This window comes from Myxine glutinosa, chromosome 2 (assembly GCF_964187855.1).
Source record: "Myxine glutinosa chromosome 2, kmMyxGlut1.1, whole genome shotgun sequence".
NCBI lineage: Eukaryota > Metazoa > Chordata > Myxini > Myxiniformes > Myxinidae > Myxine > Myxine glutinosa.
Genome location: NC_136262.1, coordinates 187,986,699 through 188,116,698, shown reverse-complemented (window position 1 = coordinate 188,116,698; position 130,000 = coordinate 187,986,699). Strand labels below are relative to the sequence as shown.

Genomic DNA, 130,000 nt, shown 5'->3' with positions numbered 1-130,000 from the left:
AGACAGACAGACATCTCTCTTATATAGTAGATGTTAGCCTAAGCAGCTCAAGCCTCTGTGACAACTGACTCAAAGCCATGATTTTCTTTTGTATACATGGTCGAGGCTCATGTAAGTGCTACGGCAGGATGGAAAGGGGTAAAACACAACAGCGGAGTCGAAGTGAGAGTGGGATCAAGGGAAATGGGAAAAGACACATGGGGGTGAACAAGCTGAATGAAACACAGCAAGAAGAGGAAGGGAAAAGTTGGGATGAAACAGGAAAGGAACAAACGAACCGACAACTAGGAGGGGGGAAAAGTCACAATGACCTGAAAAAGGGAGGGCTTGGGAATGGGGTCATTTGGGGTAAAATAGATCATAAGTAGAGGTGGGGAATGACCTGAGTTAGTGGTGAACGGCTGTTTTGAATCCATGGAGGGAATACGGGACTGAACAGACATGTGGAATGGCGGACTCCAAACCACTACATTAAACATGTAAATCATATGATGTCATGGCAATGAAATATTTTCCTAATCCATTTAAGAGTGTGAAATTAAATGTCCTGAGAAGATTGAGTGTGCGGCCTTTTGCGTAATTTTTTCTTTTCTTTTCAAAATCAATGTCCATACTTCCTGGTTGCAAATCGCTCGTTGGATTTGCCTATTAATTGCTTTGACTAATGTACAGGATTCTTATCTGCAGGGACGAACTGGTGTCTGCCAGTGTGAGGAGGTGATCATGCCCTCTCTTCCTGATATCTGCCTACAAAGCGCAGGGTTCGTTCAGCTCATGACGTGGAGGAGTCGCTTGACCACCTGACACTTTTGTTTTGATTGATATCTGTTCTGCCAGCTCTTCATACCTCACTCATTGGATCCTTTTTGGCAGAGGCGAGCTTTTGTTTGCTCCCGTTTGGCAGACATGAGTTTGTTCTCATGAAATGTTCTCAATGTCATGATCGATGCAAGGCCGAAAAACTTAGTTATGAGTGAACATCTTCATCTTGACTATGCCTGGAAGGGCATCATGAAACATGTCAAGAATGGTGGATCTTAAGGCTATAAGGTCTGTAGGCTTATACAGTATCAGTCCTTCATTTGAAGAACTAGTACACCCGCTAACTATGGGAGGGGAAGAAAGGGTCATTCCTCTTTGGGGTATGTAGATTACAGTCGATCTATGGTGTGGTCTCAAGAACATTGGGTGTGTGTTCATTTACCAAGTTTCTTGTGGAGAGATCGCCAAGTGGTTTAAGCCTTTGAGCAAGCACTCCATTCAAAACCGTTAAGGAACGGCTGGCTTGGCAAGCGCTAGCTAGCTGCTTGGTAAAGGAGCACACCTCCAACGCTTGTGGCGTATACAGATTACAGTCGATCTATGGCCGGATCTCAAGAACATTGTGTGTGTGTTCATTTACCAAGTTTATTGTGGAGAGTTCGCTGTTTTTTTGTTTTTTTTTGTTTTTTCTAAACTGAATCGAGGCTCGTGAAAGAGCTAACATTTACTTCACAAACAAATCAACCAGACAAACAAAATATATAAAAAGAGGGAGCAGAAGACAAGATGGGGAGAGAAGGGGAAGCACACAAACACAACATTTGAGAGCAGGGAGATGTGTGGAAGGGAGAAGGCTTGGGGGGAGGAGGCGTGGGAAGGGGGGGGGGGGGGGAGAAGTATAAAACACAAGGACACCAAGGACTTCCAGGACAGAAGTTGGTATTTCAAAAAAGTGGAATTGGGGTGAAACTAGCGGGGGTAGAAAAGATCAAGGTTTTTGATGGGGGAAGATAAGAGATGGTGGTGAACAGCTGTTTTAAAGACCTGGAGGGTGGAGTGGGATTGAAGAGAGTGAGGGAGTTTGTTCCAGAGGCGGGAGAAAAGAGGTATGAAGGAGTGAAGGTGAGCAGAGAGTCTTGATTTTGGCAGTTTAACCATAAGAGGGTTGCAGGCAGATCTTGTGCGACCTGCAGGAATATTTGGGGGACAGAGCCCAGAGAGAGCTGGGGGGGGGGGGGCAAGGCCAGAGAGGAGTCGGTAGAAGACGGAAAGACCACCAACCTGCCTGCGGTGAGTGAGTGAGAGGCCCTTGGAGTTAGCTTCATCGCGGGAGATTCCAATGATTCTGAATGCTTTGGTTTCAACAGCGTGAAGACGAGCTAGGTGTGAGGCAGGAGCACCAGCCCAGAGGGGAGAGCAGTATACCATTGAGCTGCGGATGAAAGCCTTGTATGTGGTGAGGAGCTCAAGTTGTTTAAGCATTTGAGCAAGCACTCAATTCAAAACCGTTAAGGAACAGCCGGCTTGGCAAGCGCTAGCTAGCTGCTTGGTAAAGGAGCACAACCCGAGCTTCTCCCTTTCAGTTTCGTATCAAACAGCAGGAGTGAGTTTCAAAAGTTCGCTACGAAAAATGCCACGGTAGCGGCAGAAACGGCCATGTTATTAACCCAACATTTGTGGGTTATATAGAGTACAGTAGATCTTCGCTCAGTTCTGCAAGTAAACCTTACTTCATGGATGTCGGGATTCCTCCAATTTTCTTCATTTAGTGTTATATAAAGAGAATTAGCGACTGTTTAAAAAGCTAGCCATACATGTTTGTGGTTTATAATATTTTTGCTTCCTATAGAAGCCGTTGCTCCCACGGAAACGCCATTATAACTATAAGCTATTTATACACATTATCAGTATTTTTAACTTTAACGTATTTAACGTATTTTTAACTCGAAGGTCACCAGAAACTCATTTTGCAATAAATGTTCGTTTCCCATTAATCGTACACTTTCTAAAATCCAATCTCACCCCTCCCCTCCAAATCTTCCCCATCACCCATCCCCTCCAAATCTTCCCCATCACCCATCCCTTTCAAATCTTCCCCCTTTCCCCTCCCCTCCAAATCTTCCCCATCACCCCTCCCCTCCAAATCTTCCCCATCACCCCTCCCCTCCAAATCTTCCCCATCACCCATCCCTTTCAAATCTTCCCCCCTTTCCCCTCCCCTCCTAATCCTCCCCATCACCCATCCCTTTCAAATCTCCCCCCTTGCCCCTCCCTCCTAAACTACGCCCTCACCCCTCCCCTCCAAGACTCCCCCTCGCCCCTCCCCTCCTAGACTCCTCCCTCACCCCTCCCCTCCAAATCTCCCCCATATCCCATCCCTTTCAAATCCCTCCCCTTGTCCCTTCCCTCCCAAACTCCCCCCTCGCCCCTCCCCTTCAAATCTCCCCACCCTCATTTCTTCTCAATTTCCCCCCTCTCACTCCCCCTCCTCAAAGCGTCCTCCCCGCTTCTTCCCCCTTTCAACTCTCACCTCCATCTCCCCCAACCTTCTGCCTCGCTCTTCCCCCTCCTCAAATAACACCTCATTGTGCCTCACCCAATCACCATCAAACCTTTTGTCCGCCCCATCCTTCCCTTTCTCCGAGCTATTCTGAAATCTCTGACACACCTTCAACAGCTCTCCCTACCTCTTCCACCTCTTCCACATCTTACCCTATCCCTCCTCCCCCCTGTTCTGTATCCGATGCTCCCCCTTCCTCTTCATTAACGGTATGGACCTCAAACATCCGGGGCCTTCGTTCAAACGTAACTGATCTCTCCATACAGGTTGCTTCCGTCAAACCAGACGTGATCTGCTTAACAGAAACTTTCCTCCTTCATGATGTCTCTGATTCCTTAGTATCTCTCCCGGGTTACTCCCTCCTCCGGTATGATAGACCTGAGCCTCGTCCTGGAGGTGGGGTTGCTATCTTTATCAAAAACTCTCTCTCACTCGCCCTGCACTGCCCTCTCTCCACCTCACCCCCAGGAATACCTCTGGCTATGGCTTCCCCTTCGCTCCCACCTCTTGTTAATATGTGTGTTGTACCGTCCACCAAACAGTGATGACTCCATCTACATCTCGCTGTCTGATAATATGGACCAACTTCTAACAACTCATCCCAACTCTCTCTTCCTCATATGTGGTGGTTTCAATTGTCACCATGCCAGTTGTCACCACCTCTCTCACTAGCCATGGCTCCTCAGCAAAGGACTTCTGCGACTCACTGGGACTGACACAATCTGTCAATTTCCGACCCGGATCTCAGTCAACGGAGCATCTTCTCTTCTGGACTTGGTTATGACTCACTTCCCTGAAAATGTCTGCTGCTCTTCTTCTGCTCCAATCGGATCATCTGATCATGTCCTTGTTAAAAGTGGACATCTCTCTGACCATTCTCAGGGAGCCTGCTCAGCGTCGACGAGTCTGGCATTTCACTCAGGCCAACTGGCACGGTCTTCAAGCAGCCATCAATCATCTGGACTGGTCTCCCATCTCTACCACCTCTGACATCAACTCATCCTGGGAATTCTTCCAAAGTAAATTGCTCTCTCTCACGCACAGATTTATCCCATCTTGTCTTCAGTTGTCATACCCTTCCTCCCGTCCATGGTACACGGAATCTTGTGGTGAGGCTGTTGCCCAGAAACAACTTGCCTTCCTGGAAAGCAAATCCAACGGAAGGAAATCTCATTTCCTTTCACAAAGCCCGAAACAAGTGTGTGTCCACCCTCACGAGAGCCAGGAAACAATATCTCTCCGTTCTCAAGACCGAACTCTCTTATCTGTCTCCCTCTTCCAAATTCTGGTGGCGTCTGGTCAAATCTGTTTCTGGTGTTTGTTCCCCCCTCCATCCCCTCCCTTAACTCAAACGGCTACACAGCTGACTCCGCATGTGAAAAAGCTGAATGCCTCAACTCTGTGTTTGCCTCTAAATCTTATGTCCCAAACCCATCCCTCTCTGTACCCACCATACCCAGTCGTACCCAGCTGCTCCTGGACTCCGTGTCCTTTCCTCCTGACAAGGTGGAAAAGTTTCTGTCAACCCTCGACTCTGATTCTGCAACTGGACCTGACGGCAACAGCCCACGGGTCCTAAAATCCTGTTCTTCCGCTCTTACACTCCCTCTCTCTGTTCTCTCCCTCCAAAAACATCTCCCGATGTCCCAGCTCTCAAATGTTGTGTTTGTGTGCTTCCTCCCCTTCTCTCCCCATCTTGTCGACCGCTCCCCTTTTTATATACTTTGTTTGCTTGTTTGTTTGATTTGTTTGTTTGATAAATGTTAGCTCTTTCACGAGCTTCGACTCTGTACACAAAAAAAAAAAAAAAAAAAAAAACTGCAGGAAAAACGCCTTGGGGAAGTGGGACATTATTCGTATTAATATTGTTTTGTAACAACATTAATAATATGCGATGACTAGTACCCGACTGCAAAGCCGCAATGAGCCGGCGAAGCCAAAGCCTCTTGCCACTATTTTACCCATCACTATGGCATCAGTAGGTTCGGTAGTTGGTAGTAGGTAGGTGTAGTAGGTACCGTACCTAGTTCAAAATGACACCATTTGCATTCTGGATGAGATTAAAATTTATTAAATATCCTTGATTAATTCGGTGAATTCCTTCTCAACTTCGGATATTTCTGGCCGTGAAAAACTATCCCCTACGGCCGCGAGATTTCTAAAAAATAATTCTTCGTCAATTTTAGAATATTTGACGCCACTTTCAGCGTCCGAAATGTGGTAAAAAGCTTTTTTGAAATATTTTTTCAAATGCTCGAATCTCATTGGTTCCGGTAATTGGTGACGATTTTCGTTGAAGATAACCAGGGCCCGTGCGGGCCCGGGGAACAAGGTTGGTCTCAAAGTATTTTAATTACAAATTAGAGGTGCATAAGATTGTGAATCAAACAAAGACGGGTGAAACAAACTCCAATTGAACTTTTTCGCAATTTTTTATGCATACTTCCGCATCCGGAAGATGGCGGCCTCCATTGAGTGATTTGGTTTTTGAAATATTTTTTCAAATGCTCGAATCTCATTGGTTCCGGTGTTTGGTGACGATTTTCGTTGAAGATAACCAGGCCTGTGCGGGCCGAGGTTGGTCTTAAAGTATTTTAATTACAAATTAGAGGTGCATAAGATTGTGAATCAAAAAAAGACGGGTGAAACAAACACCGATTGAACTTTTTTCAATTTGTTATGCATACTTCCGCATCCGCAAGATGGCGGCCTCCATTAAGCGATTTGGTGCGTCAAAGCTTCGAAATTCTCAAGGGATCCAGCAAAATCTGGCTTTTCAACATAATACGTACACGTTCATTCACAACACCGGCTTTGCCGGCTATCATTAATTTTGTTATTAAAAGCGTCTTTGGAAAAACGCCACGATAAATCTTATTTTTGGGCAAACGCCACGATAAAGCTAACTTAATATGGCGAAACACCTCAACACGCAACCCATTTTTTTTTTTTTTTTTTTTTTTTTTTTTGTATACAAGATCGAGGCTCGTGAAAGAGCGAACATTAATCACACAGAAAGACAAACCGACACATAAAACATATAACATAGGGAGTGGTAGACAAGATGGGGAGAGAGGGGGAAGGACACAAACACAACATTTGAGAGCAGGGACCGAGAGACATGGAGACATCGAGATATCTGAGAGAGGGCGAGGGCTTTGGGGGGGGGGGGGGGGCGTGGGAAGGGGGCGGTGGGAGAGGTATAAAACATATGGACACTGCCAGGACTTCCAGGAAAGAAGTTGGAATTTCAAACAAGGTGGATCTGGGGTGAATTAGCGGGGGTAGAAAAGATCAAGGTTTTGGATGGGGGAAGATAAGAGATGGTGGTGAACAGCTGTTTTAAAGACCTGGAGGGAGGAGTGGGATTGAAGGGAGTGAGGGAGTTTGTTCCAGAGGCGGGAGAAAAGAGGAATGAAAGAGTGAAGGTGAGCAGAGAGCCGAGATTTCGGCAGTTTAACCATCAGAGGGTTGCTGGCAGATCTTGTGCGACCTGGAGGAATATTTGGGGGACAGAGCACAGAGAGAGCTGGGGGTGCAAGGCCGGAGAGGAGTCGGTAGAAGACAGAAAGACCACCTACCTGCCTGCGGTGAGTGAGTGAAAGGCCCTCAGAGATAGCTTCATCGCGGGAGATTCCAATAATTCTGAAAGCTTTGGTTTCAACAGCGTGAAGCCGAGCTAGGTGTGAGGCAGGAGCACCGGCCCATAGGGGAGAACAGTATTCCATTGAGCTGCGGATGAAAGCCTTGTATGTGGTGAGGAGCTCAGGTGTGCCGAGGAAGGACTTCGCACGACGGAGGATGCCCAGTCGGCGACTGGCTTTGGAGGCCAGCTTGGAAATGTGGTTTTCCCAAGAAAGATCATGGCAGATAGTGAGACCCAAAATCTTGAGCGACAGAACTTCTTGGAGAGGATTGTTGAGAAAGTAGATGGGAGGGTTGTCCAGTCGATCTTTTCGGAGAGACATAGTAAGAGTGTGAGATTTGTCAGGATTGAAAGACATGTTCCACTTGTTTGACCAGTCTGTGATTTTGTCCAGGTCTTCAGAGAGTGAGGAGGCAGCAGACTGCCGATCTGAGGGAAGAGGAATGGAGCGGCAGAGAGTGGAGTCATCAGCAAAGAGATAGAGAGGATTTTCGAGAGAGTCAGAGAGATCATTGATGAAGACCAGAAAAAGCACGGGGCCCAGAACACTGCCTTGGGGAACTCCAGCCTGAACAGGAAGAGGTGATGAGAGAAACCCATTCAGACACGTTGACGACGACTAGAGAGGAAGTCCGCCAGCCATGCGTGGAGATTTCCATGGATACCAAAGGAGGAGAGTTTGGTGAGCAGAGCGGGGTGCCAGACCGTGTCGAAGGCACGTGATATGTCGAGGGAGACAGCTCTAATTTCCTGTTTGGCATTGAGGACCTCCATCCATTGTTGAGACAGCAGAAGCAGCATGTCCAGAGTAGAGTGACCTGGTCTGAAACCAAATTGATGATCAGAGATCAAGCCATTGGAGAAGAGGAAAGATTTCATATCCGAAGCAATGATGGATTCCATGACTTTGCTGATAATTGGGAGAAGGCTGATTGGTCTGTAGTTGCTAGGATCTGTTTTTGCACCTTTTTTGTGCAAAGCGGTGATGTTGGCTGATTTCCAAGCAGATGGCAGTTGACCTTGAGCAAAAGAGAGGGTGAAGAGAACAGAGAGAGGGTGAGATAGAGCAGCAGAGCAGGATTTTAGGACCCGTGGGCTGATGCCGTCGGGTCCAGTTGCAGAATCAGAGTCGAGGGTTGACAGGAACTTTTCCACCTTGTCAGGAGGAAAGGACACGGAGTCCAGGAGCAGCAGGGTACGACTGGGTATGGTGGGTACAGAGAGGGATGGGTTTGGGACACAAGATTTAGAGGCAAACACAGAGTTGAGGCATTCAGCTTTTTCACGTGCGGAGTCAGCTGTGTAGCCGTTTGAGGTAAGGGAGGGGATGGAGGGGGAACAAACACCAGAAACGGATTTGACCAGACGCCACCAGGATTTGGAAGAGGGAGACAGATAAGAGAGTTCGGTCTTGAGAACGGAGAGATATTGTTTCCTGGCTCTCCTGAGGGTGGACACACACTTGTTTCGGGCTTTGTGAAAGGAAATGAGATTTCCTTCCGTTGGATTTGCTTTCCAGGAGACGAAGGCAAGTTGTTTCTGGGCAACAGCCTCACCACAAGATTCCGTGTACCATGGACGGGAGGAAGGGTATGACAACTGAAGACGAGATGGGATAAATCTGTGCATGAGAGAGAGCAATTTACTTTGGAAGAATTCCCAGGATGAGTTGACGTCAGAGGTGGTAGAGATGGGAGACCAGTCCAGATGATTGATGGCTGCTTGAAGACCGTGCCAGTTGGCCTGAGTGAAATGCCAGACTCGTCGACGCTGAGCAGGCTCCCAGAGGATGGTCAGAGAGATGTCCACTTTAACAAGGACATGATCAGATGATCCGATCGGAGCAGAAGAAGAGCAGCAGACATTTTCAGGAAAGTTAGTCATAACCAAGTCCAGAAGAGAAGATGTTCCGTTGACTGAGATCCGGGTCGGGAAATTGACAGATTGTGTCAGTCCCAGTGAGTCGCAGAAGTCCTTTGCTGAGGAGCCATGGCTGGTGAGCGAGGTACCCACACCCAGCCAACTGGCATGATGACAGTTGAAATCACCACATATGAGGAAGAGAGAGTTGGGATGAGTAGATAGAAGTTGGTCCATATCATCAGACAGCGAGATGTAGATGGAGTCATCACTGTTTGGTGGACGGTACAACACACATATGAACAAGAGGTGGGAGCGAAGGGGAAGCCGTAGCCAGAGGTATTCCTGGGGGTGAGGTGGAGAGAGTGCAGTGCAGGGCGAGTGAGGAAGAGAGTTTTTGATAAAGATAGCAACCCCGCCTCCAGGACGAGGCTCAGGTCTATCATACCGGAGGAGGGAGTAGCCCGGGAGATATACTATGGAATCAGAGACATCATAAAGGAGGAAAGTTTCTGTTAGGCAGATCACGTCTGGTTTGACAGAAGCAACCTGTATGGAGAGATCAGTTAAGTTTGAACGAAGGCCCCGGATGTTTGAGGTCCATACCGTTAATGAAGAGGAAGGGGGAGCATCAGATACAGAACAGGGGGGAGGAGGGGTAGGGTAAGATGTGGAAGAGGTGGAAGAGGTAGGGAGAGCTGTTGAAGGTGTGTTAGAGATTTCAGAATAGCTCGGAGAAAGGGAAGGATGGGGCGGACAGAAGGTTTGATGGTGATTGGGTGAGCCACAATGAGGTGTTATTTGAGGAGGGGGAAGAGCGAGGCAGAAGGTTGGGGGAGATGGAGGTGAGAGTTTGAAGGGGGAAGAAGCGGGGAGGACGCTTTGAGGAGGGGGAGTGAGAGGGGGGAAATTGAGAAGCAATGAGGGTGGGGAGATTTGAAGGGGAGGGGTGAGGGGGGAGTTTGGGAGGGAAGGGACAAGGGGAGGGATTTGAAAGGGATGGGATATGGGGGAGATTTGGAGGGGAGGGGTGAGGCAGGAGTCTAGGAGGGGAGGGGCGAGGGGGCGTCTTGGCGGGGAGGGGTGAGGGGGTAGTTTAGGAGGGAGGGGGCAAGGGGGGAGATTTGAAAGGGATGGGTGATGGGGAAGATTTGGAGGGGAGGGGTGATGGGGAAGATTTGGAGGGGAGGGGTTATGGGGAAGATTTGGAGGGGAGGGGTGAGATTGGATTTTTGAAAGTGTACGATTTATGGGAAACGAACATTTATTGCAAAATGAGTTTCTTGTGACCTTCGAGTTAAAAATACGTTTAAGGACGCTGGATGGAGGATGGAGTGCAGGAGAGTTTAGGGAATGTAGAAAAAAGGCACTATAGGAGATGGATATTTTTTTTGGGATGAATTGATTTGGTGAGCAAGTCAAAAGCAGCCTTTTAAAGAAGAAGAAGAAAAAGGTGTTATAAAATATGACGGAATACATAACTTGAGGGGAAAGTGTAAACATTGAAGGTTAATGAGTGAAAACTATCTGGGGAAATGGGGGAGAAACACGTGGTCGAAGAACGAACGACCGAATAAGAATGAATAAACGAATGAGAACAGAGAAGGAAATGTATATATTTTTTTTTTATATATATATTTTTTGAGTTGAGATTTACACAAGGAAGTAGGCTATGGGTGAAAAGACTGGGAATACAGAGAACGAAAGTTATTGGATCACAAAAGACGGACCGCTGAGAAAAACAAAGCCTCAAGGTTGTACAGTGCACACTGTACAAGGCCTCAAAGGCCTTGCTCGCGACACGGCAAACAGACGATCAATTTATGAAAGATAAACACCGAGAAACAACCAAAGTTGCACACAATAACTTCACACACCGAAAGATAAATACAGTTTCGACAAAATACAATTGTGAACAGACTTAACTTCGAAAAACGTGGAGACCGTGTGGAGCTTCGAAAATCCCTGCCGCCGTCTCCAAGATCTCGCGAGATCTCCAACCATTGACGGCAATAGGCGGGAAAACCCGCTCAGGGGAGAAAACCACCTTGGGGAGGGGGGGTCAAATGAATGTGCTACAACCTTCATTATGTAACCCTTGGTCATCCTATCAAGTTTGGTTGAGATTGGATAAGTACGGCCGGAATGTATTGGCGTCAAAAATTCATCAGACAGACGGACAGACACAAATGGCGTTTTTTTTTTTGTTTTTTTTTTGTATACTGAATCGAGGCTCGTGAAAGAGCTAACATTTATTTCACAAACAAATCAACCAGACAAACAAAATATATAAAAAGAGGGAGCGGAAGACAAGATGGGGAGAGAAGGGGAAGCACACAAACACAACATTTGAGAGCAGGGAGATGTGTGGAAGGGAGAAGGCTTGGGGGGAGGAGGCGTGGGAAGGGGGGGGGGGGAGAAGTATAAAACACAAGGACACCAAGGACTTCCAGGACAGAAGTTGGTATTTCAAAAAAGTGGAATTGGGGTGAAACTAGCGGGGGTAGAAAAGATCAAGGTTTTTGATGGGGGAAGATAAGAGATGGTGGTGAACAGCTGTTTTAAAGACCTGGAGGGTGGAGTGGGATTGAAGAGAGTGAGGGAGTTTGTTCCAGAGGTGGGAGAAAACAGGAATGAAGGAGTGAAGGTGAGCAGAGAGTCTTGATTTTGGCAGTTTAACCATAAGAGGGTTGCAGGCAGATCTTGTGCGACCTATAGGAATATTTGGGGGACAGAGCCCAGAGAGAGCTGGGGAGGGCAAGGCCAGAGAGGAGTCGGTAGAAGACGGAAAGACCACCCACCTGCCTGCGGTGAGTGAGTGAAAGGCCCTTGGAGTTAGCTTCCTCGCGGGAGATTCGAATGATTCTGAACGCTTTGGTTTCAACAGCGTGAAGACGAGCTAGGTGTGAGGCAGGAGCACCAGCCCAGAGGGGAGAGCAGTATTCCATTGAGCTGCGGATGAAAGCCTTGTATGTGGTGAGGAGCTCAGGTGTGCCAAGGAAGGACTTCGCACGGCGGAGGATGCCCAGTCGGCGACTGGCTTTGGAGGCCAGATTTGAAATGTGGTTTTCCCAGGAAAGATCATGGCAGATAGTGAGACCCAAAAGCTTGAGTGACAGAACTTCTTGGAGAGGATTATTCAGAAAGTGGATGGGAGGGTTGTCCAGTCGTCTTTTTGGAGAGACATCGTAAGAATGTGAGATTTGTCAGGATTGAAAGACATGTTCCACTTGTTTGCCCAGTCTGTGATTTTGTCCAGGTCTGCAGAGAGTGAGGAGGCTGCAGACTGCCGATCTGAGGGATGAGGAATGGAGCGGCAGAGAGTAGAGTCATCAGCAAAGAGATAAAGAGGATTTTCCAGAGAGTCGGAGAGATCATTGATGAAAACCAGAAATAGCACAGGGCCCAGAACACTGCCTTGGGGAACTCCAGCCAGAACAGGAAGAGGAGATGAGAGAAACCCATTCAGGGCCACACGTTGACTACGACTAGAGAGGAAATCCGCCAGCCATGCGTGGAGATTTCCATGGATACCAAAGGAGGAGAGTTTGGTGAGCAGAGCGGGGTGCCAGACCGTATCGAAGGCACGTGATATGTCAAGGGAGACAGCTCTAATTTCCTGTTTGGCATTGAGGACCTCCATCCATTTTTGAGAAAGCAGAAGCAGCATGTCCAGAGTAGAGTGACCAGGCTGGGGCCTAGTAATGTAGACTGCAGCTCAGCGAATCAGCATGACCCAATTGCATGCAGCCCTGGCTTGTACTTGAAATGGTATGATGATGAACGTAATTTTTCCTCGACAATATTAGGCTACCATCTGCAACAGAACCTAACTCAGCACTGTGTCTGTTTGGTAAAGGATGCAACACTTCTTGAATTCACACATGCATTGGACAGGAATTCTATAAGATGCAGTCGCTGCTGGAATGGAAACACAGGCTGGGGCCTAGTAATGTGGACTGCAGCTCAGCGAATCAGCATGACCCAACTGCATGCAGCCCTGGCTTGTACTTAAAATGGTAATTATGTGCCGACAATGACAAGGCCAAATTCTGTATCTTTCCAGATGCCATAGTAGGGGAGGTGGTGGCCTTTGGTTTGCTACACAAAGTGTGAAGAGGCTTGTGGTTATTGTTACGTCCACCACCGAAGGAATACCTCAGAGTAAGGTATCCATTGCTCTATGCAAGATGGGCAGTGCCGAAGATATCCCGAATCGTAGATGGGTGTATCTAAAGAGTCCCCTTAGGGTATTTACCATAGTGTACTTACAGCTTTCCTCATGCAACACCACGTGCAAGAACCCATTGGACAGGTCCATAATGGATACTGGTCAGGCAGTAAGCAATGGTTGATGGGGTAACCTTGTAGTCGGTGCAAATTAGTACATTCCCACGTTATTCAACTACAACAAATTTGGTGAAAATCTCATACATTTTGACTAACTTAGGCATTTAAGTACTTAACATGGGGAAGGAGAATGGGTTCTTCGTCAATATTCCTTTTATGCTTCGAGCGGCTTCACTGGTTTATTCTAACTCTGATTCAATTTCTGTTTTCGGTTTTCGAAGCAAGTTAAGGTCGATAAAGGCCCTGGTGAAACAATTTCGGTAAAAATCCGATGAATTTTGAACAACTTACGGCTTTTAAGGTCAACATGGAGATGGATCATGATGGGTCAGATGATCTTCTCAAATGTTCTTCAGGAACTCGCATGTTTATTCTGACTCCGATTCGATTTCTGTTTTCGGTTTTGGTGGTCGCTGGAGTGGGTGAACACTCGACTACAATAAATTTGGTGAAATCCAATAAATTTCAACTCACTTACAAACTTTACAAAGAAGGTTTAACGAGGTTACAAAGAATTTAACGTGGGAAATGATGACCATTACAACGTTATGTATAACCCTCTCCCCTCTCTCCCTCTTCCTTTCCCTCCCCCACCACTCATCTCACCCTCCCCTCCTCCCTGCCCCCTCTCCTTCCCCTCCCCCATCCCTTCCCCTCCCCCTTCCCTTCCCCTCCCCCACCACTCATCTCCCTCTCCTCTCCTCCCTGCCTCCGCTCCTTCCCCTCCCACATCGCCTCCCCCTTCCCTTTCCCTACCCCACCACTCATCTCCCTCTCTCCTCCTCCCTGCCCCCTCTACTTCCCCACCCACATCACCTCCCCCTTCCCTTTCCCTACCCCCACCACGTCTTTCCTTCCCCCTCCCCTCTCCCCCCTCACCTTCCTTCCCCATTCCCTCCTCCACTTCTCCCCCTCCCCATCTCTCCCCTAGTAGCCTGGTGGACGTATTCTCTCTACCAAGTGCCATTCTAGTTACCCTCGCCTGAGGAGAGGGTAATGCATTTGAGTCCGTTTGTTTGTCTGTCTGTTTGTCCGCATAGAATAAATATGATTTTCTCTGCAACCGTTGATCCGATTGACAGGAAATTTTCACCATTGGTGCAACTCCACCTGTAGAATTTTTAATGATAATTATGACGTCATAGCTCACGTGGTTCGGCCGCCATATTGGAAAAACCGAAAAACTTTGCACCTCTATAGCTCCGAAAGCGCTGAATATAAAAAATTGAGACATGGCTCATTGTAAAGAACTCTCCATGGGGAATAAAATATGTTAATGATGATGTCATAGGTGCCTTCCATTATGACGTCATAATTTGACAAGTACAAAACCTCATTGCATCATATCAAGATGAAATTTCTTTAGCATAATCTAGGAATAAATTAGTGGAGAAAAAAAACAATGATGACGTCATCGGTCACGTGGTTCGGCCGCCATATTTGTTTTAACACAAAAGCCGTAAAAACCACTGAAAATATATCCTGGCGAGGGTTTGCAATCTCTGATTGCTCTTTTTCTTGTTTTTAAATGTCTTTAGCTGTGTTCTCGAGATTTCTGCTGCCCGCGAGGTGCTAGGGATTTCTGCTTCTGGCCCACGATCAAAAAATATTTGGAGACCCCTGCACTAGGCCATCCTGCCAGCCTGCCTACTATCATTGTGTGCTATATCAATTTGCTTTTGCCTTTGCATTCTTTGCGTAAGCTCCTCCATGAGCATGTCGTTTTTCTGAAAATAGAGTGAGTTTGTCCTTGGCGAAATTCACAATGATGTGATGTCACCAACTGTCTCATCCAACATTTGTTTCAATAAACAAGAGCAGATAGATTACCCTCCAACTTGCGGCAGGCATGCAACAGCCAGAGATTGTCTTTCTCCGCTCACCCCAGAAAAAGATCTCCATTCTCCCGAGAAATCAAATGCTTTAATTCAAGTCGTGAGAATAGATCCAGCAACACACATGGCTTTTTGTGAACGATTTACAATCAGGCTTCCCCAAACTATGTATGCCAGATGGAATCAAATGGTTTTGTGTTTAGCTGCACATCTTGTCAGTGTTTAGCACTTCCATTTGGTTCCTGCCTACTTTGTTGCTTATCTCATGTAAACATTACAACATGTATCCTTCATGCTAAATGTAATTTAAGAAGCATTAGGCCAAATCAGAGTGGTAATTCCATATGAATGGCTTTAAAAGAAGGCTATGGTGCAATGTTGATGGAGCCTTTTCATTGAACGGTCTTTCTGGAAAGGTAGTATCAGTGGATGGGTGGATAGGTATAAATGGGATTTAGATAGATACCTGGATGCATTGGATATATAGGGGTATGGAGATGATGGTTTGTGTGAAAGGTAGGCTCGGTGTGAAAGGGTGGGTTCCTTGTGTACTATGTTTCACTTTTCTTTTTTTTTCTTTTTTTTTTTGTATACTGAATCGAGGCTCGTGAAAGAGCTAACATTTATTTCACAAACAAATCAACCAGACAAACAAAATATACAAAAATAGGGAGCGGAATACATCATCCACTCCAGGATCCATCCACTCCAGGACTCCATCACTGCCAGCATACATCATCCTCACCCTCCAGGCTGTATAGTCTTCTACATTACACTTCCATTTTGCCTTTCAGTGCACACTGTCATATCAGCTGCTCAAAAGTTTTGGCAAAATAATCGTACACTCTAATGTTGATCCTTACTATCAACTCTTTTACTTTTTACTCTGTTTTCTTTTAAACTTTTTTTTTCCTTTTTACTCCACCATAGAGTTACTTGAGATATCGGAACTCTTAAGGGGCCAAATATGCATTAGTAAATGAATGGTGAGATGGGTGGGAATGTTTCAATGCAGAATATAAAAACTGAGATAAGGAAGATAAGGAGAGGATGAAAGAAAGGATGGGAGGGGAATGGAGAGAGAGAGAGAGAGAGAGGGATGAAAGAGAGTGTGAGGAGATAGGAAATAAGGAGGTGGGAAGGGACATGAATGAAGTATCCAATGGAGATGTAATGTGATTGAAGCATTGCATCATATTTGTACATGTAGTAAATGTACATTATAGAGATGAACTACAAATTAACAAAAAAAAACCGCTTGTGGTTGAGGAGAGAGCCCGAAGCAGGTGGCGATACTGACATTGTTTTTATCATTGCCTAGATTTGTTTGTTTCATGACATGAAGTCCGATAGATTGGCTCAGATCCTTACCATCCATTTTCTCCCTCCCCTCGACCTATTTCCTTCACATTCCACCTTGGCCTTAACTATGCATCTTATTCTCAATCTATAGTATTAGAGAGATGTTTGCCTGTCTCTCTGTGTCACCATTTATGTAGAGATGGCCATCGTCAAACTTTCAGAGGTTCATCCGTGAGTGCCGGGGAGTGTTTTAGACATAAAGAAATAAAAACATTGAAAATTTTGAGAAAAAAACAGTCTGTAGTGCCTAAGCCTTTGTAGGTATGTGAAAGGTAACATTAAATGATCCCCGACCCCATTCCTTACTTATTAGTAGGTCTAGGGAAGTGTTTTAGGCCCCCACAAAAAAAGAAAGAAACAAAATCAAACTTTGATTTCTTCAAAATGCCAACAGGATTAGAGCAACACCAGGTACTCCTGCTGGTATTTAATAAGTCGGAGTTGCTCATATACTTAATTATCACCATTTACCGTGGACAAGAATATAGGAAAATAAAACTGCAGTTATTTTTGTTTTCTTTAATCAACAAAGCACCAAAAAGAAGGTGGCGTTTATTTTGTATTTATATCTTTTGTGGCTGAAAAGGTTAACTTGCAACGTTTTCAAAAAAGAGAATTGGGAATGGGGAAAGAAAGACCAAAGACCTGGGTGATTAAGTATAAGTTGAGGAATTTTCAAAAAAGAGAATTGGGAATGGGGAAAGAAAGACCAAAGACCTGGGTGATTAAGTATAAGTTGAGGAATTTTCAAAAAAGAGAATTGGGAATGGGGAAAGAAAGACCAAAGACCTGGGTGATTAAGTATAAGTTGAGGAATTTTCAAAAAAGAGAATTGGGAATGGGGAAAGAAAGACCAAAGACCTGGGTGATTAAGCATAAGTTGAGGAATTTTCAAAAAAGATAATTGGGAATGGGGAAAGAAAGACCAAAGACCTGGGTGATTAAGTATAAGTTGAGGAATTTTCAAAAAAGAGAATTGGGAATGGGGAAAGAAAGACCAAAGACCTGGGTGATTAAGTATAAGTTGAGGAATTTTCAAAAAAGAGAATTGGGAATGGGGAAAGAAAGACCAAAGACCTGGGTGATTAAGTATAAGTTGAGGAATTTTCAAAAAAGAGAATTGGGAATGGGGAAAGAAAGACCAAAGACCTGGGTGATTAAGCATAAGTTGAGGAATTTTCAAAAAAGATAATTGGGAATGGGGAAAGAAAGACCAAAGACCTGGGTGATTAAGTATAAGTTGAGGAATTTTCAAAAAAGAGAATTGGGAATGGGGAAAGAAAGACCAAAGACCTGGGTGATTAAGTATAAGTTGAGGAATTTTCAAAAAAGATAATTGGGAATGGGGAAAGAAAGACCAAAGACCTGGGTGATTAAGTATAAGTTGAGGAATTTTCAAAAAAGATAATTGGGAATGGGGAAAGAAAGACCAAAAACCAGGGTGATTAAGTATAAGTTGAGGAATTTTCAAAAAAGATAATTGGGAATGGGGAAAGAAAGACCAAAGACCTGGGTGATTAAGTATAAGTTGAGGAATTTTCAAAAAAGATAATTGGGAATGGGGAAAGAAAGACCAAAGACCAGGGTGATTAAGTATAAGTTGAGGAATTTTCAAAAAAGATAATTGGGAATGGGGAAAGAAAGACCAAAGACCAGGGTGATTAAGTATAAGTTGAGGAATTTTCAAAAAAGATAATTGGGAATGGGGAAAGAAAGACCAAAGACCTGGGTGATTAAGTATAAGTTGAAGAATTTTCAAAAAAGAGAATTGGGAATGGGGAAAGAAAGACCAAAGACCAGGGTGATTAAGTATAAGTTGAGGAATTTGAGGAGGAAGGAGAAAATGCTGTTTTGATGACAGCTGTTTCAATGGCTGTTCTCCGGTTTCTGCATTGCCTCCTGGCTTTTTTCCTCCAGCATTAACCATCAGCATATGTGCCTGGTGGGGGTTCTGTTGATTGACATAATTTCCTTTCGTCCTGCATTGGCTCCATTGCCTTATTCTTGGATAGCTCAAATTATGGGTGTACACTCGCCTCCGAGCTGTTTAGCGTGGGTTCGAATCTCGACCAAGCTATAAATGCTCACCGTGGTGTTTCACATGCAGGGTGGTGGACCAACGTATGCGCTGTCCATTGGTCGGACGTTAACTTGGAGAACCTGTCTAGCAGTACTGGTCATTGGTTGATGTTAAAGATCCCATAGCATCTTTCATGAAGAGTAGGCGATGGGATATCACCAGAAAGCTGACAAAATTATAAATTCCTGCCAATTTAGTCGATTCTCAGACCTGGCCAGCTAGTTCAAGGAAGACTTGGGCCAAAAACATTTCCAGGGTGACAGGGCGGGGGGAAGGAGGGAGGTCTAAGGCAGTTACTCATCAATATTGCCAGTTGGCCATTATTTTCATAATGCCGATGAATATTAATCATTGGGTTGAAAGTCGTTGAAAAATATTGTTACAGTCGTGCGGTCTTCAACGACCGTCACGCCGCCCATCAGGTATGGGACAAAAAAGGTATCCACGTCCGCCGGGATAATTTGACGCGAATTGGCATCTTCAATAGCAATGACCTGGGCAGAAAGCTGGTAAGATGGCCGAGCGAAGCATGTCAGCGATCCGCAATGAGGCGCTCCAATGTGCCCATCTAACGTGATAATAATCCAATTCTCGAAGCACTATGGTTCGCGCTCATGATCACCACACATGTTCTCATAAAAATGGGGATTTATTATGGGGGCTGGGGTGGGGGGGGGGGGGAAGAAGAAGAACATGGTCACGCAGAGTGAATACATCAAACAGCACATCACGGAACTACAACGGCTTAACAAATACACCTTAACCATTCAATGAGGAAACACGGGATTGAGAAGGGAGATGCCGAGACGAAAGAAAAACCCGTGCTGTGCGAGTCCTAGTTGTGCACGTGCTCCAGCTCCCCCACAATTGGTGTCGGCTTGTCCCTCCCATTCCAATCAGCCATTGTATTGGGGCAGTGCGGGCCTACTGCACTACTGACTACTGTCACGGAACGTCAAAACAAACGGCCTGCCGGGGCCGCCCAAAAGTCGGGCGTGAGGGGCGTGTCCACTAATGGAACGCCTCTCGCTTCCCAGATCGAGGGCCACGTGGTCAGGAGAACCTCGTCCCTTCTGGTTGCCCTGCCGTCCCACCGGGAGCGCTGGCAGGGTGTACTTCAAACTAAGCTTAAGTGTCAAGTGTTAAGTTCCTCCTTGCCCTCGCAAGGGAAAGGCTAGGGTCAAGCTCTTCCAAATTTCCAAACACTAGGAATCGGACATCTCAAATTAATTAATTAATTTGTTAACACATCTCAGTCGCCCGCGACCTCTCTAGCGCGGGCGTCGAACCAGTTCATTCCCGGTGCGGCCGGGCCGAATATCGGCCCGGACGTGGCTGAAGCCATTGATTCCGCCGTAGCCCGCTAACGCGTAGGCTCGCGCGTCCCCGGTCCGCCTGGGCTCCGCGGGTGCCCTACCGTGCCCGGCACTGCTGATCTCTCTTGCTTCCGGGAGTAGGTGCCGGTGCCCGGGGACGGAGTTCGCTGTCTAAACATGGTAGCGCTAGGCCAATGGGACCGCCGGGACCCACGTGCACTCACAAGTTGTTCTGCGCGTGGGCGGCAGTATCAGACTGGGGCGCCCAAACGCTCCCCGGCTAAAGTTCATCCTGAAAGCGCCCACATTGTGCGGACAAACCAAGTCAAGGGCCACGTGGTCAGGAGAACCTCGTCCCTTCCGGTCACACTGTGCCTATCGGCCGGCCTCGAAGACCGAAATTGTGACGGTGTCACCCGAAAAAGAACATGGTCACGCAGAGTGAATACATCAAACAGCACATCACGGAACTACAACGGCTTAACAAATACACCTTAACCATTCAATGAGGAAACACGGGATTGAGAAGGGAGATGACGAGACGAAAGAAAAACCCGTGCTGTGCGAGTCCTAGTTGTGCACGTGCTCCAGCTCCCCCACAATTGGTGTCGGCTTGTCCCTCCCATTCCAATCAGCCATTGTATTGGGGCAGTGCGGGCCTACTGCACTTTTGTGCAGGCTTGCCCTCGCATCTTGCATGCTTCAAACAATCACGGGGAATTCAACCATGAACCACAAATAGCGTCATGTATGCTGCCTTGTGCCACTTATGCCATGTCAGGCACCTTGTGCCACTTATGCCATTTCAAACGCCTTGTGCCACACACCAACTGTGAACGTCTTTTCACTCGCATCATAAACTTATGCCACTCTCCTTGAACGTGGTGCTTTGAAGACTCACCAGGAGCCCATTTAATTGTCGGCGACGCATGCCCATTGGCTGACACAGCTAGACCGATTACGGTTTATACGCTTATTTTGACAGCCCAGGGTAAGCAGAGGTACACACGCTCGCCTCTAAGCGGTGTAGCCTGCGTTTTAATCTCGGCACAGGTATAAACTGTTATGCCGGATGTAATCGTGTTCTAATATACCTTGTAATACAATATATCACATATAGATATGATATAACATATCATATTTATATGTAACTAGGGCATGCCCGTACTATATATATATCTAAAATTATATCCCCCCCCTCTATTTACATGAAATGGTTTGGTCCAAAGCGAACGGCTTGCGAGTACGGTGACAATCCCCCCCTCTATTTACATGAAATGGTTTGGTCCAAAGCGAACGGCTTGCGAGTACGGTGTTTTTTATCGGACCCGTGGAATTATAGATAGTAGTTTTAATTAATTTTAAAACATAGTTTAACGCCAACATAGTTTGCCAACGTGAAATAAATGAATACGCTCTCAAATGTGCCGTCCGAGGCAGAGTCTGTTCGCCACGTTCGGCACACGTGATAACTCGCTGCTCTCTGATTGGTTGAATCGTTTTTTGGACATAGCTCGGTAACTACTTGTCCGATTAATATGAAACCTTGAAAAGGCACATCCTTGGGTCCCCAGCAATATACCTGGCAAGTTTAAAGTATATCGGACCCGTGGTTGTCGAGAAACAGCGGTCACAGACATACAAACATACAAACATACAAACATACACACAGAGATTACTGGAATTATAGATAGATGAATAATAAATTACAATACCTTGCAATACGTAATAGTCTTTCAGCGCAGACGAGTCTGGCATTTCACTCAGGCTGACTGGCACGGTCTTCAAGCAGCCATCAATCATCTGGACTGGTTTCCCATCTCTATCGTCTCTGACATCAACCAATCCTGGGAATTCTTCCAAAGTAAATTGCTCTCTCTCTCTCATGCACAGATTCATCCCATCTCGTCTTCAGTTGTCTTACCCTTCCTCCCGTCCATGGTACACGGAATCTTGTGGTGAGGCAGTTGCCCTGAAACAACTTGACTTCGCCTCATGAAAGGCAAACCCAACTGAAGGCAATCTCAGTTCCTTTCACAAAGCCCGTAACAAGTGTGTGTCTACTCTCAGGAGAGCCTGGAAACAATATCTCTACTCTCAAGACTGAACTTTCAAACCTGTCTCCCTCTTCCAAATCCTGGTGGCATCTGGTCAAATCTGTTTCTGGTGTTTGTCCCCCCTCCATCCCCTCCCTTACCTCAAATAGATCCACAGCTGACACCACACGTGACAAAGCTGAATGCCCCACCTCTGTGTTTGCCTCAAAATCATGTGGCCCAAACCCATCTCTCTCTGTACCCACCTTACCCAGTCGAACCCAACTGCTCCTGGACTCTGTGTCCTTCTCTCCTGACAAGGAGGAGAGGTTTCTGTCAAACCTCGACTCCGATTCTGCAACCGGACCAGAAGGCATCAGCCCAAGGGTCCTAAAATCCTGCTCTGCCACTCTTTCACACACTCTCTCTGTTCTCTTCTCCCTCTCCTTTGCTCAAGGTCATCTGCCATCTGCTTGGCAATCAGCAAACATTACCGCTTTACACAAAACAGGTGCAAAAACAGATCCTTGCAACTACAGACCAATCAGCCTGCTCCCAATTATCAGCAAAGTCATAGAATCCATCATCGCTTCTGATATTAAATCCTTCCTCTTCTCCAATGGCTTGATCTCGGATCATCAATTTGGATTCAGACCAGGTCATTCTACTCTGGACATGCTGCTTTTGTTGTCTCAACAATGGATGGAGGTCCTCAATGCCAAACAGGAAATCCGAGCCGTCTCCTTTGACATATCTCGTGCCTTCGATACCTTCTGGCACCCCGCTCTGCTCACCAAACTCTCCTCTTTGGTATCCATGGAAACCTCCACGCATGGCTTGCGGACTTCCTCTCCTGTCATAGTCAATGTGTGGCTCTAAATTGAATTCTCTCATCTCCCCTTCCTGTCCAGGCTGGAGTTCCTCGATGCAATGTTCTGGCCCTGTGCTTTTTCTGGTCTTCATTAATGATCTCTCCGATTCTCTGGAAAATCCTCTCTGTCTCTTTGCTGATGACTCCACTCTCTGCCACTCCATATCTCAACCCTCAGATTGGCAGTCTGCAGCCTCTTCACTCTCTGCAGACCTGGACAAAATCACAGTCTGGTCAAACAAGTGGAACATGTCTTTCAATCCTGACAAATCTCACACTCTCACTACGTCTCTCCAAAAATGTTCTCACTATGTCTATGTTTATCGTCTGTAAAACCCTCCCATCTACTTCCTCAACAATCCTCTCCAAGAAGTTCTGTCACTCAAGCTTTTGGGTCTCACTATCTGCCGTGATCTTTCCTGGGAAAACCACATTTCCAAGCTGGCCTCCAAAGCCAGTTGACTGGGCATCCTCCGTCGTGCGAAGTCCTTCCTTAGCACTACTGAGCTCCTCACCACTTACAAGGCTTTCATCCGAAGCTCAATGGAATACTGCTCTCCTCTCTGGGCTGTTGCTCCTGCCTCACGTCTAGCTCGGCTTCACGCTGTTGAAACCAAAGCTTTCAGAATCATTGGAATCTCCTGCGATGAAGCTAACTCCGAGGGCCTTTCACTCACTCACCGCAGGCAGGTTGATGGTTTTTCTGTCTTCTACCGACTCCTCTCCGGCCTTGCTCCCCCTGCTCTGTCTGTGCTCTGTCTCCCATATATTCCTGCAGGACACACAAGATCTGCCTGCAACCCTCTTCTGGGGAAACTGCCAAAATCAAGACTCTCTGCTCACCTTCACTCTTTCATCCCTCCATTCTTCTGCCTCTGGAACAAACTCCCACACTCTCTTCAATCACACTCCTTCCTCTAGGTCTTCAAAACAGCTATTCACCACCATCTCTTATCTTCCCCCATCCAAAACCTTCATTTTTATACCCCATTAATACACCCAAATCCACCTTTTTCAAATTCCGTTTTCTTTCCTGAAACTCCTTGTACTGTCCATTTGTTTATCCCATGTTCCCCGCCCCAGCCCTCTCCCTTCCACAGATCTCCCAACGTCCCTGTTCTCTACTGTTGTTGTGCTTCCCTCTCCCTCCCCCTCTTGTCTCCCGCTACCTTTATTATATGTTCTATGTGTTCGCTCTTATACGAGCCTTGACTTAGTATGCAAAAAACAAACAAACTCTTCTTCCAGTCTATGCTGTTCTTCATCTTCATCATCCTCCTCTCCCTCATTCTTCTGCTCTTCCTTGTCTTTCTGTCCATCAATATCCGCATTTTCAACTCTTTTCTCTGTGCCTGAGTCACCGTCTCTGAACCGGTCTTGCCCCTCTTTCAGGGGAAGACCGTCAATCTTTCCTTTTGCCACACTCTTTCTTCGTCACCTTGGACCCAGCTCTTTGTCACGGTTTGGTCCCCCGTCTCGTTGCACTAGACGTGTGTGTGCGTGCGTGTGGGCGTGTGTGTGTGTGTGTGTGTGTATGTGTGTGTCGTTGGTTATTATCTCCAAATGCATGTTTCAGAAGGTGGAATGGAGCCCTCCCAAGTCTCAATGTATCCACCGTGTGTGTGTGTGTGTGTGTGTGTGTGTGTGTGTGTGTGCTTGTATGAGTGTGTGTGTGTGTGTGTGTGTGTGTGTGTGTGTGTGTGTGTGTCGTTGGTTATTATCTCCAAATGCATGTTTCAGAAGGTGGAATGGAGCCCTCCCAAGTCTCAATGTATCCACTGTGTGTGTGTGTGTGTGTGTGTGTGTGTGTGTGTGTGTGTGTGTGTGTGTGTGTGTGTGTGTATGAGTGTGTGTGTGTGTGTGTGTGTCATTGGTTATTATCTCCAAATGCATGTTTCAGAAGGTGGAATGGAGCCCTCCCAAGTCTCAATGTAGCCACCGTGTGTGTGTGTGTGTGTGTGTGTATGTGTGTATGTGTATGAGTGCGTGCATGTATATGCGTGTGTGTGTGTGTGTGTGTGTGTGTGTGTGTGTGTGTGTGTGTGTGTGTGTGTGTGATGTGTGATGTGTATGCATGCGAGTTGTTTTTGCCTGCTATCCCCATTCCACTCGGGTCCGCCAAATGTCAGGCCCCCTTTCACTTGGGTCACCCAAATGTCATGCCCCCCTTCCACTCGGGTCTGTCACATATCAGGCCCCCTTCCGCTCGGGTCTGTCACATATCAGGCCCCCTTCCGCTCGGGTCTGTCACATATCAGGCCCCCTTCCGCTCGGGTCCGCCAAATCTCAGGCCCCCTTCCACTCGGGTCCAACAAATCTCAGACCCCCTTTCCACTCGGGTCACCCAAATCTCAGGTCCCCCTTCTATTCGGGTCCGCCAAATCTGAGGCCCTCTCTTCCACTCGGGTCACCCAAATCTCAGAGCCCCCTTCTATTCGGGTCCGCCAAATCTCAAGCCCCCTTCTATTCGGGTCCGCCAAATCTCAAGCCCCCTGAGATTTGGGTTTAAAATTTTCAAATTTGGGTTCAAACCCGTTCACTCCGGTCACCAAATCTCAGGCCCCCTCCCTGTGCGAAAGGTAATGTTAAATGATCCCGACCCTATTCCTTAGTGGGTGTAGGGAAGTGTTTTCGGCCCAAAGAAAAAAAAAACAGACGGAGCAACGCCGGGTCTACCTCTGTTCACGCCATAAAAGCAACCTCCATGAACCAATTCAAGTCAGCACTGGAGCAGCGCTCGACCAACCATCCATTGAAATACAATCCTCATCATCAAGAGTCCAGTGGAGAACCAGGGTTAAATATGCATCGCTTCACGTCTCGTCATCCAGTAAGATCCAGTAAGGAAGAGAAAGATCCGTCCAGCCGTGAGACCCATGAATGTATCATACCGTATTCTGTATCCTGCATGACGATGTAGGATGTATGTGAGGCCAGTTTCCAAGGATGGTCAATACCTCGATTGCTCAGCAGGGGTGCGTTTTGTTAGCAAGCAGCTTGTTATCGCTTTCCAATCCAGCCGTTCCGTATCGACCACTTGCAAGCCGCTCGGCAAGAGTCCCAAATGTGCTTGTTCACAGAACACACCTCAGGTATTTTTGTTTTTTTTTGTTTAAAAAAAAAATCTATTTCTTTTTTATGTTATCTTTAACTAATATGGTATGTATTTTTCCTTAATATGTTTCATTATAATTAAATAAGATGTTATATGTTAAGTTGGCGATAAAGCGCTGTATAAACGCTGGTTCGCTGTTTGGATGTACCCAACGGAATTTTCGGCCAAGCGGCATCACTTTGATTAAATACAAAGAGATAACCTTGAAAGGACCAAGGGAAGGTAAAGGAGTTACTGTATTGGTGTTATGACCACGCGTTGGCTTTGTTTCAGAATTCAGACCCAACCCAACCCAAGGGTGCAGGGCGGGGATCACGTGATTGGCAAAATGGCGGCGACCTTTGTATTGAGTGTCGCTCTTCGCCGGCCATGCCGCGCGGCTACCTGGCTCAAGCAGCTAAGTAAGATGGCTGGTTTACGTTGATTGATTAGCTCTATAATCTATAGGAGCATCATAGCGTTGACAGTCAATCTTTTTGTTGATTTGCACGCTATGTACACAAACCCATTGCATTAAGCAGCGTCACTTGTGTACCGAACCTGGTCGTAATGGGACAATATTTAGACGGACTCGGTGATGATATGGATGTCTTGGCTTGGTTGGAGGACGTGCATGTAAACGTGCTCCGACTTGTGTGCAGACCGGACTCTCCTCTCGGACAGTTATGCAGACACCTCGTGGGAGTCGCGCAGGACTGAAGCCTTCAGCCTTGGTAAGTGTCCAGATGGTCATTGGTGGACCGGTTTTGGTACTTGTGCTCGTGTAGTAATCTCGAAACACCGCACTCTGCTTGTGGTATCAACCTGATGAACATTACCTGTACCAATAAGATCATTACGTATGTAAAACCTTCACCTGGCGTTGGCTTGAGATCTTAGGGTATTGAGTTCGAGCCCCTGTCATGTCGTTGCATTAACACCAGGTGGGTTGTCTCGGTCTGTCATCCTTCCGAGGTTGGCAGAATGAGTGCCAGGTTACGCGAAACTGCTGTGCTCCCAGCAATGATGCAACCAGCAGCTACACTACGCACACGAAACACCAACAAGTCATTAAAACGATGACGAGCGTTCACATGACATGTAAGGCTTTGTTTAATTGGATGTAACTTCTTCTTCTTCTTCACTGTGAGCCTGGGATGTGATCACACCAAGGTTGTGCGTTGGGACGTGTGCACACCATGATCCCATGTTCAGGCCTTTGTTACGGATACCATCCTTTTTTTTCTTTTCTTGTTTTCCAAAGAACGCTGTCCAGAGGAAGTCTCGGAGGTAGACAAAATTTTTTGTCAGAGACATCATGCACCCTTGTTCCATCCATGGATCCTTGTTCCATGTCAGAGACATCATGGACACCCAAGGGTACCCATCATGGGTACCCTTGTTCCAAAACATTAGTTCATATCAAAAGTTTTATTCATGAGCCTTTGACTCAAAAAATGGTCATTTTTGTGTGTATCGTGGAAAGATGGATGCATTGAAGCTAATAAAAGAGACCATGCCAGTCAAGAGGCCTTCGGTCAGCTTGGGCAATCATGGGAAGTATCAACAGAACTGTTTGAGGAGATGCAGTGGTTTACCTGCTAGATGTATGTACCTTGCAGTCGTACTTTTCAGGTCAATCAACTGCGAGAGCAACTCTTCTGTACTAAACGAGGAGAGGTGGAATTGAGTCAACTGTTGACACGTGAAGACTGTCTCTCCATGCATGTCGTCAGAGTCAATCACCAAGCGGAAATTTGGAAGCGCTGCCTTCGGTGTCGGCCTTCTGTACCCAGAGGGCTGTGGATGGACAACAGAAGACGGCAATCTGACCATTGAGTGGATGTGTGTGCCTCCGTCACCAAATGCTGGGTTGGAGCTGATGTAGAGCAAGTGTACACGTTCTTCCAAACTGCACATGTCTTGCCAATGGACTGGATCGCATGGACATGTGTAAACTCCAGACGTGTTCAAACCAGGATATAGTAGAGGAGGAATCAGCCGTTCAAGCTGAACTAGAAGAATCCGATGACGATGAATGGAACGACGAGTAAGGTCAATGGACGGACATCCAATGTACATGGCTGTTGCCAATAACAACTCGACTGTGAACTCTGCGAACACCTGTAATTATTTATTTCCTCAGTGCTCAAAATTGTGGTTGGTTCATTGATTTGTCAAATGTTATTTTTGTCAGTGAAAACGTCTTCGAGATGTAATCCTTACGGAATTAGAAATCATACATACGGAGCAACTGGGTCATTCAAGCAGTAGTTATACACGATTATTTCAATCATTTACCCTTCAAATACCTGTACTGCGTAGACAAACGCTTTTCAGCATCACATTTATAGATTTTTATAAATAATTGGTGACACAAAAAAACACAGAAAATTTTAAAAAAACATGATGAGAATTTGCCACCTCGGGTGGTACCAAAATGTGAGATTTGGGGTCCTGGCCCACAGACTAGCCATAACTCTGCAGCTGTACCTTCATGTTGTTATCCCGTCCTTCCCCCATCCTTCATTCTCAAGATGAGCTCGCACAATCAATGGACACGGCCTATGAAAAGAAATACCCAGTGAGCTCCTTGACAATCGATCGGGTAGGAGATTCCAACAATTACCCTTTCATTCTTTAAAAGTACACTTCCGGCTATGACAGTAAATGGGATGCTTCCCAACTTCATATGACCACAAGTGTTGTGTATATTGAAGTTTTGTTAAATTTTGATGCAAGTTTTAGAAAAAGAGGTTTAAAATTCTTTTTTGCATTTTTCTGGCAGTTCATTAACAACATATCTTCCCGTGCTGATATAGAACCCGCAGAATATTATCTTTACAAGTAAGTGGATGTTTTTTTTTTGTTTTTTTTCCTTTCTTTCTTTCTTGAATACAACTTAATTGCTAAGTGTCCATCTAATTTTTGCTTTGTTTGTTCCTATAATATGATGCTGGGGTCAGGGGCTCATGGCGTGCTTTTGAAGGAGTCGAGGATTTGCTGCTTTTTGATGGTCAACAAATGTTTTTCTACAGATTTCGGCACAGCCCTAACTCTTGCTTCCTCCGAGAATGGACCATTCACAACTGGGTGCGAAAATGCATGAAATATGACTCTGTGGACAAGACATTGTATACACTGCGCAACAAGGTAAGAGGTTAACAAACGGTTCCTGCAAAACGAGTCGGTTTTCTCACAGATTACATCTTTTTCCCAAAGGCAATGAATAACACTGATTGGGCTTTTTAATCCCTTCCCAAAGGTACAATATGGGATATTTCCTGATCCATTTGCCTTCAACTTGCTTCTTGATCACTTTTTACGACAAAAGGATTACCGAGGTGTGACTTTGGCACATTGTATATCAAAGGGGCAGTTGCAAAGAGCCTGTGTTGCTGTGGCGTGTGGGGCCCGGCTGTGTTGCTGTTGCGTGTGGGGTTTGGCTGTGTTGCTGCGGCGTGTGGGACCTGATTGTGTTGCGGTGGCGTGTGGGGCCCGGCTGTGTTGCTGTTGCGTGTGGGGTTTGGCTGGGTTGCTGCGGCGTGTGGGACCTGATTGTGTTGCGGTGGCGTGTGGGGCCCGGCTGTGTTGCTGTTGCGTGTGGGGTTTGGCTGGGTTGCTGCGGCGTGTGGGACTTGATTGTGTTGCGGTGGCGTGTGGGGCCCGGCTGTGTTGCTGTTGCGTGTGGGACCTGATTGTGTTGCGGTGGCGTGTGGGGCCCGGCTGTGTTGCTGTGGCGTGTGGGGCCCGGCTGTGTTGCTGTGGCGTATGGGGCCCGGCTGTGTTGCTGTTGCGTGTGGGGTTTGGCTGTGTTGCTGCGGCGTGTGGGGCCCGGCTGTGTTGCTGTTGCGTGTGTGGCCCGGCTGTGTTGCGGTGGCGTGTGGGGCCCGGCTGTGTTGCGGTGGCGTGTGGGGCCCGGCTGTGTTGCTGTGGCGTGTGGAGCCCGGCTGTGTTGCTGTGGCGTGTGGGGCCCGGCTGTGTTGCAGTGGCGTGTGGGGCCCGGCTGTATTGCTGTTGTGTGTGGGGCCCGGCTGTGTTGCTGTTGCGTGTGGGGCCCGGCTGTGTTGCTGTGGCGTGTGGGACCTGATTGTGTTGCGGTGGCATGCTGAATGCTAATAAAAGGATATCTTTGTTGATGATCAGCAGCTACAGCGGTGGCAGTGGAAGCTGCCTTACAGGAATCCTTGGATGAGCCTTTGACTCAGCTGCTGGCTCTAGACGCCCTGCATAACTTCCTACATACCAACCCCATCCTGCAGGTAAGGCAACTTACTTTTGAAATAAGAGAATAACCTTGCAGAAACACGAGACAAATTGAAGACTGACATCACATTGGACATCATGCTCATTATTGGGCTTTCATTTCTCATCCTTTTGGTGCATGAAGAGTCAGTCTGACCTCACCGCTGTGTATGTGAAAGTTAAAGGACATATTGATGTCAAAGTAATGATCAACTTGGAGCAAAAATGTGTACTCTAAAATATTGTTGACTCCATGGCGCTATGCTCACTAATCATCCAAGAAATTTCATTGTAAACTTCCTGCTGTGTTTCCATGTTGATCCCTCTTCCGCTTGATTTAAACAATTCATGCTCGTTCAAATCTACCTTTGTTGGGAAGACAGTAACAGTTATAAATACATTGTTTTTATTATGGGAACACATTGGCATTTTATTTTGCTAATGGGCAAGCATATTATTTTCCATGAAGGTGTTTCCCATTTCCCATACAACAGTTTTAATGATTCTGCACCTTGCTCTCTTACCTACTGTCACTCCCCATGGGATTGTTCTTCTGTTTTAGCATCACATGCCGACGTTTGTTTTGCCAGTGGGAGGAAGAGAAGAATGTGGCCGTTGGTCTTCTCTTGGCTGGTCGGACTCTGCACAATACTGTTGGCCGCAGTTCGATGCTCATGTCTTATGCTTTATTTGGTACGTAGACGATCTTGTCTTTTTTCTAATTGTTGTTGTGCTTTGGTCGATTCCTTTTGTGAATTGGAAACGAGATACAGGAGCCCAAGCTCCTAATAGAGTGAGGTGCACTCTGTCACTGTTTAAAAATCCGTTTTATTTGGATAAAGACCCTGACAAGTATCTGGCATCGGGGACACCTGGAATAACTCAGGTCTTCCATGGCAGAATATTTTATTCATATTGGAATACATTACAGTATAATCTCATAACAAACAAACTTTCCATGTATTGGTCATTATATGAAAAAAATCATTAAACTGGACACCACCCACACCCATCCCCAAATCTCCCCCACTCAACCTGAATCTTCCCACCCATCCCCCAAATCTCTCCCACTCACCCTGAATCTCCCCACCCATCCCCCAAATCTCTCCCACTCACCCTGAATCTCCCCACTCATCCCCCAAATCTCTCCCACTCACCCTGAATCTCCCCACCCATCCCACAAATCTCCCCACTCACCCTGAATCTCCCCACCTATCCCCTAAATCTCTCCCACTCACCCTCAATCTCCCCACCCATCCCCAAATCTCCCCCACTCACCCTGAATCTCCCCACCCATCCCACAAATCTCCCCCACTCACCCTGAATCTCCCCACCCATCCCCAAATCTCCCCCCCCCCCCATCCCCAAATCTCCCCCCCCCCCATCCCCAAATCTCCCCCCCCCATCCCCAAATCTCCCCCACTCACCCTGAATCTCCCCACCCATCCCACAAATCTCCCCCACTCACCCTGAATCTCCCCACCCATCCCCAAATCTCCCCCCCCCCATCCCCAAATCTCCCCCCCCCCATCCCCAAATCTCCCCCCCCATCCCCAAATCTCCCCCCCCCCCATCACCAAATCTCCCCCACTCACCCTAAATCTCCCCACCCATCCCCAAATCTCCCCCACTCACCCTGAATCTCCCCACCCATCCCCAAATCTCCCCCACTCACCGTGAATCTCCCCACCCATCCCCCAAATCTCCTCCACCCATCCCCCAAATCTCCTCCACCCATCCCCAAATCTCCTCCACCCATCCCCAAAATCTCCCCCACCCATTCCCGAACCTCCCCCGCCCTTTCCCAAATCTCCCACACCCATCCCCAAAATCTCCCCCACCCATCCCGCAAATCTCCTCCACCCATCCACCAAATCTCCTCCACCCATCCCCAAATCTCCTCCACCCATCCCCAAATCTCCTTCACCCATCCCCAAATCTCCTTCACCCATCCACCAAATCTCCTCCACTCATCCCCAAATTTCCACTACCCCATACACTAACCTCCTCCATCCATCCCTGAATCTCTTCCACTCATTCACGAATCTCTCCAACCAATCCCCAACCCATCCCCAAAACTTACATATCTCCGAATCTCATCTTCCTCCAGATTTTTTTTTTTAAAGAGTGCCAACTAGCGTTTAGGAGCATGAGTGCGATGTACCACCATATGATTTCCTCTGATACAAAAAAAAACAAAAAACATTCTGCCAGTGCTTCCTGTTTGACTGTAACTGCACTTAACAACCTGGCCATAATAGAGGGTTTTTACTTCATTTCTTCCCATTGCATTGACTCAATGGATTTTGAGTTTCAAAAAATCTCCATTGTAAATGTGTTTCTCAAAATATCCACCGAAAGTGCTCTTTGCTATACAACGGAAATCCATCCCTTATAATGGGGTATGAGCTATTACGCAAGATAACCAATCATGTGCAAGAAATTTTGAAGAATATGTCGTGGCATGTTAGACACCCTTACATTTTCAAATTAAAGTACTGAGCTCCATTTCTCTAATTGATATGCCTGCAGCTCATTGTTTATCTGTTGATCACGTTTAAAGTTTATTATCTTCATGTAGCATGAACTTGAGTTTTGGTAAAATGCTCTATTTTCTGGCACCATTGCTGGTCTTTAAAGATTTTGTCTTGGGAACAACAACACTCAAAATTGAGACACAAAAAAAAACATGTTTCGCATTTATATAGCATCACGTTCTTGCAAATACCTTTGCAGATTGTGTTACGGATTCGTCACTTCCGTTGTTGTGGTTTTCATCCACTGTAAACATTTTTGATTCCATGTATTATTATTGTTGTTTGAGGGAAATTGAAATTATTATTTTCAAAAGGTAAAAAGTTAATGTTTTAAATGAAACCGGAACCGGACGAAGAAGAAAAGGAAGAGGAAAAAAGAAGGCGGAGCGAGTGGAGTCGGACAAGAAGCATAGTTGTTTTGCGGTCTGGAGCGAACATTGGCGAGCAAGAGTCATGAGTGAACTTTGGGCTTCCCGGGGAAGGGATTCCTGCGACAGAGTTGTTATCGCTGTGACAGATTCACCTGCGTGTCAGGTTTTTGCGGTGGATTCCGAAGAGAATCATCGTTGCGCCGTCACGCCTCGAGAACGGGCCGTCGGCCATTTTGACTCTTGCGCATCGCACAAGGTTTTTCTTTGCTTTGCTTCAGCCGTTTCTCTGGTGTGTGTGTGTGCAATGCGGATTTTGAAGGTAAATCTGAGGTTCGCCGACTGAGCCGTGAAACGTCCATACCCGAGGGTGTGATTTCCCAGTCGACTGGAGGGCGCCTTTGGATTTCCCAGTCGCCTTGAGGGCGCCATTGTGCAGCTTTGGCCGCGTGACTGTGACTGTCATCCGAACGGGATTCTGATCTAGATTGGACATCGTTCTGACGATCGCTGGAGCGGATCGACTTTGGCTTGACACCGGGATCGACTTTGGCTTGAAACCGGAATCAACTTGGGTTTGAAGCCGGGAAAGAGACATTGGGAATGTTCTTCTTTCACTCGCTTGGAGCACAGTGAGTTATATATTATGAAACTGATGGTACCATCATAGGATATATATATATATATATAGATTGTACTTTTGATTACTATTATTGTTGTACTGTTGTTCTTGTGTGATCTTAATACAATATTTGTTTGTTGGTAACAATTGGTGTGGCTTCACCATTGATCTTTGACATACAGAATAACACATTTTTCTGCCGTGACTCCTCTCGGGGCTCGGAGGTACACCGTGACCAGGGGGTTGGGGAGGAGGAGCAACAATTGTGTCTACTTTCACAAAAACCGTGCTGAAATTACGGAGGTGCAGACAAGTCTAAAATGTTGTGGAATTCTTGATTAACAAAATTCCTAAGAAGTTGGCCTGAGTGTTACTTCTGGTAACTGGTGTTCAAATTCGGATTTAAAACTCTTTGAATCATCAATAAGAACCTCAATATAGTTGAAAAATCATATCGTCATACTTATGGTGAGTGAGTGAAACTGGGCTTGTGTAGAATTCAACTCCGGCAGTTGGTGAATTTAAGCCACACAGGCGATTAAACGTTCACACAAAGATGATGATCCTTGCACCTGTGAAATCTACAATAATGGCTGATTTTTGCCTTTTCCATTCTTTTCGACTTGGGTGCATTGCAGGCAAGGTAGAGCGTGTGCACGGCCTCCGTGCAGTTTATACAAGAGCACCTCTTCTTTGGACTCAAGGTTATTTGGAACGGGGGCTGGCAGTCATGGAAGAAGTCGCTGCTTCTCTTGGAATGGCTCATCTTACCAAAGATTCGGTAAAGTCTACTTTTATGAGAGTTGCTTCCTTTTAGAGGTGGAGTAATGTCATGGTAGTTACTAAGTCAATGCTTACTATTGATTTCTATTACAAATACAGGGATCAAAATTCCTAATATTGATTGCTGTTGGTGTCTTGCCCCCCTGTTCATTGTTGCCTTTGACACATTGATAAGATCCACGTCAGCAATTGCTGTGTCTTTAAATTCATTTGCTTTCTTGTGTTATTTCTCGTTACCACTGTCCCTGTTTCTGCTGTTATGACTTTTCCAGGGAGATCATTCCATGCATTAACTACTCTCTGAGTGAAAGACCCCTGCCTTACTACCGTCTCAACTCTCCTCTTCTTTACTCTCAGGCTATGATCCCGGTCCGACCATGTCTATTTTAAAACCCTTCTGCACATATTTTGTCCATATACCCTTCATTATCTCAAACACCTCTATTATATACCCTCATAACCATCTCCTTTCTAATGTATAAAGCCTTGTGCATCAGTCGATCCTCATAGCTGAGTCTAGCTCGGCCCAGAATAAATCGCGTATAGCCCTGTGCTGAACCATCTCTGGCCTGGATCTTCTAGGTCCTTCCTCAGATGTGAACAAAACTGTATACAGTTCTATCGTGCCTTCAGAAAGTATTCACAACCATCGACTTTTTCTCATATTTTGTTGTGTTAGTCTGAATTTAAAATGGATTAAAATGAGATTTTTTGGCACTGATCTACACATAGTACCCAAAATGTCAGTGGATTTTTATTTATTTTTTTTGGAATTTTTACAAATTTATTGAAAATGAAAGATAGAAATATCTAATTTATGAAAGTATTCAACCCCCTGAGTCAATACTTTTTGTAGAAGTGCCTTTGGCAGAGATTACATCTTTGTTCTTGGGTATATCTGTATCAGCTTTGCACATCTGGATTTGGGGACTTTCTCCCATTCTTTCTTGCAGATTTGATTAAGCTCTGTCAAGTTGGATGGGGAGTGTTGGTGAACAGCAATCTTCAAGTCTTTCCAAAGATCCTCAATGGGATTTGGGTCTGGGCTTTGGCTGGGCCATTCAAGGATTTCATGTTCTTGTTTTGACGTCAATCTCGTGTTGCTTGGGCTGTATACCTTGGATCATTGTCCTGTTCAAGTGTAAATATTCACCACATTCTAAGGACGTTTGCACTCTGAAGCAGGTTCCCCTCAAGGATTTACCTGTATTTGGCTCCATTCATTGTTCCCTCTATCCTTACAAGACTTCCAGTCCCTGCTGCTGAAAAGCATCCCCATAGTATGATGCTGCCACCACCATGCTTCATGCTAGGGATGGTGTTAGATGGGTGATGAGCTGTGCTTGTTTTCTGCCAGACAGTGCTTTGCATTCAGGCCAAAGAGTTTAGTTTTTGTCTCATCAGACCACCGAATAATTTGCGTCATGCTCTGAGTCTTTCACTTGCCTTTTTGTAATCTCCAAGCATGCTGCCATTTGCCTTTTTCTCGGGAGTAGCTTCTGTCTGTCCACTCTCCCAAAAAGCCTAGATTTTTGAAGTGCTGCAGAGACTGTTGTCCTTCTGGCAGGTTCTCCCATTTCAGCCAAGGAATTCGGTAGTTTTGTCAGAGTGGTCATTGGGTTCTTGGCCACCTCCCTGACCAAGGACCTTCTTGCCCGGTTGCTCCGTTTGATTGGATGGCCAGCTCTAGGAAGAGTCCAGGCAGTTCCATATTCTTTCCCTTTCCCAATGATGGCATTCACTGTATTCTTGGGGACTTTCAACACATTAGAAATTGTTTTATATCCTTCCCCAGATCAATGCCTTCTCACAATTCTATCTTTGAGTTCTTCGGATTGTTCCTTGGACTTCATGGTGGAGTTTCTGCTGTGACATGCACTGTCAACTGAGGGACCTTGTATAGAAAGGTGTGTCTTTCTAAATCATATCCAGTCGATTTAATTGGCCGGAGGTGGACTCCAATCAAGTTGTAGAGACATCGCAAGGACGACCGATGCCGACGCGGGATGACCAATCGCGACTCAACAGGACAGTAAAGAATACTCGTAAAATTCTTGGGTGCGATCTGCCTTCCATCGAGAACCGAGTACCTAGTCGATTACCGAAAAGAGCGAAAGCTCTCGTCCGAGACGAGTTCCACCCAGCATACGGCATTTTTGAACTTCTCCGCTCAGGTAAACGTTATTCCATCAAGTCCAACTGTAATTTCTTGTACAACAGATATTACCCAATGACAATCAGCACCCTAAATGAATCTGTCTTTCTGTACGAGTATCGAAAGAGTGGTTATGGATATTTTAAACCTCGGCACTTGTTTTATCACAAAATGTTGTTCTCAGGCTCTCTGCACTCAAGATAAATCTATTTCTCATTGTCATTTTGAAGCATGCACTGTTGTGTACTTCTCATTGTATGCGCATCGTGTAAATATGATATACTAGATGACCCATGACCCGTTGGGTCAATATCAGTTTGAATAGATATGAGAATAGAACTAAAGCGAACGCTGGACATCATCAGGGAGATTATTTGGGCCAGCAAGCCATAAGGCTCACCTCTCCAGCGTTCTAAATCACTTACCTGTGACACGTGATTTCGGCCCTTATCTCCGATGACGTTTTTTTTTTTTTTTTTAAGAAAAAACACGCGACCCCGTGGACTACCACGAGTTTGTTGTCAGAGGACACTTCTGATGATGATGTTCTTTGTCGACGATCCTCCATTTACATAAACTCGCACGTTCTCTTTCCTCTTCCCTCGACTGAGCGCCACATACAGCTGACCATGCTGGAAGACCGGTTTCTCCAGGTAGACCAGCACATTCTCCATAGTTTGCCCTTGCGCCTTATGGATCGTCATTGCGAAGCAGGATTGTATGGGGAACTGGCAGCGCTGCAAAGGGATATCCTCAGCTTCCGACAGATTTAGTCGGATCCGAGGGAGCATTACAGTTTCGCCTTCAAACGTTGAACTTATGATCCTCGCAACTATAATATTTCGAAGCATGTCCTCAACAATCATGCGCGTCCTATTGCAAAGTTTCGGAGGGTCCAAGTTCCGCATCAAAATGATAGGGGATCCTTTTTTGAGCTCGAGGTTGTGCGGCGGCAATCCCGAGACTTCAACGGAATCTAGGAATTCCATTGGGGAGTGCGTCGCATCAGTACCCTCAGTCACACTGTTGAACACAGCATACTCCTTGCTAGCACCAGGGAACCTTGTGATGCATCTTGAATTGATGTTTCGCATCATATCGTTGAGGGGCACTAATATAGACCTTGCTGAAAAAACCTCCATCGGATTGGCGAATGATGGATATATGGTATCGATGCACTCATCGAGCCCACTCGCTGTCAGCAGTATATCCTCTGGCAAATCTATCTCATCATCCGCATTTTTCTCGATTCTATCCTCGCCGATGTCGAGCAAAAATCTTGAAAACTGCCCACTTCCGTCGGTCAGTCGCATATTAGTTCTCAAGTGAAACATTCCAAAGCTCTGCCATAAGTAGGACTTCTTTATGCACGCATTCTCAACGTCAGCATCACACCCTCTTTTCACCACGGGCAGAAGTTGACGGAAATCACCACAGCATATCGTCAAGATCCCTCCAAAAGGCTCGTCTTTGTCACATACATCACGCAACGTGCGATCCACAGCCTCGAAACTCTCTCTCCTGATCATAGGACACTCATCCCACACGATGAGTTTTGTACTTCGAAAGAGGTCTGCGATAGTGGAATTTTTATCGATGTTGCATACGCCATCTTCCCTCGGTGTCAGAGGGATTTGGAACCTTGAGTGCGCTGTTCTTCCACCAGGCATGAGGGTAGCAACTATGCCAGATGAGGCCACCGCAAGGGCAACTTCTCCACTCGCTCTCACTTTAGAGAGAATCAGGTTAATAAGAAACGTCTTCCCTGTGCCTCCAGGCGCGTCAATGAAAATCATTGATGACTGATTCATGCCGGATGTTGCTATTCGCGTCCATAGACGTGAGGTGTGATTCGTTGTCCGTGTCCGTAGCGCCGTCGGAGGGTTGATACGACATTCTTCCTGCAAATAGTATTGTGTTTGTGCTATCGTTTTGCCGATCATCAAATGACAAATAAATTACATTGTGAAAATGAAAGATTTCAAATAAACCTATTTAAAGTGTATGCGCATATAAATAATAATAAAAATCGAAGAAATATCTCTCGGTAATTTCCTGAAACATATTTTACTTCCGGGTAATAATGTGGGATGAAATAACGAAGATATATACTGTATGCCTGTTATTTTAGGTAGTGTATTTTCGTATATCAACGTGGCGCGATTTTTAAAATATATCTCTGCAATTTCCCGTGTGTGCGTGAATGTTCTCAATTATTTCTTTTACCGAGTCTAAAACCATCGATAAAAATGAAATCATATGGCGAGTTAGATTGAACATAAAGGCGTGAGAGAGACTCAATGGCCTTGAAGATACAAGCCTTTCAGAATTCATTTCGTTCTATAAACGGAAACTTTCATCGGATTTTCTTCCCGTTTTTTTTCAACCGAGTCTAAAACTATGTTAGCGACTGTGAAAAATGAAATGATATATCGAATTTGATTTGAAATAAAACAGAGAGAGAGCAAGACACCACGGGCCTACAAAACAGGGCTCAAAGCTATGCGAGTTAATAAAATGGTGGATATTACTACTCTCTCAAAGGGGTTAGCCACGCCCCCGGACCGATCGAATGTTACACACAAACATGCAAGATTTCAATTTTATAATTATATATAGATATATATATATATATATGTGTGTGTGTGTGTGTGTACATAATAAATTCATTATTATCCACTGCCATTGCCTCATCAACCCAATCAGAAACTGCTCCATGGAACTGAACGATTTGTTAGACAAGACCTCCCTTTGATAAACCCATGCTGACTGCCTTTCATTTATATTTATTTTGAATGGTTCCTCATCTAGTCCCTAATTAATGTCTCCAACACCTTCCCCACAACTGAAGTCAAAGTGCATTGCGCCCCAATTCTTCTCTGGATCCTTTATTAAATAACGGTTACATTTGCGACTCTCCAATTCTGTTGTTTTATGCCTAATAGATGCCTTCTGCTTTTCCTAATATTCCTTATCCATGACAACCACCCCGGCCTCTTTCTGCCTCTGGTTTTACACCTCATTGGAATGTACATAATCTTCCGTCTACACATTTGCCACTTGAAGGTTTCCCATTTCTCTGATGCTCATTGTCCTCTTGTTAGCCTCTCCCAATCTACATCATTCAGCTGTCCCCTCATACCCTCAAAGTTTGCCTTCCTGCAATCTAGTAGTATTGCTCTTCTATCCTGAACTCCAACTCTTAACAGAATCCTTACACACACTGTTTTGGTCACTTGATCCTAAATGCTCCCCTCCCTCCACCATATTGGGAGGGTTACTTAAAAACAGGTCAAACACTGCACTGCCCCTCATGGGCCCATCTACAAACTGGGTTAAAAAGCAATCCTGGACTAGATCTAGGAAATCCTCATCTGCTTTGCCTTTGCTTTGTTTCTGGACCCAATCTATCCCTGGCAAGTTAAAACCCCCCATAATCAATATTCTACCGTCACACATGCCCTTCTGAAATCTTCATGTACTCCTCTTTCCTCATTCATGCTAGGAGCCCCATAAAAGCATCTTACCAGTACAGTATCTTACTGTTTTTACAATTTTTAATCTCTATCCATACAGAATCCTCCACATTAATTCCCTCCTTAATGTCACATGTCACCCCTTTCTCGACTCAATACTGTCTTTTACCCAGATTGTTCTCCGTGGGGATGATCATTGTCATCCTAGGTGGCATTCATGGAGCAGGTATTGTGTGACTTGCGCCAAGCTGAGGTTCGTGCGGCTGACAAGGACGACTGCAAAGCGGAAGATGCTGGTGATGGGGAGAAGGATCCAATGGCTGTGAGCAGGTCTTTTCAACTTGAGCTGGATGAGCCACAAACTACAATTGCGAACCTACAGGAAAAGTTTGAGGTGGGTTTTCAATTACATCAATTTTTTCCTCCTTTCATGCAGTTGAGGTCTTTGATTGAAGTTATTTTTTGGTGATGGTGGTGCAGATGGTTCAACTCACTTGTCTAATTGCCTATCCCATCTGTTATTAATTGGTTCCATATGTGGGATATTGAGGTTTAAGACCATGTGCTTGGTTGAAGCTAAGCCTTCCAACTTACTATGAAATTGGCAATCTAATAGCAGATTACATACCAGATGGCCCGTCCCAGATGACTGTGCTTTGATACCCCTCTGCCCCCAGAAATTCCAGATGGTCATGGCTGCCCTGTAACGGAGCACATCACACGTCACACTTTATATTGGGTATCATCCAGTCATCCACCCACTATCTGTGCTTCCAAATGCTAATACATGTTCTTTATGACAGACCGTTTGAAATTCTTGCAACCGAAAAAGTCACATTTCTGAAGCTGATATAAAACTAGAACATCTTAGTTCGATAAGTGTCAAACCCCCTGAGTTAATACTTGGTGTAAGCACATTGACAGCAATTACAGCTGTGAGGCTGGTGGGTTAGGTCTCTACCAACTTTGCACACCTTGTTTGGGCAATATTTGCCCATTCTTCTGTGCAAAACTGTTCAAGATCAGGCAAGTTGCACGCAGAGCATTGATGGACAGCAATCTTCGGCATGCCACAGATTATTGATTGGATTTAGGTCGAGGCTCTGACTAGGCCACTCAAGGACATTTATCTTTTTGTTCCCGAGCCACTCCGATGTAGTTTTGGCTGTGTGCTCTGGGTCGGTGTCATGCTGAAAGGTGAACTTTCATTCCAATTTCAGCTTTCCTGTATCCATCTTCCCTTCTATCCTGACAAGTTCCCCAGTCCCTGCTGATGAGAAACATCCCCAGAACATGATGACGCCCCCACCATGCTTCACTTTAGGGATGGTGTTCTTTGGGTGATGTGCTGTGTTGGGTTTGTGCCAAACGTAACGTTTTGCGTTTCGGCCAAAAAAGATCCATTTTGGTTTCACAGACCACAAAACATTTTGCCACAAGGCTTCAGAATCTCCAAAGCCAATGCCTTTTCTTACCAGGATCCAGATAGACAAGATGGGATCAACGTGGATGACGGTGGTTTTGGTTTTTCCCCACGGATAGTCAACACTGGATGTGTTGATGGAAGACGAGACCTTTTGTGGAGGCTAATTGCAGTCCTTGTCAGTGAACCTGGCAAATTAACTTGTCATGATCAAATCAGTTCAACAAAAAAATTGAAATGACATACTAAAATACCCCCCCCCCCGGGGGGGGGGGGATTTTCCCACCAATGGGGTTGCGTGATGAAGTATTACAATATTAATACGAATAATATCCAGTTTTCCCAAGGGGGTTTTCCTCCTTGAACAAATGGCGTGTTAACATGTACAAACAATTTATCATGCCGTTTTAATGGGAGCACCAGCAGTAAACATAGGGGCAATACCCTTGGTAGAATAAACAGTATACTGCACTGACTAAAGGTATTTTAAACGAATTTCAATGCTTGCCAGAAGACAGGACAGCATGTATAATCATAAGACTTTAAACAAACAAAATACCTATTTTGGGGGGCAACCCCCCCTCCACCCCATGTACCTCCTCCGACACCAATTTTTCCAATGCCTTGAACAAACATTGGTACATCACGGATGATGGTTGTGGTGAAGCTTCATCAAAAGTGTGTAGGTTCTGAGAAAAAAAGCAAATACCTATTTTGGGGGGCAAGCCCCCCCCCCCCAAAAACCACCATCGCTCCCGCTTTTTTTTTTTTTTAATGCCAGGAACAAACTTTGGTACAACATGGGTGATTAAGGTTGTGGTCAAGTTTCATCAGAAATGCTTGTGTAGTTTGAGAAGAAAGCAAATACCTATTTTGGGGGGCGACTCCTCCCCCCCCAGACCCACAAAGGGGCAGATTTTTTTAATGCCGTGAAAACATTTGTACATCACGGGTCGTGAAGGTTGTGAAGTTTCATCGAAATAGTGTGTAGTTTCAGAGGAAAAAGCAAATTCCTAATTTGGGAGGGGGGTGAGGGTCAAACCTAGATCCATTTTGACCCCTGGTAGATCCTGCTTTTTTTTTTTCTTCTTTTTTCTTTTTCATGCCGTGAACCAACTTTAGTCACAACACAACAAATATAATTTGTGCCCAATTTGGTCGCAATGCCATCAGCGGTTTCGGACAAGAAGTTTCAAGTGTTTAGGACGATGCGCATCACACAAGCTCCCCTGAATTTCGTTCCAAGTGAGCTAAAAACGTGATTATCTTTTGAAACAGTCGCTCCTGCTGTTTAACACTAAACTGAAAGGGAGGAAATCCAGGGTGTGTTTAGTTGTTAAGCAGCAAGCTCATGCTCGCAAAGCCAGCCGTTCCTTATCAACGGTTTTGAATGGAGTGCTTGCTCGAATGCATAAGCAGCTTGGTGAGTGCTCCACCAGAAACTTGGTAAGGCTAGCATCACACCAAAGTAGTTCTATCCCGTTCTAAAAAAAATACTAGAACGGGCTGTGATCACGGTAGAATGCGTAGTTTGGCGTAAAATACGATGCTAGTTCGTTCATAAGCAGTCCTCAATACGTCTATCTCGTTCTTAGCCAGTCTGCAGTCCGTTTGTATCCAGTTCAGATCGAGTAAAAGTGCGTCCGTAGCCGTTCTCAACCCGTTCTTAACCAGTTCAACCTCGTTCTACCTCGTTCACAATACGTCCAAGCCAGTTCTAACTAATTCTTAACCCGACCAACTCGTTCGCACTACGTCCTCATCTCGTCCCTAGTGCGTGTGTACTCGCATCCTGGCCCGACTGCTATGAATACCGAGCGCGTTGTAGCCAGTCCTCATTCAAATTCAGGGCTCCGAGCTGTACACATCTACAATACCATCTCCGATCATCATGCCTCCAAAGAGAAGTCGATTCAGAAAGACAGGGTGAGCGAAATCAAGCACAAATAGCCCTGCTGAAGGCCATGCAGATCCCCCTGAGACTATTGAGGCAGTTTGAGGTTATAGGTGTGTGTGTGTGTGTGTGTGTGTCTAATTGGAGAACGGGATGGACGGGATAAAATTTTGAGCAGGCTCAAAGTTCTAGAGCACCCTCCCCGTCCGAGCCCATCCAAGAAGTTCGTAAAAAGACTGTAAATAGTTGCTACTACGTCCACTACGTTCATACACAGTTGGAGCCCGTTCGACAACATTTTCACGAACGTATTGAGAACTAGTTTGGTGTGATGGGGGTATAAATAAACACCACCCCCGATGTTATTGAGGCCCAACTGTAGATCGACTGTAATCTATATATCGCAGAAGAATAACCCTTCCTGCTGCCCTCATAAGGGTGTATGAGTAATTAATAGACTGTTGGGAGAGCGTTGAGGGAGTGGGGGGCAGCAGTTGAGGGAAGTCAGTACATTTGATCTTAAACTCAAGTATTACTGACCTTTGTAAACAGTTGGACCCATGAGAATGTACAGTACAAATGTTGGATTATGATTTGTAACATTGAATGTCTCATCTAATTTGTCTTTCAGTCATTGAAATCTGCGCTGGATAAAGCAAGCCACATCTCAGATGAATCGATGATAACAGCAGTGACTGCTTTGGTACAAGAAAAGCTGCCAGAATTGGAGGGTGAGGATTTGAAGGCCTTTGAAGAGCGTGTCCATAAATGGGAAGTACAGCGTGAAGAGCTTCTGCATGCTGAAGATGAAACCAAAGAGCAGGCGAAGAAAGAATTGCAGTCGAGCGAACGATGAGCACATTCAACAGGACAGATTGCCTCTAGCTCTACGAATGGCAAGTTTCGGACCCATTGTGCATCGTCCACACATTCCTCTGGCCGCGAACACAGCAAAAACTGCACGCTTTTGCCAAAAGGGCTTCTCTGCCGAAAGGTTCGGCCTTGTGAACCCACAAGATCAGAGGAAGCAGCCAGAGGGAAGAGTATTACCCTCTATGTAACGCATTAACTGTCTAACTGTGGTTCTTTGTACACGGCTTACATTTTGTTTCCTCTGCAGTCTTGTGCACATTTAAAATGTTGTGAAGGTTCTTCTTTTGGTTTCAATATGAAAATAAACAATTGGCAAATAAAAATAAATTGCTTACTATCTAACGGTGCTGGGTACATCTGTGCTTGGATAAATCTGTAACACCTTGCACAGCAACAATGAAAAACAAATTGTTACAAGGTTTGCACTTCAATAATTTATTGGAATCGTACATAGGTTGCTTGAGCAATGGAGTATGTTATTGCACATGCTACACAATTACAGCACTGGGAACATATGGATTTGGCTCTTTTCCATCCAAAACCATCCCTCAATTTTCAAACATGTTCCAGGGCACAAGATCTGTGATCCCAAACTGTTTCGTCTCCATTTTATCATCAGTAACGGTAGAAGACCGCTGGGTGGGCAGCCGACCATCCAACACCAGGCCTGACTCTGCAGAAAACATAGGTGCCAGATAGAAATATAGGTGTATAATATATTTGGTCCACCTCATATTGTGCATCCTGTCCACCCATCATTCCAAGATTATTTGCCTTTGCACCCAGGCTGACCCAGGCTTTAACCCGGTGTGTACCCCGGTTTAGAATAGGTACACCGTATCCCTGCGTGTCGTAAGAGGCGACCAAGGGAGTTGGCGTCAGGAAGGGCATCCGGCCATAAAAACATTGCCTCAAAAAGGGAACCATGACAATTACAACTACGTATGGGCAGGGTACAGCCCGAAGTACCCTGTGGGGGACCTCACTCCCTCATCAAAACTTAAGGTGGGGAACCCGATCGAAGCAAGAGTGGAAATCACTCCATTTATGACGACGAAACGTCTGATGCCCCACGTGGAGATAGGTTTCTCAGGTTTGGGACATGGAATGATAGGGAGATCAGGAGAAGTGGTGGAAGTATTGGTCAGAAGAAGAGTGGACATATGTGTGCAGGAGACGAGATGGAAGGGAAGTGGTGTGAGAATGGTGAAGGGTAGGCAGGGACAGAAAAGCAAGTTTGTGTGGCAAGCGTGCCCAGAAGGCGTGCATGGTGTTGGTGTTCTGTTTTCTGGGGAGTTTGTAGACAGTGTGGTGAGTGTGACTAGAGTGAGTGAAAGGTTGATGGTGAAAATGATGATTGGAAAGCTCTTGGTGAACGTCATCTCGGGATATGCTCCGCAGGTCGGTCGGAGCGATGAAAAGATGGACACGTTCTGGTGTGCAATAGAGAAGCTGATGGAAAACGTGAAAGATGAGGAAGTTGTTGTGGTAGGAGGAGACCTAAATGGACACGTGGGAAGGAGTAGACGGTTTTGAGGGAGTTCATGGGGGTTACGGATATGGTGTGAGGAATGAAGGTGAAAGGATTTTGGAGTTTGCTGATTGAGCTGGTTTGTTGATTTGTAATACTCATTACTCAGTTCCAGAAAGAGGATAATAAGCTTGTTACATACACGTCAGGTGGGTCGACAACAACCGTTGACTACCTGATGCTGCGTAGGGGAGATAGGGGGCACCTCTGGGACACAAAGGTGATACCGGGGGAGGAGGCTGTTTAACAGCACCACTTGGTTGTCTGCGACTTAAGGGTGAAAGGTGCGAGGAGAGCTCGGCGGGTGAAGTACCAACCGAGAATGAAGGTGTGGAGGTTGAAAGAGGTGACATTGAGGGAGGCATTAAAAGAGAGGCTGAGTAGGGTAGAGGATGATGTGGTTGAGCTTGAAAGTGGTTTGAAGTCAATGAAAGATAGTCTGTTGGGAGCCATTGGTGCGGCATGTGGATGGACAAAAGGACCACCGAGGAACTCGGAAACATGGTGGTGGAATGATGAAGTTGGAAAGAGGATTGACGAGAAGAGGAAGTAGTTTTTTTTGTTTTTTTTTGTATGCTGAATCGAGGCTCGTGAAAGAGCTGACATTTACTTCACAAACAAATCAACCAGACAAACAAAATATATAAAAAGAGGGAGCGGAAGACAAGAGAAGGGGAAGCACACAAACACTTGAGAGCACACAACATTTAAGAGGAGGTAGATGTGTGGGAGGGAGAGGGCTTGGGGGTAGGGGGTGGCAGAAGTATCAAACACAAGGACACCAAGGACTTCCAGGACAGAAGTTGGTATTTCAAAAAAGTGGAATTGGGGTGAAATTAGCGGGGATAGAAAAGATCAATATTTTGGATGGGGGAAGATAAGAGATGGTGGTGAACAGCTGTTTTAAAGACCTGGAGGGTGGAGTGGGATTGAAGAGAGTGAGGGAGTTTGCTCCAGAGGCGGGAGAAAAGAGGAATGAAGGAGTGAAGGTGAGCAGAGAGTCTTGATTTTGGCAGTTTAACCAAAAGAGGGTTGCAGGCAGATCTTGTGCGACCTGTAGGAATATTTGCTGGACAGAACCCAGAGAGAGCTGGCGGGGCAAGGCCAGAGAGGAGTCGGTAGAAGACGGATAGACCACCAACCTGCCTGCGGTGAGTGAGTGAGAGGCCCTTGGAGTTAGCTTCATCACGGGAGATTCCAATGATTCTGAACGCTTTGGTTTCAACAGCGTGAAGACGAGCTAGGTGTGAGGCAGGAGCACCAGCCCAGAGGGGAGAGCAGTATTCCATTGAGCTGCGGATGAAAGCCTTGTATGTGGTGAGGAGCTCAGGTGTGCCAAGGAAGGACTTCGCATGACGGAGGATGCCCAGTCGGCGACTGGCTTTGGAGGCCAGATTTGAAATGTGGTTTTCCCAGGAAAGATCATGGCAGATAGTGAGACCCAAAAGCTTGAGTGACAGAACTTCTTGGAGAGGATTATTCAGAAAGTGGATGGGAGGGTTGTCCAGTCGGTCTTTTCGGAGAGACATCGTAAGAGTGTGAGATTTGTCAGGATGTCAGGACATGTTCCACTTGTATGCCCAGTCTGTGATTTTGTCCAGGTCTGCAGAGAGTGAGGAGGCTGCAGACTGCCGATCTGAGGGATGAAGAATGGAGCGACAGAGAGTAGAGTCATCAGCAAAGAGATAGAGGATTTTCAAGAGAGTCAGAGAGATCATTGATGAAGACCAGAAAAAGCACAGGGCCCAGAACACTGCCTTGGGGAACTCCAGCCTGAACAGGAAGAGGAGATGAGAGAAACCCATTCAGGGCCACACGTTGACTACGACTAGAGAGGAAGTCCGCCAGCCATGCGTGGAGATTTCCATGGATACCAAAAGAGGAGAGTTTGGTGAGCAGAGCGGGGTGCCAGACCGTATCGAAGGCACGTGATATGTCAAGGGAGACAGCTCTAATTTCCTGTTTGGCATTGAGGACCTCCATCCATTGTTGAGAAAGCAGAAGCAGCATGTCCAGAGTAGAGTGACCAGGTATGAAACCAAATTGATGATCAGAGATCAAACCATTGGAGAAGAGGAAAGATTTCATATCTGAAGCAATGATGGATTCCATGACTTTGCTGATAATTGGGAGAAGGCTGATTGGTCTGTAGTTGCTGGGATCTGTTTTTGCACCTTTTTTGTGCAAAGCGGTGATGTTGGCAGATTTCCAAGCAGATGGCAGATGACATTGAGCAAAAGAGAGGGTGAAGAGAACAGAGAGAGGGAGTGAAAGAGCGGAAGAACAGGATTTTAGGACCCGTGGGCTGATGCCATCAGGTCCAGTTGCAGAATCAGAGTCGAGGGTTGACAGAAACTTTTCCAGCTTGTCAGGAGGAAAGGACACAGTCCAGGAGCAGCTGGGTACGGTGGGTACAGAGAGGGATGTGTTTGGGACACAAGATTTAGAGGCAAACACAGAGTTGAGGCATTTAGCTTTTTCACGTGCGGAATCAGCCGTGTGGCCGTTTGAGGTGAGGGAGGGGATGGAGGGGGAACAGACACCAGAAACAGATTTGACCAGACGCCAGCAGGATTTGGAAGAGGGAGACGGATAAGAGAGTTCTGTCCTGAGAACGGAGAGATATTGTTTCCTGGCTCTCCTGAGGGTGGACACACAGTTGTTTCGGGCTTTGTGAAAGGAAATGAGATTTCCTTCCGTTGGATTTGCTTTCCAGGAGTCGAAAGCAAGTCGTTTCTGGGCAATAGCCTCACCACAAGATTCCGTGTACCATGGGCGGGAGGAAGGGTATGACAACTGACGTTGCAAAGAAAGAGGTAGCTGCAAAGAAAGAGGTAGCAAAGGCGCAGGAGGCATGCAGGAAAATGTTCGGAGAACGCTAAGACTCGGAAGAGGGTCAGAGAGTGGTATTCAGGATTGCAAAGCAGATAGCAAAAGAGAGGTGTGATGTGATGGGGGTTAGTTGCTGGAGGGATGAAGTGGGGCAAATCGTTGTGGACCCAGATGGAATTAAAAGAAGATGGAAGAGATGTATGGAAATGCTGTTGAATGCAGCGAATGAATGGGACGGCAACATTGAGAGTAACCCAGTTTTCGGACCGGCAGAGAAGATAACTGAGAAGGAAGTTGAGGAAGTGATAAAAGCAATGAAAAGTCGAAAAGTGGGAGGGCCGACGGGAGTTGTGGGAGATATGTTGAAGGCAGCGGGAAGTTGGGGTGTGGAGAGAATGACAGATCTGTAATCTGGTAGTGAAAAGGCCACATTCCAGTGGATTGGGAACTGAGTACCTTTGTCCCTCTGTACAAGGGGAAAGGTGACCCTCTGGACTGTGGCTCGTATCGAGTGATAAAGTTATTGGAGCATGGAATGAAGGTATTGGAAAGGGTGTTGGAGAGAAGGATAAGGAAGAAAGTGAAGATCGACAAAATGCAGTTTGGATTTATGCCAGGAAGAGGAACGACAGACGCGCTTTTTATTGTAAGGCAGTTGAAGGGAGAAGTACTTGGAGAAGAGGAAGAAGTTGTTTCTTAGGTTTGTGGATCTGGAGAAAGCATTCAATTGGGTTCCACGCGAAGTAGTGACATGGGCATTGAGGAAGTTAGGAGTGGAGGAATGGTTGATCATAGTGATGGCAATGTACGAAAAAGCGCGCACAGCTGTAAGGATGAAGGACGGGAACAGTGGTGAGTTTGAGGTGAAGGTGGGAGTGCATCAGGGGTCGGTACTAAGTCCACTACTATTTGTAGTTGTGATGGAGGTGCTGGCTCGGAATGTAAAGGAGGGTTTACCGTGGGACTTGTTGTATGCAGATTATCTGGTGTTGATTGCGGAAAGTATGGATGGACTGAAGGAGAAGATGAACAAGTGGAAGGAATGTATGGAGACAAAAGGTCTGAAGGTGAATATCGGAAAAACGAAGGTGATGGAAAGTGGTAAAGCATGTGGTGAGGTGGAAAGAACTGGGAAGTGGCCATGTGCTGTGTGCAGGAAGGGTGTCGGACTGAACTCCATTCAATGTACAATGTGCGCTGAGTGGGTTCATCAAAAATGTAGTGGTTTGAGAGGGTCATTAACCAGTGTGGCAGCTACATTCAAGTGTAAGGTGTGCACAGAGGGAGCTGCAGATGGAGGAAATGTTGAGTTGGATCTTGGAGACGGCATGAAGCTGGAAGGTGTGAAAAGATTTTGTTACCGAGGAGACGTGCTGAATGGAGAAGGTGGATCAGACTCGGCAACGGTCGCTGGAGTGATGTGTATGGAAGAAGTTTCGGGAACAGTGGCGTGCTGACGAGGAGGGGTGTGTCGTTGAAGCTGAAGGGAAAGTTGTATGCTGCATGTGTGAGAAGTGTTATGATTTATGGGAGCGAGACATGGGTAATGAACGTAGAGCAGCAACGAAGGGTGGAAAGGGTGGAAATGCGAATGGTTCGGTGGATGTGCGGTGTATCGTCGAGAGAGAGAGAGGAAGACAAATGATGAATTGCGAAAGATGATGGGAATAGAGCCTGTGATGGATGCTGTGAAGAGAAACAGGTTGAGATGGTTTGGTCATGTGTTGAAGGATGAAAATGACTGGTTAAGAAGAGTGATGGAAATGAATGTAGAAGGACGTAGAGGACGGGGAAGACCGAGAAAGACTTGGCTAAAGGTGGTGGAAGAAGAAATGCGGGCAAGGGGGTTAACAAGGGGAGATGCAGAAAATAGGGCAAAATGGAGAAGATTGTCATGGGGACCGCAAGGCTAACCCCCGCTCTAGCAGGGAAAATGGCCTTAAAATGCCTGTTGTTGTTGTTGCACCCAGGCTGATTTCTGAAGACTAATGCTACCACACCCGGCGGGGGCTGCAGACGATGGGCCTAAATATTTGCCCTGCTATTCTTCCTGGCATTAATCGACAGCAGGAATGATATCCAGAAAGATCCACGCTTTCCAAACAATTCCACATTGTTACATCGCTCGCAAGGCATGAAGAATGGAAATGAAGTCTACTTGAGCATATTTTAATGGGTATTCAGTTCCCCTTCAATTTGCAGAGCAAAGCCCAAAGGTACAACATCCTCTTCACACTGCAACTCACACACATCTCATTGGGCTTGTAGTTCCTCCATCTTACCCTGTTAAGCTCAAATGCACATGCGGTGCATTTGCTCAAACCTCGAAGGCCTGGTGGACCTGCACGCACTCTGCCACTGTGCTCATTTACAACCTTTGGCATCCTTTTACAGCAATTTAATGTAAATGCTCTCTGTACAATTCCTAACAATAAAGTGTAGGCCTCAACCCAAGCGGTCAATCAGTTTAGACAGAAACTCAAAAATCCAACAGGCCTTTGCCATAATCACATCAAACACTCGATGGTGATTTCATCACAACATCAGACTAACAAATGCACATTTTATCTTTCATCAGATTACCATAAACTTCCGTTACAAGTTCATTGCTCAGTTATACTTCCTGCCGGCCACAATGCGCTCGATCACATTTCCACAAACAACAACACGACAACACGACAAACAAGTTGATCATTCGGCACAGACGCCGAAGGACGATGAGCAATTTGATCTTCAAACCAAGCTCATTGACAGCCAGCTTGCAAAATGTTGTACATTAATTTTTTTGATACCAATGCATACATCTCAACTGATTTTGAAAAGCTTTTACAAATACACCACTGCAATCATATAAATTCTCCCTAATCGAGTTATATTTGGCAGCAAAACTTGCGAAATGCACCGCAACTTAGTTACGCCGAACACGCTTCCTTATTTGCACGATGCAAACACGCAGAACAAGGCGACGCCAACATCAACTGTGCTTCACGCCGCATTTAACTCGACGACCTCCGGTCATCAGTCAGAGGAAGGGAACATCCCGCTTACCTACCGTGCAAACGAGGAAGCAGCGGCAAGTCGACCTGCTTTTGTTGCGTCGCTTTCACTTCGGAAATAAATTGTTGGTTTTGGTCACAGACTTCCCACATTTCATCCCAAAGGTCAAACTGTAATGATAACCTTCCAAATCATTTACAGAGCCATTGCCATGTCCGCTGCATTCATATACCATCATCGTCAAATCAAATTGCAAGCTTTTGTCCACATGATCCAAAACAAAGGAAACGTTCCCACCAATCAGTCCATTCTCTTCAGAGCTGCTCCACCATTACGTAGAGGTTCAGAATTCAATCTTGCACGCTGGGAATGCCTCTTCTTGCATGACCACGGTGCTGCTGCTCGCCAACACCATCACACTTTGGTCCTGCAGGCGTCCATGACGTTCCTGGTACCACTCGCGCATCACCTCAGTGTCGTGGGTAGGGATGAGCGTCACCTGAACGGGACAAAGTACAGCAAGGTGGATCAGGAATGAGGGAATTGTTCTTGCAAATGACATTTACTTGATATATCAAATATGTACTTGTGGCTACAATTTTCAAAGCACGGTTGAATGTTAAGCAGCTGAAGATTATTTAAATGTGGGTTATAGTTGCCCCAAAGGTGACGACATTCTAATCGTTTGACCCTTATGCCTCCTGTCAAGGTAGTCACAACGATGGAGGTTGAAGCGACTTAATTTGCTCCACTCCAAGTGTTTTTTTTCCTCCTTGGACAAGCACTGTGTTAATGTGTATACATAGCTTATCATGAGTTTCGATCCTAGATCTACTCTAATCTATATACCCCAGAGAGGATACCAACATGACCCTTCCTGCCGCTCCCATAGGGAACGGGTGTACTCGTGGATGCAAAGCAGGTGAAGTTATAGCACGACCGGTAACTTTGAAGGATATAACAGGATGTATGTCGGTGGCTGAACTTCTGTTCCAGTTCTGCTTTAATTTATGAAAAATGTTTCAGGCCAAAAAAAAAACGTGAAAAAGTCAACAGTTGCATTAGATAGAGAGAGAAACTCCACAAATGGCAAAAATATATCGGATCAAAACACCTGGCCAACCTCAAGGCTGCACTCTTGAACCCGCCTCCTTACTCAAAGTAAAGGCAGCACCTCGTCAAGACCATCGCTGATAAGATATCCTTCCATCGTTTCAAATGGAAGCACAGCAGACTCATCAGGCCAAATGTCTCAACATTACTTCCAAATTCCATGTACCGAGTTCCCCACTCCCAACCATTCCTGGACATCATGTCTTAAGGTGGAGCCGTTTTTGGCAACAACTCGGATTATGCTATGTGTCCCAGATGGCATCGGCACCCACATCCTGAAAACAAACTCTGCATTGCACCACCTCCTGCTGTGTTCAAACTATCATTTTCCCTGAGGTCAACTTCACGATACTTGATAAGCAAACATCGCTGCAATACACAAACATGCAGAAAAGGATCCTCTCAAGTACAGGTAAATTTGCTCCCAATTTTAAGCAGCCGTAGAATCCATCATTGCGGTCACCATCTTTTCTCAAAAGACTCGATTTTAAATACATTTGGTTTTGGCCCAGTCACTCCACCCTGGATATGCAACTGCTGCTCCCAATATTTGGAAGCCCTGTAGCTCAGACAAAAGAAAAAAAGATAACATCTCTCTGGTTATCTCTTGAGCATTTGACAGTCTGGCACACCACCTTGCTCTCAAAATTCAACTTACGTTATCAAAGGGCATTTCCTCTCATGGCTTGCTGAGTTCCTGCATTCTCATCAACACATACACTACATGATCAAAAGTATGCGCACACCCCTTCTAATTAGTGGATTCGGCTGTTTCAGCCACATCCATTGCTGACAGGTATACATAATCAAGCACACATCCATGAAATCTCCATAGACAAACATTGGCAGTAGAATGGGCCGAACTGAAGAGCTCAGCGACTTTCAACGTAGCACCGTCATCGGATGCCACCTTTCCAACAAGTCAGTTCGTCAAATTTCTGCTCTGCTGGAGCTGCCCTGGTCAACTGTAAGTGCTGTTATTGTGAAGTGGAAACGTCTGAGCAATAACAGCTGAACTGCGAAGTGGTAGGCCACAAAAGCTCACAGAACGGGACCCCCTGAATGCTGAAGCGCGTAAAAATTGTCTGTCCTCAGTTTCAACACTCACTTCCAAACTGCCTCTGGAAGCAACGTCAGCACAACAACTGTTCGTCGGGAGCTTCATGAAATGGGTTTCCATGGCTGAGCAGCCGCACACAAGCCTAAGATCACCATGTGCAATGCCAAGCGTCGGCTGGAGTGGTGTAAAGCTCGCCGCAATTGGACTCTGGAGCAGTGGAAACGCGTTCTCTGGAGTGATTAATCACGCTTCATCATATGGCAGTCCGATGGACGAATCTGGGTTTGGCGGATGCCAGGAGAACGTTACCTTCCCGAATTCATAGTGTTAACTGTAAAGTTTGGTGGAGGAGGAATAATGGTCTGGGGCTGTTTTTCATGGTTCGTCTAAGCCCCTTAGTTCCAGTGAAGGGAAATCAACGCTACAGCATACAATGACATTCTAGACGATTGTGTGTTTCCAACTTTGTGGCAACAGTTTGGGGAAGGCCCTTTCCTGTTTCAGCATGACACTGGTGCCGTGCACAAAGCGAGGTCCATACAAAAATGGTTTGCCAAGTTTGGTGTGGAAGAACCTGACTGGCCTGCACAGAGCTCTGACCTCAACCCCATAGAACACTTTTGGGATTAATTGGAACGCCGACTGCGAGCCAGGCCCAATCGCCCAACATCAGTGCCCGACCTCACTAATGCTCTTGTGGCTGAATGGAAGCAAATCCCCACAGCAGTGTTCCAACATCTAATGGAAAGCCTTCCCAGAAGAGTGGAGGCTGTTATAGCAGCAAGGGGGGGGGGGGGGGGGGGGACCAACTCCATATTAATGCCCATTATTTTGGAATAAGATGTTCGGGTGTTCACATACTTTTGGTCATGTAGTACAGCTCTTAATGGGATCCCCTCTACCTGTAGAGGCTAGCGTGCCCCAAGGCAATGGCTTGGAGCCACTCGTGTTTCTCATCTTCAATGGTTGTGCTGGTTCTCGAGAGCTCATCTTTTAACAAACTCCACCCTCCAACATATCCCTCACTTGAAAGGCAGGCAGCTGCCTCTTCCCTATCTGCAGGCCTTGATAGAATCATCCTGACAAATCTCACACCGGCTAGCGAGCCATTCCATCTACTTCCATGACAAAGCACTTCTAGTGCAGTGCCTCAAACTTTTGGGCCTCACCATCTCTCAAATAAACCACATATCCAAGTTGGCCTCCAAAGCAGATGGGGACATCTTTTGTCATGCTTGGTCTGTCCTCAGCAAATCTGAACTTCCAAAACTACAAGGCATCAACCGCAGCTTGATGGAATAGTGCTCTCCAGTTTAGGATGGCACCCCTGCCTCACATCTTGATGCCATGGATACAAACAATTCCAAAATCATTGGAATCTCCCATGAAGCCGAAACTCTTGGCCTGTTCCTCGCACATCACCGACAGGTGTGTTGTATGCATCTTAGACCACCTTCTTTCTGGCTTGCATCTTCGGCCGTTTCCATGCTCTGTCCTCCCCCAGGTTTCTCTCGGACCTGTGATATGCCATTAACATTTATGGTGAAGCTCAAAATAATATTGGCTAACCCCCGCTGTAGCGTGGAAAAATGGCCTGAAAACGATCATTCATTCATTCATTCACTCCCAAGTTTCCTCTTTCTCACCTGAAACCAACTTCCCCCACACTCTTTGCTACCCCCTACTCTGTTCCAGGTTGTGTTTTGTCCCCTTCTCCGCCTCCCTCCCTTCTTGCTGTGTTCGAGGTTATTTGCACCTGCAACTTATTCTCCCAAACCTCTCTCATTCTTCCCTTCCTCCAAGTGCCCCACGACCCTGATGTTGGTGTGTTTCTCTCTTTTCCATAGTCTTCTTCCTGTTTTGTGTTCTAGCTCTTTCCAGACTTGATACAAGTGGAGGCTTAATGCTTTTGCTCTGATGAAGGGCTGAGGCTTAAACTGTCAGCTGTATCTCATTTCCCATGGCAGTTAGCACACAAGATCCCTTGTTTATCTTGCATGCTGAAGCACACAAGCATGAGCAATCCATCGTACATATCCCTACAAATGTATTTAAAACTTTATTTTTGACAGTAAGGAAAACTGGCAAAATGTAAAGCTGTGCACAAAATGGCAAGATAATCAATCATATCGTTTTGCTGTCCAACTAGGGCTGGCGAGATGGCATAGAAGTACACACACTCACCTCTAACAAGATTTGAATCTTGACCGAGCTATAAACCGCCATCCTAGTGTTTCACCAGCAGGGTGATTCAATGTGTGTGCCGTCCCTCAGATGGACGTTAAATGGGTGTCCGTCTGCCAGCATTAGTTGGACGTTAAAAATCCCAGTGTCCTTCACGGATTGTAGGCGAGCCATCGCCGGCACCCTGAACAGATTACAAGTTACTGCCCTAACCAGCAGGAAGCGATGCCATCATGTTCTGCCACACCTCCATCCAATGATGCAAGCCAGCAGCCTGTACTGCACACAAAAGAGCCGCACACCTTGGAACCAAAGCTATTCCGACATGATGGAATGATTTGCCATGATGTGGTTTGTGTGACAAAATAAGAGTGGGTGACCAGGAAATTATTTGGATTCATGTAAAAACGTATACACTTTGTTTTGGCATGCAATTTTCACTGATTGGTCTCTGATAGTCCATGAGCAAGTTATTCCGTATAAAATAGGCAGCTTGCCTAGACATGGACAGTGAGCAGTTCTGGGAATCTTATGGGCCCAACTTGTGCATGTGGGATAGCCAGCTTAAAATCAGAGAGAAACGATGCTCTCTACAATGCAGATCCTCCATGTCTAACCTAACGCCAATTACGGCATTTTGCAGCCAGTCGTATGACTCATCTCAGACCAAACAACTCGGACGGCACTCAGTGGTGCACATACCGCCAGGCTGTACAATTTTGTATCCCACGAATAGGCCGGATCTACATGCGGACCTTAACCAAAATCTAATCGGCTTGTTCATGTCACCAACCTATCTCATCCACCAAGTTTCGTCACAAACCATCCAAAACATTTTGATACATCATGCTATACATCGTTTTGGTTCCATTTCTCAATGGTGAAGAATCACTATAAATAGAGTTTCACTCGCCCTTTCACCATACCTGCATTTCATTATCCCACTGAGCCTTTGCATCAAGAAGGGCGTCCAGGACCGCACGGCTTGGTTCGTCATTTTCTGCGTCATCCCCACTGACTACATAGTATGCAGCACGCACGTAATGAAAGAAATCGCCATTCACAGCATGAGCGCTGCAGTGGCTCGGGATGTACGCCAGGTCTACGTAGACCGGGGCAGGCAAGGGGCTTGCAGGTCGCTTGCCTGTGGAGATGAGGAAACGAAAGTCAACCTGACCGAATGGTAAGATGCACATGGAAAGGTTAAAACATTTAAACTGGAACAGCACTCTTCGACGCTGTGACGTCACCCGATACGCTTGTGCCCACATTATTACATCATTGTATATACTTGTACCAAGTTTGATTGCTAACCCCTGTGATATTGGAGGGTTTACTGTATATATTCACAATACAGAGAAATACTCCAGATACAAAATCAACATACCTTTGGCCCCGCTCCCCACTCCAACCTTTTCATCCATTTTGCTCAATTTCCCATCACGGAAACCCCTCGGCTTGGGCAGAGGTTTTCCTGCATTAGTGGCACCTGAAGACTTCCCAGGAACAGCCGAGACTCCTCGTACCTTATCTGGCATTTGTACGTTAGCAGATCCTGTTTTGCCAAGGGTCCTGGAAGCTTTCCCTTTTGCTTCCTTCCTCGCATCTGGATTCGTCATGCACACGTCAGCATCGGGAGGCAGAGGCGATGGGTCCAGTGGTGGAGAACAAAAGTTGGCTTGCACAGAAATGCCACACTCTTCGCCATCGCCTGGGAAATCGTGCACATTGCGTCGTTCCTTTTCTTCAACAGTTTTATCCTCTGCCTTCACCTCCTCATCAGAATCCAGCATAGCATCAGCAGTGACTGAGGAGCAGTCATCTGTGCAAGGGGGAATATCTGAATCACTCTGGGATGGCACAGACTCACTGAGTGTGTCATCACTCACCTTCACAGGCGCTGGCCCTAATCTTTCTTGAGAGCGCAAACTATCATCCGATAAGTCTTCAGGACCAGGAGGCCCATCAGTATTTTCATGCTGAAATGGGCATGCAGCTACAAGACAGAGGTCTGCATCATGGCTAGAATCTTCATCTTCATTGAGAATTGCTTCATGACACTCAACATCCCATCCTTCATTTGGAGAAGCCCGCACAACTAAACTTTCTTGGGTCATGAAGAAACCACTTGCCACTGCTGATGGTATTCGATAAGAAGAATCTCCATCCGCAGGACTGAAATCCACTTCTGTGGGGCCATTTGAAGTGAACAGTGGTGTGGCAGATTGAGCAGAAGCATCCATAATAGCCGATGGCCGTGGGGAGACTTCAGGTGGAGATATGGACATGGGTCGAGGCTCACCAGCATCTCGAGCCAACCCTTCTGCCTCAGTCATCTGCCCTGGACCTTGTTCTATAGACACAGAAAGCGAGTCTACCTCCGTGGAGTGAGGGGAACCAACTTCGGCATGCAACGAAGGCGATGCTTCGTCTCCAGTTGTAGTAGTTGCAGTCAGATGTTCCAAATAAGAACTTGTGCCCAGAGATGTTGTCGATGTCGATGCTGGGGCGAGAAGCCCAACCTCATCCGTCGATGTGGCGGAATGGTCCGACAGCGATGCTGCAGACACAGACATTTTGCTTTCCTCACATGCTGAAGTGTGTTGACCTGTGCCATCAGGTTGCTTCAGTGATGCCTCAAGAGGACCCAGCAGGCATTGGTGCTCTTCATTCTCTGTCGACAGGAACACACCAGAAGCAATGTCACCGCCACCTTCCTGTTTGCCTTTGTGCCTCAAAACATCGCATTTGTAAATTGCCTCATTGCTGTGATTGGGTGACATGCCAGAGCTGTCGCTTGGAGATGCTTCACTATTCAACTTCACAAGTTCAGCTGCCATTGCCTGAGGAAACAACATCTTCACCGAAGGTACCATGCAACCGACATCCGTCGCTGTGCTAATGACAGCAGAGGGCACATTGCCGAGAGCATAACCGGCTACCTCCAGCATCGGAGACTGAACGAAGGGAGTGTTGCCAGCACTTGATGGTGTGCTCGTTGGTGAGTCCCTTTCCTCAGCCTCACCAATTGAGCGCAAGCCCACATTTCCAAAAACAAAGCTACCAGGTGATCCCAAATCAGCACTGCTTAAATATTCTGTTGGAATTGTATCAAGAGCAATACCAAAGGTGCTAGGTAGAGGCTTCTCAATCAAAGGCATAAAACGAGCACCAGTCGGAGATGCACCAAAATCCGACTCGGCACAACACTCGATTTGTTCTTTTGGAGCGAGTGATCCCTCACCTGTGCCACAACGTCCTGCCGTTCCTCGAACATGATCATCTGTTGTTTCATCCTCGGAGAATGTTGTCTCTGTTTCTGAGCAAACTGGCATCATTTCATCATCAATGGAGGCCGGAGTGGCAGGTTCACCGTGAACACCGACAGGAAAGGCCTTCGCCGCATCAGGGCCTCCACAACTTGCCGCACCAACAGAGCAATTATCCGATGTGCATGTACCAGCTACAGTGTTCAAATGTACACTCGTAACAACATGGCTGCTGTACACATACTCGGTCTCATCAGTCATATATTTTACACCTTTTGTGTGCTGTTTGCAATCCTTTCCTTTCTCAAGTTCATCTTTGTCATCCTTCAATTGGAGTAATTTGTTCGGGCTTTGACTCTCATCCTCAAACGGTGATGGCTCAAGGTTGTTTTCCACATCTGTGGTGGTGATTCCTTCATCTGGAGAAACAAGAGCCATTCCAAGATCAGTTGACTTTGAGATAACCACCATCTCCTCATCGGCCTGTGGACTTGGGATTAGGACTCCAAATTTATCCTTGCAAGAAAAACTTCCAGTGACTTCTTTGTCATCAACCAACTCGTGGAAATCTTTGGTGAGGTCTTCTGGAGATGTTAATGCAGATCCATCCTTTGATGGTGGAGGGAGTTCTTTTTCTTGCCCCCCTCTGGATGCAACATCTTTTGTGATGTTGGACTTTTTATCCACCTTACCCTTTACCATTTCCTTTCCTTTCAAGGGTTGTTTCTTTCCTTCCGAGGCCTGCTTTTTCACAATGCCCAACTTTCTGCCCACAACCTTTGTATCACCGCCTGTTGGAGTCAACTTGGAATCGGCCATTTTTCTTGACCTCAAGTCTTTCTGTACTTCCCTTTGAGGTTTGACATCTTTAGCCAATTCCCGCTTGTTTAATATTGGCACTTCCAACCTCCTGGTCCTGGTCTCCTTATTACTAACACCTAAATCTTTCACCATCCTTGTCACCTTTGTTCTGACAACAGTAGTCCCATCGACTTTTTTCTCCATCCGTGATGCCTTTGCCAACTCGGTTCTAGAGTCACTTTTCACAAGGCCTGTTGCTACCTCCCTTCTGTTTCCTACAGGCATTTCTTGCACCTTCGTAATGTGTTGCCTATCCTTGGGAAGAGGTGTGTGCGCATTGCCTTCAGGGCTTTGTAAAAACTCCAAGTGTTGAAGTCGCTCCAGGCTTTCTAGTAGTTTGTCTTGTTCCACATTGCCTGGGAAAAGGACACGGACCACTTTCTCACGTGGACAGCACGGATGCCAAACCAATAGCACAGCGACGGAGTTCGATCTCGCATTACCCTCGTGTCCCGTGGTCAAACCGATCTTCACCTTGCTACCCACACTCGTCCCTTTCACAGGAGCACGTGAGGGGCACAGCACGTAAAGCTCAAGGCGTCCAACACCTAGCTTTTCAAAGAGCACCAGAGGTTCTGCAGGTGAGCTTGGTGTGCGGAAAAGCGGCCATGGAGTTATACCAAGGCGGTTCAGCAAATCCAGGACAAGAGACGTTTGATTTTCCTGTGGGGAAATTACAGAATCGAGGTTAGAAATCAAAGCTATTTCAATACTCAGACAGGTTCATATGGATAGTACAGTATATTTCCACGTTTTTGCTTGCAAATTTGATGATGCCAGTGCTCCTGACTAAACCAAAACCTACGAAACATTGGATTTCACCGAAATTTCCTGACAGTAAACATTAGATTTCATATTTCGTCACATTTTTGCCTCACAATATGGGATATATTATACTAAAATATGCAATTTAGCATCTGTCTGTCTGATGATTTTTTGACCACAATACATCCCGTCGTTACTTATACTATCTCAACCAAACTTGACAGGATGACTAAGGGTTACATAATGAAGGTTGCAGCACATTCATTTGCCCCCCTCCCCAAGGGGTTTTTCTCCCCCCCATCCCCGAGCGGGTTTTCCCCGCCATTGCCGGCAATGGAGTTGCGTGTTCAGGTGTATATCCATTTTAAGTTAACTTTATCGTGGCGTTTTTGTAAGGCTGCTTCTAATAACAAAACGAATGATAATAGCATAATATTAATGTTATTACCATTACAAAACAATATGAATACTAATAATGTCCCGCATTCAAAGGGGTTTTCCTCCTTGAACAAACGTCGAGTCAACTTTTATAAATAGCTTATCATGGCGTTTTCGTGGGAGCAACGGCCCAACAGCCTCCACCAGAGGTAAAAATATTATAAACCACAAACACGTATGATTAGCTTTTTAAACAGTCGCTAATTCTCTTTATATAACACTAAATGAAGAAATTTGGAGGAATCCTGACATCCGTGAGGTAAGTTTTACTTACAGAACTGAGCGAAGATCTACTGTGCTCTATATACCCCACAAGAGTTGGGTTAATAACATGACCCTTCCTGCTAACGTGGCGTTTTTCGTAGCGAACTTTTGAAACTCGCTCTTGCTGTTTAATACCAAACTGAAAGGGAGGAAGCCCGGGTTGTGCTCATTTACCAAGCTGCTAGCTAGCGCTTGCCAAGCCAGCTGTTCCTTAACGGTTTTGAATGGAGTGCTTGCTCGAATGCTTAAACCACTTGGCGATCTCTCCACAAGAAACTTGGTAAATGAACACACACCCAATGTTCTTGAGACCCGACCAGAGATCGACTGTAAAGTATACAATTCAGGAGACGATGATGGTTCACGAGCGAGTGGTATTATCTGTTATGAGGTTAGTTAGCTACACAATACCGAAAATTCGGTTCGATTCCGACAACTTTGAAAATTTGACCTTTGTGACCTTCAAAGGTCAAAGATGCTGAAATTTGTTGGAAAATTTGTATTTCATAATGTATGTGATAATATAAGATCATGTACGACATTTCACCCTATCAGGAAGCGAACAATGTAATAACACTTTCCTACCCATAACCGTGGGCACATTCTGGACCTTGTCTGCTCTACTGGATTAATTTTGCACCATCTCTCTGGCTCCGACCTCACCCTCTCTGACCACATAGCCATCACTATGACCATCAACATCCCCACCCCAGCACCAAGGCATTATCACACGATCAACTTCCGTAAGCTAAACGCTTTCACCTACCTCATTCTCATCCACCCTCTGAAAAAATGTCCACTTCTCCCTTCGTTGACCTCCACACCCCTTCTGACCTCACTGACTACTACAACCACACTCTCTCCTCCTGCCTTGACCAGCTTGCACCTATAAAAACCAAAACAGTTTCTTTCACCCATTCTGCTCCCTGGTTTACCCCTAAACTCCGCCTGATGAAAACTCGTGCTCGCCAACTTGAAAGACTCCGCAATAAAACAGGTCTCACAATTCACTCCCAAGCCTACAAGGACCACCTACAGCACTACAAAGATGCCCTCTCCCGTGCCCGCTCCGCCTACTACTCTCAAATTATCCACTCTGGCTCTGGAAACCCAAAAGCACTCTTCTCTACAATAAACAAACTCCTCAGCCCCCTGAACACCACCACCCAGTCATTCACAGTAGAAAACTGCATCTCCTTCCTTTCATTCTTCCAAAGCAAAATTGACAACATCCACAACAGCTTAACCACCACCGCACCCGCTCCCCCTCAAACCACCTGCCCCCCCTTATCCTGCCAACCCGTCTCAGTTCTCCCCAACTGACCTCTCTGAACTCCTCATAGGAATGAAAACTGCCACCTGCACTATTGACCCCATCCCCTCCAGCTTTGTCAAGGCCTCCCTTCCTGCTCTCTCTCCACTTATCACTGCAACAATAAACTCCTCCCTGTCTACAGGCATCGTCCCACTACCCCTCAAAATTGCTGCTGTTACCCCCATTCTGAAAAAACCTTGACTAAACCCTGACACCCTAAACAACTTCAGACCCATCTCCAACCTACCCTTTCTGTCAAAAGTTTTGGAATGCGCTGTAGCCACTCAACTCAAACATCACCTCTCTGCCAATAACCTGTATGAAACATTCCAATCCGGATTCCGCTCCAACCACAGTACTAAAACTGCTCTCCTCAAAATCACCAACGACCTTCTCCTCTCCTCTCCTCTGATGCCAGCAACCTCAGCATTCTCATCCTCCTCGACCTTAGCGTCGCCTTTGACACCATCAATCACACCATCCTCCTCACCCAACTTGAAACCACCTTTAACATTACCGGCACTGCCCTCTCTTGGATCAAATCATACCTCTCTGACAGATGCCAGTTCATCTCCATCAATAACTGCAAATCCCCCACTGCTCCCCTCCCCCAAGGTTCAGTTCTTTGCCCCCTCCTCTTCATCCTGTACCTGTCCCCCCTTGGTCACTTAATCCGCCGTCATTGTCTCCAATTCCACTGCTTCGCCGATGACATCCAGCTTTTCATCTCCACCAAGTCCATCTCCACCGTCACCCACTCTATCCTGACAAACTGCATCACTGAAATAAAATCCTGGCTTCAAATCAACTTCCTCAAACTTAACTATGATAAATCTGAAATAATCATCATTGGCCCAAAAACGCTCACCAAATCCACCCATAACTTTGCCCTCAACATCGACGGTTTCCCAGTATCCACCTCCCCTCACATCCGGAATCTTGGCATCATCTTTGACCAAACCCCCTCCTTCGACAAATATACTAAACAGATCACAAAGACAGCCTTCTTTCACCTGAAAAACATCGCCCGTCTCCGTCCATCCCTCTCCTCCACGGCTACAGAAACCCTCATCCACGCCTTCATCACCTCCCGTCTGGACTACTGCAACAGCCTCCTCTATGGTTTACCCTCAATAATCACCAATAAACTCCAATACATTCAAAATTCCGCTGCCCGTCTACTCACCCATTCCCGGACCCGTGACCACATCACCCCCGTCCTTTATAAGCTTCACTGGCTCCCCATCCCCCAGAGAATCCAGTACAAAATCCTCCTCTTGACCTACAAAACCCTCCATAACTTGGCTCCATCCTACCTGACTGACCTCTCCAGACACACTCCCACCCGCAACCTCCGCTCTGCTGGTACCAACCTCCTGACCCCCCCCCCCCCCCCCCCCCCATCCGGACCAAATTCAGATCCTGGAGGGACAGGGCCTCCTCCATCGCTGCTCCCACCCTCTAGAACTCACTACCTCACACCATCAGAGACTCCTCCTCACTCACCACATTCAAAACATCACTCAAGACCCACCTGTTCAACACTGCATTCAACATTTAACCCACAGCATAGCCTGGTGTTGGGCTAGCGGCTCGGGTGCCAGCTTAGGATCCAAGGATCCTGGGTTCGAATCCCGGTCGATCACTGAATTAACGCCAGGGGGGTTGACTCAGCCTGTCATCCTTCCGAGGTCGGCTAATCGAGTACCAGTTCACTGGTAATTCCCTGTTTGTCGTAAAAGGCGACAAAAAGGGTTGGCGGCAGGAAAGGCATCCGGCCGTAAAACATTGCTTCAAAAAGGGGACCAAGGAAAAACAACAACAACCACGGTGCCCGAAAAAGGCCAATCCCCGCTTTGCGGGGAAAAATGGCCGCTAGAGGTGGTTTTTTATTTTATTTTTTATTTAACCCCTGACTATCTCTTCTCCTTCACCTTCCTTTTGCTTTGATTATTTACCTATTGATTTTTGTCTTTTTGCACTTGTTTTTTGTACTCTGTCAAAGCGCCTTTGGGCTTCTTGAAAAGCGCTATATAAAATAAATGTATTATTAATATTATCATTATTAATAAAACCATCAAAAATCTACTTTTCTAAATTTCGTGACCTTGAGGCGGAAAAAAAAATAAAAATCGAGGTCCATGGCGCTAGACACATGACATTGGCCTAACCAAATACCGAAACCCCTGTCAGATTCCACCAACTCCCTCGGAGAATATGTAGCTTGAACTTGATTACCCCTTAAAAAGACATCTTTTTCGGGCGTCGCTCTGCCCACAATGGGTGCAATACGCCCACTCTAGACAGGACACAACGAGATCATGATATCAACCTCCCACCCAAGTTTCATCAAGAACAGATGATATTATCGGGTAGTTATGCTGCGGACAGACAGACAGACAGACACACACCCATGATGAATATAGTGGTCACTCTGTTTGATAACTCGTGAACCAATACCCCAAGAGGAATGACCCTCCTGCCACTCCCATAGTGAGCAGGTGTACTAGTATTTTAAAAATCAATTCTAAAAAAAGCAAAGTATACATTTAACTTGTTGCAACCAAAACTAGAACGGCACTCAATAGAGAGCATACCTCCGCCAGGCTGAACAGTTTGCGTTGAGTATCCCTACCGATAGGCCGGATCTGGATCCGGACTTGAACCAAAATCAAATCGACTTCCTCGTCACACACCCAACCTGTCCACCAAGCTTGCTCCAAATCAGTCCATAACTTTTTTAGGTATCATGTTGTATAAAGGTTTCACAGAATGGTGAAGAATCACTTTTAAAATTCTCGTATCCAGATCTTCACCAAAAAAAATCTAATAATTTCGTCCATGTGACACCCAAACTCTCCACAAAATTTCGCCTGAATCGATCAACTTTGAGATATCTAGTTCACAGACGGACAGAAAAAAAAACAAACAGATGCGGGTGAAAACACAACCTCAATCTACCTTCAGAGGCAGAGCTAAATATGCAGCGTCACGAACAGGGAGTGCTTTGTGTTATTTCAGTCAATGTGGCTGCATACACATATCGACAGTGAGGTAAACCTCAATTAACATTGCACACCTTGAAGTTGGCTTCGTGCTCTAGTGGTTCCTTCGGGGCATTAAAGAATACAACACCCAGTTCCGGAGAGACACTATTCCGGAGCCAGTCGCCAGATCCGTTGACTTTCACTGCAGTTTCTCCGTCAACCTCAGGCCGCTCCTGTGCCTCAGCCTCAGCTAGCTTACGGCGCAACAAGGCCACAATACCAGGCAGTGTATCACAACCTGCATGCGGTATTAAAACAGCATCAAGCCGATCCAGGTAGCGAGCCAACTTCCAGAAAGCTGCACGCCGCTCTGCTCCACCGCCTGCAAGCAGGGTGAAGCCGCTAATCGCAAAGAGAGCAGAGTCCCCACATCCACCAGGAAATACGTAGCAACAAGGCCGAGACAGCTTCAGGAACCCGCCACTTGCAGGGGGTTCTAGGATATCAAATGGAGAAGGTACAAAGGCAGACTCGGCAAGGTATTCAGCCATCTCACTTGCACCCTCCATCTCGTCGTGTTGTGTGGCTGGGTTGACCCGCACCTCAAGCAAGTTGGAGCCCAGTTTTATGGCAAACTGGGAGACCCAGGGTTGTCCAGCAGAGCAGCACAACGTAAGGACAGCACGCTCCTTAGGATCAAAACCACCTAATACTGATATCACCTGTAATAAGCAGCACACAAAATGACAATTACATTTCTTATTATATAATATATATATATACACATATATACATTTATATATCTATATAAAACACAGTGTGTGTGTGTGTGTGTGTGTGTGCGTGTGTGTGTAATGTTACCGATAGACTCCGAAACGGAGAGGCTCACGTGCTTGATATTTGGCATAGACATGGCCATTAAGCCTGGGACGAACATGGCCGAGACCATATTTGACGAGATCCATATTTTTTATTCATATTTACCTCAGCGCATTTCAGCGAAGTACCCGCTAATCTCAGCCAGTGCGAGCAGCTCGCTGATTCGCTCAGAGCGATCACGTGATGTTCCATCCCATCACACGTCACACGTTTGCACGTAATTCAGGGCGAAAAGCCATTGCGTTTTTTCACCTTTATGCGACCGTGTTTTGTGTCGATTTTGTGCGATATGAATTAAATTTTAATTCATATTTTGTGTTTACGAATTCGAATACGAAGGATTTCCCCTTTCCCCTTTCGATTTCGAATACGAGCTTGAGTCGAGAGGGCGAATGTACGGGTTGGGAAAGTACGGGTCTCCCTTCCCCCGCCCGGCAACGCCGGTACTGGAGGGCGTGGGTCACAGGATCGGTGAGTCTCCAAAATCCGCTTCGTGCTCTTGCGAAGATGCAGGACGATGTCGCGATTGTTGTGCTGCTCTCCGACCATGAGAACTGCAACGTCATTGTTGACTGGCCCTCCCCTTCCCTCTCCCCCCTCCCCCTCCCTACCGCTTCTCCCCTCCCCCTCCCTTTTCCCCCTCCCCCCTCTTTCCCCCTCCCCCTCCCCTTTCCCCAAGTTCTCGGTTCAATTAAATAATTTAATTGTTTCTCCACCTCAGTGGTGTTTATAATAGAGGACATGGATTTGTCCCCTCCCCCGTTGGAGGAAGACCCTCATGAGCAGGGTGTTGGTGCTCCTATGGTTGGCAGCGAGTGTCCTGGAAGTAGTGACGGAAAGAGAGTTGCAAGAGATGTGTGGGAAATTGCATGCTTGGTCAGGGTCGCCCAGATAGCTCAGATGGCCGAGCACTGGTACAGTTCACCAGAGGACATGGGTTCGATTCCTGGTCTGGGCGTGTAATTTTCCCACACGTCAATGAATTAGTTATAATCCTGTTTATTTATTAAATATTCATAACGTTTGGATGCAATACCGTATTACATATACGATACTTGCATTAATTTGAGGAGCTATCTGGCTTTACACATTCACCCTGAATGGACAAGCGCACGTTTTCATCGTCTTCAGTGTGAAATTCTTTAGGATGTGCATGCAAAGAATGCAGGACCGATTTGAATGGCCATGTTCAACAAAAAAGGTGTCTGGCTGCTCGTTCAAAATATGGGGTGTCATTTCACAGTCAATCACCACCATGCTATACAGCCAGCAGCAAATTTCAATTGGTTTATCGTTTTCGTTGGTCAGAAATGATAATCGCCATCCCCTTTTGTTCTCGCTTTCCACAATCTTGATTTTTAGCAAACATCAACTTGCAGCACAACAACTTCCATTTTCCCAGCACCAACGCAGACATTTGTTATGAGCACCTAACTGCCCTCTCAATGGAAAAACCTCAGGCTCTTATTTGGTGAAAATAAATCAGAAAAGTTTGTGTGCCGTCAAAGGAAGAATGGTAACTGAAGACCACCTTAAAAACTGGAAAGTATCAATTACACTGGGATGGAGGATTTTACATGAAAAACAAAAGCAGTAGAAACCATATGGTATTCATATAATACTTACCCTGCGCAGTCAACTAGATGCAAGCCAACTGTTCTGTTTTTGAACATTTTTTTTCTTTGATCCAATATGGCTGCCAGACCACGTGAGCGATGACATCACAAATTGATATTCTCCAATATAATTGTTGCAGAGATCACGCTCAATACATTTCAAACTGATCAGACCAAGCGTTGTCCCTGTCGAACTATGATGGCATAATTATGGCACCAATGAAGTCATCGTTAACAACACCTATTCCCCATATGGAGTTCTTCACAATGAGCCATGTTTCAATTTTTTCCCATGCAGCGGTTTTGGAGATATAGAGGTGCAACATTTTTCGGTTTTTCCAAGATGGTGCCTGTACCACATGACCTACAACTTCATGATCATCATTGAAATATTCTAAAGGAGGAGGCATTCCTATGGTGAAAAGTGTCCATCAGACCAACAGTTGCTGGAAAAAAAATTATGAATGATCGGATGGATAAGTGTTGTATTTGTCGAATTATGACGTCATAACGAAGGCACCAATGATATCATTAACATATCTTATTCCCCATGGGGAGTAGTTGACAATGAGCCAGGTCTCCATTTTTTCCATGGAGTGGTTTCAGAGATAGAGGCGCAAAGTTTTTCAAAGATGGCACCTGTACCACATGACCTATGACGACATAAGAATCATCAAAATATTCCACAGGAGGAGGCCCTCCTATGGTGAAAATTTCATGTCATTCGGCCAACAGTTGCCGAGAAAATGGATTTTAAAAATGCAGACAGCACACGGCACACATCACGTACGCACAAGAATGCTTAACCTCGCTTTTTGGTTAGCGAGCGCAGGGTAATAAACTGGGGATGAAAAGTATGTCGATATACACCGATTATAGATGTCGGGATAAAAACGGTGTACCTGTGGTTGTGAGCAGGCAGTGAGCAGGCAATAAGGACCGAGCTTTCCTTGTTGCAGCAGCAAGGCACCACTATCCTCGTCACTTTGGCCGAGCAACAACAGCAGCTTGTGTCGGGCTGTGCTGCTCAACAGCCGACCCACCTGCTCAACGACAAAGTAGCGAGGTTGGTTTTGAATGCAGCTGCCCAAATATGTCTGCACCCTCAACAATCCAAAACAATATAAACCAGCAAACAAAACCCTGTTGCGATGCACAAACTTTCACAATTTAGCCTCAAGCAATAGCACCATCACCATCAAAGTTGCAAAAGTAGCAATCCATGGCCTGAAAGTGATGGCACATCAATGGGTACAATATGTTCCCATTAGCAAGCCCTGGAGACTCAAATGCTATGAACAGTCACGTACAACAGAAAAAGAAAGGCGTTTTTCCTCAGAACATTAAATAATTATGACCGCCTTCGTAGAATGCAGGATTCCTCTTCAGAAAACTGTAATCAACACCTGTAGCCAGTTGTGAGATTTCGCATCAAATGTGACAAACGAAAAGGTTTAAAAGCCCAAGGCAGCCTTTTTTTTTTTTCACACAATTTTTAAAATCTGGCTTGGCCAATAATAACCGCTACTTGGCTGCTCAACAGTTAACGTTGACCCCAATTCGTCTCAAACGATAAGCAAATGCAACTCTAGAGTAGAGGAAACCTGCATAATATGACCGTCCATTTCATCAACCTGGTGTTGGGCTAGCGGCTAGGGTGCCAGCCTAGGATCCTAGGATCCTGGGTTCGAATCCCGGTCGATCGCTGAATTAACGCCAGGGGGGTTGACTCAGCCTGTCATCCTTCCGAGGTCGGCAAATTGAGTACCAGTTCACTGGTAATTCCCTGCTTGTCGTTAAAGGCGGCAAAAAGGGTTGGCGTCAAGAAGGGCATCCGGCCGTAAAACATTGCTTCAAAAAGGGGACCAAAAAAACAACAACAACCACGGTTCCCGAAAAAGGCCAACCCCCGCTTTGAGGGGAAAAATGGTTTAAAAAAAAAAAATTTCATCAAGCAACAGCCACATGACAAATGACAATCCAACAGCTACTTTGTTGTCTGGGTAAACCCGAGTGCAAGATATGTCTTTATCCAATCACAATGAAATTTGTTTCGAGCTCAAAACTATTTAAAAACAAGAAAGAGCAATCAGAGATTGCAGTCCCTCGCCAGGATGTGTTTTTAGTGGTTTTTGAGGCTTTTGTGTTAAAACAAATATGGCGGCTGAACCATAATGTCCTCCACCAATTAGCAATTTATCCCTAGATGATGCTCAAGAAATTTCATCTTGATCGATTGTTTTGTACTTGGCGAATTACGTCATAATGGAGGCACCGATGACAATCATTAACATGTTGTTCCCCATGGCGAACGCTTTACAATGAGCCATGTCTCGATTTTTTTTTTTTTTTTTTTTTTTTTTTAACACAGCACTTTTGGAGATAGAGGTGCAAAGTTTTTCCAAGATTGCGCCCGTACCACGTGACGTATGATGTCATAATTATCATTAAAAAATTATACAGGTGGAGGTGCACCTATGGTGAAAATTTTCCTGTCAATCAGACCAACTGTTGGAGAAAATAATATTTATTCTGTGCGGACAAACACAGACAAACAGACTTGGTTCCCATTCTCCAAACTGCCTCTCTCCTATTCTGTCTTTTCTTTTTCTTCTTCGCAGATTGAGTGATGCTCCCATGCCCTGCATGGCAGCAAGATTGAGCAACATAAGCTTCTCGGATAAGTCTGCTCTTTTGTACCTTTTACTTTGCTTGTTTTTCATTTTTGCTGCAAATACACACCCTTTTGATTTGGTGAATTAAGACCTGTAAAGAATGTGCTTTTCACCAGCGCTGTCAATAAATAATTCTGAATAAATAATTTCCACCTGCTTCGCTCTCCTCCTTTCATTGATCCGACAGTGTGTACGTAGTGGACAGCTGGGAGTTCTTCCCCACTGTTTCGCTTCAGTAGTGGTTAGCTAGCGTTCACCTACGGTTCGCTTGAAGCGAAGCGAAGGTCCCTTGGCGTCAGGAAGGGCATCCGGCCATAAAAACATTGCCTCAAATAGGGAACCATGATCGTCATGGGGCCCGCAAGGCTAACCCCTGCTCTAGCGGGGGAAAATGGCCTTAAAACGATCATTCATTCACCTACGGTTCGCTTGACCAACAGGCATTTAAAGGCAATTTTCCCTGCAAGAGCGGGGGTTAGCCTTGCGGTCCCCAAGACAATGTTCTCCATTTTGCCCTATTTTCTGCATCTCTCCTTGTTAACCCCCTTGCCCGCATTTCTTCTTCCACCATCTTAAGCCAAGTCTTTCTCGGTCTTCCCCACCCTCTACTTCCTTCTACATTCATTTCCATCACTCTTTTCAACCAGTCACTTTCATCCTTCCTCAACACATGACCAAACCATCTCAACCTGTTTCTCTTCACAGCATCCATCACAGGCTCTATTCCCATCATCTTTCGCAATTCATCATTGGTCTTCCTCTCTCTCAACGATACTCCACACATCCACCGAACTATTCGCATTTCCACCCTTTCCAGCCTTCGTTGCTGTTCGACGTTCATTACCCATGTCTCACTCCCATAAATCATAACACTTCTCACACATGCAGCATACACCTTTCCCTTCAGCTTAAATGACACTCCCCTCCTCGTCAGCACGCCACTCAGTTCCCGAAACTTCTTCCATGCACATCTCACTCGAGCAACCGTTGCCGAGTATGATCCACCTTCTCCATTCAACATGTCTCCAAGGTAACAAAATGTTTTCACACCTTCCAGCTTCACGCCATCTCCAAGATCCAACTCAACATTTCCTCCATCTGCAGCTCCCTCTGTGCACACCTTACACTTGAATGTAGCTGCCACACTGGTTAATGACCCTCTCAAACCACTACATTTTTGATGAACCCACTCAGCGCACATTGTACATTGAATGGAATTCACTCCGACACCCTTCCTGCACACAGCACACGGCCACTTCCCAGTTCTTTCCACCTCGCCACATGCTTTACCACTTGCCATCACCTTCGTTTTTCCGATATTCACTTTCAGACCTTTTGTCTCCAGACATTCCTTCCACTTGTTCATCTTCTCCTTCAGTCCATCCATACTTTCTGCAATCAACACCAGATCATCTGCATACAACAACTCCCACGGTAAACCCTCCTTTACGTTCTGAGCCAGCACCTCCATCACAACTACAAATAGTAGTAGACTTAGTACCGACCCCTGATGCACTCCCACCTTCACCTCAAACTCACCACTGTTCCCGTCCTTCGTCCTTACAGCTATGCACGCTCTTTTGTACATTGCCATCACTAATCTGATCAACCATTCCTCCACTCCTAACTTCCTCAATACCCATGTCACTACTTTACGTGAAACCCTATCGAATGCTTTCTCCAGATCAACAAACCCAAGAAACAACTTCTTCCTCTTCTCCATATACTTCTCCTGCAACTGCCTCACAATAAAAAGCGCGTCTGTCGTTCCTCTTCCTGGCATAAATCCAAACTGTATTTCGTCAATCTTCACTTTCTTCCTTATCCTCCTCTCCAACACCCTTTCCAATACCTTCATTCCATGCTCCAATAACTTTATCGCTCGATACGAGCCACAGTCCAGAGGGTCACCTTTCCCCTTGTATCGAGGGACGAGGGACGAGGGTACTCAGTTCCCCAATCCACTGGAATGCGGCCTTCTTTCACCACCAGATTGCAGATCTCTGTCATTCTCTTCACGCCCCAATTTCCCGCTGCCATCACCATATCTCCCACAACTCCCGTCGGCCCTCCCGCTTTTCTACTCTTCATTGCTTTTATCGCTTCTTCAACTTCCTTCTCGGTTATCTTCTCTGCCGGTCCTAAAACTGGGTTACTCTCTATGTTGCCATCCCATTCATTCTCTGCATTCAACAGTATTTCCATATATCTCTTCCATCTTCCTTTAATTCCATCTGGGTCCACAACGATTTGTCCCACTTCATCCTTCAAGCAACTCACCCCCATCACATCACACCTCTCTTTCGCTATCTGCTTTGCAATCCTGAATACCGCTCTCTGACCCTCTTCCGAATCCAAGCGTTCTCCAAACATTTTCCTACATGCCTCCTGTGCCTTTGCTACCTCTTTCTTTGCAGCCTTCTTGGCTGCCTTATAACTTTCATGCTCTGCCTTTTCTGCCCCCATACCCTTCGCCTTCTGCCACTCCTTGAACTTCTTCCTCTTCTCGTCAATCTTCTTTCCAACTTCATCATCCCACCACCATGTTTCCGAGTGCCTCGGTGGTCCTTTTGTCCATCCACATACCTCACCAACGGCTCCCAACAGACTATCTTTCATTGACATCCAACCACTTTCAAGCTCAACCACATCATCCTCCACCATACTCAGCCTGTTTTAATGCCTCCCTCACTGTCACCTCTTTCAACCTCCACACTTTCGTTCTCGGTTGGTACTTCACCCGCCGAGCTCTCCTCGCACCTTTCACCCTTATGTCGCAGACAACCAAGTGGTGCTGTGAAACAGCCTCCTCTCCCGGGATCACCTTTGTGTCCCGGAGGTGCCCCCTATCTTGCCTACGCACCAGCAGGTAGTCAACGGTCGTCGTCGACCCACCTGACGTGTATGTAACAAGCTTATTATCCTCTTTCTGGAACTGAGTATTACAAATCAACAAATCAGCTCCATCAGCAAACTCCAAAATCCTTTCACCTTCTCCATTTCTCACACCATATCCGTAACCCCCATGAACTCCCTCAAAACCGTCCATACTCCTTCCCACATGTCCAATTAGGTCTCCTCCTACCACAACAACTTCCTCATCTTTCACGCTTTCCATCAGCTTCTCTATAGCACACCAGAACTTGTCCTTCTCTTCATCGCTCCGACCAACCTGCGGAGCATATCCCGAGATGATGTTCACCAAGAGCTTTCCAATCATCATTTTCACCATCATCAACCTTTCACTCACTCTAGTCACACTTACCACACTGTCTACAAACTCCTCAGAAAACAGGACACCAACACCATTCACACCCTCCGGGCACCCTTGTCACACAAACTTGTATTTCTGTTCCTTCCTACCCTTCACCATTCTCACACCACTTCCCTTCCATCTTGTCTCCTGCACACAACATATGTCCACTCTTCTTCTGACCAATACTTCCACCACTTCTCCTGATCTCCCTGTCATTGTCCCTACATTCCATGTCCCAAATCGCAGAAACCGATCTCCACGTCGGGCATCAGACGTTTCGTCGTCATAAATGGAATGATTTCCACCCTTGCTTCGATCGGGTTCCCCACCTTGAGTTTTGACGAGAGGGATTGGGGTCCCCTACGGGGTACTTCGGGCTGTACCCTGCCCATATGTAGTCGTAATTGTCATGGTTCTCTTTTTGAGGCAATGTTTTTATGGCCGGATGCCCTTCCTGACGCCAACCCTTTTAGTCACCTCTTACGACACGCAGGGATACGGTGTACCTATTCTAAACCGGGGTACACACCGGGTCGCTTGACCGAAGTGGTAATATTAGTTGTGGAAGATTGGTGAAGGCTGAGGTCATTAGGTAACCAAAGGGTAACAGGACAAGGCGAGAGGACCCTGTTGGACCTGATTATCCCAACTGATGTCCGTGGTTGCTTAGTCTGTCAGGCCGCGGATTACTCCGCGGCCTGGTGGCCCCAGGTCCAAGTAACCACCTCATGCCGTAAAAATATAACATGACATACAAGCACGCAGACGCACGTGCGCACACACGTTGTGGTTTTGGAAAATGTACCCGGGGGGGAACGCATTCATGTACACTTAGGAATCTCCAGACAGTTGTTTCTCTAGTTTGTGTGAAGGTAGACCTTTGCCCCTTGTCTAGGGGTTCAGGTATGGGAAAATGCGTTGTTAGAATAGCCTATGTAATATGTATTCTCAGTGTGATGCTTCCCCATTTGTCGCTATATCTCTTTCTTTCAATCCACCATCGGTCCGTTCCAACAATATCTCTTTCAATCCACCATTGGTTCGTTCCAACAATATCTCTCAATCCACCATCGGTCCGTTGCAACAATATATCTTTCAATCCACCATCGGTCATTCCAACAATATCTCTCTTAACATCGGTCCATTCCAACAATATCTTTCTCTCAATCCACCATCAGTCCGCTTCACCAAATCTCATTCACCAGACCTCAATTCATCAACCCCTCCTTCAACCCATCGGTCTTTATTTATAATCCCGTGATTGGTTTATTCTCATCCTTTGGTCTGTCTGTTCATTCAATCCACTCATTCATTTATTCCCTCACATTCAATGCATCTGTTCATCCATCACTCACAATTATCTGTTCATCTATCATTCATTCTTTTATCATTCCCAATTATCGATCTGTTCATCTGTCCGTCCATCCCGTACTCACTCGGACCACAAATGACCTCCAACTTCCATCAAAGCCCGTACAGGTGAATAAGTCCCATATTATAAACTAGGAAGAGTACCAATTGGGAAAAGCAAGCAAATATATCCGTTCCCAGTGAGGGGAAAAGTTTAACTTAATCTATCAATTTAAATAACTAGTCGGCCCGTTGTACCAAACTTACATTGGTCTTCCCTGCCTTGTAGCATACCTGCCTGCCGGACTTGGTGGTCTTTTGGTTCCTCAGGGACTTTTGAGTCACCTGGGTCTTTTGGGTCTCTTGTGGTTAGAATTTCAATAAATTAACCCCAGATGCTCTTCCAGCCAAAAAGCTGCATAAAGCAACCAAGAAAAGCTATGCAAGGTGAGCCCTTTGCTGTTTCAAAGCCTACCCAGGTTTCTCTACATGTCTGTAGCCACCTGCCCTTTCCATGCCCAGTCTCCACTAGGTTTCCACAGGATGCATGCATCTGCTAGACATCCCAAAATCCATGCTCACTGCTCACCTCTCATTTGTTCCTTCCACCCCTCAACCCCAACCTGTGGAACCAACATCCTCGATCTCTTCACACTCATTCTTCTTTCCAGGCCTTTAAGACAGCTGTTCACCACCATCCACAACCATGATTTTTTAAACCCCATTAATCTGCGAAAAGGCCACCTCTTTCCAATTTTTCCTTCAACTTCTATGATGAGTCTCTACTGCTGCATCAAAAAAAATTATTACCCAAATCTTGCCCTTTCTTCCCCAAGCCCCTATCCCTCCAAGTCTTCGTCAATGCCGTTGTTAGAGTATTCCCCTCTCATTCCCAACCCTCTCTTTCCACTGTTATTTTCACTTCACATCCATTCTAAGTTCTACTTCCTCCACGAGCCTTGACCGTGCATCCAAAAAAAGACCCTTATGCCTGCAATGCAAATCACGTGGTCGCCGGTGGGCATAATCACTCCAGAAACGAGACTTTTCATCTCCTATTTACCTGTGATGTAAATTTATTTTGCTTTCATCCCGTCCTCACCAGACCTCGTGTTATCGTATGTGGATCTGTGGATCTGTCGATCTAACAAAGGACATTTGCTTTCTTTTAAACCATAATTTAAATGCACATTTTATGTTCTTTCTCTGTTGAGTCTTCAGATTTGTGTTACATGTCCTTAATCATTAGAGTTTTACATTTATGTCACCTTTTTGTAATGTTGTGTCACCCCCTTCTCCCCCCACCTCAACACAAGACAGGCAAAATCTTCCCCACTCCTCCCTGCTGCCGGAATTTGGCAGGACAGAGTGGTCATGTCCCCATGGACCAGTTACAGTCCAATCCATGCATCTAATCGTCCACACGATTCCCCTCACACACAAGCAATCAAATCACCACACATCAAAAACTGTTTTTTTTTTTCCTCTTTGGGGAGTGGCTTCCTTCGGAAGTCTTCCCCTTCCTCTTCCTTCTGGTCGGAGACAAAGACCAAACTGGGGCCCGCCACAATATACATTTGCCTAACACGTAAACCTTTTATCACTATCTCCAGGGCCAGAGGGGTTTCCACCAGCTGCACACGATGCGACAAATGGTTCCATCTGGCCTGCACTGCTCTCGGTACACTCAGATTACACCCATGGACCCAGGGCAGCAGCTTTTAGCTAAATCCAAGCTCAGACCCAAATAATGCCACACAAGTCTCAAACACATTACCACCACCCTCATCACCTCCACAGATATCATTCAAGACAAAAGGACTTGGACACCAGAGAACACTCAAACTTCAAGCTTTCAATATTAAAACAGCAACAAAAAACGAACAAACATTTATATCTCCCACTGTACCCACCACGACCAAATACATTCAATGGGTATCATAAATTAAAACCCCAACTATATGCCATAAATCACAAACATCAAACAATGAGACAACCAATCACAACACACCAACACCCAAAGCACACGACATAGGAGAGAGGATTGAAACACGAAACGGATAAATCAACTAGAACGACACTCAGTAGAGTCGAGAGCGCATACCTCTGCCAGGCTGAACAGTTTACGTTAAACTGCCAGGACAGGTTTACGTTAAAGTCTGCCCGGTTTACGTTAAAGTCAAGCGACAGAGCGCATACCTCTGCCAGGCTGAACAGTTTACGTTAAATTGCATCCCACTGATAGGCCAGATTTGTATCTAGACCTCAACCAAAATCTAATCGGCTCGTTATTGTCCCCCAACCAACTCATTCACCTATTTGTCATATCCCATCCATAACTATTTGAGATATCATGCCATGTATCATTTTTGGCCCCATCTCACAATGGTGAATAATCATTTACCAATCATTTACCATCACTGGTTCACAAGTTAGCGCAATAAGAGAATTTTTACCGAGCGGGGCCTCTGACCTCTTAATCCTATAATCAAATCTGTTTATCTTTACATCATTATATGTACTTTTACCAAGTTTGACTTGGTTCCTTTCAGCCATTCCAGCAGGACGGACAACCCTATCATGGACGAGCAGCCGGACAGACAACCCGAAAACATGCTTCCTCCCCCCCAAAAAAAATAAATAAAAAAAATACCCATTCACTCCCACACAAACTAAAACAAATGAAAATGACCGCACTGTGGTCAACATGCAACAAAATGTTTATTTTCGCCTCTGTCCACTCCCTCATCTCCCTCATCTTTGCTGTTGAGGGTATTATACAATTCATCTCCGAGGATCTTCACGGTTTGGTTAAATATCAATTACGAGTCTGACGGACAGCTGGGTCTGGTTTCAGAAACTGTTGCACCCACTCTCTACAGGAGTAGCAGGAAGGGTTATGTTATGATTATGATCCTCTCTGGGGGGTATAGAGATTACAGTAGATCTAGGCTAGGGTCTCAAGAACATCTGAGGTGTATTCAGTTGCAAAGTTTCTGCCCTCCCGCTCTTTATGGTAATAAACCTTTTGTTCATAAAAGCTGTACGTAGTCAGTCAAGGTACGAGACTTTGCCCATAAGTGCGACTGAATTGGCTTTAAAAAAAATCAAATAACGGGCCGATTGGGACACCGCATTTAACGCCATTCCAAAAAATTACGTAACGCTATTGTTTTAGGGTGGTGCGGACGGGCTTGATTAAAACTTAATAATTTTATCACTCGAATTAAACAAAGCCAATGGAAATCTGGCACAACAAAGCCGTACAGTGTATAATCAGAGGCCTACACATGTATAATGTCACCAGAAAACAAGATGGCGGCCATACAATTTAGTCTCAGCACTATGGTGGGTGGAGTCAAGCGGCAGACGTGGGTGTGGTTCTTGCAACTGTCTGACAAATGGGTGCAAATTTCAAAAATCGACCCAAAATAACCCCAACAACAGCACCGCAAAACTCTTGTAAACCTAAATTTGCAGTCTACCGCCTTGACAACACCTCCAATTTACATTAAATTTACACTTGAGTGTCAAATCCTGCACTCACCGACAAAAGTTAAAATTGTTCGAGAGGATGCTTCCTTTTCCTTCTCTTGCACCATTCAAATTACGAAAGCTCGAATATTCAATAAACACCCCGCTAATCAGATCATTACCTCCTCTCAACCCAAAGTATCGATTTCTACGCAACCGCAGTTATCCGACATCCAGCCCAATGCGAGCAGAGCAGTAGCTCACAAACACCAAGCAGTTAAAGGAAATCAATCAGTAATCTGCTGACAATACAAATCGAGCTCGTAGGCAGCCCCGTGCAGGTGGATAATGCGAGTTACGTGGTGCAACGAGCCACAAATGGTTGATCAATCAAAACGATTGCCAGAGTGAGCAACTTCAAAAGGGAAAGCCTAATTGCAGCACTCATCACACAAAGACAAAACAAATAGTGGCACTCACTATATTCTGCACATCCTCCAATATATGCGAGCACTTGTGGGCACTTATACTTGATAGCTCGCTTGAAACACGAACCAAACCATTTCAGCTCGACTCAGTACAGGCCTTGTACAATGTCGAGCTGACCAATCTTGACGGCAAGGTCTTCAAAGAGTTTTGACATCCTCTCGCTCATCCTCTATAGTCGGGTGGGCTGCCAAAAAGATTCTGAAAATGAGAACAGTTCTTTCCACATCGGTACTGTCTTTGATACAACTTTTTTGGGAAGTCTTTCTTCTGCTCAGGTCAACTCCTTCCATGCGTGGTTAATGTATACTTCATTTTTCTTGCCAAGGTCCTTCTCCCAGGCATCACTGCACTCTTTTATTGAGGATATCACTCGTTCCTATTCGAGGCGGTTGCTTTCCTTTGTATCGTGTTAAGTTTCACAATGCCCTCTGGTATTTTCTCTTGCCTTTGGCTCCTGTAGGATTTTTAGAAAGATAACTCTTCTTAGCCCTTTCTTCTTCGTACAAGTTTCATTGCTGCTTGCTGGTCAACCCAGATAAAATAGTCATATCATACCATTACTTCTGTACATATTCGAGAAACACACAAACTAGTTCAGGATTTTGAGAGCACATTCCTTCTGCCATGCAGTTACCTCCGGCCCTCCCCTCCTCCTCCCCGCCCCCCCCCCCCCCCAAAAGAGATCATTCCACTACGGCTCAGTTTGAGTTTTCTATTTATTATTTCCTGTGCCGCATTCTCTTTCCCTCTCCCACTTCTAAAGTGCTTTGTGACATCTTATGAAAGAACACAACTTAATTAAAACAAAGGAGTGGAGGGAGTAAGCCCAGGCCTGGGAGACTAGCATCATAGGTTATTAGTGTGACCTTGTGGGGCTGAAGAGGGGCAGATGGCAGAAGGCAGGAGGTGCAAAGGTGGCATAAAGGTGATCAATACAACAGCTGTTTGCATTTGCACAAGCCAAAATATTCACATCTATACAGGGGGTAGGAGAGGGGGCGGGGGGATTAGGCTGACCTCAGTGGAAGCGCTATGCTGTGAAGGGTTTAACAGGACCACAGTCTCCAAAATGTCACTGCGATGCTGTAGGATCGTTTGACCTGAAAAGAAAACACAGCAGGCTTTATTTTAGAACAACCATAAGAACGCTGAAAATTTACAAGACATGTCCAAAAAAAAGTACGTGAAAAAGCAAGTACACCCCATGTAAAGTTTTGACTTTTTCAACATATTTCAACATACAGCTATTTGATCTTCATTTCAACAATATTGATAGATAAAGGTGATATAATATAACAAATATCGTGAAACATTTACATTTTGTAGTCCATTGTATAAATTAAATAAACAAATGCAAATTTTGCATGTGGAAAAAGTAAGTTTCGGGAAATGAGTGGCGTGCTGACGAGGAGGGGAGTGTCGTTGAAGCTGAAGGGAAAGGTGTATGCTGTATGTGTGAGAAGTGTTATGATTTATGGGAGCGAGACATGGGTAATGAACGTAGAGCAGCAACGAAGGCTGGAAAGGGTGGAAATGCGAATGGTTCGATGGATGTGCGAAGTATCGTTGAGAGAGAGGAAGACAAATGATGAATTGCGAAAGATGATGGGAATAGAACCTGTGATGGATGCTGTGAAGAGAAACAGGTTGAGATGGTTTGGTCATGTGTTGAGGAAGGATGAAAGTGACTGGTTGAGAAGAATGATGGAAATGAATGGAGAAGGAAGTAGAGGACGGGGAAGACCGAGAAAGACTTGGCTAAAGATGGTGGAAGAAGAAATGCGGGCAAGGGGGTTAACAAGGGGAGATGCAGAAAATAGGGCAAAATGGAGAAGATTGTCATGGGGACCGCAAGGCTAACCCCCGCTCTTGCAGGGAAAATGGCCTAAAAATGCCTGTTGTGTTGTTGTATTCAATACAGTACAATGCATGAAAACAAGTAAGAGAAGGTTGTGTGAGTCCCAGGAAGCAGAATGCTTGTGTTGGGCACGCCATATCAGGAAGAAGGAATGCGGGCAAGGGGGTTAACAAGGAGAGATATATATATATATATAACCACCTTTAGAGGCCATTTTTTCCCCGCAAAGCGGGGGTTGGCCTTTTTCGGGAACCGTGGTTGTTGTTGTTTTTTGGTCCCCTTTTTGAAGCAATGTTTTACGGCCGGATGCCCTTCCTGACGCCAACCCTTTTTGCCGCCTTTAACGACAAACAGGGAATTACCAGTGAACTGGTACTCAATTATCCGACCTCGGAAGGATGACAGGCTGAGTCAACCCCCCCCTGGCGTTAATTCAGCGATCGACCGGGATTCGAACCCAGGATCCTAGGATCCTAAGCCGGCACCCTAGCCGCTAGCCGAACACCAGGCAAGGAGAGATGCAGAAAATAGGGCAAAATGGAGAAGATTGTCATAGGGACCGCAAGGCTAACCCCCGCTCTTGTAGGGAAAATGGCCTTAAAATGCCTGTTGTTGTTGTATACATAGTGTATAGTATAGTATATATATGTATAGTATAGTATATATATGTATGTATATAAACTGGTTTCCCCCATTTGGGGGTCAGGTGAGCATTTACCTCTTGATAAATGACTTCCAAATCAAACCTTGTAATATGAGGAAATTTTTGTAATTTGTCTATCAATGCAATGTATGTACAAGCTCCTCCATGGGCCCAAAAAACACAAGGTTAAACGAGAGCACCACCGCAAAGTAAAGAGTAATGGAAGCAAGAACAGATCCTCAAAGATTAGAATCAATGAAGATCAAGGAGCTATTCCAAAAATACTCCAAACTGGATGCTGCACAGAAATCTTGGGAAATAATCTCCCCTCCCACCTCCATAAATAAAAGGAAAAGGGTATTCAGAATTAACCAAAGGAAAAAGAACGCAACGCCACCATCACCCTCCCTCTCAAAAAAGTCAACCAAAGCAGTTTTTCTAAATCAAAATGAGGACGGAGGAGTCTCGAGGGTTCTTTGTTCTCTCCCAAATTCCCAACGAAGACAAAGGAAACACCATGGGCAACCGACGAGTCAAAAAACAGCCGTCTCGGAAAGAGAGCAACATATCGTACAGCTACATACATCGTCAGCATTGTTTGTGCTCATCACAAAACAAAACAACATAACAAAGAAAAACAAATCAAAGGGGAAAATAAACAAGTTGACATAAATAGCAGCATCAAAAACTGTCGGGCATCGCCTTGGCAGAAAATACTCAGGATGCAGCCGTGGGAGCCAGCCTGCCATTCCCAAATGATCCAGCAGGTCATGTCTCTCACATGGGACAGGTCATGTCTCTTTAGATCAAAGTCTTAAATCGATAGAACCAGAAAAAAAAGACAACTCCTCCCAGGAAAGGGCAAAAGCACAGATATCAGAAAAATTAAAACCCTCAGCTGGATCAGAAAGCCAAAGCAGAGCAGCCATACTCACTGAGTGTACACAGGCCACAGGTACGCTCTTCCTCTTCCTCTTCCTGTTATGCGTCCAGCCTGTTACAAGCAGCTGGTGAAGGTTAGGTTAGTTTGAAAGCAATATATATATATATATATATTTTTACAACTTATTTTTATACAAGGTTATTTTATTTAAAGGCCCATGTGGACCGTGTAAATTTATCACATGCAGGACAAGAACATTAGTCGACTGCATATTGCACTAATCACAAGAACATGAGCCAAATCAATACATTGCACGAGATTAAAACCTGAGATATAAATATCATGAACTGTGTGTTCAGATATGCTAAACAGGCCTACCTACCAAGTTCAGGAGAAAATGACACGTTAAAGATCACGAGTTACGGAAAGGCCAATCATTGGGATCCAAGTGTCACAAGCATAGGTTTGTGCTCCCTGCACAAGACAGGCTTCCACTTTACTACCGCACGCCGTCATGGACAGAGACCACAGACACGCACACAAACCAAAAATAAATAAATAAATAAAAACTGAGGTTACAAGTTCCCTACCAGAACAAAATTGACACCCCTGACTAAACCATTTCAACAATCTGAGAAAAACAATAAAAGAGACTGCAGCATCTATGACAGATCAGTTTGTTTGTGGCACAACAAGGAAAACTATACAATCACTTTTATTGATCAACATAATCTCCCTTCCTCTGCCCATTCTGTAGAACTCCTCGTCACACCCTTCCAGGAAGTCCTCCACAGCTGCAATCACAGCATTGTCGTTCTCAAATTGGTTCTCCCGCAGAGCTTCTTTCAGGCGAGGGAACAAATAAATGTCGGATGGGGCAGGATAATAATCCTTGTTAACAGCATTTCCCTTTCCAAGAACCTAACCCTAACCTGGAATCTCTCGCGATGACGCTATCTCTGAGGGCCTTTCACTCACTCACCGCAGGCAGGTTGGTGGTCTTTCCGTCTTCTACCGACTCCTCTCCGGCCTTGCTCCCCCAGCTCTCTCTGGGCTCTGTCCCCCAAATATTCCTGCAGGTCGCACAAGATCTGCCTGCAACCCTCTTATGGTTAAACTGCCAAAGTCTAGGCTCTCTGCTCACCTTCACTCCTTCATTCCTCTTTTCTCCCGCCTCTGGAACAAACTCCCTCACTCTCTTCAATCCCACTCCACCCTCCAGGTCTTTAAAACAGCTGTTCACCACCATCTCTTATCTCCCCCAATCCAAAACCTTGATCTTTTCTACCCCTGCTAATTTCACCCCTAATCCACTTTTTTGAGGTGACTTTTGTCTTCTTTCCTGGAAGTCCTTGGTGTCCTTGCGTTTTATACCTATCCTGCCTCCCCCCAGGCCCTCTGCCTCCCACACATCTCCCGATGTCCCTGCCCTCAAATGTTGTGTTTGTGTGCTTCCTCCCCTTCTCTCCCCATCTTGTCGACTGCTCCCATTTTTATATACTTTGTTTACTTGTTTGTTTGATTTGTTTGTTTGATAAATGTTAGCTCTTTCACGAGCCTCGACTCTGTATACAAAAAGAAAAAGAAAAAAAGAAAAGAAGTCTTCCATTATCACCATGACAATCCCAAAACAGTGATGAGGACCTCTCCAACTGATGACGTCTTCTCAAACTTGGGGGGGTATAGGGACTGTGTTACCACTGCATGCTTTTTTGCTTGGTCCGAGGATGAAAGTGGTGAACCCATGTATCGGCCCGTGTGACAATCCCTTGGAGGAAGTTGTCTGGATCGGTATGAAAACGGTCCAACAGCTCACGGAAATGTCCAGACGGGCTCTTTTCTTGTCCACCACCAGCATTCGGGGACCACCATGCTGACACCCTTGCCATTGCAAATTTCTCTGAACATTTATCAAACTGAACCAAAAAGGACACCCACGTCTCAGCTATGTGCCTGATCGTTGCTCCTGTGTCTGTCATCACTACCTCATGCACCTGGTCCAGCATTTCTGGCGTTGCCACCTCGACAGGATAACCACGATCTGTGTTCACATCCAGTGCTCATTCTCCCGTGATTGAACTCAGTTACCGACTTTGCCAAGGAATATGAAGGAGCATTATCCTCTATCACTAGCATATCCATATGGTTGGTGTTGGCTTAGCGGTTAGGGTGCCGGCTTGGGATCCTAGGATCCTGGGTTCAAATCCCGGTCGATCGCTAAATTAACACCAGGGGGGTTGACTCAGCCTGTCATCCTTCCGAGGTCGGCAAATTGAGTACCAGCTTGCTGGGATGAATGATCCCGGTGTGTACCCCGGTTTAGAATAGGTACACCGTATCCCTGCGCATCGTAAGAGGCGACTGAGGGTTGGTGCCAGGAAGAGCATCCGGCCATAAAAAAAAAACTGCCTCAAACAGGGAACCATGATTGTCATGGGGCCCGCAAGGCTAACCCCTGCTCTAGTGGGGAAAATGGCCTTAAAACGATCATTCATTCATTCATTCATTCACTAGCATATCCATATGTATTTGCTTGAGACACGAGCCTTTTTTCATGCAGGTACTTTTATCACAGGCCAGAGCTCTGCTTTTTTCTACATTTTGACTGAATTTAGAGGAGTTCCTTTCTTTGAGTCCACACTTTAGAAAATATACAAGTTGTCCTACCATGTCTACAAGTAGGTTTGGGACAAACAACCTGACCACCCTCTACCCTCTCTTCATCGTATATTCTTTGGCATCACAGTTTGAACCAGTGAAGGCATCGAATCATTGATCAGCCCGGTCCAAATTGTCAAAAGATTTATTGCACCTCTTGCGAATGACTTGGCAGAGGTCAGCTGTTCTACATGCTCCGATGCATGACGAGGCGTTCATGCCAGGACTCGGTGGTGCCGAGGGTAGAATATGCAGCCCATCTGTTCCTTCCAGACTTGCGGCATCATCTTCCTGCAGCAAATAAATGTATAAATCCTACTGCAGACATGGAGAATGAGATTTCTCCTGCTCTTCCGCTGCCACAAGATCCACAAAACCCCAGAAAAATGGCCACAAATCTCAAAATGGCACAGTAATATTGACATCGATGCAGAACGAGGATAATTTGAAAATGGTGGCTTTATAAGAAATCTCAATTTATGAAGAGGTAGTCTATAATTCCAAACAAATACTTGGAGATGGAATTGAGGAACATACGACCACAAAACTATCCATAATTTCACAACTCCTTCGAAGGCATCCGTGTGCCAGAAAAAAACAAAAATTCCATAAAGTCGTCCAGATTGGCAAAATCGTCACACCAAAACTTGGCTACGACAGCAAGGAGAACATGCACACTAAATAAACAGAATGTGTTTACGATGAGCAGTTAGTAGCCAAAGGTGACAAATCAACAACCCAGGATTCTGAGCCAGAAACATGTGAAAAAAATTGTGGCTCAAAGGGAACAGTATGGCCCAACTTGGTTTACAGTTAATCTGCTTCTTGTAAACGAAGCTGGAATCGACATCCAAGAAAAACCTGATCCCACAAAGCACTCCACCAAAACGATTCGTTTGTGAGCGATGACCACCGGTGACCAAAACAACAAATCTGGAGTTCAAACTACAACTGCCAAATGTTTAAGGATGGAGATATTTCAGAGAATGAAGAATACTTCAATCTTTCCTTATTCACAATGGAAATGTCACCCATAACCTTTATTCCAACTACTATGGGCTCTAAACTGTGAAAGTCGATTATGTTATGTTACTTATTCCCAAAGTTTGAAGTACAAAAACATCGAGGCCGAAGTGAAAAATAATAATTATATTAACTCGAGCGAAGTCGATGGCTCGCCACTGCTGTTCCCCACACTACCCACCGAAAGCAAAGTTGAAAGATGGCAAAAAGTTCCACCGGGAATGACCCAAGATCACATTTTAAGTTTGAAAATAAATATGTTTTGACCCCTACAACTCCAAGCCCCCACCCCTTGGGGCAAGAACGAGGGGTCAAATGCAAAAAATCATTACACTTTTCATGCGTCCCCCAATGTTGAATGCATGAACAAAATTAATTTAAAATGTTTTAAAATGTGGCTGTAATTGCATTTTTTTGGTATTTGACATTGCCCCAGGGGGCATGGCCAAAAGAATACCGCTCTTCCACCTTCATGCCATGTGATCACAACTCTCAAGTTTGGCAAATTTCTGCACGGCCGTTTAGAAGACAGAGTCTGTTACAACACCCTCCCGGTTTTTTCCCATAAGCACAGGGGGTTAAATAAGCAAGATCATTTTGACGTTAGGGCAGCAATTCCAATAACAGTATCTTACACCAACCACTTAAGCAATGTTCTGGTACGAGCATCACCACGATGCAGGTGTCCACAAACACAGGAAATGACTCAAATATAGCAACGATTACAGCCATGCGAGCATTGCACGACAAAGCCTCGTCGTGTCGGCTCGCGCATCATGATAGGCAAGAGCTTGTGGTGAGCCGTACCCTATTGCAGAAAAACCATCCGTTCTGCAAAATCGGGAGCCAATCAGTCGCATCACACAGAAGCGGCAAGGCAATGCCACATGTGTGGTTTGAAGTCGTTGGAGATGGAACAAATAAAACAAGCCGACACTCGAGGTCCCCCGTCTTTTGGGTGGTATGAAGTGCAATATGAAAGAAAGCAAAATGTTCAACTGAAATATCGCGCACACAAGCCAAGTTACTGAGATGGTTGCCATGGCAAAATAATTCCCCCAATCACCGTTGCGATCTAATCAGGTTGAGATAATGTCATGAGGAATAGATATCTGCAATATAAAAGCGAAGTATTCAACGTTTTTTGAAATATCGGGTACACAAAATACAACGATAGATCGGTCGACGGAGCGCATTACAATGTCCCCCGTCTCCGACATTGAGGGGTGGGGGGGACAATAATATATGGAATAAATAAGATGAATGCATTAAAATTAGTCAACCTTCAATGGTCAGGAGATAAAAACTCAGCCATTACCAATATCCATATTAGGGCGACATTAACAGTGTCATCTGGGTAACCCCGTTAATCTCCCCCAAACCCACCTTCAAATTCCCTGTTTTTTTTCCTGCAAGTCCCTATCGTGTCCATCTTGCTTATCCCGTGTACCCCACCCCAGCCCTCTCTCTTCCACAGACCGCCTGAAGATGTCCCCGTTCCCAACTGTTGTTGTGCCACCCTCTCTCACCCCCTCTTGCCTCCTGTTCCCTCTGTTATACGTTCTGTGCGTTAGCTCTTATATGAGCATTGACTTCGTATACAAAAAATAATAAATAAATAACTGTTTGCCATCAGCCCAGCCGTGGTTTTGGAATGCAGTTGCTATGTGAACGCCGTGGTGCTTCAGCGAGCCGGTGCCAACTCGGAAGTAGAAATATGCTATAATCTAATCAGACCATTTTGGTATTCTCACTGTGAATGGTTCAAACAACAACATTAGCTCATCGGTGCCAGTAATAAATCCCTTCAGCTGTTGTCAAGTTATCACATTTTACCTGATTATGACCTCTTGATGGCAGAATACAATCAGCTCATCTTTGCATCATATACTTATCCCAAATTAGATCAAAATCCCATCACTGGTTCACGAGTTGGAGCAGCAACATAATTTGTACTTAACATGACCTCTGACCTCTTAGCACCAAAATTGAATCAGTTTATCTTTGCGTCATAATATATAATTACACAAGGTTTTTGTTTTTTTTTTAATACAAGATCGAGGCTCGTGAAAGAGCTCACATCAATCACAAAAAAGGTCAAACGGACACACAACACATACAATAAAGGGAGTGGGAGACAGGATGGGGAGAGAGAGGGAAGCACACAAGTACAACAGCAGAGAACAGGGACAACGGAAGATCCGTGGGAGGGAGAGGGATTGGGGGGAGGAGGCATGGGAAGATGGAAAGGTGGTGGGAAAATTATAAAACACATGGACACTGCCAGAACTTCCAGGAAAGAAAGAAGTCGGGATTTCAAAAAGAAAAAGTGGATCTGGGGGTGAATTAACGGGGGTAGAAAAGATCAAGGTTTTGGATGGGGGAAGACAAGAGATGGTGGTGAACAGCTGTTTTAAAGACCTGGAAGGAGGAGTGGGATTGAAGAGAGTGAGGGAGTTTGTTCCAGAGGCAGGAGTAAAGAGGAATGAATGAGAGAAGGTGAGCAGAGAATCTGGATTTTGGCAATGTCACCAGAAGGGGGTTACTGGCAGATCTTGTGCGACCTGCAGGAATATTTTGGGGCCAGAGCACAGATAGAGCTGGGGGAGCTAGGCCGGATACGAGTCCGTAGAAGACAGAAAGACCACCAACCTGCCTGTGGTGAGTGAGTGAAAGGCCCTCGGAGTTAGATTCATCGTGAGAGATTCCAATGATTCTGAAAGCTTGGGTTTCAACAGCGTGAAGCCGAGCTAGGTGTGAGGCAGGAGCACCAGCCCAGCCCAGAGGGGAGAACAGTATTTCATTGAGCTGCGGATGAAAGCCTTGTATGTGGTGAGGAGCTCAGGTGTGCCAAGGAAGGACTTCACACGACGGAGGATGCCCAGTCAGCGACTGGCTTTGGAGGCCAGATTGGAAATGTCGTTTTCCCAGGAAAGATCATGGCAGATTGTGAGACCCAAAATCTTGAGTGACAGAACTTCTTGGAGAGGATTGTTGAGAAAGTAGATGGGAGGGTTTTCCAGTCGATCTTTTCGGAGAGACATAGTGAGAGTGTGAGATTTGTCAGGATTGAAAGACATGTCCAACTTGTTTGACCAGTCTGTGATTTTGTCCAGGTCTGCAGAGAGTGAGGAGGCTGCAGACTGCCGATCTGAGGGAAGAAGTATGGAGTCACCAGCAAAGAGATAGAGAGGATTTTCAAGAGAGTCAGAGAGATCATTGATGAAGACCACAAAAAGCACAGGGCCCAGAACACTGCCTTGGGGAACTCCAGCCTGAACAGGAAGGGGAGAAGAAACCCATTCAGGGCCACACGTTGACAACGACTAGAGAGGAAGTCCGCAAGCCATGCATGGAGATTTCCATGGATACCATAGGAGGAGAGTTTGGTGAGCAGAACGGGGTGCCAGACCGTATCGAAGGCACGCGATATTTTCAAGGGAGAAATTCGGTGAAAATCCCATGACTGGTTCACAAGTTTGCTCGGTAACAGAATTTTTACCTGATGAGACATCTGAGCTTTGACCTCTTGACCTACAAATCTAATCAGTTAATCTCTACATCATTATATACACAAAGAATTAAGTTAAGCACCCCTACACAACGAATTAAGGTAAGCACCCCCTAATATATATTCTTTGTGTATATGTATACATTGGCATATATTCTAAGGTATGTGAGATCAAATAATGATTGGTATGACATTAGCAATTATCCATTGATGAAATGCAGATACACAGGGTCTATGAGACGTAGGGTTGAGTCAGTGATCCGATCACGTGGGTCCTACACACGTTATTGACGCAAAGATCGCTAGAGGTCTTCTCAGAACAATGACTGTACGTTAGAAAACATAAACGTCATCCACACTGTCCGTGATGGACCTATAGCTCCATACTTAAATTGAGGTGAAAATATGCCTAAAATTCCCAAAAAATTTCACCTTAAATTATTCAGAATAAAATATTGAAAACGGCATGATTGTTATGTTTTTATGTGACCATAATATCACTTCTCCAGAAAATATAGCAATATCATGGGTATATTACACTGTTCTGACGACAACAAACTTGTAATGTGCGAGGTTGTAAAAAAACGGGGGGGTGCTTAACTTAATTCTTTGTGTATACATACCTGCACCAAGTTTGACAAAGATCCCTTCAGCTGTTCTCAAGTTATAGTGGTAACGAAAACCTATCATGGATGGACGGATAGACAACCCAAAAACATAATCCCTCTGGCAACTTCGTCAGTGGAGGCATAAAGATCTGTGATGTCGAACTTCCACATGAAAATAATGTGATACAGGAAATTGGCCCAAGAGTATAGAATTGTATGTATATAAACAAGTATCACATTTTTACCTGAAAGGTAAAGGTAAACCTATAGTCCCCAACACCAACCAGAACCTCTGACCTCAATGCCAAAATCTAATCAGTTCATATTTGCATCATAATATATACTTGTACCAAGTTTGGTCAAAACCCCATCACTGCTGGTTCACAAGTTAGTGCAGTAACAGAATATTAACCTAGCAGGAACTCTGACCTTTGACCTCAATCTTAGATCTTTACAGTATACATACTTGTACCAAGTTTGACTTTCATCCCTTCAGCCTTCTTAAATTATCATGATAACAAAACCTATCACAGACGAGTTCATTTGAACAATAATAATGTGGTGATCTGAAAACCATACAGGTCAATTCACAGCCACACAACCGTCATTGTTTGTGAATGCTCGGTCCAAGATGGAACCTAATTCATGAGGAGGTTCTGTGATGATGATGTAGGCCCTGGTTCTGCATCGACGTCAATAAGTGAAGAATTTAGAACTGTACATTGAAATCTCCAATGATGAGAGAGAGGTAGAGAGAGAGGTATAGAGGTCGAGGTGGAGAGGCGTAGAGGTAGGTATAGAGGCAGAGAGGCGGAGAGGTGGCAATAGAGGTAGAGAGGTAGAAGTACGTTTAGAGGTAGAGAGGTATAGAGGTAGGTATAGACTATAGAGGTGTCGAAGTAGGTATAGAGGTATGTATAGAGGTATGTATAGAGGTATGTATAGAGGTAGAGAGGTGTAGAGGTAGGTATAGAGGTAGAGAGGTGTAGAGGTATGTATAGAGGTAGAGAGGTGTAGAGGTAGGTGTAGAGAGGTATAGAGGTATAGAGGTAGGTATAGAGGTAGGTATAGAGGTAGGTATAGAGGTAGGTATAGAGGTAGGTATAGAGGTAGGTATAGAGGTAGGTATAGAGGTAGGTATAGACTATAGAGGTAGAGAGGTGTCGAGGTAGGTATAGAGGTATGTATAGAGGTAGAGAGGTGTAGAGGTATGTATAGAGGTAGAGAGGTGTAGAGGTAGGTGTAGAGGTATAGAGGTAGGTATAGAGGTAGGTATAGAGGTAGGTATAGAGGTAGGTATAGAGGTAGGTATAGAGGTAGGTATAGAGGTAGGTATAGACTATAGAGGTAGAGAGGTGTCGAGGTAGGTGTAGAGGTAGGTATGGAGGTAGGTATGGAGGTAGGTATGGAGGTAGAGAGGTGTAGAGGTAGGTATAGAGGTGGAGAGGCAGAGAGGTGTCGAGGTAGGTATAGAGGTTGAGAGGCAGAGAGGTGTCGAGGTAGGTATAGAGGTGGAGAGGCAGAGAGGTGTCGAGGTAGGTATAGAGGTGGAGAGGCAGAGAGGTGTCGAGGTAGGTATAGAGGTGGAGAGGCAGAGAGGTAGATATTGAGGTGGAGAGGCAGATATAGAGGTGGAGAGGCGGAGAGGCAGATAGAGGTGGAGAGGCGGAGAGGCAGAGAGGCAGAGAGGCAGAGAGGCAGAGAGGCAGATATAGAGGTGGAAGGGCAGAGAGGTGTAGAGGTAGGTATAGAGGTGGAGAGGTGTAGAGGTGTAGAGGTAGGTACAGAGGCGGAGAGGCATAGAGGCGTAGAGGTAGGTATAGCGGCGGAGAGGAAGACAGGTAGATATAGAGGTGGAAGGGTGGAGAGATGTAGAGGTAGGTACAGAGGTGGAGAGGTGTAGAGGTGTAGAGGTAGGTACAGAGGCGGAGAGGCATAGAGGCATAGAGGTAGGTATAGCGGCGGAGAGGAAGACAGGTAGATATAGAGGTGGAAGGGCGGAGAGGTGTAGAGGTAGGTACAGAGGTGGAGAGGCATAGAGGTGTAGAGGTAGGTACAGAAGTGGAGAGGCGGAGAGGCATAGAGGCGTAGAGGTAGGTATAGAGGCGGAGAGGCATAGAGGCGTAGAGGTAGGTATAGAAGCGGAGAGGAAGAGAGGCGTAGAGGAAGAGAGGAAGAGAGGCGTAGAGGTAGGTATAGAGGCGGAGAGGAAGAGAGGAAGAGAGGAAGAGAGGTAGGTATGGAGGCAGAGAGGAAGAGAGGAAGAGAGGAAGAGAGGAAGAGAGGCGTAGAGGTAGGTATAGAGGTGGAGAGGAAGAGAGGAAGAGAGGCATAGAGGTAGGTATAGAGGCGGAGAGGAAGAGAGAAAGAGAGGCAGAGAGGAAGAGGAAGAGAGGAAGAGAGGAAGAGAGGAAGAGAGGGAGGCGTAGAGGTAGGTATAGAGGCGGAGAGGAAGAGAGGAAGAGAGGAAGAGAGGAAGAGAGGAAGAGAGGAAGGTATAGAGGCGGAGAGGAAGAGAGGAAGAGAGGAAGAGAGGAAGAGAGGAAGAGAGGAGTTGAGGTAGTATAGAGGCGGAGAGGAAGAGAGGAAGAGAGGAAGAGAGGAAGAGGAAGAGGCGTAGAGGTAGGTGGAGAGGAAGAGAGGAAGAGCGGAAGAGAGGAAGAGAGGAAGAGAGGCGTAGAGGTAGGTATAGAGGCGGAGAAGAAGAGAGGAAGAGAGGCGTAGAGGTAGGTATAGAGGCGGAGAGGAAGAGAGGAAGAGAGGAAGAGAGGAAGAGAGGAAGAAGAGAGGCGTAGAGGTAGGTATAGAGGCGGAGAGGAAGAGAGGAAGAGAGGCATAGAGGTAGGTATAGAGGCGGAGAGGAAGAGGAAGAGAGGCGTAGAGGTAGGTATAGAGGCGGAGAGGAAGAGAGGAAGAGAGGAAGAGAGGAAGAGAGGAAGAGAGGAAGAGAGGAAGAAGAGAGGCGTAGAGGTAGGTATAGAGGCGGAGAGGGAGAGAGGAAGAGAGGCGTAGAGGTAGGTATAGAGGCGGAGAGGAAGAGAGGAAGAGAGGCGTAGAGGTAGGTATAGAGGCGGAGAGGAAGAGGAAGAGAGGCGTAGAGGTAGGTATAGAGGCGGAGAAGAAGAGGAAGAGAGGAAGAGAGGAAGAGAGGAAGAGAGGAAGAGAGGCGTAGAGGTAGGTATAGAGGCGGAGAGGAAGAGGAAGAGAGGCGTAGAGGTAGGTATAGAGGCGGAGAGGAAGAGAGGAAGAGAGGAAGAGAGGAAGAGAGGAAGAGAGGAAGAGAGGAAGAGAGGAAGAGAGGAAGAAGAGAGGCGTAGAGGTAGGTATAGAGGCGGAGAGGGAGAGAGGAAGAGAGGAAGAGAGGCGTAGAGGTAGGTATAGAGGCGGAGAGGAAGAGAGGAAGAGAGGAAGAGGAGAGGTGTAGAGGTAGGTATAGAGGCGGAGAGGAAGAGGGGAAGAGAGGCGGAGAGGAAGAGGGGAAGAGAGGCGTAGAGGTAGGTATAGAGGCGGAGAGGAAGAGAGGAAGAGAGGAAGAGAGGTGTAGCGGTAGGTATAGAGGCGGAGAGGAAGAGAGGAAGAGAGGAAGAGAGGAAGAGAGGAATAAAGGTGTAGAGGGAGGTATAGAGGTGGCGAGGAAGAGAGGCGTAGAGGTAGGTATAGAGGTGGAGAGGAAGAGAGGAAGACAGGAAGAGAGGCGTAGAGGTAGGTATAGAGGCGGAGAGGAAGAGAGGCGTAGAGGTAGGTATAGAGGTGTAGAGGTAGGTATAGAGGCGGAGAGGAAGAGAGGAAGAGAGGAAGAGAGGAAGAGAGGAAGAGAGGAGGAGAGGGAGGCGTAGAGGTAGGTATAGAGGCGTAGAGGTAGGTATAGAGGCGTAGAGGTAGGTATAGAGGCGTAGAGGTAGGTATAGAGGCGTAGAGGTAGGTATAGAGGCGTAGAGGTAGGTATAGAGGCGTAGAGGTAGGTATAGAGGCGTAGAGGTAGGTATAGAGGCATAGAGGTAGGTATAGAGGCGTAGAGGTAGGTATAGAGGCAGAGAGGAAGTGAGGAAGAGAGGAAGAGAGGAAGAGAGGAAGAGAGGAAGAGAGGAAGAGAGGAAGAGAGAGTGAGAGGTGTGGGGCATGGAGAGAGAGGCTTTGGGTCCAGGGAGTTGCTGGAGGAACACAGATAATAGATTTGAGGACAGCAGCCGTTTCCGTCATGTGGGTTGTCAGTTAGATAAATTGTACATCTCAAGACGAAGTGGAGATTGCCGATGCAGCTTTATTTCTGGAGGCGACATGTCATGCCACTCAAATGAAATTTTTGGTGTAGTTTCTGTGAGAAAACACATCTAAAAATCTTGCAATCTGACAGTCGTGCAAGTCTTTGTGATGTTCTCTCGGAGACGTATTAAAATACGACAGTAAGCGTTGACGCAGTGATGCTGCTACAAATAGTGTCAGGCAATCGTCGTTAAGTAGTTTGTAATTTTCACATTTCCTCAAGAGCTGATGTATTCACTGTAATTTTGCCTTCATTAAAGGAGCATAACTTCAAACATGTCATGGACTTTGCCCTGCTTAGCATGGCATAGATTTGACCGGGCATTGTGCTGGTTTTATCATCGGTAGCCATCATGTCTGCGATCATTTCCTCAAAAGGTGCTTCCCTGAGTCTTGCGAATCCTCACACCAGTGTTCCTGGAAATTGGAAAGCTCAATCTGGAAAGAACTCGATTTCTCAGTTACACTGAACAGGCCGAACGGGCAGATACAGGCCGAATGGGAACGAGATCTCTGTAAGGACATTCAGCGTCCGATGTTGGGTTAATCATAAATCACAGAGTACCCTCCAGATGATGCGATGCCGACTCGAGCTTATTCTGTAACTTATTATAATAAAGCCATGTTCCAAGTTTCAGTTAAATATGTTAAAGGGTATGGGGGAAAAAAAAGTCTGGAAAACCACAGGTGGGAAGGACAGACAGCAGCAAACCTATAGTCCCCTCCGGGAAAACTGGGAGGCGACCAACACTAAAAAAAAAAAAGGTTACGTGCTGCTTCCTTGCTCGATGCTGCCAAACAAGGTGGCCAATCAATGAACTTTCCTGCCCCACCCTCAGGCCCTCTGAGAACCGCGTCACTTCCAGCTTTTGAGACACCTGGCCAGAATAGAAATGTCAATGCCACTGATTTCGACTCGGTCAGTATCGCATCCTATTGTTCCCGAATCTGTTAAATGCCATTGATAAAACCACGTTTCCCAGGCTGGCCGAGAAATACACATACTCACATCTAAGCTATCTAGCCGGGGTTCAAATCCCGACAGCCACAAACGGCCATCCTGGTGTTTCATAGGTAGGGTAATTCATCAATGTGTGTGCTGGCCCACGGATGGACTTTAAACAGGCATCCCGTCTGTCGACATTAGTTGGTGGGCGTACATTGTCCTTCATGAAAGAGTAGGCAAGCCATCGCCAGCACCATTAAGAAATTACGACAAAATTCCTACCACCTTCAGTTGAAAGTCGGGCCTTGTCAGCCGGTTCATGAAAGACTTCAGCAGAAACCTCTCCTGATCATCCTCACAAAAAGGTCACAATAATTGGATCCACCAGCAACACCAACCGGGTTTATGCAGGGTGCACGCAGTCCATCAGCAACACCGAGGTGTATGCATTGTGCACGCGGTCCATCAGCAACACCAACTAGGTTTATGCAGGGTGCACGCGGTCCATCAGCAACACCAACTAGGTTTATGCAGGGTGCACGCGGTCCATCAGCAACACCAACTAGGTTTATGCAGGGTGCACGCGGTCCATCAGCAACACCAACTAGGTTTATGCAGGGTGCACGCGGTCCATCAGCAACACAGAGGTTTATGCATTGTGCACGCGGTCCATCAGCAACACCGAGGTTTATGCATGGTGCACGCAGTCCATCAGCAACACCAACTAGGTTTATACAGGGTGCACGCGGTCCATCAGCAACACCAACTAGGTTTATGCAGGGTGCACGCGGTCCATCAGCAACACCAACTAGGTTTATGCAGGGTGCACGCGGTCCATCAGCAACACAGAGGTTTATGCATGGTGCACGCAGTCCATCAGCAACACCGAGGTTTATGCATGGTGCACGCGGTCCATCAGCAACACCAACTAGGTTTATACAGGGTGCACGCGGTCCATCAGCAACACCAACTAGGTTTATGCAGGGTGCACGCGGTCCATCAGCAACACCAACTAGGTTTATGCAGGGTGCACGCGGTCCATCAGCAACACCGAGGTTTATGCGTGGTGCACGTGGTCCATCAGCAACACCAACTAGGTTTATGCATGGTGCACATGGTCCATCAGCAACACCAACTAGGTTTATGCAGGGTGCACGCGGTCCATCAGCAACACCAACTAGGTTTATGCAGGGTGCACGCGGTCCATCAGCAACACAGAGGTTTATGCATTGTGCACGCGGTCCATCAGCAACACCGAGGTTTATGCATGGTGCACGCAGTCCATCAGCAACACCAACTAGCTTTATACAGGGTGCACGCGGTCCATCAGCAACACCAACTAGGTTTATGCAGGGTGCACGCGGTCCATCAGCAACACCAACTAGGTTTATGCAGGGTGCACGCGGTCCATCAGCAACACAGAGGTTTATGCATGGTGCACGCAGTCCATCAGCAACACCGAGGTTTATGCATGGTGCACGCGGTCCATCAGCAACACCAACTAGGTTTATACAGGGTGCACGCGGTCCATCAGCAACACCAACTAGGTTTATGCAGGGTGCACGCGGTCCATCAGCAACACCGAGGTTTATGCGTGGTGCACGTGGTCCATCAGCAACACCAACTAGGTTTATGCATGGTGCACACGGTCCATCAGCAACACCAACTAGGTTTATGCATGGTGCACACGGTCCATTAGCAACACCAACTTGGTTTATGCATTGTGCACGCGGTCCATCAGCAACCCCAACTAGATTTATGCATGGTGCACGTGGTCCATCAGCAACACCAACTAGGTTTATGCATGGTGCACACGGTCCATCAGCAACACCAACTAGGTTTATGCATGGTGCACGCGGTCCATCAGCAACACCAACTAGGTTTATGCATGGTGCACGCGGTCCATCAGCAACACCAACTAGGTTTATGCATGGTGTACGCAGTCCATCTGCAACACCAACTAGGTTTATGCATGGTGCACGTGGTTTGGGGTTATGTATTCACCCGCTTGTTTGAGCAGGATATCAAAACGTTATGGACGGATTGGGATGAAACTTGGTGGATAGGTTGAGTGTGTGACGATGACGAATTAGATTTTGGTGAATATCTGGATGAGAACTTACGTGATTCTTCACCACTGAGAAATGGGGCAAAAATGATATTTACCATGACATTTCAAATAGTTGTGGACGGATTACAACAAACCGAGGTCGACGAGTTGGGGAGATTATAACAACAAGCTGATTAGATTGTGAATGAAGGCACAGATGCAGAACTGGTCCATCAATTGGATACAAAATGTTCAACCTGGTGGAGGCATGCGCTCTACCGAGTGCCATTCCAGTTCATTCCTGTTTTCCCACCTGCGGAACCAACTTCCACATTCTCTCCAATCTCATTCTCCCCTCCAGGTATAATTCCTATACAGCTGTTCACCACCATCTCAGATCACCATACCCTCCCCCAACACACCCCTTGTTTGTCCTACTCAATCTATTTTGTTACTTGACCCTGCTGTTGGTGTTTCTCCCCGTTTTCTACTTCTCCTTTTGTAGTGGTGTCCCGATTTACAAAAAACACACACACACACACACACACACACACACACACACACACACACACACACACACACACACACACACACACACACACACACACACACACACACACACACACACACACACACACACACACACACACACACACACACACACACACACACACACACACGGTAAAGTTTTGACTTTTTCAACATATTTCAACATACAGCTATTTGATCTTCATTTCAACAATATTGACAGATAAAGGTGATATAATATAACAAATATCATGAAACATTTACATTTTGTAGTCCATTGTGTAATTTAAATAAACATGAATGCAAATTTCGCATGTGGAAAAAGTAAGTACACCCCTACATTTATCACTACTTCAAATACCTAAAATTAGAATCAGGTGCACCAGCTCAGGTGCAAATGATTCGAACGTCGTGAGAGGATCTTGGAGGAACCTGTCTTATTTAAACCTCAGACATTTAGTTTGGTTTGCTCGTTGTTGTCGAAGTGTTTGTTGTTGAAGTGTTTGTTGTTGAAGTGTGTGGCATCACCATGCGTAGATCAAAAGAGGTCTGAGGCCTTCAGAAAGAAGGTTATAGATGCCTAAGAGTCTGGGAAGGGATTTAAAAAGATCTCCAAACAATTTGAAATCAATCATTCGACTGTCCGGAAGATCATCTACAAGTGGAGAAGATTCCAAACAACTGCCAACTTGTTCAGGCCAGGCCGCCCCAGCAAGTTCAGCCCGAGAGCAGACCGCAAGATGCTGAAAGAAGTCTCGAAGAACCCCAGAATGTCATCACGGGACCGACAGGTAGCTCTTGCCACTGTTGTCAAAGTGCACGAGTCTACCATTAGAAAGAGGCTGCACAAATTTGATCTACATGGGAGGTGTGCCAGGAGGAAACCTTTGCTGTCCAGAAAGAACTTCAGGGCAAGACTAAAGTTTGCCAATGAACACCCAGGCAAAGACCAGCACTTCTGGAACAATGTGCTCTGGACAGATGAGTCAAAGGTAGAGCTATTTGGCCACAGTACCAGAAGACATGTTTGGCGAAGACCAAAGACAGCATTTGACCACAAGAACCTGATACCAACTGTAAAGCATGGTGGTGGAAATATTATGGTTTGAGGCAGCTTTGCTGCATCAGGGCCTGGGCAGCTCACCATCATAGAATCAACTATGAATTCTTCATTGTACCAGAGGGTGCTTGAGGATAATGTGAGGCCATCTGTCGGAAAGTTGAAGGTCAACCGAAGGTGGACCTTGCAACATGACAATGACCCTAAACATCTATCTATAATTCCAGCAATCTCTGTGTGTGTGTGTGCGTGTCTGTGTGTGTGTGTGTGTGTGTGTCTGTGTGTGTGTGTTTGTCTGTGACCGCTGTTTCTCGACAACCACGGGTCCGATATACTTTAAACTTGCCAGGTATATTGCTGGGGACCCGAGGATGTGCCTTTTCAAGGTTTTAAATTAATCGCAGAAGTAGTTACCGAGCTATGTCCAAAAAACGATTCAACCAATCAGAGAGCAGCGAGCTATCACGTGTGCCGAACGTGGCGAACAGACTCTGCCTCGGATGGCACATTTGAGAGCGTATTCATTTATTTCCCGTCGGCAAACTATGTTGGCGCTATGTTGGCGTTAAACGATGTTTTAAAACTAATTAAAACTAATTTGCGATTCTTTCGCTTTGCGATGCGATTTGCGATTGCATTAAACTCGCTCGGGCGTTAAACTATGTTTTAAAACTAATTAAAACTAATTTGCGATTCATTCGCTTTCCTGCGCATTTGTGCACGCGATGGCGATTTCTTTATCAAACTCCGCAAGCCGTTAGCTTTGGACCAAACCATTTCATGTAAATAGAGGGGGGGGATTGTCACCGTACTCGCAAGCCGTTCGCTTTGGACCAAACCATTTCATGTAAATAGAGGGGGGGGGATTGTCACCGTACTCGCAAGCCGTTCGCTTTGGACCAAACCATTTCATGTAAATAGAGGGGGGGGATTGTCACCGTACTCGCAAGCCGTTCGCTTTGGACCAAACCATTGCATGTAAATAGAGGGGGGGGGATATACTTTTAGATATATATATAGTACGGGCATGCCCTAGTACCAATAAATCCACCAAGGAATGGCTGAAAAGAAAGAAATGGAGGGTTCTGGAATGGCCGTCAAAGCCCGGATCTAAATCCCATCGAGATGTTGTGGGGGGATTTGAAACGAGCTGTGCATGCAAGAAACCCCTGAAACATCACACAGCTGAAATAATTCTGCATGGAGGAGTGGGCAAAAATTTCTCCCAGTCGATGTCAGAGACTGGTAGACAGTTATAAGAAATACCTACTTGAGGTTGTTTCTGCCAAAGGGGGCAATACCACCTATTAGAGCCAAGGGTGTACTTACTTTTTCCACATGCGAAATTTGCATTTATGTTTATTTAAATTGTACAATGGACTACAAAATGTAAATGTTTCATGATATTTGTTGTATTATAATCACCTTTATCTATCGATATTGTTGAAATGAAGATCAAATAGCTGTATGTTGAAATATGTTGAAAAAGTCAAAACTTTACATGGGGTGTACTTACTTTTTCACGTGACTATTATATATTGTTGTGGATATGAGGATTGTGTTTATTTTATTGTTTTATTATGGACCCTCCTTCCTCCATTTGTTGTTGTATAAAGGTCAAAGGTCGTGCCCGTAGTTATTTCACAAGCACCCACGTAGCCAATAATAGATTTCCTCCTTGTTGACAGTTATTTCCTTATTCTGTGTAGTAGGGTAAGGCCTTGTCTTCCATTAATTTGACACTCCATTGCACTGCATTAAATAAGATAGATCCCTCCGACATGGCATCTTCAAAGTGCCAGGTTTGCCAGGTTTGCCAGGTTTGCTGCAATTGCCAACTGCATTTGGGCGGTTTTCTTCATTCGCCATTGCTGCCATTTGGCTGGGGCTAGCTCGAATCGCCCCAAAACCACCATTAGCCACAAGGTAAGGTCGGGGAAGAAAGGCGTGTCTCCACCTCGTCATAGAGGGGAGGAGTGAACCAGCCCTTGCCGACCAACCCAGAACGAGGGGTTGGCTTTAGAGGGCGGAGAGAGAACGTTTGGGGGAGGTTCGCAAAAGGGTCAAGGGTGGGGCTTATATAACCCGCGGGAGACGCCCCCGGGAGAGTGGAGGAGGGAGGAGATCAGAACACAGACAAGCCTGAAGAGAGTCCTGCGAGTTTGTGAGGGAGGGAGAGAGAACCTGTCACGCCAGACCCCCCCACCAGCAGCGTTGGCTCCACCAGGCAGCTCCGACCCGTTACCCCGCGCACACCACAGGATCGGTGGCATCGGCGGCCATCGAGGTCCAGCCCGACGTCCCGTGCAGGATCAAGCTCCAGCCAGCTCCGTGCCTTCCTCCCCCTCCAGCCACCCACCTCCTGCCATTCCGGTCATCATCCCCATTCGTGTGAGTTTGCTCGTAGTCCGTTTTGTGTGTCTTGTCCTGGGTTAATTAAGACTTTAGGTAAGCTAGCATTGCACTGTGTCTCCTTGATTTCTTCTGTAAATTATTTTATTATCTTTCCTTCTTCCTTGGTTTCTTTGGTCCTGTACATAGTAATAAATTATATTCGTATTGCAAACCCTTTTTGTCTTCTTCTTCTTCTTCACATCCGTGTCGTCTTTGTCTTTTCCTCATTGAATATCTGTGGCACGATTTGGCCAACGTTTCAGGATCGGGTCTCGTCATTGTAAAAACGGTTCGGGCCACGGCGCCATCCGCTCGGCAAATTAACATCTTATCCGCGGTCCGTAACAATATACATATATATATATATATATACACCCACCCAAAGCCAAAATCAATTTTAAAGAGAAACAAGGCAGAAGACCACCAATTCGGTACGTCGTGATTAATCCGCAGCACCTCTTCCAGGTGTATTTTAATCCCCTTTCAAATGACTCCCAAGCAAAATGTGAACTGTGCCAACAACGGCCGAAAGTGAGGGGGGAGGCAGGGGTTATTAATACGAAGACAACCTGAAGAAAATTCCTCTCCACTTTAGAAACTCCAAATTGCTCCACAAAACATTTTCTGAGAGCATCAACAACTGGTACACAGCTCGCTCAGAGAAATTATCCAGCACAGAAAACATTTGTCATTTCCTGCAGCACGCTCCCTACAGACCTTGAACACAAATCCACCAATGGCATAACGCAAAGATGATAAACTGACCTTGATGCAGATGCGGCATTCTTATTTTTTATTTTTTATTTTTTGTCAAATTACACTTTTAAACCCTTTATTGACCAAGTGAAACTGGATAATAAATATAAGTTTAAAGAAACAAACGACGAATGGTCTTCGTATGTGTAAAACCTGCCTAACGGCCACATGCCTTCTCGTAGAGCCAGAAATCACAATACCGGCCACTCCACGCCAATGATTTATAGCTACCATTAAGAGCCAAGCTTTACCTTGCCAACACAATAAGATCAAATGAATAAGTGAGCGGAAGGAGTGTTAAATCATAAAATTTGTGATTTGACCGGGGCGGACGGGGGACGGAGGGAGCGGGGGTTGGAACACAATGATACAGCACTCAGAAGATGCACCGGGTGACTGGAAATTACCGTAAAGTAAATTTTTATAAGAGATGCTTCACCATACAGTATAATAAGTATTTGAGTATTTTGAATACCTCGTTCATGTTCAGGTTTGGAGAAATCACATTACGGTTATGTCAAACAAATAAATCTTCAAACAAACGCTTCGGCTATTAACAGGAAAAGGAGCCCCAGACATTCTAAACCAATTATTACAATTATAAAGCGCAACTAAACAAATGGGAAGAAACTTGTGGGGGAGGTGGGAGAGGAAAAATAAAAAATAAAGGAAAAACCGGGGCTTGTGGAGGATGTAGAACAGAACGAAAAAAAAAACAAAAAAAAAAAACAGAAGGAGAGACACTAACAGCAGAGCTGAGGGACAAAATAGAGGGAGACTTGGACAGATAATGGATATGGGAAAAAAATGAGCCAATGGAGGACACTGGGTGAGCAAGATGGATGAAACTACACACAATCACAGACATGGAAGGAAATTTATATAAAGAAACAAATAAAATTGGAGAGAAGTGGCTTTGGAGGATTAATGGGGGTAGAAAAGATCAGGATTGTCAATGGGGGATGATCTGAGATGTTGGTGACCAGCTGTCTTGAAAACCTGGAGGGAAGGACTGAGGATGTTAATTCCACGCGTTTGGAGAGGGAGGGGAGAGGGCGGAGGGGGTTTAAAGATTGGAGATGAGCAGTGAGTCAGGATGTACATGTGCTGATGCCTTCTGGACCTGTTGCAGAATTGACGTTGGCTTCCAAGAAACCGCTCCACCTTCTCAAATGTGAAAGATAGTATTCAGGAACCAGTTGGGTATGAGAGGGGTAGGGCGGGTGTAGGGAGTGAGGAGTTGGGTAGATAAGATTTGGAAGCAAACACAATTGAGGCATTCGGCCTTCTCACGAACAGAATCGGCTGTGGTGCCATTTGAAGGGTGGGAAGGAATGCAGAGTGACAGACGTAACGAGGTGCAACCGGGTTTTAAAAGGAGACAAGTTTCAGGAGTTCAGCTGTCGAGGTTGGCGAGATGTTTCCCGGTTTTCCCGAGTGGACACACGTGTTCCAGGCTTTGTGGAATGACCGGAGGGTGCCTTCGGTTGGACTTTCCTTCTCGGAAACGAAGGCTAGTCGACTGAAGGCAACCGCCTCACCACAGGTGATGTACCAAAGGCACGCAGGACAGGTACGAGCAGATTGAAAGACATTCCAAGTGTTTGCCTAGCTCGTGATTTTATCAAAATCTGAAGAGAGGAAAGAGGCTGCTGCCTGGCTACATGATGGATGAAGGATATTATGGAAAATAAAGGTTAAAATTTGGCAAACAATAATAAATAAATAAACAGTATTGTGCGAGAAAGTTGCATCATTCTTGGAAAAGCAATTTGCAGGCGAAATGAAACGTCAGCAGCCTCACCTTTATCCTCAGAGTGAGGCCAAGCAGAATGGCGAGAGATGAACAATTTCAGCTCCTTGTCCAAGTCACAAGCTTCCGGCTGCACAGGCCAAGATCGCAACCCTGCAAAGGGGGTATTCTGTTAATCGTTGCGTTCATCTACAATGGTTCAAATTTGAATTGGACCTTTGCTTACAATGGGCACATTAATGTGAACGGATCCGTCCATAATGGTGGAAACAAATCAGTGTTTCCGGCCAGCTTTAAGGGATGTGCTGGAAATCAAGATGGTGGCAAGTGAGAAAACAGAGTGGAACAGGAAATTATGGAAACTGGCAACATAGTGGACAGTCGTGCATAGTGAGTACACTTACGCTTTGATCTGTCTGGGGTTAAATTCCTAAACTGATATTTCGCAGGTTGGGCATTGCGTCATTTTCGTGTAGTATTCCAAGACATGTTATTACCTCCACCACCGAAGGTCGACGGCAGTTATGTTTTGACCCGTCTGTTTGCGAGCAGCATATCTCAAACTTATGGACAGATCCGGACAAAACTTGGTGCACAGGGTGGGTGTCTGACAAGGATGAATCGATTCGATTTTGGGGAAGATCTGGATCCGAGAATTTATTATTTTTTTATTTTAAAGTGATTCGTCACCATTGAGGGAGGGGTGGGGCCAAAAAACAATACATGGCATGATATTTCAAAAAGTTGTGGATGGATTATGACAAAAATAGACGAATGAGTTGGGGATGTGACAAGAACAAGAGATTGGGTAGGGTTGGGGTACAGTCCGGAATCAGTCGGCTACAAAACGTAACTGTTCATAATGGTTGAAGTGTTGGTCAAATTTTTATTTATTTATTTAAAGATAAGGATATGCTTAAAAACTAACAAAATGTTTCAATGGTCAGAAATGGCTGAAAATGCAGGCGAGACGCTTTAGGAACATCCGGGCTTCTCTCTCGGGTCCACCCCAGAGACCCGGAACTCCAACCTGCAGTAGTAGGACCCTCGACCAGAAATATTTAATTTAGACCTGCATCTGAAAAGATCAAATATAAAAGACCAAATAAGTGGTGTTTTGAGAAGGGTGAGCCAGTTATCGCTGCTACACCAACCAAATTACAAATTCCTGCTCTACGCTGCAGGGAGCACCGTTTCAATGGCACAACCCCACTGCAACAGAGCAAACCCATGCCCACAAAAGAACAAAAACATCACACATGTTGAAAGGCAGAGAAAGCTTCCACCGATTGGGACAACCGCATCCAAAGCAGGAGAATACCTCAGAAATCAACGGAAGTATTGGGTTTTTCACAATTACACATGCCTGTCCGTGCCGCATCACCAAGAGGCAAAGCAGAAACAATTTCAGGTTTTCAGCAACCACACCGCAATTGCTGTGGAGGTTATATGGCGAGTCCGGACCGCGAAGCGACACAGCTGCTTTCAAATACACAGCTGCGAGGTGACAACTCAACGTCATGTCATGTCACGTCATTCCCAGTTGTGGCCTTGCAAACATTCCAGCTGGCCTTTGTTACAATGGGTTCATTAAAAGCGGACTGGCACCATGCTCCGGGGAATTGGAAAAGATGTCGGCCCGAGAACAGCGGGGCGTTCATGATGCTTTGTACAACGAGGTCGAGGAAGTGCTAACAAGGCATCAATGGACGTGGATTTGTAACATGCATGCACACACACCATCTTGTATCCCAAAGGTGTGCAACATTGAATGGTGGTTTTCCTTCCTCGACGTCGTCTGTCGTTATTCATTCGCTTCATTAATTTTCATTCCTGCGTTTCGCACAAAACAAAAACACGTCGGAATCCTCAAATTTCACTGCAGGTATGCGGCTGTTCGGTTCTGTTTCAAAATCCAATGGCAAACCCTTAAATTGAGTCGATATAAATTCATAAAAACGAGCAGAGCTTTCCTGCCCTCCTAAAGGGTGACGCGAGCCATCAAAGGGATGCAGAATCCATTCACGCACACTCACAGGATGTGTGTCAGCATGCAGGAATGACCCAGGAGTCACCCAAATTAGCAGATTTTCCTCAGCCGTACTACAAGCAGACCCCTCACTCAATTAGGCGATACAGAACGGTGGCCGCGCTAAAATAACCCACAATATTGCGTGAAGTCAGAGTACTAGAGGAGAGAGGGAGGTAACCAGCCTTGATGACGTAACGGGTAGGGCATCCACTGCAAGCCTGGGACGTTCGGCGTTTGAGGACGACTCCTGCTGAGTCATGCAAAACACGAAAAGTAGTACGTGCTGCTTCCTTCCTCGACATTCAAAGGATAGAGAACGGATATAACAACCACAGGTTGGCAACAATTGTGCACGATTGATGGGCCTAATGGCCTCCCGAGTGAAAGTTCCTTGCAAGGAAACTTACAATGAGTGCCAGCCAAGGGTTATTTCCCAAGTATGTGTAAACCATCCTCTCAAAGAGAGAGAGTCATACAAAATTAATTAATTAACAAACAAACGGTGGATCACGTGATGCACGTCCTCGGTTCCGCTTCCGGTTACATGACGATCACCATCGCAACTGATGCCTCGTTTCTGCATCACTTGAAACCGTCCCCATAAAGTAATCGCTACCGTCTTGAACCAGCTACTTTTCATCTTTCGCATTCAAAACTCAACTGATCTTCCTTCTCAAAGCCACGTCGACCTCTGCAGCCCCCCGCAAGGCCACGTCGAGCTCACAGCCCCCCGCAAGGCCACCTCGACCCCTGCAGCCCCCCGCAAGGCCACGTCGACCCCTGCAGCCCCCAGCAAAGCCACCTCTACCCCTGCAGCCCCCCGCAAGGCCACCTCGACCCCTGCAGCCCCCCGAAAGGCCACCTCGACCCCTGCAGCCCCCCGCAAGGCCACCACGACCCCTGCAAGGCCACCTCAACCCCTGCAGCCCCCCCCCCCCGCAAGGCCACCTCGACCCTGCAGTACCCCCACCCCACAAGCCTATCTCGAACTATGCAGCCCCCCCCCTCCACAAGGCCATCTCAAACTATGCAGCCCCCCTGCAAGGCTATCTCGAATTATGCAGCCCCCCCCCCCCCGCAAGGCCATCTCAAATTATGCAGCCCCCCCGCAAGGCTATCTCGAACTATGCAGCCCCCCCGCAAGGCTATCTCGAACTATGCAGCCCCCCCCCACAAGGCTATCTCGAACTATGCAGCCCCCCCCGCAAGGCTATCTCGAACTATGCAGCCCCCCCGAAATGCGATCTCAAACTCTGCAGCCCCCCCCCCTCCTCCGCAAGGCCATCTCAAACTCTACAGCACCCCGCAATGCTCTCTCAAACTCTGCAGCACCCCGCAATGCTCTCTCAATCTCTGCAGCACCCCGCAATGCTCTCTCAAACTCTGCAGCACCCCGCAATGCTCTCTCAAACTCTGCAGCACCCCGCATTGCTCTCTCAAACTCTGCAGCCCCCCGCAATGCGCTCTCAAACTCTGCAGCCCCCCCCGCAATGCTCTCTCAAACTCTGCAGCCCCACACAATGCTATCTCGAACTCTGCAGCCCCCCCCCCCACAAGGCGATCTCTAAACTCTGCAGCCCCCGCCCCCCACAACGCTATCGCAAACTCTGCAGCCCCCCCACAATGCTATCTCTAACTATGCAGCCCCCCTCCACAAGGCCATCTCGAACTATGCAGCCCCCCCCCCCCCCCGCAAGGCTATCTCGAACAATGCAGCCTCTCCCACAAGGCTATCTCGAACTATGCAGCCCCCCCCCCGCAATGCTATCTCGAAGCCCCCGCCCCCCACAACGCTATCGCAAACTCTGCAGCCCCCCAACAATGCTATCTCTAACTATGCAGCCCCCTCCGCAAGGCCATCTCAAACTATGCAACCCCCCCCCACAGACCATCTCAAATTATGCAGCCCCCCCGCAAGGCTATCTCGAATTATGCACTCCCCCCGCAAGGCTATCTCAAACTATGCAGCCCCCCCCCCCCCCCGCAAGGCAATCTCAAATTATGCAGCCTCCCCCCGCAAGGCAATCTCGAATTATGCAGCCCCCCCCCCCCCGCAAGGCTATTTCAAACTATGCAGCAGCCCCCCGCAAGGCCACCTCGACCCCTGCAGCCCCCCGCAAGGCCACCTCGACCCTGCAGTACCCCCACCCCGCAAGCCTATCTCAAACTATGCAGCCCCCCCCCCTCCGCAAGGCCATCTCGAACTATGCACCCCCCCGCAAGGCCATCTCAAATTATGCAGCAGCCCCCCGCAAGGCCAGCTCGACCCCTGCAGGCCCCCCGCAAGGCCACCTCAACCCCTGCAGCCCCCCGCAAGGCCACCTCAACCCCTGCAGCCCCCCGCAAGGCCACCTCAACCCCTGCAGCCCCTGCAGCCCCCCGCAAGGCCACCACGACCCCTGCAAGGCCACCTCGACCCCTGCAGCCCCCCCGCAAGGCCACCTCGACCCTGCAGTACCCCCACCCCCGCAAGCCTATCTCGAACTATGCAGCCCCCCCCCCTCCGCAAAGCCATCTCGAACTATGCACCCCCCCCGCAAGGCCATCTCAAATTATGCAGCCCCCCCCGCAAGGCTATTTCGAACTATGCAGCAGCCCCCCGCAAGGCCACCTCGACCCCTGCAGCCCCCCGCAAGGCCACCTCAACCCCTGCAGCCCCCCCCCCCCCCCGCAAGGCCACCTCGACCCTGCAGTACCCCCACCCCGCAAGCCTATCTCGAACTATGCAGCCCCCCCCTCCGCAAGGCCATCTCGAACTATGCACCCCCCCCCCGCAAGGCCATCTCAAATTATGCAGCCCCCCCGCAAGGCTATCTCGAATTATGCAGCCCCCCCCACAAGGCTATCTCGAACTATGCAGCCCCCCCCCCCCCCGCAAGGCTATCTCAAACTCTGCAGCACCCCGCAATGCTCTCTCAAACTCTGCAGCACCCCACAATGCTCTCTCAAACTCTGCAGCCCCCCCCGCAATGCTCTCTCAAACTCTGCAGCCCCCCCCGCAATACTCTCTCAAACTCTGCAGCCCCCCCCCCCCCGCAATGCTCTCTCAAACTCTGCAGCCCCACACAATGCTATCTCGAACTCTGCAGCCCCCCCCCCCCCCCGCAAGGCTATCTCGAACTCTGCAGCCCACACCCCACACAACGCAATCGCAAACTCTGCAGCCCCCCCACAATGCTATCTCTAACTATGCAGCCCCCCCCGCAAGGCCATCTCGAACTATGCAGCCCCCCCACAAGACCATCTCAAATTATGCAGGCCCCCCCCCGCAAGGCTATCTCGAACTATGCAGACCCCCCCCCGCCCCCACAAGGTTATCTCGAACTATGCAGCCCACCCCACGGCTATCTCGAATTCTGCAGCCCCCCCCGCGACCTCGAACTCTGCAGCCCCCCCCCCCGTGGCTATCTCAAACTTTGCAGCCCCCCCGTGGCTATCTCAAACTTTGCAGCCCCCCCCCCCCCGCAGCTATCTCGAACTCTGCAGCCCACCCCGCGGCTATCTCAAACTCTGCAGCCCCCCCCCCCCCGCGGCTATCTCGAAATCTGCAGCTCCCCCCACAGCTATCCCGAACTCTGCAGCCCCCCCCCCCCCGCGGCTATCTCGAACTCTGCAACCCCCCCCCGCAGCTATCTCGAACTCTGCAGCCCCCCCGCGGCTATCTCGAACTATGCAGCCCCCCCCCCACAAGGCTATCTCGAACTATGCAGCCCACCCCGTGGCTATCTCGAACTCTGCAGCCCCCCCCCCCGCGGCTATCTCAAACTCTGCAGCCCCCCCCCCGACCCCCGTGGCTATCTCGAAATCTGCAGCTCCCCCCGCAGCTATCCCGAACTCTGCAGCCCCCCCCCCCCGCGGCTATCTCGAACTCTGCAGCCCCCCCACGCGGCTATCTCGAACTCTGCAGCCCCCCCCACGCGGCTATCTCGAACTCTGCAGCCCCCCCCACGGCTATCTCGAACTCTGCAGCCCCCCCCCGCGGCTATCTCGCTCTGCAGCCCCCCCCCGCGGCTATCTCGAACTCTGCAGCCCCCCCCCCGCGGCTATCTCGAACTCTGCAGCCCCCCCCCCGCGGCTATCTCGAACTCTGCAGCCCCCCCCCCGCGGCTATCTCGAACTCTGCAGCCCCCCACCCCCACAAGGCTATCTCGAACTATGCAGCCCCCCCTCCACAAGGCCATCTCGAACTATGCAGCCCCCCCCGCAAGACCATCTCAAGTTATGCAGCCCCCCCGCAAGGCTATCTCGAATTATGCAGCCCCCCCTCCACAAGGCCATCTCGAACTATGCAGCCCCCCCGCAAGGCTATCTCGAATTATGCAGCCCCCCCCGCAAGGCCATCTCGAACTATGTAGCCCCCCCCCACAAGACCATCTCAAATTATGCAGCCCCCCCCCGCAAGGCCATCTCGAACTATGCAGCCCCCCCCCCCCGCAAGGCAATCTCGAATTATGCAGCCCCGCCCCCCACCCCCGCAAGGCTATCTCGAACTCTGCAGCAGCCCCCCGCAAGGCCACCTCGACCCCTGCAGCCCCCCGCAAGGCCACCTCAACCCCTGCAGCCCCCCGCAAGGCCACCTCAACCCCTGCAGCCCCCTGCAGCCCCCCGCAAGGCCACCACGACCCCTGCAAGGCCACCTCGACCCCTGCAAGGCCACATCGACCCCTGCAGCCCCCCCCGCAAGGCCACCTCGACCCTGCAGTACCCCCACCCCGCAAGCCTATCTCGAACTATGCAGCCCCCCCCCCCTCCGCAAGGCCATCTCGAACTATGCACCCCCCCGCAAGGCCATCTCGAACTATGCACCCCCCCGCAAGGCCATCGCAAATTATGCGGCCCCCCCGCAAGGCTATCTCGAATTATGCAGCCCCCCCCCGCAATGCTCTCTCAAACTCTGCAGCACCCCGCAATGCTCTCTCAAACTCTGCAGCCACCCCCCCCGCGGCTATCTCGAACTCTGCAGCCCCCCCCCCCCGCGGCTATCTCGAACTCTGCAACCTCCCCCCCCCCCCCCGCGGCTATCTCGAACTCTGCAACCTCCCCCCCCCCCCCCGCGGCTATCTCGAACTCTGCAGCCCCCCCCCCGCGGCTATCTCGAACTCTGCAACCTCCCCCCCCCCCGCGGCTATCTCGAACTCTGCAGCCCCCCCCCCCGCGGCTATCTCGAACTCTGCAACCTCCCCCCCCCCCCCGCGGCTATCTCGAACTCTGCAGCCCCCCCCCCCCGCGGCTATCTCGAACTCTGCAACCTCCCCCCCCCCCGCGGCTATCTCGAACTCTGCAGCCCCCCCCCCCCCCGCGGCTATCTCGAACTCTGCAACCTCCCCCCCCCCCCCCCCCCGCGGCTATCTCGAACTGTGCAGCGCAGCCCCCTCCCCCCTCCAACTCTGACTAGGGAATCATAAAGCAGCGAATACTGTTCTGAGCATCCATGAAGCTCACTCACATCGATCACGGCTTTGGCCTCGACAAAATGTAGTGATCGATAGTCAGGAAATGTCACCTTTATATTTAATACTCTTCATCGTCTTCCAAGTCACAAGGTCATGTGGGTACGATCTGCTCCTGACAAACCAAACCAGCTTCCCACGCATGGAAAACCCACTATCCCTAGTGATTAGCAAAGACAAACGGAGACAGGAGACGGAGGAGACGGAGGAGAGGGAGAGGCACTGGAAGGGGAAAAATAAACTCTCCTTAAAAGGTTGCGGCATCGACAACAACAAATGGCAATCTGCAAAATCTCCCCCTGCAGGGACGCTCCGGGTGGGGGTGTCGGGACATTTCACAAACACCCACCGAGCCAAACGAAGCAACAAACATGTCCGTTACCTCGTTCCAGATCGGCCGCCGCCTCTTCCCGGGCCAGTACGTCCACGATGTCCCCGAGCACGACGAGCGCAAAGTGCTGAGAATCCTGCCAGCACGAATCCCCGTGCGCTACCGCCGCAGCCATGGCCGCAAAACGCACACACGCCCAAACGAGCACGTGGCTCGCGAGTGCAACGGTCCGGCATACATCTGCGGATACGCGCGCCCATTGGACGCCGAACTCTCGGTCGCGTCACCGCGGGCCAATCACGATAAAGGAGGCGGGGCCTGCGAAGCGTTTTTTGTCCTTTCCGCGGGAAACGACACAATACTGTATGAGGCGGCGAAGATAGGCGTACAGATTAGTCCTAGTACAGTGTAGTTGTGCAACTGAATTGTTTGTGTCTGCGTGAGATTACAATTTGGTTGTTCTCGTTGGTTTGGAATTCCTAATCGGCTGGACGGACTCCATGTAGGGTCGGAGATGGAGATCCAGGACCCTCTGAAAATGGAGTCGCTCGACCCACCATCACGATTCCGAGTCAATGACAGCGGCAGAGTCCATGGATATCATTAATCAATTCAATCCTTTATCCTAATCATCATCCTGATATCATCAATCATCATCGTCGTCATCATAATCATCTGAAAAGGTTATAGACGGATTCGGACAAAACTTGGTGGACACCTGGGTGTGTGACGAGGACGAAATTATTCCATTTTGGTGAAAATCCGAATACGATAATTTTCCTCTACCGAGTGCACAGTTAATTAATATGACCCATGTATAATTGGGTCCCCTGTACAGGTAAGGCCGTGCACGCAACGTGTACAGTTGGTTTGGCTACAGGTAGACTTTGTACAGTAACACTAACAGGTAACTAACTTCACAAGACCTCTTGGGGCTGGTTTTTTGGTCATCGTTTCAGCCTGAAAAATGTCGTCTTTGATTTGTTACCCACTTCTTACCCACATTGAGTGGTAGGTACTACATTCCTGATAACCACTGAGTAGTGGAAGCAACACCATCAGAATGGTCAGCGAGTGGTCAGCTAATTGAAGCAGGTACAGCAACAGAAGCAACAGCGGCTTTATTCTCTTAGCTGGTTTTGAGAATGCTGAAGGCTTCTTTTTACCAACTTCTGATGGGGAACTTGTCATGTCACATCCTGTTAGTGCATTGGATGCAGGAAGTGATGTCACACAATGTTGGGCCTATATTCTCAATGATGGAATGGATGGCCATGAACCGGATTTTGTCCTTACCTCCAATACAGAACCATAGCTCCTTGTACCCAGTGCAGTGAAATGAGCTACACAGTGCATGAACACATCCGTGTCTGCGGCCTCAACCACTACTCGGCTACATCTAGGTGCACCATGTTTGGGATGCAACAGCATCCAGGTATCAGCTTCTTCCTGATCAGATGACAGATCCTCATTTATCTCACATGTACCTTTGGTGATGCACACTCCCTTTTTCCCATCCTGGAATTCTACTCCGACTACCGACAGATAAACAAGGCAACCTGGACCTCATTTCCCACAGATTCTCCAATTCTGCCATTAAGATGCTCTTACTCGTCCTCCTCATTGAACCATCTGCATGGAAGAGAGAAAAGGAAACCGCGGGCAGTTGAAAGCTGAGAATGTGCTTCAGATCAATTTCCATTCTCTTGCCAACAATCACTCGGTGAGCAAACAGATCACGGTAAGCAGGTATGGTGATGACATTGTCATGGGCGGTCTTCAGTTTTTTTTTCTTCCGAACGATGGCGGAAAATGTCTTGCTTGATACTTACATGTGGCAGTCGCTCCCAGAAGTTCACTTCATTTGTCCTGAGCATTTGGGTAACAAATGACATCATCTGTTCCTTGCAAATCTTGTAAGCATTGATCAATCAACTGGATACATGTCTTTGAGTACTCTTATGACTGCAGCCCTGGCTTGTCAGAAACCAGTGCTGTACAGTGGAGCACCTGGGTGTTGCTTTATTCCTAAAAATGCCACCTTTCGATTTTGAGTCAAGGTTGATTGACTACGGCTCCACCGCCATATTTGTCCAGACCTGGGTAAAGGGTTGCCTCGATGTACTGATGGTTCGACTCATGAACTCCACACGGACATCAGGGTATCTTTCTGCCAGTTGATTCATGTCACCCAGATACACTGGTAGTCAGCATGCGTACTTCATCCTGTCCATCGAATAGAAGAATGGTCACATGTGGTGCCAAAGATGCTGGCTTTGATGAACTGCGAAAGTGTTTCTTTCACCTATTTCTAGCAAGGAATAACAGAATTGATCATAAAATAAAAGCCACTACAGCTGGGCACACTCTGCCCGTCAAGATCCACAAGCTCCATCGGAGAGATGTCTACATCTGAGTTTAGTTGGACATAGTCTGATAAGGGCCCAAGCTAGATCCATGCCCAGGAACCAGTCTTCTGACACCTTGTTGAGAAAGTCAGTAACCTTTAGTTGTTCTCCTTGCACACTGAACTCAAGTATAGCTTGGTCCATCATGATCGTGTCAAGAGATCTCCTCCTCTGAGAATGATCTGCTGCTGATCCGTATGACTACAGCCAATGAGTTAAAATTAACCTTGACCTTTAACTCAATGGGATAAAGATTTGTGTTTGTTAGATTTAGGAATACTAGGGCATGCCCGTACTATATATATATCTAAAATTATATCCCCCCCCCTATTTACATGAAATGGTTTGGTCCAAAGCGAACGGCTTGCGAGTGGTGACAATCCCCCCCCCTCTATTTACATGCAATGGTTCGGTCCAAAGCGAACGGCTTCCGGAGTTTGGTAAAGAAATCGCCATCGCGTACACAAACGCGCAGGAAAGCGAATGAATCGCAAATTCGTTTTTATTAGTTGTAAAACATAATGCCCAATTATTCAATTAGCGCCAACGTATTTTGGCTGTTTGCAATTTAATCGCAAGGCAAAGTAGAAAGAGAAGAGGGAAAAAAAGAAAAGCCTTGCCTTGCTGCAAACAGCTGCTGCAAACAACAACAACAGGGAAGGCTGCACTGTCCGGAAGTTGGCATATCGCAGTTACGATTATTTTAGTGTTAATGGCCAATTATTCAATTAGCGCCAACGTATTTTGGCTGTTTGCAATTTAATCGCAAGGAAAAGTAGAAAGAGAAGAGGGAAAAAAAGAAAAGCCTTGCATTAACGCATTAACGCTTGCATTGCATTAACGGTTCGGCACACGTGATAGCTCGCTGCTCTCTGATTGGTTGAAGCGTTTTTTGGACATAGCTCGGTAGGTACTTGTCCGATTAATTTCAAACCTTGAAAAGGCACATCCTCGGGTCCCCAGCAATATACCTGGCAAGTTTCAAGTATATCGGACCCGTGGTTGTCGAGAAACAGCGGTCACAGACAAACACACAGACACACAGACACACAGACACACAGACACACAGACAGACACACAGAGATTACTGGAATTATAGATAGATACATCCAAAATACGGTTACAATCTGGCAGGAGAGCACGAGTTATGGCAAAGACAATATTTAAACGATGGAAAGCATCTTAAAATGCGTCCGCTCTATACTCAAACTAAACCTGACAAAAACAGCATCTAACTAGAACGACATTCGTATGTTTTGTATTCCACTGATAGGTCGGATCTGGATTCAGACCTGAACCAAAATCTAATTGTCTCGTTCTTGTCACCGAACCAACTCGTCCATAACCTTTTAAAATATCATGTTATATATGGCTTTTCGCCCAATCTCTCAATAGTGAAGAAACACTTGAAAAAATTAAATAATTCTTGTATCCGAATCCATATTCATATCTTCACCAAAATCGTATCTACTTGTCATTGTCAGACACACCAACCTGTCCACCAAGTTTCGTCCAAATCTGTCCACAACTTTTTGAGATATCCTGCCATGTATAGTTTTTGGCCCTATCTCCCAATGGTGAAGAATCACTTAAAAAATTCTAGTAGCCAGATCCGAATCCGGATCTTCACCAAAATCTAATCATTTCGGCCTTGTCACATACGCTATAGGGGTGAAAACATGACCTCCATCCACCTTTGGTGGCAGAGGTAAAAAAACAAGGAGCTGAAGACTTCGGCCAAGAATGGGACTTTAGTACTTCTTCCACTCAGGTGTTGAATCGCTTTCTGTTCGTTATATCCGATCATTATATTCCCGAAATTTCCTGGGTCATATATACATACATTATATACAGTGCCCTCCATAAATATTGGAACAGTGAAGTAAAATTAGTTATTCTTGATATATATGTTATTAACTTATTATATAGAAATATTGTCGCGTGTACTCGGTGTACCGGTGTGTACCCCGGTTTAGAATAGGTACACCGTATCCCTGCGTGTCGTAAGAGGCGACTAAAGGGGTTGGCGTCAGGAAGGGCATCCGGCCATAAAAACATTGCCTCAAAAAGAGAACCATGACAATTACGACTACATATGGGCAGGGTATAGCCCGAAGTACCCCGTGGGGGACCTCACTCCCTCTCGTCCCAACTCAAGGTGGAGAACCCGATCGAAGCAAGGGTGGAAATCATTCCATTTATGACGACGAAACGTCTGATGCCCGACGTGGAGATCGGTTTCTGAGATTTGGGACATGGAATGTAGGGACAATGACAGGGAGATCATGAGAAGTGGTGGAAGTATTGATCAGAAGAAGAGTGGACATATGTTGTGTGCAGGAGACGAGATGGAAGCGAAGTGGTGTGAGAATGGTGAAGGGTAGGCAGGGCCAGAAATACAAGTTTGTGTGGCAAGGGTGCCCGCAGGGCATGAATGGTGTTGGTGTCCTTTTTTCTGAGGAGTTTGTAGACAGTGTGGTGAGTGAGTGATAGGTTGATGATGGTGAAAATGATGATTGGAAAGCTCTTGGTGAACATCATCTCGGGATATGCTCCGCAGGTCGGTCGGAGCGATGAAGAGAAGGACAAGTTCTGGTGTGCTATAGAGAAGCTAATGGAAAACGTGAAAGATGAGGAAGTTGTTGTGGTAGTAGGAGACCTAAATGGACATGTGGGAAGGAGTATGGACAGTTTTGAGGGAGTTCATGGGGGTTACGGATATGGTGTGAGAAATGGAGAAGGTGAAAGGATTTTGGAGTTTGCTGATGGAGCTGATTTGTTGTTTTGTAATACTCAGTTCCAGAAAGAGGATAATAAGCTTGTTGCATACACGTCAGGTGGGTCGACGACAACCGTTGACGACCTGATGGTGCGTAGGCGAGATAGGGGGCACCTCCGGGACACAAAGGTGATCCCGGGGGAGGAGGCTGTTTCACACCACCACTTGGTTGTCTGCGACATAAGGGTGAAAGGTGCGAGGAGAGCTCGGCGGGTGAAGTACCAACCGAGAATGAAGGTGTGGAGGTTGAAAGAGGTGACAGTGAGGGAGGCATTCAAAGAGAGGCTGAGTATGGCAGAGGATGATGTGGTTGAGCTTGAAAGTGGTTGGATGTCAATGAAAGATAGTCTGTTGGGAGCCGTTGGTGAGGTATGTGGATGGCCAAAAGGACCAGCGAGGCACTCGGAAACATGGTGGTGGGATGATGAAGTTGGAAAGAAGATTGACGAGAAGAGGAAGAAGTTCAAGGAGTGGCAGAAGGCGAAGGGTATGGGGGCAGAAAAGGCAAAGCATGAAAGTTATAAGGCAGCCAAGAAGGCTGCAAAGAAAGAGGTAGCAAAGGCACAGGAGGCATGTAGGAAAATGTTCAGAGGACACTTGGATTTGGATGAGGGTCAGAGAGCGGTATTGAGGATTGCAAAGCAGATAGCGAAAGAGAGGTGTGATGTGATGGGGGTGAGTTGCTTGAAGGATGAAGTGGGACAAATCGTTGTGGACCCAGATGGAATTAAAGGAAGATGGAAGAGATATATGGAAATACTGTTGAATGCAGAGAATGAATGGGATGGCAACATAGAGAGTAACCCAGTTTTAGGACCGGCAGAGAAGATAACCGAGAAGGAAGTTGAGGAAGCGATAAAAGCAATGAAGAGTATAAAAGCGGGAGGGCCGACGGGAGTTGTGGGAGATATGTTGAAGGCAGCGGGAAATTGGGGTGTGAAGAGAATGACAGAGATCTGCAATCTGGTGGTGAAAGAAGGCCGCATTCCAGTGGATTGGGAACTGAGTACCCTCGTCCCTCTATACAAAGGGAAAGGTGACCCTCTGGACTGTGGCTCGTATCGAGCGATAAAGTTATTGGAGCATGGAATGAAGGTATTGGAAAGGGTGTTGGATAGGAGGATAAGGAAGAAAGTGAAGATTGACGAAATGCAGTTTGGATTTATGCCAGGAAGAGGAACGACAGACGTGCTTTTTATTGTGAGGCAGTTGCAGGAGAAGTATATGGAGAAGAGGAAGAAGTTGTTTCTTGGGTTTGTTGATCTGGAGAAAGCATTCGATAGGGTTCCACGTGAAGTAGTGACATGGGCATTGAGGAAGTTAGGAGTGGAGGAATGGTTGATCAGAGTAGTGATGGCAATGTACAAAAGAGCGCACACAGCTGTAAGGACGAAGGACGGGAACAGTGGTGAGTTTGAGGTGAAGGTGGGAGTGCATCAGGGGTCGGTACTAAGTCCACTACTATTTGTAGCTGTGATGGAGGTGCTGGCTCAGAACGTAAAGGAGGGTTTACCGTGGGAGTTTTTGTGTGCAGATGATCTGGTGTTGATTGCAGAAAGTATGGATGGACTGAAGGAGAAGATGAACAAGTGGAAGGAATGTATGGAGACAAAAGGTCTGAAGGTGAATATCGGAAAAAACAAAGGTGATGGCAAGTGGTAAAGCATGTGGTGAGGCGGAAAGAACTGGGAAGTGGCCGTGTGCTGTGTGCAGGAAGGGTGTCGGAGTGAATTCCATTCAATGTGCAATGTGCGCTGAGTGGGTTCATCAAAAATGTAGTGGTTTGAGAGGGTCATTAACCAGTGTGGCAGCTACATTCAAGTGTAAGGTGTGCACAGAGGGAGCTGCAGATGGAGGAAATGTTGAGTTGGATCTTGGAGATGGCGTGAAGCTGGAAGGTGTGAAAACATTTTGTTACCTAGGAGACATGCTGAATGGAGAAGGTGGATCAGACTCGGCAACAGTTGCTCGAGTGAGATGTGCATGGAAGAAGTTTCGGGAACTGAGTGGCGTGCTGACGAGGAGGGGAGTGTCGTTGAAGCTGAAGTGAAAGGTGTATGCTGCATGTGTGAGAAGTGTTATGATTTATGGGAGTGAAACATGGGTAACGAACGTAGAGCAGCAACGAAGGCTGGAAAGGGTGGAAATGCGAATGGTTCGGTGGATGTGATGCGAAAGATGATGGGAATAGAGCCTGTGATGATGAATTGCGAAAGATGATGGGAATAGAGCCTGTGATGGATGCTGTGAAGAGGAACAGGTTGAGATGGTTTGGTCATGTGTTGAGGAAGGATGAAAGTGACTGGTTGAGAAGAGTGATGGAAATGAATGTAGAAGGAAGTAGAGGACGGGGAAGACCGAGAAAGACTTGGCTAAAGATGGTCGAAGAAGAAATCCGGGCAAGGGGGTTAACAAGGGGAGATGCAGAAAATTGGGCAAAATGGAGAAGATTGTCATGGGGACCGCAAGGCTAACCCCCGCTCTTGCAGGGAAAATGGCCTTAAAATGCCTGTTGTTGTTGTTGTTGTATTGTCACGTGAATACCTTGTGTGGTGAGCACCGCAGGGTAGCACGGATGACCAAACGAGCTATTACTCCAAGGCGTTCAATCAAATGACGGATAATACGCGTGGGGGAGCAAGAGGGAGAGAGGAAACAGGAGCCTTACCTGAACGACTTCGACCCGATGTCTTCAACCCTGCAATGAATCAACTCAAACATCCTAGGTTTAAAATGTACGAAAATAACAGGTTTAATGAAAATAAATGCCAGCAAACAAAGAAAATGCACGATGAACTAAATTCCTAATTTGCAGCGCTCCCACAACCAGACTCTTGTACAGACAATGGGATAAAATAACTGGAAAACAATTGTGTAATTTATGTAGGGGACTCGACTCAAATCGGCTGGTGTGATCTCGTCAGGGGTCGTCAAAATCGTCTGGGGCGTTGGTGGGAACCCTTCGCTCGTTGGCAGGAACCGCCTGTTCGTTGGCGGGAACCCAGGCCTCGCTGTGTGTCGCACTGCAGCGAGCCAGCAGTGCTCGTCCACCCGTCGCTCTTGCTTGGAAAGCCCGGCTCTTCCTCCTCATGACCACCAGCAATATATCGGTGCACGGCCGCCTGCGACGAGATCCAAAATCAGAGAAGAACCAGAAGGGCGTTGATGCAGAGAGAGATGACAATGTGATCGTTCACCAACAAAGTTCAAAATGAACAGGTGCAAGAGTCAATCGGTCAGAGTGAGGAGCCAAGGAAAAGAGAACAGAGAATGTCCGCTCGCGCGTAAAGCCAAGAAGAAGATCGAAGCGAAGCGAAATGTCTGCTGGCGCATTAAGCCAAGAAGACCAGCGAATACGACAAGAAAAAATATCCGCTCGTGCGTTCTTTTATCACCCAGGCTCTGACGTCATTGGTGGTGCTTTGCCAATCAGTGAGTCGCTCCCTACCAATCCTTCCCATCAATCAAAACCCTGCCCAATCACGGCTCCTCAGGGCGTGACCTCGGCCTGCCCGACCTGTGTGCTTCCAAAGTCGGGGTTGTCAGCGGTAGGGCTTGATGCATGACTTCCGGTTAGCTTTTTAATTAGTCAGCGGTAGAGTTTAAATGCGGGCAATTGCATGGCTTGGCTATGTGTCTATGGTGTGGTGCCAAAAGGGACATAGGAAATACATTACAGAGGTGTCGAAATACAAGGGATACATTACCCATAATCCCTGAGCGAATTAACATACCCCACTCCTCGTAATGGGACAAAGATGCACTTAATCCGAACACACGGTCTACCGGATCCCTACTTATAATAATAATAATAATAATTCATTTATTTTGTATAGCGCTTTTCAAGAAGCCCAAAGGCACTTTGACAGAGTGGAAAACATAATGCATAACAATACATGAAAACAACAATTGCAAAAAGACAAGAATCAATAGGGAAATATTTAAAGCAAAAGGAGGGAGAAGGAGAAGAGATAGTCAGGGGTTAAATGCTGTGGGTTGAATGTTGAATGCAGTGTTGAACATGTGGGTCTTTAGTGATGTTTTGAATGTGGTGAGTGAGGAGGAGTCTCTGATGGTGTGAGGTAGTGAGTTCCAGAGGGTGGGAGCAGCGATGGAGAAGGCCCTGTCCCCCCAGGATCTGAATTTGGTCCGGATGGAGGGGGTCAGGAGGTTGGTACCAGCAGAGCGGAGGTTGCGGGTGGGAGTGTGTCTGGAGAGGAGGTCAGCCAGGTAGGATGGGGCCAGGTTATGGAGGGCTTTGTATGTCAAGAGGAGGATTTTGTACTGGATTCTCTGGGGGATGGGGAGCCAGTGAAGCTTGTAAAGGACGGGGGTGATGTGGTCACGGGTCCGTGAATGGGTGAGTAGACGGGCAGCGGAGTTCTGAATGTATTGGAGTTTATTGGTGATTTTTGAGGGTGAACCATAGAGGAGGCTATTGCAGTAGTCCAGACGGGAGGTGATGAAGGCGTGGATGAGGGTTTCTGCAGCCGTGGAGGAGAGGGATGAGCGGAGACGGGCAATGTTTTTCAGGTGAAAGAAGGCTGACTTTGTGATCTGTTTAGTGTATTTGTCGAAGGAGAGGGTTTGATCAAAGATGACGCCAAGATTCCGGATGTGAGGGGAGGTGGATACTGGGATACCGTCGATGTTGAGGGCAAAGTTATGGGTGGATTTTGTGAGCGTTTTTGGGCCAATGATGATTATTTCAGATTTATCACAGTTAAGCTTGAGGAAGTTGATTTGAAGCCAGGATTTTATTTCAGTGATGCAGTTTGTCATGATAGAGTGGGTGTCGGTGGAGACGGACTTGGTGGAGATGAAAAGCTGGATGTCATCGGCGAAGCAGTGGAATTGGAGACCATGACGGCGGATTAAGTGACCGAGGGGGGACAGGTAAAGGATGAAGAGGAGGGGGCCAAGAACTGAACCTTGGGGGACACCTTGGGGGAGGGGAGCAGTGGGGATTTGCAGTTATTGATGGAGATGAACTGGTGTCTGTCAGAGAGGTATGATTTAATCCAAGAGAGGGCAGTGCCGGTAACGTTAAAGGTGGATTCAAGTCGGGTGAGGAGGATGGTGTGATCGATGGTGTCAAAGGCAGTGCTGAGGTCGAGGAGGACGAGAATGTTGAGGTTGCCAGCGTCAGAGGAGAGGAGAAGGTCGTTGGTGATTTTGAGGAGAGCAGTTTCAGTACTGTGGTTGGAGCGGAATCCAGATTGGAATGTTTCATACAGGTTATTGGCAGAGAGGTGATGTTTGAGTTGAGTGGCTACAGCGCGTTCCAAAACTTTTGACAGAAAGGGTAGGTTGGAGATGGGTCTGAAGTTGTTTAGGGTATCAGGGTTTAGACCAGGTTTTTTTAGAATGGGGGTAACAGCAGCAATTTTGAGGGAAGGTGGGATGATGCCTGTAGACAGGGAGGATTATAGTACATTGAGGTGGTTATAGTACTTATAGTACATTGAGGTGGTTCTTCTTCTCCACGACAATCGGAGCATGCTCATCTATACAAATATACCTGGACTAAAGTATCACTACCACCTACAAACATAACAATATATATTTTATAATAACAATGTTATCATTACGGTCATCTTTTATTTGCTCAGCAACAAGAAACACCTGCCAGTCATCTGTTTCAATACTTATGCTTAACTAAAATGGAAGGACTGAACATAAAAAGTGTTATTATTCTACAATGGTAAAACATATATTCATAGAAATACCAAGAAATAAAAGTTGACCTTCTGTACTCTTGCCTCATATTCACCTTTTGATCTGAAATCCAATTTTCTTGAGTATTTAGCAATAATAACAAATTTTCCAATACTTATGGAGGGCACTGTATATGAATATGCACTCGTAGAATCGGCAGAGAAGACGCTGAATGTTGGGAAATACAAGGTATTGGGTAATGGGTAAGATAATGGAAATAGGGACCATGACATTGTGCAACAGAGAGTTTTGGAACATGTTGCACAGAAGAGAAATCTAAGGGTGGGAGATTGTAAGGCAGTCATCGCAATGCCAGAGAGCAATGGGAAAAAGTCATGTGATTCGATTTGGGATGTATACTTTGGGATGATTTGGGATGTATACTTTGGGATGATTTGGAATGTATACTTTGGGATGATTTGGGATTATTTTTTTTTGTATACAAGATCGAGGCTCGTGTAAGAGCTAGCATTAATCACAAAAAAAACAAACGGACACATAACACATAATAAAGGGAGCAGGAGACAAGATGGGGAGAGAGAGGGAAGCACACAAGTACAACCTTAATGATGATGTTTACTTTAGGATGATTTGGGATGCATGCTTTAGGATAATTTGATTTGGGATGTATACTTTGGGATGATTTGGGATGATGCCGTTTGGTCCAGTTGCAGTTACTGATGCTATCATTGCCAGGGAAGTGAATAAAACTGACATGGTGGCACGCAAGGCATTATGGGATAACTCTGAAAACCCTCTATCGGGACATTGGCAGAAATGGAATTTCGATCGGAATTGAATTGGGTCTCACTCACAAACCAGAAAAGGTATTACTCACTCGTCATGCAAAAAACTTCCAAAAACCGGTATGATTAGAAGATGTCATGCACCAAACCGAAACAGCAACAAATACAGCTCCAACGATGGCAAAAAGACAAAATAAATATATAAAAATAAATATCAAGAAATATTCACCAACAACTGGGAGAATGACAAAAGAGCAGGAAAACACAAAAATAATTGGACAGAGTGGGGATAAACAAAGAAGGCTCATTGGTGTGGATAAGAAGAGGTCAGCTCAACTGGGACGGCGAACGAATCATTTTATTAATGAACAGGACCAAAGACACCACACCAATGGATTTAGAAAGATGGCAAGACTGCGTCAATTGGACAAGTGTAGGTTCTGCAAGGTAGAAACAAAAAAGCACAAGTCACATCCTATTGGGATGTAAAAAACTCATGTCAGAGTAGCTGTACACCCAAAGACACAACAATGTATGTCGAGTAATCCATGACACATCTGCAGATATTTCAATATCCCAGTTCCACAAAACTCATGGAAACGTGAACCAAAAGCCATCATTGAATACAAGGACGTAATGCTCACATTCGACTTGATGATCCCATCCAGTGTGAACATAGAAAACAAAGCATTACGTCCGGACTTTGTACTCAGAAACAAAAAGGAAAAAGACAGCATTGCTGATTGAGATATCAGTACCCAGCAATTTTGTGTGATATCAAGAAATGATATCTGCCTGTGATATCTGCCTAAATAATGCAGAAATTAAGAAAAAGACCAAATGCCAAGACCTCAAGAATGAAGTGAAAAGATCCTGGAAGCTGAAGAGTTCCAAAACTGTACCAGTGATAATAGGGCAACGGGAATGATAAAGAAGAACTTCACAGAGATCTTAAAAACCATGATCAAACAAACTACAGTTGGACGCTGAACGGAGCTCAGTGACGATCCTGAAAAAAGCTCTTGGAACAAAACTCTGAGAACAACATAACTTCACAACTTAGCCCATGAATCGCAATTCTTCACTGAAGCGGGGATGGATACATTCCAGTAGGGCTCCGTTCCACTTTCTAAAACCCAAATTATGGAGACAACAACGATACAACACATACCAACACACACACAAACGCATGCACGTCACATATACACACGCACGTCACATATACACATCACACACACACACACACGCCACATATACACATCACACACACACACACACACACACCAACGTTAAGTCAATCCCCATTCAACTGTCCCAACCTCTTGATTATATAGGTCCATCTCCTGTTCTCCTCAATTGCTGGCCCGTCCCGGTATTCCCTTTCTCCATATCCTCCTCTCGCGACTCCCGAATCACATAATCACCACCATCGCCTTGTTTTTTTTGGTTTTTTGTATACAAGATCGAGGCTCGTGTAAGAGCTAACATTGATGACAAAAAAAAACCGGACACAAGACAAAATAAAGGGAGCGGGAGACAAGATGGGGAGAGAGGGGAAGCACACAAGTACAACATTTGAGAGCAGGGACATCTGTGGGAGGGAGAGGACTTGGGGGGAGGAGGCATGGGAAGGAGGGGTAGGGGGTGGGAGAGGAATAAAACACATGGACATTGCTCGGACTTCCAGGAAAGAAGTCGGTATTCAGAAAAGTGGATCTGGGGGGAATTAACGGGGGTAGAAAAGATCAAGGTTTTGGATGGGGGAAGATAAGAGATGATGGTGAACAGCTGTTTTAAAGATCTGGAGGGAGGAGTGGGATTGAAAAGAGAGGGAGTTTGTTCCAGAGGTGGGAGAAAAGGGGAAGAAAAGAGTGAAGGTGAATAGAGAGTCTTGATTTTGGCAATTTCACCAGAAGAGGGTTGCTCACAGATCTTTTGTGACCTGTAGGAATATTTGGGGGGCAGAGCACAGATAGAGCTGGGTGAGCGAGGCCAGATAGGAGTCGGTAGAAGACAGAAAGACCACCAACCTGCCTGTGGTGAATGAGTGAAAGGCCCTCACAATCAGCTTCATCGCGGGAGATTCCAATGATTCTGAAAGCTTTGGTTTCAACAGCGTGAAGCCGAGCTAGATGTGAGGCAGGAGCACCAGCCCAGAGCGGAGAGCAGTATTCCATTGAGCTTCGGATGAAAGCCTTGTAAGTGGTGAGGAGCTCAGGTGTGCCAAGGAAGGACGTCGCACAATGGAGGATGCCCAGTCGGCGACTGGCTTTGGAGGCCAGCTTGGAAATGTGGTTTTCCCAGGAAAGATCATGACAGATAGTGAGACCCAAAAGCTTGAGCGCAGAACTTCTTGGAGAGGATTGTTGAGAAAGTCGATGGGAGGGTTGTCCAGACGGTCTTTTTGGAGAGACATAGTAAGAGTGTGAGATTTGTCAGGATAGAAAGACATGTTCCACTTGTTTGACCAGACTGTGATTTTGTCCAGGTCTGCAGAAAGTGAGGAGGCTGCAGACTGCAGATCTGAGGGAAGAAGTATGGCGTGGCAGAGCAAAGAGATAAAGAGGATTTTCCAGAGAGTCGGAGAGATCATTGATGAAGACCAGAAAAAGCACAGGGCCCAGAACACTACCTTGGGGAACTCCAGCCTGGACAGGAAGGGGAGATGAGAGAAATCCATTCAGGGCCACACGATGACTACGACTAGAGAGGAAGTCCGCAAGCCATGCATGGAGATTTCCATGGATACCATAGGAAAAGAGTTTGGTGAGCAGAGCTGGGTGCCAGACCGTATCGAAGGCACGTGATATGTCAAGGGAGACAGCTCTGATTTCCTGTTTTGCATTGAGGACCTCCATCCATTGATGAGACAGTAGAAGCAGCATGTGCAGAGTAGAGTGACCTGGTCTGCATCCAAATTGATGATCGGAGATCAAGCCATTGGAGAAGAGGAAGGATTTGATATCCGAAGAAATGATGGATTCCATGACTTTGCTGATAATTGGGAACAGGCTGATTGGTTTGTACAGACTTGGCATTTAATATGGAATATTTTTTTTGTGGGGGTGAACTTACTTTTCAAGATGTCTTAGAATCAAAAGTTCATTGGAATTATGTTGAAATTACTCTAGATTTTGTTAATGTGACCTTCAAAAGAAACAAAAACCACATTTGACATTTCGAAACAAATAAATTGATCCTTGAAAGTGATGTCAACTGATATCGAACTCAATTCATGGACAGTACTGTGTTAAACTTCTGTACGTTTTCCAGAAGTATCTCTTTATTTTGCACATTAGCCAAATTTTTTTTTAACAAAAACAAAAGTTAAATTACGACTGGGATTACGGACAGTAAAATTACAGTTCAGTACTTCGTGTAACCCCCACGAGCATTCAGGAGAGCACGTACACGTTGAGGCATGCTGTTCACGAGATTTGCCAAGGTTTGGACAGGAATCGCTTGCCATGCAGTGACAATAGCCTGCTGCAATTCACGCACAGAGGTCGGCTGCTGGTCCAAGTGGTCAATTTGACGCGTTAATTCTGCCCACAAGTTCTCTATCGGATTCATATCCGGGGACATGGCAGGCCACTCCATATGCTCTACACCACGGTCAGCAAGAAAGTGTTGGATCATGCGAGCACAATGAGGCCGTGCATTGTCATCTTGGAAGACAAAGTTTCCTCGAAAGGCTGCACGAGCAAATGGAAGCAATGTTTCTTCCAGAATGGCCCTGTACTTGAACTGGTTCAGGTTTCCATTCAGAACCAGGTCAGTTTTGCCCCCTGCTTGAAAAGCAGCCCAAACGGTCACCCCACCACCTCCAGCTTGGACTCTTGGCACAATACAATCTTCGTTGTAGGCTTCATGCACTTGCCTGCACACTCGGACGCGGCCATCTTGACGATAGACCAGAAATCTAGACTCGTCACTGAAGATCACGTGATTCCAGTGTCCTGGCTGCCATTGACGGTGCTCTCTGGCCCACTGCAATCGGCGCTGGCGGTGTTGTCTGGTCAGGCGTGGCTTTCCCAGGGGACGCCTGGCATGATAGCCTGCTTGAACCAGTCGTTGGTTGACGAGCCTTCTGGATACAGGCACATTTGTCAGTTGCTGCCACTCAGCCCTAAGCCGATTAGCTGACTTGGTACGGCCATTGCGGACTAACCGGTGCAGCTGGCGATCATCCCTCCTTGTGGTTGTGCGGGGACGTCCTGGCCTCGGTATTGGAATAGGGACACCCCTCTGAGCATTTCGTTTCAGGATCTTTGACACCTGACCTTGAGTGATGCCATACTGCCGAGCAATAGCACGCCGTTTCATGCCGTAATTTCGTAAAGCCACCACTCCATGACAAACAGCATTGTCGAGTTGACGGACCATCTCCAGAGGAAGCGGCAATAACTTTTGGAGATGTGCAGCAGTTGTTTTCCACTAATACAGAACGCAACAACCCTTGTATACCCAACTGTGAAGCCAATCATCAAATGCACCTGTCCGTACATTTTGCCACGCCACCTGTGATATAATCCTGTTGTTGACTTCTTGCTGCGACAGACAATCAGTGACATGGTTCTTTTAACAAATAAATCACCAAAGTGTAAAAGAAACTCACCAGATTGATATACTGAGTGAAGAAAGTAAACCCGTCAAGAAAAAAAAAAAATTCCATATTAAATGCCAAGTCTGTAGTTGCAAGGATTTGTTTTTGCACATTTTTTGTGTAAAGCGATAATGTTTGCTGATTTCCAAGCAGATGGCAGATTACCTTGAGCAAAAGAGAGGGTGAAGAGAACAGAGAGGATGAGATAGAGCGGTAGAGCAGGATTTTAGGACCCGTGGGCTGATGCTGTCTGGTTAGGGTTAGGGTTAGTTTTTAGACACAGGTTAGGGTTAGTTTAGACACACACACAGAGATTGGTCCAGTTGCAGAATCAAAGTCGAGGATTGACAAAAACTTCTCCACCTTGTCAGGAGAGGACACAGAGTAGAGGAGCAGCTAGGTACGACTGGGTACGGTGGGTGCAGAGAGAGACGGGTTTGAGACACAAGATTTTGAGGCAAACACAGAGTTGAGGCATTCAGCTTTATTTGCCCCTTTATCTCCTGCCCCCTTTATTCAATTTCCCTTTCTCACCCTCTCCTCGACTATCAATCAATAGTGCTGGACCGTGGGAGGACTGATTGGTGCACAAATAGACTGAAGGGCGTTTCTTGTATTTAACGGTGTACGAGGTGTGGTGTGGGTGTGCTAAACCGCATAATTATTGACCACCCATATTTTGTGTACGTAATATGTAAACGGTCAGCAACGCTCGTCACAGGAGGATCGAGTAAAACTGAAAAGGACAGTTTGCGGGCAGCATTTGCTCGAGTACACAATGGCATTGCTTACAATGGATGCTGCCATGTTGTTAAGCTGTGCCGAGCTGAGCGAGCACTCCGTTCCGTTGGAGTGATAGCTTGAGCACTTTGAAGCAAGCAAGCCGCTCAACGAGCCTGGTGAGCAAGTGTCTTGCTAACGGAACACACCCCTGTCGACATTTCTATTTTGAGCACCTGCAATGAGTCTCTCCCCTCTATAAAAGTATAGCTCATGGAAGAGGAAGCTTTAAGTGACACTGAGGTAGTGGGACAACAATTGGGCACAACTAGCAAATAAATGAACGAGAGAGACAGACAGAGACACAGACAGAGATGGAGAAGAGACAGAGAGGGAGAGAGGTCCAGAAAAAGAAAGAGACACACACACACACACACACACACACACACACACACACACACACACACACACACACACACACACACACACACACACACACACACACACACACACACAGACAGACAGACACACATAAAGACAGACAGACAGACACACATAGAGACAGACAGACACACATAGAGACAGACAGACACACATAGAGACAGACAGACACACATAGAGACAGACAGACACACATAGAGACAGACAGACACACATAGAGACAGACAGACACACATATAGACAGACAGACACACATATAGACAGACAGACACACATATAGACAGACAGACACACATATAGACAGACAGACACACATATAGACAGACAGACAC

The 130,000-nt window shown here is 46.6% G+C and overlaps 2 protein-coding genes across 4 annotated transcripts; one reads left to right on the top strand and one right to left on the bottom strand.

Annotated features, from left to right (window-relative positions):
- The first annotated feature begins 26,032 nt into the window (after nt 1-26,032).
- MRPS27 (mitochondrial ribosomal protein S27) lies at nt 26,033-44,490 on the top strand. Of its 2 annotated transcripts, XM_068106591.2 has the most exons (11): nt 26,033-26,194; nt 26,435-26,506; nt 28,310-28,380; nt 28,561-28,619; nt 28,811-28,925; nt 29,038-29,116; nt 29,919-30,034; nt 30,608-30,710; nt 34,183-34,325; nt 40,167-40,352; nt 43,907-44,490. In XM_068106591.2, the coding sequence occupies exons 1-11, from the start codon at nt 26,041-26,043 to the stop codon at nt 44,129-44,131; spliced, it is 1,323 nt and encodes a 440-aa protein (XP_067962692.2). In that variant the 5' UTR covers nt 26,033-26,040; the 3' UTR covers nt 44,132-44,490. The 2 variants fall into 2 exon arrangements, with proteins under 2 accessions (XP_067962692.2, XP_067962693.2); XM_068106592.2 differs by lacking the exon at nt 28,310-28,380 and having other exon boundaries at nt 26,096-26,194.
- A 6,174-nt stretch (nt 44,491-50,664) lies between these two features.
- LOC137420987 (microtubule-associated protein 1B) lies at nt 50,665-112,545 on the bottom strand. 2 transcript variants are annotated; one of them, XM_068106590.2, is made up of 9 exons: nt 112,302-112,449; nt 104,489-104,590; nt 80,521-80,603; nt 69,162-69,302; nt 66,321-66,486; nt 65,857-66,062; nt 57,253-60,658; nt 56,792-57,009; nt 50,665-52,007 (listed from the first exon to the last, which is right to left on the bottom strand). In XM_068106590.2, the coding sequence occupies exons 1-9, from the start codon at nt 112,423-112,425 to the stop codon at nt 51,852-51,854; spliced, it is 4,602 nt and encodes a 1,533-aa protein (XP_067962691.2). In that variant the 5' UTR covers nt 112,426-112,449; the 3' UTR covers nt 50,665-51,851. The 2 variants fall into 2 exon arrangements, with proteins under 2 accessions (XP_067962691.2, XP_067962690.2); XM_068106589.2 differs by having other exon boundaries at nt 65,857-66,486; nt 112,302-112,545.
- Between the last annotated feature and the right edge of the window lie 17,455 nt (nt 112,546-130,000).

Coding starts and splice junctions, on each gene's coding strand:
- MRPS27 (XM_068106591.2), top strand. CDS start 26,041: ATGACCACGCGTTGGCTTTGTTTCAGAATTCAGACCCAACCCAACCCA. Junction 26,195..26,434: donor TACCTGGCTCAAGCAGCTAA/GTAAGATGGCTG, acceptor ACTTGTGTGCAG/ACCGGACTCTCCTCTCGGAC. Junction 40,353..43,906: donor ACCTACAGGAAAAGTTTGAG/GTGGGTTTTCAA, acceptor TTTGTCTTTCAG/TCATTGAAATCTGCGCTGGA.
- LOC137420987 (XM_068106589.2), bottom strand. CDS start 112,425: ATGGCTGCGGCGGTAGCGCACGGGGATTCGTGCTGGCAGGATTCTCAG. Junction 69,303..80,520: donor AGCATAGCGCTTCCACTGAG/GTCAGCCTAATC, acceptor GTCGTTGAGCAG/GTGGGTCGGCTGTTGAGCAG. Junction 66,487..69,161: donor CTGCCTGCTCACAACCACAG/GTACACCGTTTT, acceptor TGCTTATTACAG/GTGATATCAGTATTAGGTGG.